General features: G+C 37.8%; 4 protein-coding genes and 1 non-coding gene across 5 annotated transcripts; 2 read left to right on the plus strand and 3 right to left on the minus strand.

The window, feature by feature from the left end:
• Positions 1–5165: 5165 nt before the first annotated feature.
• LOC131657832 (serpin-ZX-like) lies at positions 5166–6616 on the minus strand. Its single transcript, XM_058927190.1, has 4 exons — positions 6221–6616; positions 5835–6101; positions 5491–5717; positions 5166–5415 (listed from the first exon to the last, which is right to left on the minus strand). Exons 1-4 carry the CDS (start codon positions 6614–6616, stop codon positions 5166–5168), a joined length of 1140 nt encoding a protein of 379 aa, XP_058783173.1.
• A 32723-nt stretch (positions 6617–39339) lies between these two features.
• On the plus strand, positions 39340–39957 carry LOC131657833 (uncharacterized). Its single transcript, XM_058927191.1, has one exon. The coding sequence runs from the start codon at positions 39340–39342 to the stop codon at positions 39955–39957; it is 618 nt and encodes a 205-aa protein (XP_058783174.1).
• Positions 39958–54544: 14587 nt separating this feature from the next.
• LOC131660888 (serpin-ZX-like) lies at positions 54545–108639 on the minus strand. Its single transcript, XM_058930252.1, has 3 exons — positions 108247–108639; positions 107276–108082; positions 54545–55550 (listed from the first exon to the last, which is right to left on the minus strand). The coding sequence occupies exons 1-3, from the start codon at positions 108637–108639 to the stop codon at positions 54639–54641; spliced, it is 2112 nt and encodes a 703-aa protein (XP_058786235.1). The 3' UTR covers positions 54545–54638.
• Positions 108640–110996: 2357 nt separating this feature from the next.
• LOC131655349 (probable glutamate dehydrogenase 3) lies at positions 110997–113722 on the plus strand. The gene is made up of 8 exons (XM_058925230.1): positions 110997–111377; positions 111481–111537; positions 112163–112213; positions 112291–112402; positions 112544–112697; positions 112814–112905; positions 113028–113141; positions 113231–113722. Exons 5-8 carry the CDS (start codon positions 112691–112693, stop codon positions 113543–113545), a joined length of 528 nt encoding a protein of 175 aa, XP_058781213.1. The 5' UTR covers positions 110997–111377; positions 111481–111537; positions 112163–112213; positions 112291–112402; positions 112544–112690; the 3' UTR covers positions 113546–113722.
• A 16039-nt stretch (positions 113723–129761) lies between these two features.
• On the minus strand, positions 129762–129868 carry LOC131593723 (small nucleolar RNA R71). Its single transcript, XR_009281106.1, has one exon. It is a non-coding gene; the product is annotated as a small nucleolar RNA R71 (small nucleolar RNA).
• Positions 129869–144179: the final 14311 nt, after the last annotated feature.

Raw genomic sequence — 144179 nt, forward strand, 5'->3', positions numbered from 1 at the left:
CTTTGTTTGTAAGGGTTGCACCCCTAGTGCAAGTTTTATCAATTAATTGCCTATTAAAAAAAAAGAATTCAAAGCACAAATCAGAAAAAATCGAAGAAAAATAACTCAATTATAATGAGCCAGAGATTAATTCTGTAAAAATTGATTTCTAATACAAAATCAAGTTTTCTCTTAATCTAAGGTGATCCCACAAATCAGGAACTATTTAAGAAAACTTTAAAAGGAAACTTTTTGAAAAAAAACAACATCAACCAATTCAATGAGCAAAAGAATAATTCAGTTGAAATTGATGCACATTTTTAGAACATTCTAGCAAAAATAAATGACAATGATTAGAGAGAATTAGAATAGTCTAAAGTTCCTACATGTTTTTAGAGTGTTCCAATCATTCATATATTAACTTATAGTCGAAAGTTCTATGTCAATGTAATGTAGGAAAGATAAACCAAAGCCTAAATAGTTCTATTCTATAAACATCCTTAATCACCTATAAATAGACAAGCATATGTGTAAATGTAATCAAGCCTTTAAGGTCCAATAACAATAGGGGTGGCAAACGGGCATGCCCGCCCCGTTTAGGCCCGTCCCACAAAATCCCGCAAAAAAACAAGTCGGGGGGGCGTATTTGAGAGTCCCCTCAAAAAAGTGAAAAAGCTCATGCCCGCAAAAGCCCGCAAAAAATGGGGTGGGACGGAGCGGACACACTAAAGAGAGCGGGTAAAACAGGTTTTCCCCGCGGGCCTGGCCCGTTTTTCTACCCCTAAATATCAATAATATTGGAGACTTCATTATACTATTACTTTCCTCTTACAATAAATTGATTATTTATGTGTTGCCTCTTATCGCATGTTACTAAATGATTCAATACTAACTCTCACACTACTTGCTACTATCTTTTAACTATCTATCAGAGCATTTTACATTATCCAACTACATTTTAAACTATCATTGTTACTTTTTTTTAATAGGCAATGGAATTAACAAGAGAGTATAAGGGATACTCCGCCCAAAAACAATACAGAAAGCTCCTACTACTCAAAACAAATGAGCGGTAGAATATTCCAAGTATGAAAATTACAATAATCCGCTAACTTGTAGAAAGACAAAAGCCATTTCAAATAAAATAGAACTATCTCCGACATACACTCGGTAAAGCTAAAAATCTCATTCTTGAAGATGATCGCATTACGCTTAAGCCATAATCACCAAACTGTGCCTAACCAAATCACCTCCACAATAGTCCTCTTAGACAAGCACTTCACATTTTTGAAAAAAGTAAAGAAACGTACAAACTCCTCCAAAGATATCCCCGGAACTGGGCTAATCCACTCAAACACCCTCCTTCAAATTCGCGAAGTTACCTTGCAACTCCAAAATAAATGCGATAAAGATTCATCCTTCGACAAGCACATGACTCAAAGTAAGTCACTATTCTCCACCAAAATCCCCCTCTTGAACAATTGATCTTTTGTAGCCATTCTATTATGAATAAAACGCCAACCAAAAATCTGAATTTTAGATGGAACTTTTACCTTCCAAAGATTGTTCATGGCTTTGACCAAGACCCGATCAAGGGGAGGCATAGAAATTTTGACTTTGAATCTATCATAGCACGATTTAACAGAAAAATACCATCCAGATTCAGCTTCCAAGCAAAAGAATCCACGTCGACTTGTTGCGCCACTGCTGCAACATCAGAACGAACCTGCTTCAACAACAAGCATGAAAAAATGAAAAAAACAACAATGAAAAAATGAATTTTAGTTTTAATATAAATATACAAATCAACGAGAGACGCCTTTATTTATAACGAAAAAATGAAAATTGTTGTAATCCTTAATTTAATACCACTGTTGATGGATTGGACCGTGATGCAAAGTATTTTATTAAATAAATAAATAATAAAGGGAAGAGTTATTATTTTAGTTGATTTAAAGGCCGATATAATAAGATATAAAAAGAAATATTTTATAGTAGTTATAAAAGTCCCACATTAGATAAAAATATAAATATTAAACACTTTATAAGTGATAAGTGAGAGAATCATAAACATAATGTTTTATGATATTTTTGTTCAAATATAGTGTCCAACTTATTTTAAGTACTTATTTAAAACTCAATGTGAAGACCCTTGAACCTTCTCATATTTTAAGTACTTTATAAGGTGGATTGGCAACTGGGAGATGGAAACAATTCCTTTTTCCATACTGTTGTGAAATAAAAGAACAAGCAAAAAAATATGGTCAGCCTCACTTCTCTCACAGGTGAAGAGCTTAGCAAGAAGGAGGATACTGTTGAAGAGATCCTTGGTTTTTACAAGACTCTGGTGGGGACTGTTGCACACAACCTCCGGGGAATTGACGTACCTTGCATTATGAGCGGTAAAACTCTTTCTAGGAATGATGCCCTTAGTCTTATTCAACCTTTCTCTAAACAGGAGGTTTGGGATGCTCTCAATGTTATAGGGAACACTAAGGCCCCTGGAATTGATGGCTTCAATTCTTACTTCTTCAAAGACTCTTGGCAGGTTGTTAAGTATGATGTTATGGCAGCAATTCATGAATTATATCAGACTGGCAGAATGCATAAAGCTCTTAATTGCTCCTTAATCACCCTTATTCCCAAGACTAATGAAGTAAAGACTATTAAGGATTGGAGACCCATCTCTTGTTGTAGTACCTTTTACAAGATCTTGTCTAAGGTGCTTACTAGAAGACTGGGCACAGTTGTTAGCACTATAGTGAATGAGAACCAGTCTGCTTTCATTCCTGGTAGGATAATCCATGACAACATCATGATTACTCAAGAGCTTGTTAGAAGATATGGAAGGAAGAACATTTCTCCTAGATGTATGATCCAAATGGACATACAAAAAACGTATGACACTATTGAATGGCCTTCTCTACAACAGATTATGTGTGCTCTTGGATTCCCCCACAGATATGTTCAATGGATTATGGCTTGTGTGGAATCTGTGTCTTATAGATTTGCTCTGAATGGAGAACCTAGTGATCTCCTCAAGGCCAAGAGAGGGTTGAGGCAGGGGAGTCCTATCTCTCCCCTGCTTTTTGTCTTGATTACGGAGTACTTATATAGGGTGCTGCAAAGTCTTAAGGATAACCCTGGTTTCAAGTTTCATCCCAAATGCAAAAAGCTGAATATTTTGAATGTTTGCTTTGCTGATGACATTATTCTATTTTCCAGGGATGACATTAATTCCATTAGGATCCTCATGAGTAAAGTCAAAGAGTTCTCTCAAGCTACATGGCTACATATGAGTATCCCTAAAAGCAAGATTTATTTTGGTGGTGTGGACAGTAGCAGCCAAGCCCAGATGCAGCAGGTGACTGGTTTCCAAATTGGTGATATGCCATTCAAGTATTTGGGTGGGCCTTTGGATAGTAGAAAGAGTACAATCAAAAATTGCCAGCCTCTCATCGACAAGATGCTTTGTAGAGTTAGGCATTGGAGCACTAGGATGCTGTTCTATGCTGGAAGACTTCTACTGGTAAAGAGCATTATCTTTTCCATAGCTAATTACTGGCTGCAGATATTCCCATTACCTAAGAAAGTCCTCAAACATGTTGAGAGCATTGGTAGAATTTACTTATTGACTGGGAAAGATTCAGTTAGTAGTAGGGATCCTATATCTTGGGAGCATATCTGTGATCCCGTGGCAGTAGGTGGTTTAAATGTGATTGATCTTGGTATTTGGAACAGAGCCACTATTGGAAAAATGTTGTGGAACCTTAATGCTAAAAAAGATAGGATGTGGATCACTTGGGTGAACCATTTTTACCAGCGAAACTGTGATGCTGGTACCTATATGTCTAAGCAATCTGATTCATGGATCCTTAAAGCTATGTTTAAACATAGGGATACTATCTTTAACTCTGCTGCTTGGAATCAGTTTGTGACAACAGGGACATACAAAACCAGAGTGATGTATCAAAAGTTAAGAGGAGATAGAGAAGCAGTGCCTTGGAGGAACCTGGTTAGAGGTAATAAAGCTAGCCCTCGAGCTATCTTCATTTTGTGGATGACATGCCAAAGAAGGATCCATACTAAGGATAGGCTGCGAAAGTTTGGGATTCAAACTGATGGGCTTTGCTTGTTTTGTGGGGAGCATGAAACCTGTAACCATTTGTTTTTTGAGTGTACAGAAACTAAAAGCTTGTGGTCACAGTTGCTGCTTTGGTTGAAATTCACTCATAGACCTTGTGAGTGGGATAGAGAGTTGCCTTGGATTATTGCTAATGCTAGAGGTAAAAGTAAGTGAGTTAAATTGCTTAGGGTGTGCACTCCAGAGACTATTTACCATGTGTGGATCAAGAGAAATAAGAGGGCTTTCCTTCCATCAAATGTGGAACATTTGGATATGCAAGAGGTGCAGGATAGAATTAAGGGTAGAGTACATCATGATAGAGCTCTTTGGCTACATGTTAATGACCTATAGTTTACTGTAATTTGTTTTTGTCTTTTAGAGGCTTGGATCCTTTGGATCAACATGTAATGAACTGTTTTTTGAAATATATATATTCTTTATTGCTAAAAAAAGAAAAACCTTCTCATAACCCAAAAATAGTGGAACTAGCTAACAACGGTCATTCAAATATAGATGAATGAAAAGAAACTCTCTTCTGTGGGGAAGCATACCTATTAGAATGAGTGAATTTACATTTAATAGGAAGATCGAATATTAAGCGAATAAGAGTTACACACTAGATGAAAAATGTTTTGACGTTTTAACTTAAACTATTTTATGTGATTGTTCAAATCCCAATAATAATTCAGACCCCTCATGATCTAAAACATTTTGAATTTACATGTGAAAAAGAATGTTTACATAACCAACCGCACATACAATTATGAATTAAACTTTTTCTCTTTAATTCTATTGCCTATAAAAAAAATAGTGTGATAGAGTTTGAGATGTGTCAACTTAGAATGCAATTGTTTATAATGGGAATTCAAAGCACAAATAAGGAAGATTTGAAGAAAAACAAATTAAACGGAAACTATTTGAAATGAACAACATCTGCCAATTCAATGAGTACAAAACCAAGAGTTTCTCTTAATCTAGGGTGATCCAAATTAACCAAGAGTTTCATAATAAAAATTAACTACAAATTATTTTTCATCATAAAAATGGTTTAATAATGATATCAATATCGACGCCTTTTATAACCGGTTTGTTGTGATCGATATCGGCGCCTTTTATTACTGTTTTGTTGTGACTGTTTTTGCGGTAACAAGCTGTTTTCTAAATCTTTGGGATTGAGCACTTTTTCTAAATCTTTGGGATTGAGCACTTGTCCAATAAAAAGTACTGTTCCAGAGCAATCTTCTCTAATTAAAAACATGAAAGGGTGGTCTGCTACAAAGTCTATGGGAGGTGGTGGTGGTTTTTTAAACCTAGAGCATCCAAACAATGCATTACAGGACGCTGCAGCAGCTTGAGTTCCTCTTTCATTTACTTCAATAAAAGACTTGTGGTATATGCTTGAAACATAAAGTTCTTCGCCCATAGGAGAGTCTTCCACCATTTTTGTCAAACCTCCACCTGCTTCAGAGAAAGGTAAAACCACTCCTAGCTCCATCAACATGCTAGAAGTTTCAATGTCAAAAGAAATTCTGAATCTTGGAATTCTAAAGTCACCTACTGGTACTGAATTTCTAGGACTAGTATGTTCTAAAAATTCAGATTCAGAAGCCACCTTTTCAATCAGAGCTAACAATCCGTCTTTAGCATCAGGAAGATAAAAGTACATAGAGAAACTACGCCTATCCTTATGCTTATATGACTCACCTCCCTTATAAAAAAGTCGAAGGACTTTAAAACCATCAAAAACACTGATATACTGTTTATCTTTACTCGTCATGAAAGGAACTTTGATTGAGCTGCCATTGAGAAGGTAAAAATCATAGTCTTTTGTTTTTGATTTATCAAACTCATCCCACCATGCTCCTTTGAAGTATAGTGCATTTGCAAAGATGAGTTTGGTTAAGCTATTAACTGCACCAGATGGAAGAAGGTTCTTTATAAGACCTTTTGTCTCCTTTTCAGCCCATGAATTCACTTTATTTCTCACTTCATCTGCCTTTAAAACAATATCAAATATAAAAATTATTATTATACTAAAAGATCATTTGTACTATGAATTTCCTAAACAAATTCAATAAGACATGATAAAAATAGAGTGGTGATAGATTAATATACCTCGGTTGCGAAATCAACTGAGTCAATAGCGGCTTTGAAATCAGTAGCTACACTTTTTTTGAAGGAAGGTTGAAGAGATAAAGATCGTTGAATCCACACACCATTGACGAAAGACACCAGAGGTCCGCCAGCTGGCCTGTTATCAGCGAGCACATAGGAAACAAGTTGAGAGCATAAGGTTTTGAGTTGTTTGGTGGAATTAGCATGGAGGAATTCAAGAAGCTGGTGATGTGTGGAACCGTCAGAGCCAACAGCGATGATACTGAGTATGATTTGGAGCGACAATGGCGAAAACACAATGTTCTTTTCTTTATATTCTTCTTTGGAGAACAAGTGTTTGGCTATGGCCAAGGAAACCACCGTTTGGTTGGTGGTTGATTTGGCGACGAGATTCATTCTTAGTCTGATTGTAAAACACTAGAGAGGTTGAAGAGAGAGTGGCTTGCTAAACCCTAAACCCTTATATATTTATACAAAATGTGCCTTGCTAAGTCAAGTTACCCAAAAATATTATTGGCCAATAATGAGAGACGGCGAAAAATATTGAAGGAAAAATATTGAAGGAACAAGAGAGAATATTTATAATGCAATTAATACTAATTAATACAAATAGTAACGGAATTTTCAAATTTACTATTAAATATAATAAAGAGATATTCTATTCTAAATTAAATTTTGGAAAAGATATATTTTATAATGTACATATAATACATTTGTCAAACATTTAAAAAACATATAAAAAACATAACAAATTTTTTTAATAATAAATGATCAAATTTCAAGTTATTAATTAATTATTATTAGAAAATAGGATATACACCGAAAGTATAAATTAGTTTTTTTAGTGTCAACCAATTATTCAACTAAATCAAACTGTAATTTTCAAGTTATTGGTATAACATAGTGGAGTGATTAATTTTTATTAGACAATATTGTAAAACTATTTTATACCGTCTATATATAGTAGTGTTTTAAAACTCGGGCGAGTGATAGCATCGATTAATGTACTGGATTACATGGTGAGTAGTCAGATCGGCGGGTCACTGATTGACCCATATGATTGTTGACCCGACCCAATTAAAAAAATAAGAAAAAATATTATATTTGCTACAAATTTGAAACATATCTTAATCTTAATTTTAATCTTATTACTTAAAAGCACACTTTAAGATTTTTAATTTATAAATATTTTATTTTAATAAATTATAATTTCAAGATATTTAAAATAATTTTTTTAAAAAATATATAAAAATAATATTAACAAACTAATATTCTATTTTATGATAATACACAAATATCGAAGTGTACTAAAAATGTTATACATTTATTTAAAAATATTAATACATTAAATTTTGATATATGAATTTTAACTAAACAATAAATACATATTAAATTAATAATTACAACAAAAACAAAATGTTGTAAGAATACTTGGTTATAAATCATTATACATTTATGCATGAGTCTTTGTTTATTATTTAATGTATAAAATATTGTTTCTATGAAAAATATTTATAATTTAGCTCATGGTTGATAATAAAAATGCTGATGATGATAAAATTTGAAGTTATTTTTAGACTTTTAAGTTAAAAGGGGAATTTATAATAGTTGGGCCTTAATTTCAATTATTATTTAGATGGGCTTTTTAGCCATTAGGTCATTAAGTTACTACCCAATAGTGCTATTATATATGTACTCTCATTGAGAGATAGAAGGGATATAAAAAGAAATCAATGAAATTTATCTTATCTTTTATTTTAATTTTCTTATTTTGTATTGTTCTTTCCTTTTTAGTGTAGAAACCTTAATTCATAGTTTTGGTAGGAATTGCTCCCTATCAATTGGTACTCTCATTTTCAATCTCACTTCCGCTCAAAGTCATGTTGATGTTATTGTTTGATGGGGAAGAAGATGCCTGTTGGTGGATTCTATGTTTGGAGAAATTTTTCAAGGAGCATGAAACACCTAAGTCATTGAAGGTTTTAAAAGTTGTTGGAGCATTGAGAGACTCTGCTTTCAAATGGTGGATATGATGGTCTCGTGTGCACCGCATATATAATTAGGAGTTATTTACAACAGCATTGTTATGGCGTTTTCAACCCGAATGGAGAGAAATTTTACCAATAATGGGTGAGAAAATGGAACCAATTTATGAATCAATGGAATCCATGGATCCAATACTGAAACTGTTGTTGAATAGGACCTAGAAGGATCATCATCGGATTTATGCAGCAAATCTCTTAAAGGTGACACCTTGAATGGAACTTCAGTTGCAAAAGAAACGGAAGAAGAAATGAAAGAAACGGAAGAAACTTATGAGTTGTTGAAGTTTGAAGATAAACCTCTGATACTTGATGCTCATGCTTCTCCTAATGATGACATTGTAATTCATTTCTACCTGTCACCCATCTTAAAGCAGAAGAACATTCAACTTCCTTCTTACAAGGTATCTTCAAATCTTGCCCGCATTTCAACTTATGCATCTCTCGCAACTTCCATGATTGAGCCTCATGTCAAGGATTGGGGTTTTAAGTATATTCTACCAAAACCCCCAGATCCCAGTTCAAGAAAGAAAATCTCTTGTTCTGACAAGTTAGGTCGAATCACCCATTGGACTCAAAACTGCAATAACCCGACACCCACTGTGAAGCAGCCACATATTCAGTTGCCTTCTACAGTAGCACCTCCGACCACGGCTAAAATCTATAAAATTATTCCTCCCATCAAGCTTCATTTCAAGGATAAATATTTTTACAGTAGTATGGATTTCATGATTCCTCCAAAGCCACCAGATCATAATTTCGATATCAACAATTTCGTCGCTCCTCCAAAACTTCCTTCCAAGGTAAACATTTCCGGTGATTCTCAACAACCTTCACTTAGCATCTCAGTTATATATCAATTCCTTACCATCCTTAATTTTGAAATCTCATTTGATCCTGAAATGTTGACAAAATTAAGGAAAGAATAAACTAGAGATAAATTCATTGTTGCTTGTTAGGAACATGATAGGCCCATTAGAAAAAAGACCCAATCAGTTTTACTTAAAGACTTCTATTTAAAATAGGAGTGTTGTTAGTAGTTTTTTTAATTGAGATGCTTATTTATTTCAATTAAGTGGCTCATGGCCCATTTAGCTCTCTTTACCCTAGCTATATATTGTAATCTCCTTTTGGAGGCTGAATTAAGAAGAAAGTTGTTTTATCATTTTTATCTCTTATGCATGTTAGATCTAGTGATTCCTTAGTATATTCTATCATTGGTGCTCTCATCTTACACTCATGGCTCCTCCTAGACCTACCCAACCCTCTCCTCAAGAAATCATTGAACAAGCTGTTCAAACATCCCATCTTCATCTAGATACAACTTTGAATCAAACACAACAACAAATGGATGAAAGGTTTGACAAAGTAAATTCTGATTTGGCTGAAACTAAACAACAACTTGGGCAGATTCATACTCAAATGGCTAATGAAAGACGGGTGGAAGATGTTCGCTTCGACTCCATCATGGATGATATTCAACGCGTTTTCACACAAAAAGAGCAACAACAGCTTGTTGTTGCAGCCGCTGGTGCTGTCTCTTCACCATCAGAATCCTCAGGTATTACACAAAACCCTTCATATGTTGCTACTGCTACAGTACCCGTTACCCATATTTCCACCCCAAACACTCTAATCCAACCCACTGCTACAGTGCAACGGACCCCAATCCCACAACCAGACCCACCCCCTTTTACACCTTACATCCTTAACCAATCTCCTTTTCCCCACACACAACAATTTAATATACCCTTTACCCAGCCCAATCCCTACCCGCATAACCCTACTATAGCCCCCTTACCCCCTTTTAGAACACCCAAACTTGAATTAGCTATGTTTGATGGGTCTAACCCATTGGAATGGTTATTTCAAACTGATCAGTTTTTCCTTTTTTACAATTTACCACCAGAAAATAGAATGTCATTAATGTCCTTTTATATGAAGGGTGATGCTTTAAGTTGGTTTAAATGGATGTTCCAAAATCAATTATTAACGGATTAGTTTTCATTCAAGAGGGCATTGGAATTACGGTTTGGTTCTTCAACCTATGCTAATCATCAAGCTGAACTATTTAAGTTAAAACAAGAGGGATCTGTTACTCAATACCAAACCCAATTTGAAAAGCTAGGTAACCAAGTCTTCGGTTTACCCCCGGATGCTATATTAAATTGTTTTATTTCTGGATTAAATCAAGACATTCAGAATTAAATTGTTGTTCACCGCCCTACCAATATTTCTTAAGCTATTGGGCTTGTCAAACTTATTGAATCAAAAATCAAAGAGTCAAAGCCCAAATTTTCAAAACCTTTCACTTCCTACACCCCTAAATCTACAGTTCCCATAAACATTCAGCCCACTCCTTCCCAATCCGGCCTTACCAACAAACCAATATCAACCACTCCTCCTCCCAAATTTCCTATCAAAAGAATTTCCCAAGCCCAAATCCATGAACGTCGAGCTCAAGGACTTTGTTTTAATTGTGATGAAAAATTTGTGGTTGGAAATAAATGTTCCACTAGCAGATTTTTAATCCTATTGGCGGAGGAAGAACCAACAGATTCTAATGTTATGGCTGACTGTTTGACCTCAAAAATTACTTCAGAACTTGTGGATACTTATTTCCAATTATCCCCTCAAGCATTAACAGGTCAATTCTCTCCACAAACATTGAAATTCCAAGGACATATTGGAGGACTGCCGGTTATGGTTTTGATTGATACAAGCAGCACACATAATATCTTACAACCTCGTATTACCCATCATCTTCACCTGCCCGCCACACCTATCACTCAATTCTCCGTTATGGTGGGTAATGGATCCCATTTATAATGTGAGGGAATCTGCCACAATGTCCCTTTGAACCTTAACAATGACATTTTCACCCTCCTGTCTTACTTATTGCCTATTGAGGGTGCTGATGTTGTCCTAGGTATGGCATGGCTTAGAACGTTGGGTGTAACGACCGTTTTTCTTTAATTATTTATTTATGTGAGTTAAGTGAATTAATTGTGAATTATGTGTTAATGATATGCTTAATTGATTTTATGTTGTTTTATTTTGGAATTGTTAGTATATAATATAAGATAGTAAGTATTGTTGATTATTGGGCCTAAGTTGATATTAGTAAGTGAGGGGTGTCAATTAGAGCCCATTAGTAATTTAAGATAGTAAGGGTTTAACAAAACAAGGGTTTTAGGGGTTTTAAACTTAGAAGCTCATTTTGACAAAGTTGTGAAAGAAGAGAAGAGTAGAGTGAAGAGAAAGAGGGGAATCTCATATTGAAGATAGAGTTGTCTTCAATCCAAACCTAAGGTAAGGGTGGGATTCTTTCATGCTAAAGGGATGTATGATGATGTTTTGGGTGGGATTTTGATTGTATGTTGTTATCCATGATTGTGTAGAAGTTGAATAGAGACTGTTAGGGTTTATGTTAGACTTCTATGAAATTGTGAATCTAAGCATGAGTGAAGATGTATTGATGTTGGGAGACCCATAATAGGTGTTATAATTGTGTCTATAACATGTATTATATTGATATTCGTGATGCTTGGTGTTTTCCAACTTGATTGGGTTGAGTTTGGGGATTTTTGGATGGGTTTCGTATGCTGTTTTCTGTGTTTGGGGTTTTCTGAAATCGTCAGTTCGCACCGCGACCCCTTTGTTGGCGCCGCGAACCTCTTGGCAGAAACTTGGAAAGTTCTGGTTCACTCAGTTCGCGCCGCGATCCCTTGTTGGCGCCGCGAACTGCTTGGCAGAAAGTTGGGGATTTTTGGATTCGCTCAGTTCGCACCGCGAACCCTGTTGGCACCGCGAACCCTGTTTTGCAGAACTTTTTCTAAACTTTGAAATGCTGTATCTTTTGAACCGTAACTCCTTTTTAAGTGTCGTTTGGACCTACGTGAAGTCCTAATTGATGTCTTTCTATTGAATATGCTTAGTATATCTTTGGAAACTCTTGGAATCTCCTTGAATTGGATTTTGTTGACATTGGATATCCGGAATTGATTATGTCGTTTAAGTTGATCATGTCGTATACGTATATTATATTGTTTGAGTCGATTATGTCGTTAAGTGTGATTGCGAATGTGCATTATTGAGTCACATTCATTGCATTGTTTGAGATGGCCCTAGTGGCAATTGTTTGAGACGGCCCTTGTGGCGAATGTTTGAGACGGCCCAATGGCAATTGTTTGAGACGGGAGTTTTACTCCAATGGTACCACATGCATTTGCATTGTTCGAGTTGCATAAGTAAAGTCGTGTGTTGAGTCGTATTTGAATAATTGTGTGTGCATAACATGAATGTTATCTTATGTCGATTGGATGGTTGTTTTGTTGAGCATATGTGCTAAATTCCTATGTATGCCTTAATTGGGATTGACATATATTGTTGTGAATGATGTGAATATGAGTAAGTGATATATGTTGATAAGTGGTGACCGATGTATGATTATTTCTCCGCTTTGAATATTATCATACGCTTCTTTATAATGAATGATATCTCACCCCTTCTGTTTGAATCTTGCCCTCTGTTGGTAACGTGCAGGTAATGACGCGGAGTAGTCGTGTACCTATAGCTCGAGTCGGTGTGTGTCAATGCTCTGATACGTAGCACTCGGGGAACGTTGGATTACTTGTTTACGTCTTATTTCTTGCGTTTATCCTTGTTGAGCTTTGTCCTTATGTTATGCTAAGACTTGTTAGATGTATTGTGCCGTGTTTCGCCTTGACATTATGAGTTGTATGGTTGTTGACTTGTGATTTTCCGCTGTGATGCAAGTACTTGATTTGATGGCAATGACTAATGATTTCGATATTGTTCTCCTACACGTGTGCTATGTATCTAAGTGATTGAGCAGGATATATGTATGCGATGTTTGTTGTTTAAAATGTGACGCTCCGAATCGTTATGTTCTAATTGCTTGAAATTTTGTACTCTGATATTCCTGTTAATTGCGGGGTAGATTTGGGGTGTTACATTAGTGGTATCAGAGCAGGTCGGTCTTGTCCGGCCATGTGTCGTGTCGTAGTGTAGTCTAACAAGCTTATATTGTTGTTGGTGCTGATTGCTTTTGTGTTGTAGTGAAGACTTGTGATGGCTGGAAGGAATGATGTTGCGATAGCTGCTGCTTTGGAAGCAATGGCTCAAGTTATGGAGAACCAACAACATGGTGGAGAGGGTGATGCTTCTCGGAGTTTGGCTACCTTCCAAAGAGAAAACCCTCCTGTGTTTAAGGGAACTTATGATCCTGATGGCGCTTTGACATGGCTTAAGAAGATTGAGAGGATTTTCCGTGTCATGGATTGCACTCCTGAACAGAAGGTTCGGTATGGGACTCATATGCTAGTGGTTGAGGCGGATGATTGGTGGCTAGAGACCCGTAGGAGATTGGAAGCGATTGGTGAAGGGGTCTCTTGGATTGTATTTCGCATGGAGTTCTTAAGGAAGTACTTTCCTGAAGATGTCCGTGGCAAGAAGGAAATTGAATTCCTTGAGCTAAGTCAAGGGAACAAATCTGTTGTGGAGTATGCTGCTAAGTTTGGTGAATTGGCTAAGTTTTACCAATACTATGATGGACCGAATGGTGAGTTTTCCAAGTGCATTAAGTTTGAGAATGGGTTGCGTCCAGAGATTAAGAAAGCAATTAGTTACTAAAAGATTCGTATCTTTGCTGATTTGGTTGATTGTTGTCGGATTTATGAAGAGGATAACAATGCTCATTATCGTGTGATAAGTGAGAAGAGGGGTAAGGGTTATCAAGGTCGTGGTAAGCCTTATGAAGCTTCGAGTGGAAAGGGCAAGCAGAAAGCAATTGAGGGTAAGAGAACTAGTGGGGGAGATGCTCCTGCTGGTATTGTATGCTTCAAGTGTGGTAAGGTTGGTCACAAGAGCACGTCGTGTAACGTTGATGCTAGAAGATGCTACCGTTGTGGGAAGTTTGGTCATGCATCGTCCGATTGTACGCATAAGGATATGGTGTGTTTCAACTGTGGTGAAGAAGGACACGTTGGAAGCAAGTGTCAGAAACCAAAGAAGGAACAATCTAGTGGAAAGGTGTTTACCTTGTCAGGAACTCAGACCACTAGTGAGGATTCACTCATCAGAGGTACTTGTTTCATTAATAGCATTCCTTTAATTACTATTATTGATACCGATGCTTCTCATTGCTTTATATCTGCTGATTGTGTTAATCGATTGGGTCTTGTGTTGTCTGCCATGAACGGAGAGATGGTTGTCGATACTCCGGCTAAGGGTTCGGTGACCACTTCTCTTGTGTGCTTGAAGTGTCCCATGTCGATTTTTGACAGAGAATTTCTTGTTGATTTTGTGTGCTTGCCGTTGAGAGGTTTGGATGTGATCTTGAGGATGAACTGGTTAGAGCATAACCGTGTTCACATAAATTGCTATGATAAATCTGTGAGGTTTTCTTCTCCTGAAGAGGAAAGCTTAGGGTTGTTATCGACCAGACAGTTTCGTTTGTTGGTGAAACAAGATGTTCAAGTGTTCGCATTAGTTGCTTCGATGTCTGTTGAGAATCAGGCTGTAATAGAAAGGTTGAAGGTAGTATGTGAATTTCTTGAAGTTTTTCCTGATGAAATTCCTGATGTGCCGCCTGAGAGAGAAGTTGAGTTCTTCATTGATCTTGTACCTGGTACTAGACCTGTGTCTATGGCACCGTACAGGATGTCTGCTTTATAATTGTCTGAATTGAAGAAGCAGTTGGAAGAATTACTTGAGAAGAGGTTTGTGAGACTTAGTGTGTCGCCGTGGGGAGCTCCAGTGTTATTGGTTAAGAAGAAAGATGGAAGTATGAGACTTTGTATTAATTATCGTCAGTTGAATAAGGTTACAATCAAGAACAAGTATCCACTTCCAAGAATTGATGACTTGATGGATCAATTGGTTGGTGCTCGTGTGTTTAGCAAGATCGATTTGAGGTCGGGTTACCATCAGATTAAAGTGAAAGATGAGGATATGCAGAAGACAGCTTTCAGAACACGTTATGGACATTATGAGTATTCCGTGATGCCCTTTGGTGTTACTAATGCACCTGGAGTATTTATGGAGTACATGAACCGTATTTTTCATGAGTATCTGGATCGTTTTGTGGTGGTGTTCATTGATGACATTTTGATTTACTCTAAATCAAAATCAGATCATGCTGAGCATTTGAAGTTGATATTGCAAGTCTTGAAAGAGAAGAAGTTGTATGCTAAGCTATCCAAGTGTGAGTTCTGGCTAAAGGAAGTTAGTTTTCTGGGGCATGTTATTTCTGGTGATGGCATTGCCGTGGATCCGTCTAAAGTTGATGTAGTGTTGAGATGGGAAACTCCTAAGTCGGCTACCGAGATTCGAAGCTTTTTGGGACTAGCTGGCTATTATAGAAGGTTCATTGAAGGTTTCTCTAAGTTAGCCCTTCCGTTGACTAAGTTGACTTGTAAGGGTAAGGTTTTCGTGTGGGATGTTTCTTGTGAAGATAGTTTTACCGAGTTGAAGAAAAGGTTGACGTCGGCACCGATTTTGATATTGCCTAATCCGGAAGAATCATTCGTGGTCTATTGTGATGCTTCTAATATGGGTTTAGGAGGTGTGCTCATGCAAAATGGTAAGGTTGTTTCTTATGCATCGAGACAGTTGAGAGTTCACGAGAAGAACTATCCTACGCATGATTTGGAACTTGCTGCTGTAGTGTTCGTGTTGAAGATTTGGAGGCATTATCTATATGGTTCTAGATTTGAAGTCTTTAGCGACCATAAGAGCTTAAAGTATTTGTTTGATCAGAAGGAATTGAATATGAGACAACGAAGGTGGTTAGAACTGTTGAAAGATTATGATTTCAGTTTGAATTATCATCCAGGAAAGGCTAATGTTGTTGCTGATGCTTTGAGTCGCAAGACTTTGCATATGTCGGCAATGATGGTTAAGGAGTTGGAATTACTTGAGCAATTTTGAGATATGAGTTTGGTATGTGAAGTGACCCCTAAGAGTGTTCGATTGGGTATGTTGAAGATTAACAATGACTTTCTGGATAGTGTCAGAGAAGCCCAGAAGTTGGATGTGAAATTGGTTGATTCGATGATTGGAGTCGATCAAGTTGAGAATGGTGATTTCAAGTTAGATGTGCATGGTGTGTTGAGGTTCCGTGATCGGATTTGTATACCTGATGATGTGGATTTGAAAAGATCTATTCTTGAGGAAGGTCATAGGAGTAATCTAAGAATTCATCCCGGAGCTACGAAGATGTACCAAGATTTGAAGAGTTTGTTTTGGTGGCCTGGAATGAAGCGTGACATAGCTCAGTTTGTGTATGCATGTTTGACTTGTCAGAAGTCGAAGGTTGAACATCAGAAGCCTGCTGGTTTAATGCAACCGTTGGAAGTCCCGGAATGGAAATGGGATAGTATTTCCATGGATTTTGTGACAAGTTTGCCGAATACCATGAGAGGACATGATTCGATTTGGGTGATTGTTGATAGGCTTACGAAGTCGGCTCATTTCATACCTATTAACATCACTTATCCGGTTTCGAAGTTGGCGGAAATTTATGTCCGTGTGATTGTGAAGTTGCATGGTGTCCCTTTGTGTATTGTTTCAGATAGAGACCCGAGGTTCACTTCAGATATTTGGAAGATTTTGCAAGAGGCGTTGGGTTCTAAGTTGAGGTTGAGTTCGGCGTATCATCCTCAGACAGATGGTCAAACGGAGAGAACGATTCAATCTTTGGAGGATTTGTTGAGATCTTGTGTTCTTGAGCAAGGAGGTACGTGAGATACTTATCTTCCATTGATAGAGTTCACATACAACAATAGTTACCATTCGAGTATCGGTATGGCACCGTTTGAAGCGTTGTATGGTCGGAGATGTAGGACTTCGTTGTGTTGGCATGAAACGGGTGAGAGTGTAGTACTTGGACCTGAGATTGTTCGAGAAACTACCGAGAAGGTTAAGTTGACCCGTGAGAAGATGAAGACTTCGCAAAGTAGGCAGAAGAATTATCATGACAAGAGGAGGAAAGATTTGGAATTCCAAGCTGGTGATCATGTATTCTTGAGAGTTACGCCGGTTACCGGTGTAGGAAGAGCCTTGAAGTCGAAGAAGCTAACTCCTCATTTTATTGGACCGTATCAGATTTCAGAGAGGGTTGGAAATGTGGCATATAGGGTGGCTTTACCGCCTAATCTTTCGAATTTGCATGACGTGTTTCATGTGTCGCAACTTCGAAAGTATGTTTCGGATCCTTCGCATGTGATTCATATGGACGATGTGCAAGTGCGGGATAATCTCACGGTGGAGACTATGCCTATAAGGATTGAGGATCGCGAGACGAAGACGCTTAGAGGCAAAGGGATTGCTTTGGTGAAGGTCGTTTGGTCGGGGACTACCGGCGAAAGTATGACGTGGGAATGGGAGAGCAAGGTGCGCGAGTCGTATCCTGAGTTATTCGATTGAGGTAATTTTCGAGGACGAAAATATTCTAAGTGGGGGAGAGTTGTAACGACCGTTTTTCTTTAATTATTTATTTATGTGAGTTAAGTGAATTAATTGTGAATTATGTGTTAATGATATGCTTAATTGATTTTATGTTGTTTTATTTTGGAATTGTTAGTATATAATATAAGATAGTAAGTATTGTTGATTATTGGGCCTAAGTTGATATTAGTAAGTGAGGGGTGTCAATTAGAGCCCATTAGTAATTTAAGATAGTAAGGGTTTAACAAAACAAGGGTTTTAGGGGTTTTAGACTTAGAAGCTCATTTTGACAAAGTTGTGAAAGAAGAGAAGAGTATAGTGAAGAGAAAGAGGGGAATCTCATATTGAAGATAGAGTTGTCTTCAATCCAAACCTAAGGTAAGGGTGGGATTCTTTCATGCTAAAGGGATGTATGATGATGTTTTGGGTGGGGTTTTGATTGTATGTTGTTATCCATGATTGTGTAGAAGTTGAATAGAGATTGTTAGGGTTTATGTTAGACTTCTATGAAATTGTGAATCTAAGCATGAGTGAAGATGTATTGATGTTAAGAGACCCATAATAGGTGTTATAATTGTGTCTATAACATGTATTATATTGATATTCGTGATGCTTGGTGTTTTCCAACTTGATTGGGTTGAGTTTGGGGGTTTTTGGATGGGTTTCGTATGCTGTTTTCTATGTTTGGGGTTTTGTGAAATCGCCAGTTCGCGCCGCGACCCCTTTGTTGGCGCCGCGAACCTCTTGGCAGAAACTTGGGAAGTTCTGGTTCACTCAGTTCGCGCCGCGATCCCTTGTTGGCGCCGCGAATTGCTTGGCAGAAAGTTGGGGATTTTTGGATTCGTTCAGTTCGCGCCGCGAACCCTGTTGGCGCTGCGAACCCTGTTTTGCATAACTTTTTCTAAACTTTGAAATGCTGTATCTTTTGAACCGTAACTCCTTTTTAAGTGTCGTTTGGACCTACGTGAAGTCCTAATTGATGTCTTTCTATTGAATATGCTTAGTATATCTTTGGAAACTCTTGGAATCTCCTTGAATTGGATTTTGTTGACATTGGATATCCGGAATTGACTATGTCGTTTAAGTTGATCATGTTGTATACGTATATTATATTCTTTGAGTCGATTATGTCGTTAAGTGTGATTGCGAATGTGCATCATTGAGTCACATTCATTGCATTGTTTGAGACGGCCCTAGTGGCAATTGTTTGAGACGGCCCTTGTGGCGAATGTTTGAGAAGGCCCAATGACAATTGTTTGAGACGGGAGTTTTACTCCAATGGTACCACATGCATTTGCATTGTTCGAGTTGCATAAGTAAAGTCGTGTGTTGAGTCGTATTTGAATAATTGTGTGTGCATAACATGAATGTTATCTTATGTCGATTGGATGGTTGTTTCGTTGAGCATATGTGCTAAATTCCTATGTATGCCTTGATTGGGATTGACATATATTGTTATGAATGATGTGAATATGAGTAAGTGATATATGTTGAGAAGTGGTGACCGATGTATGATTATTTCTCCGCTTTGAATATTATCATACGCTTCTTTATAATGAATGATATCTCACCCCTTCTGTTTGAATCTTGCCCTCCGTTGGTAACGTGCAGGTAATGATGCGGAGTAGTCGTGTACCTATAGCTCGAGTCGGTGTGTGTCAATGCTCTGATACGTAGCACTCGGGGAACGTTGGATTACTTGTTTACGTCTTATTTCTTGAGTTTATCCTTGTTGAACTTTGTCCTTATGTTATGCTAAGACTTGTTAGATGTATTGTGCCGTGTTTGGCCTTGACATTATGAGTTGTATGGTTGTTGACTTGTGATTTTCCGCTGCGATGCAAGTACTTGATTTGATGGCAATGACTAATGATTTCGATATTGTTCTCCTACACGTGTGCTATGTATCTAAGTGATTGAGCAGGATATATGTATGCGATGTTTGTTGTTTAAAATGTGACGCTCCGAATCGTTATGTTCTAATTGCTTGAAATTTTGTACTCTGATATTCCTGTTAATTGCGGGGTAGATTTGGGGTGTTACATTGGGACCCATTAAAGCAAACTTTTCTATCCCATCTATCAGCTTTACACACAACGAAAAACCCATCACACTTCAGGGCGATCCTAAAACCCAGCTTAGTCACACCTCCTTTCACCAATTACGACACCTCATCCATACAGACTCAATTGCATCTTTCCACCTCATAATTATGGAACCTTTGAAATACTCAGAATCACCTTCCCAACTCCCAATTTCCTTGTCCAAAACCAGTTTCACTTCCAACCCTAAACTCCACCACCTTCTTCAAACTTATGAACAAATCTTTCAACCACCAAAGAGCCTCCCTTCTTCCCGCCCTCATGACCATCACATCACTCTACTACCGAATACTCAACCTATCAATGTGAAACCTTACTGTTATCCACACTCCCAAAAAGATGCTATGACCTCCTTAATCCAAGAAATGTTAAAGGAAGGAACTATTATCCCTAGTGAAGCAACCTGCCCTAAATTTGAAGGTTTAGAGTCGCCACCTATTCTGAAGGGCGAATAGGAAACCCTACGCAGATATGAGATTCAGGGTAAGTTATTATAATCAGGTTGAGAGAAGGTGTTAGGCACCCTCAACCCTTTCCTAAAGGCTAACATTGTAAAGATAGGTTTATGGCAAGAAATAAAGTTTATAGCTAATAAAATGAAAAGGGTAAAAATTAAGATTTAAAAATGAATTGAGATTTTGAGGGGGGAGACTCGCCTTGTTACCAAATGCCTACGTACCTCCTTATGGAGGATCAGAGTCCACGTAGTTCGGGGGTAGTTGTACGCCTTATGGTTGAACTTATGATTTGAATTTGTCTTTTTTAGAGGCTTTTGAATTGCCTATCGTAGTTGAATTTGATTTGAAGGGTGAAAGTGTTTTGAGGTTGGCGTACAACCTTATTTTAATTTGTTACTGTTAGATGCGGTGATCGATAGGTTCAATCAGTATGGCTAACAGATTTATTGTCATTTGCTGGTTACTCAGATCAATTGATTCGATCATCGCGGGCAGCAAATTAATTGTATTTTAATTTAATTATTTTCATCTCTCGTCTAAAGCGACTGATAGTTTCAATCGGGTCGAGAAGAGAATTATTGAGGGCAAGTACATTGCGAATTAATCAGAATCGTTTTATTTCTCGTCTAATACGACCAATATATTTAGTCGGTTTGAGGAGAAATTAAGCTAAGTTGTGAAAATATATAATTAATTAATTAATTAATATTCTTTAGAAGTTTATTTAAATAATTAATTATCATTAACAAAATAGAAAAATTTAACTAACGAGTTATTAGAATAATAAAATAAATCTTGATTAATTAATTAACCACTAAATCACTAAACAAACAAGATTATTTAATTGAATTTTATTTATTTTATTAACAAGGGGGTGTATTTGGTTATTAGTTAGCAATTTTGGGGGTGTTAAAGGCTACTGGGCTGAGCCCAACTAAGTTTTGAGTCCGCTGGTTCGTGTGCAGCGCAAGTGTACGAGATGTGGTGTGCGTTCAGACATGGAGCGTTGGATTTAGATCTGACTGGATCACATGGCCTGCATGTGTTTATGATGGAGGGTGCATGGTAAGAGGCCATACGGAATCATGTTCCGTGGCACTGCCAAGTGGCCGTGATTGGCCAAATGGCGTAGATCGGACAGCTTGGGACAGGGGTAAGGTGGTGGCTTCACACGGAGCCCTCTCATTCTTCCATTTTTTTCTCTCTCTTCTTTATTCTCTCTCTCTAAACTCTCTCTTTTGTTCTTCAACAAACCCAAAAAAACCTTTAAACCACAGTTAACCACCCCTTACCGACGTGAATCTTGCCGCGAACCACCCCTAATCCTAGAAAACCGATGAAGATCATATGATCTTCATCTTCCCAACACACCCTCTAACAACCTTTTACCCAGAAATACCAAAAAAACATACGAACCCTAACAAACTCTATGAACCCTAAACCCCCAAATATAAATCCTAACCCCAATTTCGTACCCAGATTCAAACAATAATCGCTAACGGCGCATGCAAATCAAGATTCTAAGCTAAGTTTCGTTTTAGAGATTACCTTGTGTCTTGAGTTTCTGAATGAATTCGTCCCTCTCCTAATCTCTCTCTCTTTTCGTGTTCACAGGTACGATCGGAGACCCAAAACTTAGAGTTCGAGCTCGCGGCGGCGAAGAGTTCTTTCTGCAAAACGTCCCTCCCCTCTCTAATTCTTCTTCTTCTTCTTTTATAGTATTAGGGTTTTTTTAGATTTAGGAAGATTAGATCTTCTATTAGAACTTTGATTCAGATTCGTTTTGTAATTGATTCGAAGATTAATAAGAAAATTTCTTTTATTTTGTTAAGATTTGATTATGTTTAATGTTATTGAGATTCGATTTGATTTTCGTTATGATTTGATTGTGATTCAATTCGTATGGGCCTGGGCGGAGATTGAATTAGGGTTTGTCGTTGGGGGAGGAACGGCGGCCGCTGCTGGCTTGGGAAGGAGGTCTAGGGTTTGCAAAGGTTTGGGGTGGTGAACAGGATCCGGGTCGTTTTGACCCGGTCCAACACATAACCCGCGCGCGTACTTGGGCCTCCCGTCTTTGGCCCGCTAATGCAATGCAAATGGCCCATTAACGTTTTTTTCGTGGTTCAGACTCAATTAACAAAAAACAACATAAATCAATATATTCTATTTAATTAATAAACTAAATAATAATAAACAATGATTTTTTTTTGATAACATGTTAAGTAATTTATATTAATATAAAACCTGATTAATTTTAATAAACCCAATAAAACTAATATTTATGGATTACTAATACTAACAAGTTTATGATTAATAAAAATACAAGTAGCTAATTTGTAATGAGCAAAATGGGCCTATTGGGCTCTAAACTTTTCTAAAACACACCCCTCTACTTTCTAAGAAGCAAAAGAGAATAAAGAAAACCAAAAAGCTCTTTGGATTTAGAGACTTTGCTATTTACATCGTTGCTTTATTTTAAGCCAGTTTTTTTACAGGAATTTTATAGGAGAGCGAATTTAATAATAGGTATATTAAATCCTATGGCTCCTAATTTTGAACGCCCTTAATAAACTGATAGATGCAAATTATGTCAGGTAAATTTTGGGGTATGACAGCTGCCCCTATTTAATTACGTTGGATTGAATGGCGTGAGAATACTCAGGTCTCACGCTTTTCGGATCGAAGAGTTATTAAATAATGGAAGACCCCTAAATTTACTTTGTGTTTGAGTATGGATGAAGAGAAACGTCCTGCTAAAGCCTGAGTCTTACATAGCGAGGACCTTTGTTGGTTGTGTAATCGGCTTGCCATGGCCAGCGAGCCTCCGCAGTTTGTGAACCCCCACTTACTATAGCTCTAGTAAGTTTCCGTAGTTTGTGAACACCAATAGGATTGCTTGCTATAATTCTAGCAAGTTCACCTGCACTGACAGGGTTATCTGCGAATATCATCGCAGAATTTACCTGTTTCACCAGGGTTATCTGCGAGTGTTATCGCAGAATTTACCTGTACCACCAATAGGGTTATTCGCGAGTGTTGTCGCGAAATTTACCTATGTCACCAGGGTTATCTGCAAGTGTTATCGCAGAATTTACCTGTACCACCAATAGGGTTATCCGCGAGTGTTATCGCGAAATTTACCTATGTTATCAGGGTTATCTGCGAGTGTTATCGTAGAATTTACCTGTACCACCAATAGGGTTATCCGCGAGTGTTGTCGCGAAATTTACCTATGTCACCAGGGTTATCTGCGAGTGTTATCGCAGAATTTACCTGTACCACCAATAGGGTTATCCGCGAGTGTTATCGCGAAATTTACCTATGTTATCAGGGTTATCTGCGAGTGTTATCGCAGAATTTACCTGTACCACCAATAGGGTTATCCGCGAGTGTTGTCGCGAAATTTACCTATGTCACCAGGGTTATCTGCGAGTGTTATCGCAGAATTTACCTGTACCACCAATAGGGTTATCCGCGAGTGTTGTCGCGAAATTTACTTATGTCACCAGGGTTATCTGCGAGTGTTATCGCAGAATTTACCTGTACCACCAATAGGGTTATCCGCGAGTGTTATCGCGAAATTCACCTATGTAGAATTTTGTTTTGTAAATGCGTATGTATCATGCTTATGTGTTATGCAAATGCCCCTGTTGTTTGTATAATGCGCATGTGTGAATGCTTACACATGTGTATGTTGTATGTATACTGATGAATGTATGCACTGATGTATGTATGATAACCCCGACACCTCATCTCCTTATCACTCATCTCCTTATCACCCATTGCCTTTGTTTAACCTCTTTTGAACTGTTTGTGAGTTCTGGCTCAGTTTGTATTCGAATGACTTGCCGACCCCTTTGTGAAAGGATCAACCTGGGGTAACACCAGTGCAAGGTGTGTGTAGCCTTCAGAGATTTTGTCTTTTTTGCTTTTGTGTTGCAAGTTTGCAAGTTTCTCATGTTAAATCCATGTTAAAGTTTATAAAGATAAATTATCCTTTGCAAATAGTACTGAAATTAGAAATGAAGCGTAGTATGCAAAAAGGAAATTTTATTGATATTGCCTTGAATTGGCGGGTGTACAGAAATGCGAAGAAAGGAAATGACAAATAGAAATGATATTAATACTGCCGTTGCCTTTTTGTTATCAAGGGCCCCAATAATCCTTCGACTTCAGAAGTAGATGATTGCACGACCCCTTATCCTTCGTAGTTTGCCTTCGGCTTATGTCCGGTAATCCTGCTTTTGCTAGGCATAGTACTTCTTGACCGCGTCTGAGTTGATTGGGTGCGGTAGCTCATCCCCATCCATTGTAGTGAGGACTAATGCCCCTCCTGAGAACACCGTTTTTACAATGTATGGACCTTCGTAGTTAGGTGTCCATTTTCCACGGGCGTCGAGTCGAGGTAACAGTATCTTCTTGAGGACAATGTCACCTTCTTTGTAGGTTCGAGGTCGGACCTTCTTATCGAACGCTTTTTTCATCCTCTTCTGATAGAGTTGTCCATGACACAAAGCTGTCAGTCGCTTTTCTTCAATGAGATTAAGCTGATCAAAACGAGTTTTTACCCATTCCGATTCTTCTAACTTTGTGTCAGCTATGACTCTTAGTGACGGGATCTCCACTTCGATTGGGAGAACAGCTTCCATACCGTAGACTAGGGAGAAGGGGGTTGCCCCTGTGGATGTACGCACCGAGGTTCTGTAACCGTGTAGGGCGAAGGGAAGCATCTCGTGCCAATCCTTGTATGTTTTCACCATCTTTTGTATTATCTTTTTGATATTTTTGTTTGCAGCTTCGACAGCGCCGTTCATTTTAGGCCTGTATGGTGAAGAATTGTGGTGTTCAATCTTGAACTCCTCGCACAGCTCCCTCATCATGTTATTGTTCAGATTCGACCCATTATCGGTGATAATCCTGCTTGGAACCCCATACCGACATATGATATTATGTTTGATAAATCGAGTGACTACTTGTCTCGTCACGTTGGTGTAAGACGCAGCTTCGACCCATTTGGTGAAATAGTCTATGGCAACCAATATAAATCGGTGTCCATTCGAAGCTTTAGGTTCTATCATCCCTATCATGTCGATTCCCCACATTGCAAATGGCCATGGTGAACTCAGAACGTTCAACGGGTTTGGTGGTACGTGCACCTTGTCAGCGTAGATCTGGCACTTGTGACATGTCCTTGCATATTGGAAACAGTCGGCCTCCATTGTTAACCAGTAATACCCTGCTCGCAGTATTTTTCTAGCCATTGAATGTCCGTTTGCATGAGTTCCGAAGGTTCCCTCATGTACCTCCCTGATAATCTCCTTGGCCTCGTTTTTATCTGCACACCTCAACAACACTGAATCATAGTTCCTTTTGTACAGGATGCTTCCGCTTAAGAAGAACTTGGATGCAAGTCTCCTCAGTGTCTTTTTATCAATTGTCGAGGCATTCTCCGGGTATTCTTGTTTTTCCAGGTACTTTTTAATGTCGTGGTACCATGGTTTGTTGTCAGACTGCTCCTCAATCGTGAGACAATAGGCAGGTTCATCGAAGTGTCTAACAGTTATCCGTGGTTCATGGTTTGGCCAGGTCACTTTGAACATAGAGGAGAGCGTTGCTAGTGCGTCGGCTATTTGATTTTCTTCCCTCGGGATATGAGTAAAAGTGATAGTATCAAATTCAGCCGTCAACTCCAGTATAAGGTCTCGGTATGGGATTAGTTTTGCATCTCGAGTGTCCCATTCTTTGTTGACTTGATGGATTACCAATGCTGAGTCTCCGTACACATCCAGGAGTTTGATCCTTAGATCGATTGCGGCTTCTAATCCCAATATGCATGCTTCATATTCTGCAATGTTGTTGGTGCAGTCAAAACATAACCTTGCAGTGAAGGGTAAGTGCCGGTCATCTGGAGATGTCAATACTGCCCCTATGCCATGTCCTAGTGCATTTGAGGCGCCGTCGAACATGAGTTTCCATACCAAACCCGGTTCGGGTCCCTCGTCGGGTCCTGGTATTTCATAATCTCTTACTAGCATAATATCCTCATCGCGGAAGTCGAACTTCATAGACTGGTATTCCTCGAGGGGTTGGTGAGCAAGATGTTCTGCCAATACACTCCCTTTTATTGCTTTTTGAGTTACATACTGTATGTCGTATTCGGACAACAACATTTGCCACCTTGCAATTCTACCCGTGAGCGCCTGTTTTTCGAACACGTATTTTAAAGGATCCATTCTCGATATTAGCCATGTGGAATGATTCAGCATATATTGCCTTAGACGTTTGGAGGCCCATGCTAGGGCGCAACATGTCTTTTCCAATGGTGAATACCGAGACTCGCAATCCGTGAATTTCTTACTGAGGTAGAAAATAGCGTGTTCTTTCCTGCCTGTTTCGTCTTGTTGCCCCAGTACACACCCCATAGACCTTTCGAGTACTGTGAGGTACATGATTAGTGGCCTTCCGGGTACGGGAGGTAAGAGTATAGGTGGTTCTTGCAAGTAGTTCTTTATGGTTTCGAAGGCTACTTGACAATCATCATTCCACTTGATAGGTTGATCCTTCCTGAGTAGTTTGAATATAGGCTCGCATGTAGCTGTTAGGTGTGAAATGAACCTTGAGATGTAATTCAATCGACCCAGGAAACCTCGTACCTCTTTTTCTGTTTTTGGAACGGGCATCGCTTGTATGGCTTTTACTTTATCAGGATCAACCTCTATACCTCGTTGGCTTACAATGAATCCCAACAGCTTTCCCGATCTTACACCAAATGTGCACTTATTCGGGTTCAACCTCAACTTGTACTTCTTCAGGCGTTCAAACAGCTTATGTAGATTTGTAATATGCTCTTCTTCTGTGCCGGATTTGGCAATCATATCATCTACATATACTTCGACCTCTTTGTGAATCATATCATGGAATAGTGTGACCATGGCTCTTTGATATGTTGCCCCTGCATTTCTCAACCCGAATGGCATTACTTTGTAGCAAAAAGTGCCCCAAGATGTCATGAATGTAGTCTTTTCCATATCCTCGGGAGCCATCTTGATCTGATTATACCCGGAGAAACCATCCATAAAAGAGAACACTGAAGCTTGTGCTGTATTATCCACCAAGATATCTATATGTGGTAGTGGGAAATCATCTTTTGGACTTGCTTTATTTAGATCCCTGTAATCTACACACATGCGCACTTTCCCGTCTTTCTTAGGAACTGGCACTATGTTTGCAATCCATGGTGGGTAGTCAACTACAGCAAGAAACCCAGCATCGAACTGTTTGAGCACCTCTTCCCTAATCTTACTATCCATATCTAGTCGAACCCTTCTGCGCTTTTGCCTGACCGGCGCACACCCTTCTTTGAGAGGTAACCTGTGTACCACGATGTCTGTATCCAACCCCGGCATGTCACGGTATGACCAAGCAAAAATCTCTGCATACTCGTGGAGGAGCTTGATTAGCGTTGCTTTTACGTCCTTACCTAGCGTTGCCCCAATCTTAATGTTCTTGGGTTCTTCATCCGTTCCCAAGTTTATGATTTCAATGGCCTCTTGTGGGGGGAGCATGCTCTTGGATTCCTTATCCATTAACCTTGACAACTCTTCCGGAAGTTCATCGTCTTCCTCATCCCCTTCTTCAGCCTGATTAGCGAGAGCCTCGAGTTTGTATAGGGTCTCAGCAGTATTATTATCGGTGGTGTCAGAAGGTGATCTGCACATGTTTTATGTTTTGTTTTCTTTTAGTATGCAGATGTGAACGTGCTTTGTTTGTGCAAGAAATTTATTTGTCATTTTCAGAAATGAAAAAGGAATAAATGCGAGAAACGACAATGTTTTCAATACCAAAATGCAAAGACAATTTTATTAATAAACTTCGAACTTGAAAGTAAATGGGGCCCTTACAAACTAGCTCTATGCTTCGGGCAAGGCATGAGCGTTATTGTTTTTCTTTATTTGAAAAGGGAAATAAAACACACAAAAGCAAATTACTTTGAAATGAAAACTATCTCCGGTATCTCCATGCTTGTCCAATTCTGAAGTTGTTCCCCTGGTCTGATTTCTCGAATGAAGTTGGACGTCCCTTCTCGAGAATCCTGGTTAGACACCATAGCCACATGTTCATACCCGCCAGTCACAAAAGTTTGCATTATTGGGGGAAATGATCGTTCCTCTTTCTTAGTGCTTGTGACCTTGGTGGGTTGGTATCCTAACCCTGAGCGGTCTTTCTTCTCTGACACCTCTGGTAACTTGCCCCATCCTTTAGCATCTGTGTCTTGTAGATCTTTCCATGATGTCACCGCCCTTCTTATCTTCTCCACTGGTAGTGTGATAGCGGTTGCAATTTCTAGTGCTTGAAATGCGGTACCCAATGCTTCGTCTCCAGCCTCGATATATCTGTATGAGTTTAGATTGCTGACAAATATATCTTCTTCTCCATTGATGGTTACTATGGAGTTCCCATTCACAAACTTTAGTTTCTGATGGAGGGTGGAGGTGACTGCCCCAGCGGCGTGGATCCAAGGACGCCCTAGCAGGCAGGTATAAGCTGGCTCGATTTCCATCACTTGGAAGTTGATGCAGAAGGTGTGGGGACCAATTATGACAGGAAGGTCTACTTCTCCGTACACCGGACTCTGTGATCCATCGAAAGCCTTAACCACCAGACGACTAGGTCTAACCACAAGTCCTTCTAAGGCTATCTTGTCAAGTGTTGCTTTTGGCATCACATTTAAGGATGACCCTGTGTCGATCAAAACTCTAGCCAGATGAGCCTTCCCACACTGCATGGAGATATGCAAGGCTTTATTGTGTGACTTTCCTTGCAGGGGTAGCTCATTGTCACTGAAACTCAGGCATGCCCCAGCAGTTAGATTGGCCACCATCCCATCAAATTGATTGACTGTAATGTCTTTAGTTACATGGGCAGCGTTTAGGATCTTCATCAAGGCATCTCGGTGCTTCTCGGAGTGTATCAATAGTGATAAGAGCGATATTTTAGATGGTGTCTGTTGCAATTGATCCACCACCCTATAATCACTCTTCTTAATCAGGGCGAGAAACTCCTCCGCATCCTTACTAAAAGTTTCTTTATCCTTAGGTTCAGCCTCGTCACTTGGTCTCATGACAACTTGTTCTCCAGATTGCGTCAAGTTTTTACTAGACGTGGGTTGTACTTGCGCAGTTTTGAATATGCGCCCACTACGGGTCATGCCTCCAGGTCCAACGATGCTTGATACTGCGGTATTAGTATCGGTCTCATATTCCCATGGTACCGCTTTCATCTTGTCCAAAGGATATGGTCCTCTGATTGGGATGATCTTGGTACGCTCTTGCGTAGGTATCATCACTGGTGGTCTAGAGCATGGGATAATCAATGGTTTCCTTGCCCCTTGTGCAGGTATCATTAAAGGCTCGTTTCTTTCCACCATCGCCACATATTCCTCTTCAGGGTGTTCCTCCAATTGGATCAATCCTTGATCCATGAGCCTTTGCAAAGTGTCTTTGAAAGCTTCGTTATGTTCTAGGATAAACCCCTTTATAAGAAGATACCTCTTAAGTGCATCTATGGGGGAGTTCCGTTGTTGAACCAACTCTTGCTCATTGACAACTTCTATTGCATTGACTGCGCCTTCATGGTGTGGCATCGGATTTGTTTTCACATTGGGTTTGTCAAAGGCGATTGCCCCTGACTCAATCAGATCTTGGACTATGTGTCTAAAAGCCCAACATTTCTCCAAGGTATGTCCAGGAGAATTGGCGTGAAATTCACACCTTTCATTCGGTTTGTAGTTGGGCGTGATCTTGCCTGGAGGAAGAGGTGGCAGTGGCCTAACTTCTACCAAGGATTCATTTATTAAATATTTCAGAATTTCTTTCTTGGAAGTAGGTAGCGGATCGAATCTCCTTTGTCCTCCCTGAAACCGGTTTTGTTGTGGTGGATATGATATGGGAGGTCTGTTCTCCTGATGCCCTACAGCATTAGTCTCTCCTTCCTTCTTCTTTGTGAAGTTGGGGGTAGGCCTCTTCGCCTGATAGGAGTTAGATGATGCTCCTTGTATTTTCCCGCTCTTAATTCCGTCTTCTATTCTTTCACCAATAACCACTAAATCTGAAAACCCTGAGGACACACTCCCTACCATTTTATCGTAGTATGGCCCTTGTAATGTAGCCATAAACATTTTTACGAGTTCTTTTTCCAACAGGGGAGGTTGGACTCGGGAGGCCATTTCCCTCCATCTCTGTGCATACTCCTTGAACGATTCCTCTTTCTTTTGTGACAAATTTTGGAGTTGCATCCGATCGGGTGCCATGTCCAAATTGTATTTATATTGCTTTAGGAACGTATTAGCAAGGTCGGTCCAGCTTCGGATGTGAGACTTCTCTAATTGCATATACCAGTCAACCGATGCTCCACTCAAGCTATCTTGGAAAAAATGCATCATCAACTTTTGATCATGAGCATAAGCAGCCATTTTTCGCACATACATGCGCAAGTGACTCCTCGGACAAGAGAGTCCCTTGTACTTTTCAAAGTCGGGTATCTTGAATTTATGAGGAATAGTAAAATCCGGCACCAAGCTCATTTCATAGGTATCCACATCGAAGACATCATATCCTTCCATTGCTTTCATCCTTTCTTCCAGCGCCTTGATTTGTCCACTCTCCTTAGAATTCTCCCCAGAATCAGCAGAGGTCAGCTTTGGTTGAGGGACTTGATCTGTGTCATTAGTGTCCCCATACTGTAGATCCAAGTAGTCCCCATCCCTAAGCGGGTTGTTGATAGGAATGCGAACTGTGCGAGACGTCCCTTCTTTCTGAGCAGTAGGAATAAACCCTTCTTGAGAGGCCTCTCCCTCTTCATGAGTCGTAGTGACCCTTTTGGATGCGCGAGTATTCGTTTTGTGAGGGTCATGGCCTCGAACATATCCTAACAATGGGTTTTTATCATTGGTCATCTCTTCATACTGTTCCTGAACCTCCTTAGCTTTGTCTTGTCCATCTTTGAGGTCTTTCATAAAACTCAGCATTTGGGCCATTCCTCCCTTGAGGTCTTCAACGGTGCCTTTCAGTTGGGTCATTTCTTCGCGAAGGGCGGCTTGGTTCTGCTCTAGTTGTTCCATTGCTTTCTTCTTCTGAGCTCTGGTCTGGATGAGTGATCGGGTTGCAATGGCGTGACTGGAGATGAAGACAGTTTTCCTTTTAATGTTTTGAAAAGAAATGCCATGCTATGCGTGCTATGAATGATATGCAAATGCCATGCTCATGTCTTATCCACATTGTTATTATAATATATTTATATATATTTATATATATTTATATGTTAACATATATGTCTATATATATATATATTATTTTTTTTTTGTTTTTTTTTTTGTTTTGTTTTTTTTTTAGTAGGAACCCCTTTTTTTTGAATAATCCTTTTTGGTGAAAAATTGCAAAGAAATAGAATAATACGGAAATAAACGCACTTTATTAATTTAAAATTACTTTAAAGAAAGTACAAATTAAAATTGTTCAACTCTGCGGAAAGAAATAAACATCAATAGAAATAAGACTTTTAAATTTAAAGTAAAAACTAATAAATATCTAAGAACGCCTATGAATGTCCTCCTTGAATTTGTCCACCATGCTCCTACAAAGCTCCAAGAACTCCTTCACTTCTTTGGGAAGGATGATGGGAGAAGACTCCGCTTTTTCTAAACCCTTCGGAATGTCTAGAATTAAATCATTGCACAAGTAGACTAGCTTGTCATAATTTTCACGACACTTCTCATATTCTTCAAGCATTTTGGGAACCATGCTCACATGCTCACTTGCCGTAGAAACAATTGTGTATTGTCTTTTCCAATGGTCTCTTTCGTTCAGGGTTGCCTCGTGTACCTCTCTTTGTCTTATGAATATTTCCCTAAGTGATACCATGGCTTGGAATGCTCTATTGTACTCATCGGTGCGCTGTAAAAGTGCTTCTTCCGTGGTTAATCTCCTTGCGCGCTCTTGTTGTCCAGAATTGCGAGCTTCTTGAAGATCATATTTGAGGTTCCTTATTTCCTCCTCTTGATCTTTAGTCCTATCAGTTAAGTCAAAGACCACAGCTTCTAGATTTTTCTCAGATTCAGCTTTATCATGGGAAGCTTTCTCATAGCGCCTTTTCCACCTTGCAATTTCTATGCCCGCTTGTTCCAACCTTTCATTGGGTGCAATTAAATCAAAGTTAGCACTTAGAACTCCTTCGGTTGCTCGCTTCCTTTTATTCCTTTGTCTATCATTCTCTTCCTTAGCGGCTTGAAGTTCTTGGCTTTTCTCCTCAAGATCGAAGCGTAGTTGACTTTTTTCGTTGGAAAGTCGATGTATGTCAAGCTCTAATTTTTCCTTTTCCTTACGGGACGCCTCTAGGGCAGCCTTGATTCCTTCTATCTCTTCGATGGATAGATAAATAGGATTAGGAGAATCGGGCTTGTACGCGGGATCCACAACAAAAGGTAGCAAAATTTTCCCAACTCTCTCTTGAACCCATCTAGTGTAAGGTTCCTTAGCAACAATATTCTTCGGTCCATAATTCTTTGTTTGAACATGCTTCCAAGCTTGAATTATTTTCTTTAATGTCCTTGGTTCTCCTTTCCCATTATCATGCAAAATTAATCCTTCCACTTGTTGATCGGAAGGCTCACAATCCATAGAATGACCCAATTGGCGCAATGCAAGCACGAGATTATAATTAATACAACCCAAAGTTCCCATTAAAGGCACATTATTAAATTCTCCACATTTATAAATAATTCTTTCAGAATTTAATTTCCTTGCAAACCAGAAGATAGAATCCGCATTGAGAGCTCTTAGCTTTTGAGACCATTCATGCCTAGTCAAATCTTTGATTAAATAGCTAGCCTTGTAAAGGTGAGAAGTCAACCAAGAGTATAGTAAATGAAGACAACAGGATATCGCTCCCCTTTTCTTTTCATACCGATCATGGATAGTATAGTAAATATTAGCAAGAATAGTAGGAGTTGGATCCTCATTTGAATTTCTGAAGGAGGTGAAGACATGAATAGCAGCATCATCAACATATTCTGCCTTATTAGGCAGTAGAACAATACCAAAAATTAAGAGAGCCAAAAAATGTCCACAAATGTCCCATTGTTTCTTTTGAGCATAAGACATAGCTTGAGCTTCCAAATAAGTTCTTTTAATTCCTTGTATTCCTCCATCGGTCTTGTGATTAGCTTCTAAATCCGCAACGGGCACTTCCAAAGCTTTGGCTAAATCAGACATTTCAGCCCTTTTTCCAGCACCTGTATAAAATACTTTTTTAATTCTTGAAAACCCAAGCATAGCATCCATCTCCTCCAAAGTAGGAGCCAACTGAAAATCCTGAAAAGTGAAACATCTGAGCGGCGGATCATAAAACTGGATCAAAGCGGTGATTGCTTCTTCTTGAACCTTAACCTTGAGCAAGTCCAAAATATCTCCATAACGGCCTTCAAACCTGTTCAAAGCAGTTGATGACATCTTATCCCTTATATTTCTCAATTTCTTGATGTCAGGCACTGAGACGGTGAGGTGGACAATAGGCTTCTTAGCATTCATTTTTCCTGAATTTTCACCAAAAAGAATTATTATTATTATTATTTTTTATTCTTCTTTTTTTTCCTCTTTTTTTTTCACCTGTGGATAAGACATGATAAAAATATGCATATGATGTATGATGCATGCAAATTATAAAAACATAATATTATAATAATAATAAGCATATATTCAACATATAATCACATAGGCCCTAAGTTCATAGGTTCGACATAACGGCTCGGGAGCCTACCCTTCCCATGGGAAAGTTCTAGAAGGTCTCATGGGATCATTCGTAGCCGCCGAGACTTTTTGTCTCTTTGGATTTTAGAACAACTCATTGGTCCATGAGGTTCGAATTTTAGGGGTTGGTTCCCAGAGAGATCAGCTAACTACCCAGTCCACCCCTCAACAAGGTCGAGCCTCGTATCAGAACTTTCCGAATATTTAACCCACTCTGAGTGGAATTATAATAAGACTCGTAGGCGATGTAATTCCCCTCTGGTCATTATTATAATCCCCACGCTTAGGCTTAACAGCAGTGAAATATACCCAATAATGCAAATTATATAACAATTAACATTTAATGCAAATATGGCAAATAAATATTTAATAAAAAACAATAAATAAATAAATAATTAAAAAAAATCATTACTAAAAAGATAAACCTTCCCCCAAACCCTAAATGTGGCAAGTTTGCCAAACCCTAAAATGCGCCACAAACCCTAAACCACAAACCTAAACCTAAACCCTCTCAAGCCTTAGGAGCATAATAATTCACCATATGTGTATATCCCCAGCAGAGTCGCCAGCTGTAGCAACCTGCCCTAAATTTGAAGGTTTAGAGTCGCCACCTATTCTGAAGGGCGAATAGGAAACCCTACGCAGATATGAGATTCAGGGTAAGTTATTATAATCAGGTTGAGAGAAGGTGTTAGGCACCCTCAACCCTTTCCTAAAGGCTAACATTGTAAAAATAGGTTTATGGCAAGAAATAAAGTTTATAGCTAATAAAATGAAAAGGGTAAAAATTAAGATTTAAAAATGAATTGAGATTTTGAGGGGGGAGACTCGCCTTGTTACCAAATGCCTACGTACCTCCTTATGGAGGATCAGAGTCCACGTAGTTCGGGGGTAGTTGTACGCCTTATGGTTGAACTTATGATTTGAATTTGTCTTTTTTAGAGGCTTTTAAATTGCCTATCGTAGTTGAATTTGATTTGAAGGGTGAAAGTGTTTTGAGGTTGGCGTACAACCTTATTTTAATTTGTTACTGTTAGATGCGGTGATCGATAGGTTCAATCAGTATGGCTAACAGATTTATTGTCATTTGCTGGTTACTCAGATCAATTGATTCGATCATCGCGGGCAGCAAATTAATTGTATTTTAATTTAATTATTTTCATCTCTCGTCTAAAGCGACTGATAGTTTCAATCGGGTCGAGAAGAGAATTATTGAGGGCAAGTACATTGCGAATTAATCAGAATCGTTTTATTTCTCGTCTAATACGACCAATATATTTAGTCGGTTTGAGGAGAAATTAAGCTAAGTTGTGAAAATATATAATTAATTAATTAATTAATATTCTTTAGAAGTTTATTTAAATAATTAATTATCATTAACAAAATAGAAAAATTTAACTAACGAGTTATTAGAATAATAAAATAAATCTTGATTAATTAATTAACCACTAAATCACTAAACAAACAAGATTATTTAATTGAATTTTATTTATTTTATTAACAATGGGGTGTATTTGGTTATTAGTTAGCAATTTTGGGGGTGTTAAAGGCTACTGGGCTGAGCCCAACTAAGTTTTGAGTCCGCTGGTTCGTGTGCAGCGCAAGTGTACGAGATGTGGTGTGCGTTCAGACATGGAGCGTTGGATTTAGATCTGACTGGATCACATGGCCTGCATGTGTTTATGATGGAGGGTGCATGGTAAGAGGCCATACGGAATCATGTTCCGTGGCACTGCCAAGTGGCCGTGATTGGCCAAATGGCGTAGATCGGACGGCTTGGGACAGGGGTAAGGTGGTGGCTTCACACGGAGCCCTCTCATTCTTCCATTTTTTTCTCTCTCTTCTTTATTCTCTCTCTCTAAACTCTCTCTTTTGTTCTTCAACAAACCCAAAAAAACCTTTAAACCACCGTTAACCACCCCTTACCGCCGTGAATCCTGCCGCGAACCACCCCTAATCCCAGAAAACCGATGAAGATCATATGATCTTCATCTTCCCAACACACCCTCTAACAACCTTTTACCCAGAAATACCAAAAAAACATACGAACCCTAACAAACTCTATGAACCCTAAACCCCCAAATATAAATCCTAACCCCAATTTCGTACCCAGATTCAAACAATAATCGCTAACGGCGCATGCAAATCAAGATTCTAAGCTAAGTTTCGTTTTAGAGATTACCTTGTGTCTTGAGTTTCTGAATGAATTCGTCCCTCTCCTAATCTCTCTCTCTTTTCGTGTTCACAGGTACGATCGGAGACCCAAAACTTAGAGTTCGAGCTCGCGGCGGCGAAGAGTTCTTTCTGCAAAACGTCCCTCCCCTCTCTAATTCTTCTTCTTCTTCTTTTATAGTATTAGGGTTTTTTTAGATTTAGGAAGATTAGATCTTCTATTAGAACTTTGATTCAGATTCGTTTTGTAATTGATTCGAAGATTAATAAGAAAATTTCTTTTATTTTGTTAAGATTTGATTATGTTTAATGTTATTGAGATTCGATTTGATTTTCGTTATGATTTGATTGTGATTCAATTCGTATGGGCCTGGGCGGAGATTGAATTAGGGTTTGTCGTTGGGGGAGGAGCGGCGGCCGCTGCTGGCTTGGGAAGGAGGTCTAGGGTTTGCAAAGGTTTGGGGTGGTGAACAGGATCCGGGTCGTTTTGACCCGGTCCAACACATAACCCGCGCGCGTACTTGGGCCTCCAGTCTTTGGCCCGCTAATGCAATGCAAATGGCCCATTAACGTTTTTTTCGTGGTTCAGACTCAATTAACAAAAAACAACATAAATCAATATATTCTATTTAATTAATAAACTAAATAATAATAAACAATGATTTTTTTTTTTGATAACATGTTAAGTAATTTATATTAATATAAAACCTGATTAATTTTAATAAACCCAATAAAACTAATATTTATGGATTACTAATACTAACAAGTTTATGATTAATAAAAATACAAGTAGCTAATTTGTAATGAGCAAAATGGGCCTATTGGGCTCTAAACTTTTCTAAAACACACCCCTCTACTTTCTAAGAAGCAAAAGAGAATAAAGAAAACCAAAAAGCTCTTTGGATTTAGAGACTTTGCTATTTACATCGTTGCTTTATTTTAAGCCAGTTTTTTTATAGGAATTTTATAGGAGAGCGAATTTAATAATAGGTATATTAAATCCTATGGCTCCTAATTTTGAACGCCCTTAATAAACTGATAGATGCAAATTATGTCAGGTAAATTTTGGGGTATGACACCTAGCAGCAGCCCTTTTTCCTCACTAGTCCTATTAGTTAAAAAAAAGATGGAACTTGGCGTTTTTGTGTGGATTACCGCGTCTTGAACACAGTGACTATTAAAGACCGTTTTCCATCCTAACCATCGATGAATTGTTAGATGAATTAAACTCTGCTACAATTTTCACTAAGATAGACTTACGCTCAGGTTATCATCAGATTCGACTTGCATCAGAAGATACGCATAAGATAGCTTTCTGAACATTTGACGAGCATTATGAATTCCTTGCCAGCCCATTTGTCTTGACAAACGCCCCGTTGACATTCCAATCCGTAATGAATGACCTACTCAGACCTCACTTACGTAAATTTGTTTTGGTTTTCTTTGATGACATACTAATTTACAGTCCCAATTTCAGTGATCACTTAATTCATTTGCAGGTGGTGTTAGATTTATTGAAGTCCAATTCTTTTTATGCCAAACTTTCTAAGTGTGTTTTTGCAGCAGCTAAAATTGATTACTTGGGGCACGTTATTTCAATAGGTGGTGTTGCACCTGATCCTGAAAAAGTAAAGGCAATCTTGAATTGGCCTCAACCTCGATCACTCACGACTCTCAGGGGATTTTTGGGCCTCACCGGGTTCTATCGACGGTTGGTTAAGAATTACGCCACTCTCGCCGCTCCCCTCACCGATCTGTTACGTTCTACTAAGTTTCAATGGAGTACAGAGGCTAGTTTAGCCTTTACAAATTTGAAGCACAAGATGACCGACATGCCGGTTCTTGCCTTACCAAATTTTACAAAAACTTATTGTAGAAACGAATGCTTCGGGCATCTCCATTGGAGCTGTGCTTTCTCAGGACGGTCACCCCATCGCCTTCTTAAGCAAAAAGATGTGCCCCCGGATGCAAGCAGCTTCTGTGTATGTGAGAGAGATGTATGTTGTAACAGAAGCAGTTGAGAAGTGGCGTCAGTATCTTATAGGGCAACATTTTCATATTCATACTAACAAAAAAAAGCCTAAGGAACTTGCTGCTACAGAAGATACAAACACCTGAACAACAAAATGAACTTCTAAATTGCAAGGCTTTAATTTTGAAATTTTTTACAAATCTGGCCGTTCTAATCTGGTGGCAGACGCGCTCAGCAGACAATTTTCTCCAGATGATTCCTTGTTGTTGTCCCTCTCTTCGATTGTCCCTAATATCCTTATCAAACTACAACACTTCTATGCTTCCACCATTCCGGGCCTCAATACTGTCTAACTGAATAAACAATCAGGCAGCAACCTTAGTTCATTGAGGTTCAAAAATGGTTTACTTTTCTACAGAGACAAAATTTTCATACCTGACGAAATGGGTTTTCGTGGTTCTATTCTGCAAGAATATCACTCCACACCATCAGCAGGCCACTCGGGTGTAAAAGCTACAGTCGCTCGCATCTCCAACTCCTTCGCTTGGCCTGGTCTCTACCTCGAAGTAAAAGACTTTTTCAAACGTTGCTCAACCTGCCAACATAACAAATATCTGACTCAGAAAAAGAAAGGACTCTTACAACCTCTGCCTGTTCCTAATAATGTTTGGGAAGAACTTACCATGGATTTCATAACACACCTCCCAAATTCTTTTGGACACACTGTAATTTGGGTTATATGCGACCGACTCAACAAGTATGTGCATTTTCTGGCACTACTAACCAGCTTTACAGCTAAGGATCTAGCATCTCGTTACATGGTGGAAATTTTTCGTTTACATGGAACTCCAAAGTCGATTATTTCTGACAGGGACCCTCGGTTTTTGAGTACTTTCTGAAAATCCTTCTTCAAAGCTCAGGGGACTACATTAAAATACAACACTTCTTATCACCCAGAAACGGACGGACAAACTGAAGTCGTAAATAGGTCAGTAGAAACATACCTTCGTTGTTTTGTGGGTGACCATCCGAAACAGTGGTACCAGTTTCTTCACCTCGCAGAGTTTTGGTACAACACTTCCTATCACTCATCCATAAACATGCCTCCATTCAAAGCTCTGTATGATCGAGATCCGCCCAATCTCACAGATTTTCTCACCGATTCCTCACGCCTAGACCCCCTCGGGTTCTCCTTGCAACAACACACAAATCTTCTTGTCAAACTTAAAATGAACTTAAGAAAAAGTAGACAAGCAATGGAGAAACAAGCTAATAAAACTAGAATAGCTTACAGTTTTCAGCCTGGTGATTCAGTACTCCTTAAGCTCCAACCTTATCGTCAAACCACTGTTCAAAAGAGATCGTCAAAAAAACTAACAAAACGTTTTTTTGGACCCTTTAAAGTCATTAAGCGGGTCGGAGAAGTATCTTATTTGTTAGACTTACCATCATCTTCACATATCCACCCGGTGGTGCATGTATCTCTGTTGCGCCCATACTTTGGCTCAGAACCGGAATCAGACTTTTGTCCCCTCCCTCTCAACAGACCATTGGAATTTTTGGATTCCATCTCAGAGGAGGCGGATCTGACCACGATATCTTCCTCCTTGTGCGGACCTGCAAAAGAGTTGACAAATAGTCACGATTCTGCATCACAAAAGCCAAACAGAGGCATAAAAGATTCAGTTCCTAACTCACCTTCAGGCCAAGGAAGCTAAGCGCAGAACCCTCAGGATATCAGACTTGGAGTTAGTATGAAGAAGGCTCAGGGAATGGTGACTTTTTCTAAGTACTTACGAACGGATGGAGAACGGAGAAAGAAAGACAAGTTGAGAGAGAAGTGGTTGGTATCACCGAATGAAGCTCTCTATGGGGATAAAGTACTTTCAAATGCTGATACTAGTAACCTTAAGTCTTTGGCTTCACGTGACCATCAAGTGCACCCAGCGGTCCACTCTCTTGGTGCCACCTGTCCCACGCGTGCCACACATGTGAAGAGTCCCCAACGTCATTCTGCGACAGCCCCATGTGCTTCCCATACCGGCGCGTTGACCGATGCTACCTTTTCTGAATCCAGCCCCTCCGCGTCCCAAGGCACCAGCTGGCATCATCATAAAGATTTCCCCTCATGCTTATCTCCTTCTACGCAATCTGCACCACTCATTCAGATTTCCCCACTTTCCTATCAGAATACAGCTGTATCCAACTCTCCACAAAGTCCAACATTTTCTATTCCGGGCCCCTCAGTTGGCAGTTGCGGCCCAATCTGTTTTTACCCCATGCCCACTCACCTATGAACCTTGAGGACAAGGTTCTTAATGAGCCAATGAGTATTGTTAGGAAGCATGATAGGCCCATTAGAAGAAAGACCCAATCAGTTTTACTTAAAGACTTCTATTTAAAATAGGAGTGCTGTTAGTAGTTTTTTTAATTGAGATGCTTATTTATTTCAATTAAGTGGCCCATGGCCCATTTAGCTCTCTTTACCTTAGCTATATATTGTAATATCCTTTTGGAGGTTGAATTAAGAAGAAAGTTGTTTTATCATTTTTATCTCTTATGCATGTTAGATCTAGTGATTCCTTAGTATAGTCTATCATTGCTCATGTAATTTTTCCTGCGCTGATTGCTTGTCTTATTAAGACTTTAATACATAGTGTTGCTGCTGGGCTTTTGTGCCGTGGAACAAGTGAATCAAGAAAAATAGTAACATTGTATTCTCTTCTGCTTCCCACCACCTATTTTCTAAAATGCTTGTACCAATATCTCCAAAACTTGTGAGGAATGCTAGTGAGTCAGCTATGAAAAAGAAAGTTCCACGTCCTCCATTAAAAACAACAAATTATATCACACTTGAAGTGGAATTAGTTCCTATTTCATATTTGCCTTCCTTGTGCTCACCTTCGCCATACATTATTAACCACAAATGGTGTGGGCCGCATTTCTTCAAAATTTTGTCTGATGCTAGTGAGCTTTCCAAACAGAATAGTGAAACAATTGATGTTAAGAGCTTTGACACTGTGACTGGAATTTCTGCTGTTGATCTTAATTATATCTACATGAACAAATGCATTACGGAGTTATGTTTTGAAGAGTTAAAGTTGTTAGTCTTTAATGAAAATATAAATTATATTGGTGAGGATATTAATGTTGAATTGTTTCAACGTGAATATAAGTTATATATGTTAATTTGTTATGTGAGAAAAACAAATGGATAATACGGGAATTCTAGGTGTGAGTTTCTTTGGCATATCTACTATTATACTATGTTAGAAAAGCATATTACTGACACAGGACAGAAAGGTAATATGAGTATTCCCATTCATCTTTACCTTGGTATAGTTGATAAGCTTGGTTATTTGATTGACACTAGACTTATGGCCATTTATGATATTGCTTTTCTTACTCTTGTATCATATAAAATTGTTTTAACAAATCATTCTCTTGTTAAAGCAATTATTGGCTTCATTAAACCTCAAAGACTTGGACTTGTGGAAACTTCATTGTCCTTTAAGATTGATTATTGGTTGAAGATGGACATAAGAACTTATTTTGCTTGGATTGAGTGTCTCTTCAAAAAATTTCATGGATGGTCTTTTGCTTCCACTCTTTCAATTTATTTACTACTTTTTGGAGAAGTTTTCAAATTAATGGATGAAAATGGATCAAACAATCTGCATCTTTCTTATAAAGCTAGCACCACTGTGTTTGATTTTAACAAATGTGCTTGCAGCATTTTTCAATGCCAAATTCTCCTTATCCTTCAAATTGAGAAGTTTCTCTTGGTGAAATGGAGCACTTGTAGGATTCTTGAACCTCTTGAGGTTACTTTAGGGGACTTTTTGGTTCTACAATTATTTTGTACAACCTTGAGGACAAGGTTGTTTTTGAAGGTTTGAGTAATGATAGAATATGAAGTTATTTTTAGACTATTACGTCAAAAGGGAAATTTATCATAGTTGGGCCTTTATTTCAATTATTATTTAGATGGACTTTTTAGCCATTAGGTCTTTATGTTACTACCTACTAGTACTATTATATATGTAGTCTCGTTGAGAGATGAAAGGGATATCAAAAGAAATCAATGAAATTTATCTTATCTTTTATTTTAATTCTCTTAGTTTGTAGTGTTCTTCCCTTTTTATTGTAGAAAACCCCAATTCATAGTTTAGATAGGAATTGCTCCCTATCAGATGACCGGTGGTTAAGTTAGAGGAGCCATATATTTCTAGTCACAAGTTTGATTCTTTGTTGCAAAAGATGAAAATTGTTTTTAAATATTGAGATAACTTATAGGTTTGACTCATAGTGTGATTGATTTTTTTTAAAGCAAGAATCTATTGAAGGGAGCCAAAACTCCAAACAAAAACGAGTCAAAACATAACAAAAAGAAAATTACACAACCAAATACACCTATCCCAAGTATAGAAACGGGTTTTTGATAAACTCATAAAATTATTGTTGCGTATCGATAGTGTGATTGATATGTTTGTGGATTGAATTGAACGTCTTCTATTTTGATCAACCCAATAATGGCATCGACTCAGCCGGCTGATCCGGTCTAATTTTTTTCATAGATAACTCTTGTATTAAAGAAGATAAATAAGAGAAAGCAGGTAAATCAGAACCCAGCAAGAGCAATTACATACACATAGACGGGTTTTTAAACTACTCATAAAGATTACATCTAATTCTATCTTTGGCTTCTATCGTCGCTATCAAATACCGCATTATTGAAAATCAAATCATTTCGAACTATCCAAATGCACCACCAATGAGGAAACGCCCAACTAAATTGTTAAAACAATGGTGTATAACCATTTATTGACCTAAATTAAAAAGAACTAATAGTAAAAAATTATAAAATATTTACATTTATCTATAAAAATATTAGATAATGCTTTTGAGAAAATCATGACATTTGTACGATAATTTTTATAATTTTATCTCTGTTATTAAAAAAGGTATCTTTACACAATAAGATAGTCCTATTCATACGATAGTAAAACCAAACAATATAATCCATATATTATTACACATAAAATAAATGAGGTGATTGGAAGAAAATGATAATTATCATCCATTATTCATAATAATCTCCTTTGAACGTTGGTTTAAAATACTCACTAAAAATTTATTATAAAATATCCAGTGAAAAAAATGAAAAAAGAGTATAATATCTCTTTAAGATAAATTTATTTATGTTCGTCAAGTAAATTTATTTCTTTCGCCGTGTGTCGCTACCGCGAAAATTAACAGAGTCGCCACTAACATATTTATCCTGAAAAGGAAGGGAATGCCAGCAAACCACAAAACAAAACATCGGTCTCACGACCAGAGAAAAAGGGTAAGGGAGTCGGTTACGCGAGGGGAAGGTGCTAGCACCCCTCGCACCCATCGTACTCGATGGTATCCACGCTTGTGTCTAAATCTATGGGTGTGTAACAAATCTACGCTAATCTGGACTAAAATGAATGCAGAATGTAGGGAAAAGAAAAGAATATGCTCGCACGGGCCCTACCCCGTTGCCTACGTATCTGTTTTGCAGAATCAGAGCTACCGTAGCTCGGCTAACTAATTTCTATTTGTTTTGTGTTTTTTAGGTGAACAAGTTACATCCACACTCCGCTGCTCGACCTATGGAGACTTATGCTTGGGAATGGAGTGGAAATAACAAGCTCTTAAGAAAAGAAAAGCAAAGAGTGTGGTTTATGTTTTAAAGAATGCATGAGGAAAACCTAAGCTAAGGGGGAAAGCTTGCTACCTAATGTTATCATACAAAGGGTACCAGTCTAAACTAAGCTAACAACCTATGGGGAAAAAGGGGAAGCAAACAAGAATATCACACAAACGAGCTCCGCTCGTAAAGCAAACAAAACCAACGGTACTGACCGAATGGTAGAAAACCGGTCCCGCCATAGCCAAGGGGAGTGAATCACCTGAGTCAACCAAGCATTAGACCTCGTGAAAATGATCGGGCCATAGACAAGAGGAGTGAGTCCCTCTCAGCAACCAAGCCATCACGGATCTGAAAGGAAAACGATGCGTGCGTACACCGAGCATCAACGTAGAGCGACGCGAGCTATAGGAAATGCGGGGTCCGGCTACATGAACCTTTTTCCTGACATACTCGATAACAAGATCTTGTGCTGGTTCAGAAGCGAGCCACGCGTAGGGTGCGCATACTGAACGGACTCGATGAGACTGGGCGGGGGTTGATTGCTAACCCTTTCTGCATGTCTTCCATGAGGACTTAACGGAGTGCCATATAGGACTTATTACACCGTGACTCCCTGCCGCAAGGCACAAATGTAAACACACCAACAAAAACATAGCCTCTTTCGAGAACTTGGCCAGATGCATGTCTAAGTCCTACTTCTCATGTTAAAGGATGATGCGGAAAGCAGTAAAAGGGACAAGGAGACAATATCGAACGGATAGCAAATCCGCAATGAGCTAGCAAGCGTAAGCAGAGAAGTCCGGAATAATTCGCGTAAGCCATCATTAAGCAAAGCAAGTCAACATCGTCGTGAAAGTAAATCACGAGCGATATGTGGTGCGTATAAGACACAACCACATAAGCAACCTGCAAGATAAATAATCCAGACAATACAATAGTATACATCTCAATGAATGAGAGATCAGGTGACTGGCATTGAAAATAGGCTCGTGTCCCACAAATAAAGTGGAACACGAAGCAAGTCAAATTGCACTCAAAGTGAATTCGTGTCCCACAGATAAAGTGGAACACAGAGTAAATTGAATCGCCATCGAAGCTATCTCAACGTACCTCGCACATCTCGCACACTCATTAGAAATAACAAGGAAACACGCTACAGAAAATACTAGCAAAATATTTAATCAAACATCATATTTTTCATGGCATTTTATAAAAGAATTAGAACTAAACTATGTACAAAAACAATTAAATTCTAACAAACAAAAGATATTACATGTTTTTTTATTATCTAAAACAAACATAGAAAACAAAATTTAATTCTAACTAAAAAAGATTGCATGTTTTTGTATTGTCTATGTCAAAGGAAATTAACAAAGAATATTGTTTTTCAAGGCATTTTATCTAAAAGTAATAGAATCAAACTATGTAACAAAATATAAAAAATCTAATCAAAAATTATATGATTTTACATTTTTATCATGCTTAAATGCTATCAAAGAAAACTAAGAGAAATCCTAATTTTAATATGAAAAGAAATGGATCCAGGGGAGTATAATGTCGCAACAGTGGTGCAGAGAGTTATCCAGGCGCAGGGCCCATTGCTGATGGTCCAAACAGAATTGTTTTTGTTCAGTTTCCATTTAGCACAAAAAAGGGAGTGTGATTGAGCTTAGGGGAGGCATAGCAAATCGTATGGCCCAAGGAGACTATTCAGGTTTTAATCCACATTCAGATTTTATTATGATTTCACTAATCAGATTTTATGCTAATTACTCTTCAGATTTCCTTAATCAAACAGTCAAGACCTTAATTAAAAGAAATAGGAACAAAGAAAGGGGCTAGGGTCTTACGCTGAACACGAAGCCTCCTTCCTTCGACACCGACGGCGGTGCGGCGCTAGAGAAGGCTCGTCTCCGATCGGCATCTCACTCTCTCGTCTCCGATTCAATCTTTCTCTCGCTTTTCTCGTTTCAAGCTCCCTCTCGATTCAAGTTTCAATTCGTCTCCGATTTGACTCAACTATATCCGCCACAATCTCTGCTTCAACTCCGATTCGATCCGCCGGAGAATGTCTAACGTCTCTTCCACGGTGCTAATGAGAAGGAAACTCCACCGTTAAAGTCAGGTATCTCTCTAATCGCGCGCTTCTTTGATTCCTCTCTTCCTTTTTTCTTTCATTTGCGGCAAAGCTGTTGTCGTAGCATGGTAATGATTAGGGGTGGCAAACGGGCATGCCCGCCCCGTTTAGGCCCCCCCCGCAAAAGCCCGCGAAAAAATGGGGCGGGGCGGGGCGGGCTTTTTTAAGAGTGCGGGTCTAAAACCTTGCCCCGTCCCGCAAAAAAGTGAGGGCGGGGCGGGGAAAGCCCGCGGGCATTCGGCTTTTTAGGCCTAAAAATAGTAAAATTCTATGAAAAAACAAATGCCCGCAAAAGCCCACAAAAAAACGGGGCGGGGCGGGGCGGGCACATTAAAGAGAGCGGGCCTAAAACCTTGTCCCGCCCCGCAAAAAAGTGCGGGTAAAACAGGCTTTCCCCGCGGGCCGGGCCCGTTTTGCCACCCCTAGTAATGATGATGTCGTTGTGGTGATGTTTCTGCAAAAGGTTTGATTAACAGTGATGAACACCAGGGCCGGTCCCAACTTTTTAGAGGCTCAGGGCGAATAAAAAAAAAGACCTCTAACAAAAATAAATTTTTTTTACTCGCAAAAAAATTCCGAAGATAAGATCAAAATTGATAGACAACGAACACCGTCTCAAAGAAATGAAAGTGGTGTTTTTTCTTACTTCAGTTGCGGAAAACTGAATCATATGACTAAAAGATCTAGGAGTAAGTTAAAACAATGTCTTGACTCTAATTTCGCAGGTTTACTGGTAAGAAATTATGACTAATAAGAAATTTATTTCCATAATTAAAAAAAATAATAAATCAAAACACAAATAATAATGAATTTGATTTCATCATAAAAATTTGATAATAAATAAGTTAATTGTATCATAAACTTTTAAATATTTAATTATAACATAAATAATATCTAAAATTTATAGTAAATAATTTTAATTGTAACATATAAGTAATTCCTAAAATTTATACTAAAATGAATTTGATTAAAAATCTCAATTTTAATTGATTGTATAAAAAAATTTATAATTAAAATTTAAGAAATATTAATTGTCATTTATATGGCACTACTTAACATTACCTCTACTTTTATTTACCACAAGTACAAAATGATAATTAAAAATATGGCAGCATTGAAAGAATAAATGAAAAAAAAAAGATAATTAAAAATATGGCAGCGATGGAAGAATAAATGAAAGAAAAATGATAATTAAAAATATGGCAGCAATGAAAGAACAAATGAAAAAAATGATAGTTAAAAATATGGTATTAGAGTGTTTCGAACTGGTTACAGTAATATTTTAAATAGAGGTCTTAACCACTGCATCACAAGCAATTAGCTGTTTGTAATTTCGGTCATAAATATATATTTTATAATTACAGTATTATAATTTTTTAATTATACCTCTCAAATTGAGGCCCCCACTTTTTTTGAGGCCCTGGGTTGTGGGCCTGCTTGCCCTGGCCCAGGGCCGGCCCTGATGAACACATCCTTTCAGTGAAGGTTGAAGAATTGAGGGATGATTGAAGATGATGAAGATTGTTGAAGTTGTTACGATTCGGTTACAAGTTTCGTTCTCAAAGTCTCACAATCTCACGATCCAATTTTTTGTTAACTATTTTCTTCTGATTGCTGTTACAGATGAATGAATTGCAGAGAGTGAAGGTTTGTTACGTTTCCGTTTCTCTTTCTTTCTGATTTTCTTTCAATTTTCTGATTCTCAACCTCTTGTTCTTCTCCTTGAATTCAGAGTTGATGAAGATGATGATGAAGGTTGCGAATGATTCGGTTCCGCAGAGATGAAGAAGAGGTCGATTGAAATTTCAGATTATCGAGACGTGAAAATGAATTGATGAATGAGCGTAGTTGCTGAATCGTTGATTGATTGAGAGTTTTCTGTGTGATTTTCTGGTTGAAGATTGGAGAAAGGTTTGTTGAATTTCTGCAGATTGGTGAATTGTGGAAGATGAAGATTGAAGAGAATCTGGATCGGTGAAGATGAAGATTCAATGGTGAGAGAAAAAGTTTGTTACGTTTCGGTTTCGTTTTCTCCTCTGAAATTCTGTTATCTTTTCTTGCGTTTTTTCTTGTTAATTTTTCGGTTAATTCTGGTTTATTGCAGGTTTGAACATGGCTTGCAGGTCCGAACCGGTTGGTTTGGCTAAAATTCTCGGTTCTCGAAGACTGGTTTGTTCAAGCTTGTTTCTGTAGCAGCAGTCTAGCACCTGTATTACTGAATCTTTTTGTGAGAATAAAGTCGAAGGTTGGTTTGAGACGACAAGGCTGCGGTTTTTGGGCTTAGAAATCTAGTTTATGGGCTTTGATTTATTTTGTAGTATATGGACTTTGAATGGTGTAATATATCTGGATAATCTTTTTGTGAGAATAAAGTCGAAGGTTGGTTTGAGACGACAAGGCTGCGGTTTTTGGGCTTAGAAATCTAGTTTTTGGGCTTTGATTTATTTTGTAGTATATGGACTTTGAATGGTGTAATATATCTGGATATTTTTGAATATGGTATAGGATTTGTGTAATTTTTGTAGTGAATGAAATAATGGATGGATATTATCTTGAAATGAGTTTTGAAGGAATTTTGTGATGAATTTGGATTAAGAAAAATGAATGGGCTTTGCTTTTATAATCGGAACTCCAAGCAATTCAATACCACCATAATCTGACTTTATTTGCACATTAAGAACTCATGGCCATAAGTGGTTTTTAATCAATTCAAATCTTCAATCTAACGAAAACTTGTCTTCGATTCCAAAACCACAAATGATTTGCATTTCAAGCAGCCAATCCCTTTGAAAGAAAGCACAATGATACCTTGATGAATAAAAGTGTCTTGGATGAAATTTGAAAAATAAAACCAGTTAGATAATCAAATCAAATTCGTCCTCGAATCAATATGGCCCTAATTCAATCTCAATTCCTTAACTCAGACCAAACTTGTATAATTGAAAGTATAAGGGTGCCTTGAACAATCTTTGAAGATGAATTTGACTTGAAGCATAAAAGCAACCTCAACATACAATCCAATTAACCTCGGTTGGATTTCAACAAACTCAAACATTCAGATGAGAAACTCTTTATTATTTTTTCTTCGATTTTTGGGAGACGAAATAAACGTCTACCGTTACTTATAGCATATAAAAGAGGGCAAATTTTGGGGTGCAACACCATGGAACTATAATTAGTTGTGTGGTGATGGTGAAAGATCAAAAACTGATCTCCAATAAGGCAACACATAGATAGACTTGCAAGGCTAGCACTCAAACGCTTAAGTCAGTTCAGGATTCAAGATGCGTGTGAAAATTTGAAAGTGTACCTTCTTTTTGAGTGGGATGACTTTATACCTTAGGTTATTTGGAGTGGGTTGGCATTAATTTGAGGCATAGCTATTTGGTTGTGTGACCGGCAAAGAACAGTTTCCCCCAAGGCTTGTTGGGCGTTACTGAGTCGGGATGTCTTGGTAGTCGTGGTCGGACTTTAAGGATGTCATTAGCTTTTTGCTAAAAGTAGAAACACTTAAAGTCAATTGAAAAAGCAGCAGAGAACTGGTGCATTAAATGTCTTTCTATCATCGAAACGCTTCACTGCTTCCCTATTTAAGGTGTTTGAGTATTCTTTCCCTTCATAACCTTTGATGAGATAGCTAGCTGGCCTATCTTCATACCTCTTTCATGCTTTTAATATGGCCAATTGATTATAAAAGATAGATTTTCCCCAAAGTATCCTTTCGCTTTCTTGCAATTTCACATTAATTTCCTCTTTCTGGATATAGCTACCAGTTTCCTTGCTAAGGCGTTTAGAGATTATGTTTCTTGTTTATCTCTGATCTCACCTTCTATCTTTTTCCCATCAACAAATATATGTCATTGTCTTTTTTTGTGTATTATTATGGCCAACCCACAGATGTACCTATAAACGATGCCTTTGAGCAAACCAACAAAGGGTCATCATCATCAATACGAGTGATGTCTGACGTACCAAGTCTGCGAATAAGATGTGAAAAATATGATTTGGGTCTTCTATTTAGACACATTATCGAACTAGTGCCTTAAAACATGGAATGGAAATAATACAGCGACGAAGAAGTTGAGATGAGATTAGTAAAAGGATAACGAAACACGTGTAAATGACAGGTTAACCACACTTCAGCCTTATCCGCTTTGTATTTTTCCATGAAAATACAAGAAGGATATTAAGGTTTGTTTAAAACATAAATGTTAGGGTTATTATGTACTGGGGTGAGATAGTTTTATTTTTATGGCAGTAAACTCTTCATGTCGGTTTTCCTTAAAACCGTGGGAAAAATGAATTATAAAATAAGGGTGTCTTTTTGGTTCTAAATAAAACTTAAAATTGTTGGAGTTGGAAATAGAAGGTAAGATCCTAAGCTATTTGATAACGGTCTTTTAAAAAATCGAGGGATAAGTAATAATCTAAAATAAATAAATAAATGACACATTACAGGTTATTTGACCTTGTATTTTCATTAGTTTGAGGTGAAAGCGTTGACATGAAATGTAATATTTGTAGTAGTTGATGTAAGAATAATTTCAAAAACTTGAAGAATATTAATCTTAGTAGAGTAGTTGGTCAAAAGCGAGAACTATTGGCTCGAGTTAATGGAATTCAGAGGCTAACACAAATTGGTCGAGATAATAAATTTCTGCATAAATTACACTTCAAGCTTTAGCTTGATCTGTAAAAAATTCTTCAACAAGTAAAGCTTATATTGTTTCAGTATTCTCGAACGAAGTGGCTTTGTGATGAGGGTCGTAATACAAAGTACTATCATTTGAAAATTATTAATAGGAGATGGAAAAATCATATTCAAATGCTCAGCGACACAAATGGTATGTGGGTGGAAGATATTTTACCAACTTCAAGCTATGGGCACCTCTTTTTACAAAAATCTTTTTATTAAGTCTTCTATAAAAGGATACGTGGTTCCCGACATTGGTTTCTTATCTTGAAGGTTTCCAAGATTCTTTCAATCTTTGAAGTATATATGTGAATTATATGGCAATTAGGTGGGAGGTTTTTGATATGGGATAGTGGAAAGCACTTGGCCTAGATGGCTATTCTACTTGTTTTTATCAAAATATCAAGTATGTCATTGGATCAAATACTTGTAATTTTGTCAAGAAACTATGGACCAATCGAAAAGCGCTTGTGGAGATTACTTAAACACACACAAATATATATATATATATATATATATATATATATATATATATATATATATATATATATATATATATATATATATAGGGGACGACTCAAGTGAGAACACTTGGTTATTATGAGAAATGAGAACAATGAATCACGACCATTAAATTTGATTTTAATGGACTGGATTGATTTCTCTTTCTAAGATCCTTAATATTTAATGGACTGGATCTTAGAAAGAGAAACCAATCCAGTCCATTAAAATCAAATTTAATGGTCGTGATTCATTGTTCTCATTTCTCATAATAACCAAGTGTTCTCACTTGAGTCGTCCCCTATATATATATATATATATATATATATATATATATATATATATATATATATATATATATATATATATATATAGGGCATATCATATGAGAATGCTTTTTTTATATGAGAATGTGAGAATGAATCTGAACCATTGGATTTTAAAATAAATGGTGAAGATTATAGATGAATCTTTTTTTTCTCTTTCCTATATTTTGAAATAAATGATGTAGGAGAGAGAAAAAAAGATTCACTCATAATCTTCACCATTTATTTTAAAATCCAATGGTTCAGATTCATTCTCACATTCTCATATGATATGCCCTATATATATATATATATATATATATATATATATATATATATATATATATATATATATATATATATATATATATATATATATATATATATATATATATATATATATATATATATATATATAAAATTCCTATTGTATCACATCCTGAATTTATTATTCATATCCAACTCATCTCTAGTTAATAATTTGTATAAGATTATTAGCAACACTATTGTTAAAAGGTTGAAGATTATAATTTCTCAAATTGTTTCTCCCACATCTACTATCTATATATCTACTATCTACATATTACTAATTAATTGACCAATCTTCCTATTTTGCCTTTTCCACTCAAAAATTTAACACTGCAATTTGGATACAATGGTAACTAACAAATTAATCATCCACTTTTTTACTTTTTAGACATAATGCACCAATGTCAACTTCTCACTGGTCCAAATTAAAAAACTACTCCATCTCACATTTGAGCACCACTTATCAATGCTTCATTCTCCCTTTTTTTTCATTCTCTCTCTTTAAACTTTCACGTCAGTCTCTAGCTTTTGCCTATATCCATTCAGAATTCAAAATTCAAAATTCAAAATTCAAAATTCAAAATTAATTTCCTTCAACCTAGACACTACAAACTCTCTTTCTCCTTCAAGATTTCGACTTTCTCAATCAACAGGTAATGCCATTCTAAGACATTCAACTCTCTGCTACATCAGTTTAATCATAGCATCAAACTTTTCCTATGCTTACTCACTCTATTTTCCCTCTTGCAAAGTTAACACATAAATACGATAATAAAATATTTAATTCTACGGGTCACTATCAATATGATCACTATTTTATTTTAATGACCTTCATCTTTTTTTTCAAATTTTAAAATTTTCTTTTTTTTTCTCTCTATTTTATTGGACCTTTTTTCTTTTTATTTATTTAATTATTTAATACGATTGCATTTTATGATAATTGTTCATTTTGTAATTAAATATCTCATTTCAAATTTTATATGTGTTTTTAAATATATTTTATACCATAACAAATAAATTTACCCGTGCGGAAGCAAGAGTATCTTACTAGTTAAATAAAAATATAAATATTAAATACTTTGATAAGTGAGAGAATCATAATCATAATGTTTTATGATATTCTGTTCAAATATAGTGTCCAACTTATTTTAAGTATTTATTTAAAACTCAATGTGAAGACCCTTGAACCTTCTCATAACCCAAAAATAGTGGAACTAGAGCTAACAACGGTCATGCAAATATATAGGGCCGGCTCTGGGCCAGGGCAAGCAGGCCCACAGCCTAGGGTCTCAAAAAAAGTGGGGGCCTCAATTTGGGAGGTATAATTAAAAAATTATAATATTGTAATTATAAAATATATATTTATGACCGAAATTACAAACAGCTAATTGCTTGTAATACAGTGGTTAAGACCTCTATTTAAAATGTTACTGTAACCAGTTCGAAACACTCTAATACCATATTTTTAACTATCATTTTTTTCATTTGTTCTTTCATTGCTGCCATATTTTTAATTATCATTTTTTTTTTCATTTATTCTTCCATCGCTGCCATATTTTTAATTATCATTTTTTTTTCATTTATTCTTTCATTGCTGCCATATTTTTAATTATCATTTTGTACTTGTGGTAAATAAAAGTAGAGGTAATGTTAACTAGTGCCATATAAATGACAATTAATATTTCTTAAATTTTAATTATAAATTTTTTTATACAATCAATTAAAATTGAGATTTTTAATCAAATTCATTTTAGTATAAATTTTAGGAATTACTTATATGTTACAATTAAAATTATTTACTATAAATTTTAGATATTATTTATGTTATAATTAAATATTTAAAAGTTTATGATACAATTAACTTATTTATTATAAAATTTTTATGATGAAATCAAATTCATTATCATTTGTGTTTTGATTTATTATTTTTTTTAATTATGGAATTAAATTTCTTATTAGTCATAATTTCTTATCAGTCAGGTAAACCTGCGAATTAGAGTCAAGACGTTGTTTTAACTTACTCCTAGATCTTTTAGTCATATGATTCAGTTTTCCGCAACTGAAGTAAGAAAAAACGCCACTTTCATTTCTTTGAGGCGGTGTTCGTTGTCTATCAATTTTGATCTTATCTTTGGAATTTTTTTGCGAGTAAAAAAAATTTATTTTTGTTAGAGGTCTTTTTTTTTTATTCGCCCTGAGCCTCTAATAAGTTGGGACCGGCCCTGCAAATATAGATGAATGAAAAAAAACTCTCTTTTGTGGGGAAGCATACCTATTAGAATGAGCGAATTTACATTTAATAGGAAGATCGAATATTAACTTAAACTAGATAAAAAATGTTTTGAGGTTTTAACTTAAACTATTTTATGTGATTGTTCAAATCCCATTAATAATTCAGACCCCTCATGATCCAAAACATTTTGAATTTACATGTGAAAACGAATGTTTACATAACCAACCGCACATACAATTATGAATTAATGTTGGAAACATTTTCTGAGTTTGGTGTAATCGTTGTAATCAGGTACCCCTTGTACTTTTCTCTTTAATTCTATTGCCAATAAAAAATAGTGTGAATTCATAGCACAAATAAGGGACAATTGAAGAAAAACAAATTAAACGGAAACTATTTGAAATGAACAACATCTCCCAATTCAATGAGTACAAAACCAAGAGTGTCTCTTAATCTAGGGTGATCCAAATTAACGGCCGCGGTTCATAGTAAAAATTAACTATAAAATATTTTTCATCATAAAAATGGTTTATAAATGATATCAATATTGGCGCCTTTTATAAAGGGTTTGTTGTGATCGATATCGGAGCCTTTTATTACTGTTTTGTTGCGACTGTTTTTGCGGTAACAAACTGTTTTCTGAAACTCCGGGATTGAGCACTTGTCCAATAAAGAGTATTGTTCCAGAGCAATTTTCCCTAATAAAAAACATGAAAGGGTGGTCGGCTACAAAGTCTATCGGAGGCGGTAGTGGTTTGAAATGCCGACAACCTGTTCCCCTAAGTCCAGTACTGGTCGCTGCAGCAGCTTCAGTTCCTCTTTCATTTACTACAATATAAGATTTGTGATATATTGCCGAAACATAAAGTTTTTCACCTATAGGAGAGTCCTCTACCATTTTTGTCAAACCTCCACCTGCTTCAGAGAAAGGTAAAACCACTCCTAGCTCCTTCAACATGCTAGAAGTTTCAAGATCAAAAGAAATATTGAATCTTGGAATTCTAAAGTCACCTACTGGCACGGAATTTCTAGGACATGTATGCTCCAAAAATTCAGAATCAGAAGCAACCTTTTCAATCAAAGCTAACAATCCATCTTTTGCATCAGGAAGATATAAGTAAATAGAGAAATTAGGCCTATCCCGACGATTATATGACTTACCTCCCTTATAGAAAAGTTGAAGGACTTTAAAACCATCAAAAACGCTAATAAATTGTCTCTGCTTACTCGTCATGAAGGGAACTTTAACTGAGCTGCCATTGAGAAGGTAAAAATCATAGTCTTTTGTTTTTGATATATCAAACTCTGCCCGCCATGCTCCTTTGAAATATAGTGCATTTGCAAAGATAAGTTTGGTTAAGCTATCAACTGCACCAGGTGGAAGTAGATTCTTTATAAGACCTTTGGTCTCTTTTTCTGCCCATAAATTCACTTTATTTCTCACTTTATTCTTCTTTGGAGAACAAATGTTTGGCTATGGACAGTGAAACCTTCGTTAGGTTGGTGATTGATTTGGCGAGGAGATTCATTCTTATTCTGATTGTAAAACACTAGAGAGGTTGAAAAGACAGTAGCTTGCTAAACCCTAAACCCTTAATTATTTATATAAAAGGTGCCATGCTAATTAAATTACTCAAAAATATAAGGGGCCAATAATGAGAGACGGCTAAAAATATTGAAGGCCAAAGATGTTTAGAAAAAGTTTTGTACCTAAGAGAGAAAGAATCAAGGGATGAAAAAGCATAGTTATATTGCAATCAATACTAATGAATACAAACAATAACGGAATTTTCAAGTTTAGTATTAAATACAATAAAGAGATATTCTATTCTAAATTAAATTTAAAAATATATATATTTTATAATGTACACATAATACTTTGTCAAACATTTAAAAAACATAAGAATTTTTTTTATAACAAATGACCAAATTTGGAGTTATTAATTATTATTAGAAAATAGGATATGCATAGAAAATATAAATTAATTTTATTCACCTAATCACCGCGGAATCCACCAAATAAAACTGTAATTTTCAAGGAATTGATACAACATAGTTGAGTTATAAATTTTTATTAGACCATATTGTAAAATTATTTTATACCGTCAGTTATAGCAATGTTTTAAAATCCAAACGAGTGATAACCTCATTAATGCATTGGAATACTAGGCGAGTAGTCAGATCAGGGGGTCAGTAATTGACCTGTATAATTGTTTACCCCACACTAAAAGAAATATAATTTTATTTTATGTTCGCTACTAATTTTTAACATAACTTAATCTTAATTTTTATCTTATTATTTGAAGAGCATATTTTAAGATTTTTAATATTATAACTATTTTATATTGAAAAATGTTTATTATAGGTTAGATAACGTTTTATTATGTTTAATATTATTAATTTATTATTTAAATATTTATTTCATATTTAATAAATGATCTATTATATATTTTTTATTAAAATTATTTAAATAACTTTTTAAAATTATTTATTATATATTAGTTACTATTTATTTTATCAATTAATATATTTAAATAACTTCCATTGGTTATATATTTCATTTACACTTGTGTTCGTGATGGTTGGAACAGGCGGCCAACGACGACTACTTTTTTTTTTTTAATAAGCAATGGGATTAAAAGTAGTATTATGGATACTCCAAACCAAGGAGAACAAAGGGAAAACTCCTACTACTCAAAACAATTGAGAGGAAGGATATTCCAAATGTGAAAATTACAATTATCCCTAATGGCATAAAACGATTGAAGCCAATTCCATGAGAATAAAACTATCCTCGTGTTTACGGTGATTTCCGGTAAACAACCGCTAGTCTTCCAAACTATAATAAATATGATTTGGTTACTTGCAGGATCGACTAGATTGATCCTAGGACACATAGTCAAGAAGATTGTTATCAATGTTTGTTCGAACCATATTCATTATTTGTCTTCTTCAATAAGCGTTGTTCGATTAACAGAACAAATAGTCTTGACAATCACTTTGTTACATATAAATGTGACTTCGACGAAGTGACATGACATAAAAAATTAAAAGGACAATTGAAACGTAAAGAATCTTAAACTGCAGAAATATAAAAGACTTTGAAAGTAAATAGCGTGAAAGTAATTCGAAAGTAAATGACGTTAAAGTAAAGATGCAGAAATGTAAATGGCAAGAAGTAAACAAAATGCAGTAATTCTGAAAGATAAAAACAAAAAGATAATACACATGTATTAAAATGGTGGTGTCATACGTACATTTTCTCAGCGAACTCTTTCTCTTAACGCTTGATACTTGAGTAAATATGTGAGTGATTTGTACAAAATGAACACACAGAATCCTAACACTAAGACTCCTATTTATACTAGTTTCGACCTTAACGGTCCTATACTAATCTGCTGCCACGTTTCTCATCAGAACCTCCAGCGAAGCCATCTGTTGTTGAACGGTTACGAAACCGTCTTCGAATTTCAAATCTTCCCGCATGAGTCCATCTTCGACGCGTGGCAGTGTATTAAACAAACACTACTAAAAAACACGCTAAGTAGTAATACTTGAATACATATTCTATGAATTTTGTCTAAGTCCCGAAGACATATGCTTTCATTAATCTTTCAGCGTTCACTTATCTTCATCGAACTTAGAAGTCTTTATTTTTCGAAGCATGACCATCAGTAGCCATTCTTTTACTTTTTAAGGGATGGCCATCAGTAACCATCTTTCCTTCGATTCTCAACTCCTTCGAAGGATAAACAACATAAAACGAAATCTTCAGCTAACAAATTGCCCCCAATAAATGCCTGTTTCGAGAATCAACAGAAATAGGCGTTTCTTGTCATTATAAGATTTCGTTTATGATCTTTGAAAGTCCCAAGACTGCTGACTAGCGTCATAATCACTGATAACACTGTTTCCAAAACGTCTTGTCATTTTCAAAGATGTCTTCTCATAACTTACATTCCCACGTTTTAACCTTACTTCCTGATCATTACTCCTACATACTAGGAGTGAAGCTAACTCATTCGACCGCCGTTGGATTAAATCACCAGCCGCCACGTGTCTCTCGGGCTTTACCCAAAAGATTTAAAAAGGTTTCCGTTAAACCTTTAAATACTTGATCTTGTGTCTCTATACCGCCTTTCATTCATCTTCTTCACCAAAAAATTGAAACATCTTCACTCTTTTTAGAATCTTGTTCTTTTAATCAAACAATTTCTTCATGGCTTCATCTTCAAATGTTCTTCAACCCGCTTTGAAGCTCCAATCAACAACACGTTCTGGGGAACGAGAGTTCGTTCCAAACCCTAATACTGAAGAGATACGCGCTATTTACGCTTCCCAGGTAATCATTCCCTTTGAACTCTCTGAAAAAACTCTAGCCTTCATGGGTCCGTTACCGAGTGAAAGTATCCAATCTATGAATAAGTTTTTTCCTGCTTACTACAAGACTAGACCATTAGTTAGCAAAGTTAAGATAGATGAAGACGGTCGCTCTCCTTTAGGCAAATCTGCTAATGTTGAGGAAACTTCAACCGCAATCTCTTTAGCTTTAAACAAAATTAGGTTAAACTATATGACCAATTCTGTAAAAGTGTTTAGGTCAATCCCTTTAGCCAAAGATCCTGACTTGTACTATGCCTGGCTAGAAAAGGTAGAGAAACAAAAAGGATCCTTCTGGAAAACATTAGGAATATACGATTTGATTCAACTGTCAAGAACGGGTTTAGAATACAACCAACCCATGTTAGTAGCAGCGGTTCATTTTTGGGATGCTTCTCACAACACCTTCCATCTCCCATGTGGAATGGTTACCCCCACGCTTTTCGACGTGGCCGCTATTACAGGACTTCGACCAACTGGTGAAACTTTCGACCCCAATGAAATGGATAATGACACCATTGGTTTTAACGATTCGCAAGTCACTTATACGGCATTCATCCAGAAGCATCATATTACCACTGAAGCGACAGTATCTGATGAAGAGCATATTGCTTTTCTAGCATTATGGCTTTCACGATGTGCCTTCTGTTCAAGGTCTATTCAAGTTGCGAAAAGGTACCTTTGCATGGCTAATCAATTACATGCTGGGAAAAAGCTCAACCTCAGCCAACTACTTCTAGGGTCTCTTTATGAAAACCTTAGTGAAGCTGCAAACCTTACCAAGAATTTCAAATCTGGTAGTTTACTTTACGCTGGTCCTTTCTGGCTATTGCAACTGTGGCTTAATGCTACATTCGAAACTCATCTTCCCTTTCGAGGAGATGTCAATGAGGAGGATAGCATAATCAAAAATCGAACTATAGAGGGGACCAGGTTAGCTTACCTAACTCCAAAAGAAGAAATGGGAAAGCTTCATGAACATTTCCTGGCGTATTCGATGATGTTTGCTCGGCGTGACCAGTTCGATCCTTCTATGGCCCCATTTGTACACAGAACAATAGGTCCTGAATGGTTTACTCGAAAATTTCCACCAACATCTCAGGATCAACAAACTGAATCTATGGAAATTTGGGAAGCCTTTCTGACTCCAAGATTGTTTTCCCACCGTCTTCGACCATCAAAGGGTCAATGTATCCTCATATGCTATCAACCGAATTTGGTCTCAAGACAATTTGGGCTAACTCAAATAACACCCAAGTGCTTATATGAGAAAAGGAACCATATGTGTTTCCACACTTTGTATTTGACTGAAGAGGAATGTGAACAAAAAATCGACAAATACGTTGACGTCACCAATCTTTCTCCTATTCCTTTTGAACCTTCTTTTTACTCTACACCAGATTTTCATCAATGGTGGTCAGAGTATTATAGCTCTCAAATTTTTGATGCTGATAGCCTTGCTCAGGAACTAACTGCAGCTTTCAATGATGTGCAGGAGAACTTCCAAAAAGGTACTTCCACTCATATTAAAGAAATCCAAGCTTTTCAAAAATTCTTTGAAACTATCTATAGGCCTGATGATCTTAGTCGGACTGTTCGTGAGGCTGCAGTTACTTTGCGCGAAAAGTTTTCCGCCAAACTAAATAAGTTGAAATTGCCCTCGTATGTTCGACCAGAACTACGTTATGAAGTGGCTTTCAAACTCAATCCTCCAAAATTCCCCCCACTACCAAGTGCTGATTTTGGTGTGGCTCTAAGTCCTCCTTTCCCAGACTGGTTCGTGTGTGGGAATGCCCTCAAAATTCTTCAAGAGAGTACCAAAAAACGCGCTGAACGAGTGGTTCCGACTAAGCATACCTTGGATACTTTCAAAGGACATCTTCATATAGATCTTAAACATGTTCGTGTCCTGACTCCAATACCTGAAGGTCTGGATTAAGGCAATCTTTTCGACTGACTTATCTTTTCTTTATTGATATACTGATTTCAGTCTCAACTACAGCTGTTGCACGAAGGAGGAAGATTAAGGAAGCTTCTGCCCCAAAAGACTCTGGGACATCTAAAAGCAATAAACCAAGTGGGAGTGACTCCCTCGTCACTGATAAGAAGCCCACGGTACATACTTATCTCATACTCTCGATCTTGTACAATATGTGATTAGTACTCATCTTTCTCATTTTCGACTTGCCAGAGTTCGAAACCCCCAACGGGTTCGAAGCGTAAAGCTTCTTCGACCACTGGTTCGGATGGCGAAGATAAATCCCCTCCTCAAACTAGACAAGGACAGAAGAAAAAATACAAAGCTGTTACCCCTTCGAGAAAAGGGAAAAAGGCAAGTCCTTCCAAAGTTGTTTCTCCTGGTGATAAAGCGTCCTCTGAAGAGTCTCCTTTGAAAGCTGCTAGTAATGCTTTCGTTGTGGAAAGCCATAATTCAAGTCCAGACAATATTCCACCCAAGGTACTTTGGGTTTGTCCCACATATTATCTTGTGATTTTAACTAAATAATTGTACTGACACTTTACCTTGTTATTGCAGGATGATGCTGGCACTGCTACTTCCGATTTTAAAGACCCTGGCCTCACCATTGATGTTGACAAACTTTATGGTAGTTGTCAAACTTTAACTTTCGTTAACTAAATTCCTCAAAAGCTTATATATATATATATATATATATATTTTTTTTTTGAATAACTTTGCTCTGTTTAACATAGGTACCTCTCAAAATCAAACTCGTGTTCTTTCACCAGTCTTTGAAGACGTTAGGCCAATTGCTACCATATTGCCTAATGAACCAGTCGAAGAAAGCCACTCTACTGACGAATCCCCACCTACCCATCAAGGCAAAAATTTGGAAGAGGATCATCCATTCTCAGGCAGCGATAATGTGAACCAGCAATCACATGACAACGAAGATTCCGCGTCGGAGAAAGATGCTATGGAAGAGATTTCTCAGCCTGAAAAACCAGTTTCTCATGGAACTTCAACTCTTGACGCAAAAACTATTCCTGAGACAACTTCGACGCCTGCCCCTGCAAAGCTTACTCCTTCAGAGCTTGAACAACTTAAGCAAACTGATCCTCTCAGTTTCTTAAAGGCCATTATGAATGTGAATACTCCTGCGCCTCCGGAGCTTAATGTCTCAACAGCTGTTACTGCAGACTCTAGTGACAAGGAAGATATTCCCAGTCTTCTTCGACAAATAAAAGAAAGATTCTTTGGGGTCAATCTTGTAGATGTTCTCAACCGGGACCCTATTAAGAGCCACAACTTAAATCAACTTCTAAAGAAAGTAGATTTGCTTCAAGTTTCCACAGAAGTTTCAGAGGTAATTGTTCTGCTGGGCTCTCTACTCGAGCAACTCCAAGCTAACATCCTTCGAAGGCAAAATGTCGAAAAAGAGTTATCTGAGACAAAGGCCTCTCATGACTCTTCATGGAATTTTGCTATGGACGCAACGAAACAAGGTGAGGCCCTCAGGCTCAAACATTCAGAAAATCAGAAGGCCATTGATGATTATGAGAAGAAAATCGGCTCTTGGAAACAAGAAATCAAAGTACTCGAGGGTAAGATAAAGGAGGCTGAAAGTTGTCAAGCAGTCCTACAAAAGTCTAATCAACAAGACTTGCTCGAAGTGGTGCAGTCAGGAATGAAACATTTCGAGGCTGCACAAAAGTTAGTGCCAGAAATCGAAAGGTTGAAGAAACACCGGGCACTAATTGAACTTCGCATGTCTTCATGGGAGACTCAATATTTGAAGATCAAAAAGGATCTCCCTGAGGATTTCAACTAAATGTTTTCGATCTTGTTACTTATTGCACCTTTATTTTGTAATCGAGGCCACTGTAGACATATAATATTTGTACGCTTGACTCCCTTTTATCTCTATCATATTTGCCATTGTTGATTTAGCAAATCTTTCAATTTCTTGTCAAGATATATTTTTAGATTTCCTACAGTGCTTTTATTAAATGCAACATGTAGAACCTGAACATCCTTCGCAGCACTCTTGCCTCTAGACTTGACGTTTCCACTTCTTCTAGCCATAATCATTATTAAAAGTGACGTCACTTTCTCCAAAACGTCGGTTTTCAGACGTGCGTGCATCAGTTTAATGATTACTTCTCAACTTCCAAGGGCGGGAAACGGCGGAAGCCATAACTTCTTTCTTTGGAAAACCAACCGCAGTCCAATCACTCATTGGCAATTAAAACCCACCCTTCAGTATTCCCCTTCTATATAAAGGGTCCAATATCACCTTTATTTCTCATTCATGCGTTTTCTCTCCAAACTAAACACAGAAAAAAGAAAACACACAACTTCTCTTTCAGAACAACTTTCTTACCTTACAATGGCTGAACCTCTCTTCTTTAACGACATCAAAGCCCTCATTAGAGGCGAGTTCAGACTCTCTGAGGATGAACTTGTTCGCCATTTCATCACCATCGAAACCCTGTTTGTTAACCAGGAACTAGACTTCTACTTTGAGGAAGTCCTGGAGGGTGCTATTTACCCCAACATGGTGGCAGAATTCTGGATGAATGCGTCTTTACGCATAGATCCTGAAGGTAGGACCACCATTGATTCTGCTATTCGACACGCTCGTCTCAGCATTACTCCCACCACTATTGCCAATCTGATAAAATGCAATAACTCTGGTGAAACTTTTGATGACAACAGTTTCAGCATGACTACTCATCTCATGCTGAGAACTCTTATGGACAATGACCGCTTTAGTGCCAAAGTCATCAGGATCTGGCACCAGCTGCTCGTGGGGAACTTCCAACCCCGGTGGATTGACGAAAACAACATCATGGTTGAAGACTTGGAGTTTATCCTCTGTGGTCTTCGAGGGAAGAAAATTAACATCCCTTTGATGATCTTCAAGGGACTTGTTAAAGCTGTCTCTGCCGGTGTTGACCGTCGAGGGGTTGTGACTTGTCTTCCGTACGGGAGACTCCTTAGCTATATTTTTCTTAAGAAAGGCGTAGTGAGAAGGATGCGTACTTCTGGAGCCATGGATATGTTCGAGGCTGAACCTTCTCCCGTGTTGTCTTTGGACGATTTAAACCAAAGGATTGACTAGCAAGTTTTTTACCTTAGGTTTAATCTTTTTATATATATTTATGCCTTCCTTCTTTTGTAACTTCAGATCCTATTCTTTGGATCTTTTTGTAATGAATATACTCCCATGCTTGAAATGAAAAAGAATATTTTGGTGTCTTCTTTGATTTTTCTTTCCATAATTCTTCCTGATTGTGAAGCCATTTTGGTGCCTGACCATTTTGGATTTTCGTAGTACCCTGGGTATCTACGTCTTTGCAATCCTTACTTCGTGCATACTTGGTTTATATCTCTTCAAATATTTCCCGTTTACTCTCAAGATCCTATGATCTTCTGCTAATTCTTCAATTTCATAAGCATTGTTCGAGAATACTTTTAAGATTCGAAAGGGTCCTTCCCAATGCGGGGACCATTTACCAAGTGCCTGATTCTTTCGATCTATAGGTAAAATAACTTTCCAGACTAAGTCATTATTAACAAAGGTTTTACCTTTCACCTTTTTATTATAAGCTCTGGACACTCTTTCCTTTTGCCTTTTTATCATTTCCAGTGTTCGAAGTCTGTCTTCGTCCAAATCTACTAACTCATTCATCATTAACTCCCAGTATACGTTGGGAGGAATGTCTGCTTGTCTTTGTATCCTTACTGATTGCAAACATATCTCAATTGGAAGTACTGCGTCATGTCCAAACGTCAACTGGAAAGGAGTTGTATTCGTAGCTTCTTTTGGAGATGTTCGACAAGCCCAAAGTGCTTGATCTAAAGTCTTATGCCAATTCTTGGGTTTCTTTCCTACATGCTTCTTGATAAGGCCAATTATTATTTTGTTTGCTGCTTCAACCTGTCCATTTGCTTGGGCATAATAAGGTGTAGAAGTAAATAACTTGAAACCTATTTCTCTGGCAAAATCTTGCATTTTTCGTCCAGTAAAGACTGATCCCTGATCAGTTGTTATACTTTCTGGGATTCCAAATCTATATATAATGTGTTTCTGAATAAACTCAATCACCGCCTCTTGATCCACATTTGCCAGTGGTATTGCTTCAAACCATTTTGTGAAATAGTCTATTCCTACCAAAATGTATCTTTGCCCTTTGGATGACTTGGGGTGAATCTCTCCAATCAAATCTAGTGCCCATCCCCTGAAAGGCCATGGTTTTACTATTGTACTTAGTTCGTTTGCTGGAGCGTGTTGAATACCTGCATGTTCTTGGCACTCTTGGCACCCTTTCGCGAACTCTATGCAATCCTTTAGCATCGAAGGCCAATACATCCCATAACGAAACAAGAGCCATTTCATTTTGTGCCCTGCTTGATGTGCACCACATGCCCCACTATGTACGTTCGACAGAGCCAAGTATGCTTCTGCTTCTCCCAAGCATTTCAACAATACCCCTTCAGGAGTTTTCTTGAACAATTTATTTCCCATCAGAAAATACGACAGGGCTCTATACTTGATTTTTCTGTCTGTATCCGTCGAAGGATTTTTCAGATAGTTAATAATTGGATTCCTCCAGTCTGTGTCAGCCAATGAATTTATATTTAGTACCTCGAATTGTTCTTTATTGGCATAACCCAATTGTGAATCTTCCAGATCACTTGGCGAAAGTTTAGTAAACATTGCTCTTCCTCTTACTTCAATCAACTCTTCCAACTTTTCTTTTGATACTTTATATCCCGAAGCTAATTGAGCCAAGTCGTTTGCTTCCTGGTTATTCACCCTTGGTACATGTTTTAATTCCACGTATTCGAATTTCTTGAGCAACCTATTTGCGATGATAAAATACATGATCAAATTCTCTTTGATGCACTTGTACTCCTTTGTCAATTGTTTGATGACCAATTCGGAGTCTCCTTTAATTTCGACTCTGGTTGCCCCCAATTCTAACAAAGCCTCAAGTCCAGCAATTAAAGCCTCGTATTCAGCTTCATTATTGGAGCATGATGGTGTTGTGTGTTTCTAGGTGATGATATAATGTGCTTGTGTGCTAATAAATGCTTGGGAGTGCTGGAAAATTTTCTGTTATTGTTTTGTTGTTGGTTTTTTTTCCGGATTTGTCATAACGCTCGCGGTGTGTCGGTTTCAATTCAAAATGTCATAACTCTTGAACCGTGTTGACTTTTCGCGAATGTGAATAATGTTTCTCAAGTGGAATAATATTTCCAGGGCTGATTGTGGGGTTTATTTTCGGTTTCGGCCGACTTTTTTTTACCGTTTTCGCTACTGCCCCGTTTCGAAAGTCGTGCCTCCGGGCCGATTTAATAAATTCTGATTGCATATTTGAGTTCCTTGACCTATTTTTAGCTTACCATGAAATTTTGGTTTAATTCCGACAAGTTTAGTTTTATCGTTTTTACCCGATTTTATCGTTTCGGTGTACCGTTGTGCACGTAAATACTTGTGTTGGCTTCCATAGTTTTAGTGTACATATTTGATTTGCTTTTGAATACTATCTCATGTTTCTTCTTATTCGCTTTTGTTATGTTTTCACTTCCTATTCCGTTATCCATCTCCGGTTCAGCTTATAATTCAAAAACGCAATTCCGATTGCGGTGTCTTGTTATCTCTAACGTGTGTGCTAGTATGCAAGGCAACATGGAGGCTCTGATCGATGCCCGCTCTCGTGTTCCGCTTTATTTGCGGGACACGACATTTATCCTCTCTCTGATTCGCGTTTCTACACGCATCCTTTATCATTATGCTTGCTTGTCCGGATTTCTGTTTCCCTTGCAGGTGTATGGTATTCGTTGTGCCCGATGCACACGTTGGCGCGTGATTTACTTTCATCGCGCCGACTCTTGATTGCTTATGCGGATTTTAATCGGAGTGCTGACATGTTTGCTATTGCTTTTGCTAGCTCGCTCACGGGATTCTAGTTTCTTTGCTTTCCTTCGCCACAGTTTACGGATCATCATCCGTTTGGTATTGATTCCGTTTCATTTTACTTTTCTCGCACATTATCGCTTTCTCGCATCATCCTTTAACATGAGAAGTAGGACCTAGACATGCATCTGGCCAAGTCCTCGAAAGAGGCTTTGTTTTTGTTGGTGTGTTTATATTTGTGCTTTGCGGCAGGGAGTCACGGTGTAATAAGTCCTATATGGCACTCCGTTAAGTCCTCATGGAAGGCACGCGGAAAGGGTTAACAATCAACCCCCGCCTAGTCTCATCGAGTCCGTTCAGTATGCGCACGCTACGCGTTGCTCGCTTCTGAACCAACACAAGATCTTGTTATCGAGTATGTCAGGAAAAGGATTCATGCAGCCGGACCCCCGCCTTTCTTATAGCTCACGTCGCTCGACGTTGATGCTCGGTGTACGCACGCACCGTTTCCCTTTACGATCCGTGACGGCTTGGTTGCTGAGAGGGGACCGCCCTCTTGTCTATGGCCCGATCATTTTCGCGAGGTCTAATGCTTGGTTGACTTGGGTTGAGCTGCTCCCCTTGGCTATGGCGGGACCGCTTTTCTACCATTCGGTCAGTACCGTTGGTTTGTTTGCTTTACGAGTGGATGCTCGTTTGTGTGATATTATTGTATGCTTCCCCTTTTTCTCGTAGGTTGTTAGTTTAGTTTATATTTGCACCCTTTGTATGATAACATTAGGTAGCAAGCTTTCCCCCTTAGCCTAGGTTTTCCTCATGCATCTTTTAAAACACAAACCACACTCTTTGATCTTCTTTTCTTAAGAGCTTGTTATTTCCGCTCCATTCCCAAGCATAAGTCTCCAAAGGTCGAGCAGCGGAGTGTGAATGTAACTCGTTCACCTAAAAAACACAAAGCAAACAGAAATTAGTTAGCCGAGCTACGGTACCTCTGATTCCGCAAAACGGATACGTAGGCAGCGGGGTAGGGCCCGTGCGAGTATAACTCTTTCTTTTCCCTACATTATGCATTCATTTTAGTCCAGATTAGCGTAGATTTGTTACACACCCATAGATTTAGACACTAGCGTGGATACCATCGAGTACGATGGGCGTGAGGGGTGCTCATACCTTCCCCTCACGTAACCGACTCCCTTACCCTTTTTCTCTGGTCGTGAGACCGTTGTTTTGTTTTGTGGTTTGCTGGCATTCCCTTCCTTTTCAGGATAAATATGTTAGTGGCGACTCTGTTAATTTTCGCGATAGCGACAGCTGGCGACTCTGCTGGGGACGTCTCGACCTGTTGCTGGTCCGGACCTAGCGAGTCGATCCTAGCGCTTGTGTGTTTATCTTTGGGTGTTTTTACTGCTTTGCATATTTACCTGTTTGCATTGCATTCTATGTGCGCTTTTACTTTTCTGCATCATATTCTGGACTGTCTGGATTTCTATCTGTGGGTGGGTGTTTCAAGAGGTAAAAGGCCCAATACCCAGGCTATGAGTGATACCATAGGAACTAGGACTAGAGTGGCCGTGACGGACAGAAGGCGTATGCCTGATTGATCTGATCACGTATCCACGGGCAGAGCTTGGTGGAATGAGGCAATATCGTATGATAACGCCTACATTCGATCCTCTGTTGGCTTTTTGACCTACCTTGGCCTAGATTTACCCGTGAGTGGGGCGGGAATCAATGATCATTTAACAGGTACATTGTTGGTGACCGTTGTTTTTGTTCGTGGGTTACCGCTGTTCTCGTTCGTGGGTTACCGCTGTTCTTGTTCGTGGGTTACCGCTGTTCTCGTTCGAGTGTACTATTGGTTCCTGTTCGTGGGGTATTATGGTTCTTGTTCGAGTGGTAATCTGTGTTCTATTCCAGTGTGTTATGTTCTATGGGTTTTGGTTCTGTGGATTGACATTCCGTGTTCCGTGTGGTTTATCATTTGGAGCCGAACCTTTGAACTTGTGCCGTGTTATCTCTTGGCATCCCAGATATATCCAGTATTGTGGTTCTCACCACCTTGCATCATTGCATGTTTACTTTCCCAAAAAAATGATGTACAAAAAATAACTAGCATACATGTTCCTTCCATTTCCAAGGAATCATATCTTTAAGCCTCGTATTGAGCTTTTCCATCTCTTACTTGCTAATAAATCAAAACACGAGGATTCCTTGGAAATTGAATGAACATGGCATTGCATTCACATCATGCATCTCATACATTTTATGCATAACAGGTTTTCAGGGTTGAGGAATTCTTATTCAGACTTGGTATTCTTTCCAAACTCACAGACTCGACTTGTTCTTATTGTTTGTTTAGAGATTAGTTATGGAACAACTTTGTGGGGCTCCCGCACGAGGGATAAGCAAGACATTGTCTATCTTGAGCATTGCACCATTTGCATTGCTCGAATCCCTAAAGCACTGACAAATTCCATGTGACTTCGTCAGAATCTTCTATCAGACAGTAATCAAGAGTGATCTGCAAAGGCACCTTGCATTCTTAAGGTTCTACTTCACATACCAAGTCACCTCCTCTTCCTGGAGTTTCCTTTTCAGCAACCTTTGCTTGTCAACCGAGACGGAAAGTGTAAGAGAAACAAGCCGATGAGAATCGTAATGCCTTGTATCTGAGTCACTTCCTTGCTTATGGGAATTTCAGTTGGTTAAGATTCTTGCTTTGGATCTTTCTCACCACAAATAGCTCTCCTGATTTGGATGACAATACTTGGTGTTTTTCATTCTGGGGCACCTGATCGTAATGTCAAGCCTTACAAGATGTTGAGGTACAAAATTCCAGAACTTGCTCGATGCAGAGATGTTTGAGTTTATTCATAATGGTTTCTACTTGTCAATCCCATTTCATCTGCTGCAACTAGAATGTTTGTTCTTCCTCGAGGAAGTAACTCATGATAATCACTTGCAATCTGTACTTCCAAAGGCTTACTTCCTAACAACTGTTGTGTGTTCCAAGTATCGACTTTGATGACCAAGCGGCAGAGGTTATTGTTGTTCGCTGATAGTAATACAAGTTTCCTCCATTCATGATGATGATTACTGTTTCAGCAGCTATATTTAGGGCTCCCGACCGAGGGATAAGCAAGACTCCATGTTCTTGAGTTCGCATCATTGGCAGCTCAAATCCCTAAAGCATTCACAATTTCCAATCACTTTGTTTGGGGCTCCCGACCGAGGGATAAGCAAGACACCTTGTATCTTGAGTTTGTGCACCATTGGCACAACTCAAATCCCTAAAGTTGGACACTTGCAACGTCTATATGACTTTGCCGAAATCTTCTTCCAGGAAGTGGTCTAAAGTGTTATGACGTAGTGCTTGGTGTGTTTTCCATGTTGGGGCATTTGGTTATCTGATTGAAGGCTGTCAATCATTCAGAGACAAGGTACAAGACCTGATGGACTCAAAGGCTATCACATTCGCACCTGAAGGCCAGAATTGAAGTTCTCCTCCGACTCATCGGATCTTCTGAAGCAATAAGTCCATACGGAGAGAATCTCCTCAACATTGGAAATTTCTTAATTCATCATGCATGTTCATGTTTAAGCTTTCTTGTTTTGTTCAGTATTGTTTGTATGTAAAACTTGTTTGTTTTTGAACTATAATCATAATGCATTGTATATGTTTGTCTTGAAAAAATCCATTCGCTTTTGCTCTTATATGTTTTTATATGCTTTTTGTGATACTAAACTCTTGTTAATAAAGCATGATAACTCCGTAGGGAGAATGGTGAACATGATACCAAAAAACTCAAATGGTATGCTTTTGAGTAGAACCCTGTTGATGATGTAAAGGCATTGTTTCAAATCCCCAAACACCGGAGATATAAGGGAGTGAAACCCTCGTTACCCCTCTGAGCCTTCGAAGTAGGAGTTTCTTTTAAAAAAAAAACCCTCACATTTAACCCATGGGAAGGGTAGTATTCAGTTAACCTGATTGAGCATTCAAAATTCATCAGGAGTGTGCACTTAAGGATACAACAATGGTTATCCCTCGCATCAGGAGGACGAAACGTCAAAACCACAACGGTTATCCCTCACCTCAGGAGGTTGATACATCAAAATTATTCCTCACCTCCGGAGGTTGAGACCAACATCAGAGTCGCGGTGGTTATCCCTCATATCGTAAGGTTAAACGATGAGGATACCACAATGGTAATTCTTCATCTACCAAGAATTCAGGCAGTCACAATCACTTCAAACAAAGCAGAGGTAGTGCGGGATCACACGACTTGTCAAAAAAAAAAGAAAGAAAAAAAAAGAAAGAAAAAAAAGAAAGAAAGGAAAAAAGAAAGAAAAAAAGAAAAAAAAAAGAAGAGAAAGAAAAAAAGAAAAAAAAGAGGAAATAATAATGAAATTGTTAATCAAGGACAAAGTCGTGTGATGTTAAATCAGGGGATCAAGAAAGGTGAAGTGATTGCCGTGTCCAGAATACCTCATTGACTCCTTAATCATTTCCAGACTCCTCTTGAAAGATGAATGCTCGTGTCAAGTTAATTGAACTTAGAAATGGAGAACATCACGAAGGGGGTGGGCACCAAATAATTTGAGCCTAAAAATCCTTTTTTCTTAAAAACCGTGAACCTGGCCACGTTACAACCTTGAAAAGTCCTAACTGAAGCATGGGTTAATTCGAAAGCAGACTATACATGAGAATACGGTAAGCTGACTCCTAGGAGACCCGCTAAATGCTTGGGTTGGTATCACACCATCTTTCTTTCATAAAAAAAATCGATGTTACGACATCCTTTCAAAAAGTTTCTTTAAACTTCAAGACAAACATACTCTTTGCATTATAATTATATTTCTCATAATAAACATTCTTTGCATGTGAACAAGTGCTTAACATCAAGAAAGTTTCCATTGCGAACTCCAGATGAAAAGTTTATCCCTCCCGAAGGGCAAGTTGTCTTCAAAACTCTGTTGAGCAGAGGCAGCAATATTTCAAAGCCTAATCACCCTCAGGGGCACAAAAGCGTTTGATTACTCTATCGAGTAAGTTTTCAATCAATCTGAGGAAATCAGGTCAAGATTCAAAGAATCTCTCAAAATGTTGAATAATCAGGGGCATTCACCCAAGCACAGTCAATACTACTTCCAACACTGATCAATCAGGGCATGGTTCCGAAATTCTTAATACTGGGGCAAGTCAGTTTGATATTTACAGAAGGTCCTTACGAGACTAATCTCTTCAAAGTCCTTATAGGCTAGGGCAAGACACTATGCATTGGCATTTTATCCTTATCAAGAGGTGTTCAGTTTAAAGTTCAGGTGTGAGCTAAACAACTTATGAACTTGAGAACCATCAGGGTCGTCATCCACAATGGTCTGAAGCTGAAAGTCCAATCTTTAGTGGCATCTTCGCATTTCAGTGTGATTTTCAAATCTCTTCCATAGGTTGCAAGAGTTGGTTATTGGTATCCCTCAATCAGAGTCATGTCATATGGACATCGAGTCCCTTTGCTTTCCGACCCTCGAGTCGTGAGTTTCCAACCCTCGTGTTGTGAGTCCTTTGCTTTCCGACCCTCGAGTCGTGAGTTTCCAACCCTCGTGTTGTGAGTCCTTTGCTTTCCGACCCTCGAGTCGTGAGTTTCCAACCCTCGTGTTGTGAGTCCTTTGCTTTTCGACCCTCGAGTCGTGAGTTTCCAACCCTCGTGTTGTGAGTTCTTTGCTTTCCGACCCTCGTGTCGTGAGTTGTCCTTTGCTTTCCGACCCTCGAGTCGTGAGTTTATTACCTTTCCGACCCTCGCGTCGTGAGTTTGATTCCTTTCCGACCGTCGTGTCGTGAGTTTATCTCCTTTCCGACCCTCGCGTCGTGAGTTTACCTCCTTTCCGACCCTCACGTCGTGTATTTGATTCCTTTCCGACCCTCGAGTCGCGAGTTTCCAATCTTTCATTTGCTCTCCGACCCTCGAGTCGTGAGTTTACAACCATTCGTTGTCTTTCCGACCTTCGTGTCATGGATTTCCAACATTTGCAGATAGTTGTCATATACACTCCAATGTGTCTGTAAGTCCAATACTTGTTGGCATCCTTACAATCAAGGCAAATATTCAGAACGCTATGAAAGTCAACACTTGCTTGACCCATTAAGCCCACTTCCTAGCGGCATTCTCTTGGAGAACCAATGCCTGTTTGATGCTCTGGCCGGTACTTGTTTGGTATTCTAATCACTGTTTGTTTGTCAACTTGTGAATCTATTGCTTGTTTGGAAAGTTTCAAGCTCAAATGTCTGACAATCTGTTTGCTCTTGCATTTGCCCATTGTGGGTGAGCATCACTATCCTCTTCCATGTGAGGAAACCCCTTGAATATGTCATGCTATATCATGGGGAATTTTCATCTGTTTACCATGCAAGTACATCCTTTCGAGTGTGCCATGTCAGCGCATCGACAGATCTAGCCAAGCGAGAGATCCTCATTCCCCAGCTGAGTGCATTCAGGTGAGGTTTTCTTTGTTCCAAGATTCTCATCTCCTCAGCAAAGCACATCTCAATACAATATCTGTGCTTCATAAGTCTTGTTCCCCAGTGGAATGCTTTCTCCCCAGTTGAATCATGATTGAATGGTATCTGATTCCCCAGCAAGCTCTTAAAGAGGTACCATTGCCTGTATGCCTCATTTTCCCCAGTAGAGCGTTTCTCTCCCCAACAGATTGACCTGTTTTCCCCAGGAGAGTCATCTTATTCCCCAGTGGAGTGATCTTAACAAGAGGTTCTTATGCCGAGTTCCTTATCCCCAGTGGATCTCTCATCTTCTCAGTGGATCATTATGCAGAAGTATTCATATTCTCCACTGAGTCTTTCCTCAGCAAAGATTCACATGCATCCTCAACAGAATCTGTTTCCGTCCAGGATTTCCCCAGCGGAATGCGTCATGCACAAACAAGTTGGTCACTTCCCATCAGAGTTGTCTCCATGACTTGCCCATTATCTCCACATCCCCAGAGTGTCGAGAATTTGCTTCTCCAATGAAGTTGCCAGGGTATTCCCCATGCAGTTAATTGGGATGATCATATCCTCAAGCAGGATTTATTCCCCAACCAGAGCTCGCGTCTAGATTTGATCATCTCCAACAGATTTCCGATCCATCTTTGTCAGCTCGCAATGATGACCCTTGGTCACTCATCTTGTCCTCCAGGACTTCTTGGACTTCTTCAGCAATTCAGTGCTCATCTGTTGTTTCCCCAAGCAACGTTCGAATCATGCATCATTTGCATTGCATTCTCAAAGCGTATAGCGTCTCCCTTCTCAGGAGCGTTATTCCATAAACATTCACACATGCATCATGCATAAATCATATCATATCATATCTGTTTCTTTCTACAGGAAAGTTATCAAGTTTCAAAATGCCTCCCAGAGAGTAACTCGCCTAATCATTACAGGCGCTTATCCTGATGTTTTAATCAGAAGAAGTTTGTTTTCCTATCTTGACATCGTCAGATCAGTTGAATGCATTCTTGTTCCCGATGCCCTCAAATCGGTTGAAGATATTTGTTCCTATCCTGATTCCAGTTCAGTTAAAGGAACCGCCTCCAGATCTCCCAAGATCTTCCTAAGGAGCAAGCCTGCTGATGCTTCAGATCAGTTGGAAATATCTACGTCCTGACGATTTATTTTCGTTCAGAAGAAGAACTCATCTGCCCAGTCCGGATGCTTACTATCAGTTGAAGATGTTTTCTTTTCCCGGCGTACACAGTTCGGAAGAGATATTCGTTCCTATTCCTGATAAATCAGACTTTCAGTTGAGGGAACCGCCTCCGGATCTCGTCGATCTTACGAAGGAGCAAGCCACTGATGCCCAGATCAGATGGAGATATCTACCTGATTGACTTTTTCACTCAGAAGAGGATTGTTCTACTTATTTTCTAGCATCGAGCCTAGACCAGTTAAAGACTTCCTTTCCCGGCGTACACAGTTCGGAAGAGATATTGTTCCTATTCCTGATAAACCAGACTTTCAGTTGAGGGAACCGCCTCCGGATCTCGTCGATCTTACGAAGGAGCAAGCCGCTGATACCCAGATCAGTTGGAATATCTGCCTGATGATTTAATTGCATCAGATGGAGATGTCGCCTTGGTACCCAGACCAGAGATACTTACTACCCGTTGATGCCCAGATCAACCGGAATATCTCCTTTCGATTCCCAGATCGAATTAGACATCTATCCCCGATTCATGTTCGGAAGACATCTGCTACGCCTGATGCCCAGATCAGTCGAGATGTTCCTTCTCTTGATGCCCAGATCAATTGAAGTTTTTTCCCCCTGCCTGTGGGGTTGCCTGTTCCTTCTTATCGCAAGTCGGAGCTACTTAATTATCCAGATCCGTTGAAGTTTTTTCTCCCTGCTTGCGGGGTGGTACATTCCTTCTTCATTGCAAGTTGGGGTCTTCAATTGATCAAGAGCGCAAATTTTCGAGTTCATTCTGGTATTCAATCTCCTTCCACCTCAACGGTACGAAACTTTCGTTTCTCACTCGTCAGGTTCAAGAAGTTTGAATAGGGGCAGCTGTTGCACCCCAAAATTTGCCCTCTTAATTTGAGCTATAAGTTATTAACGACATTTATTTCGTCGTTCAAAAATTGAAGAAAATAACAATAAAAAGTTCTGGTGGTTTTAAAGAAGCGCAATGTGAAAAATGGTCTAAACAGTGTAAATACGAGAAAATTCACAAGTCCTATTTGGAAGGTGATATGAGCTAAGTTCCCGCGATTGCTCGACTATTTCGAAGATACCTACAACTTTCGTGTTCGGATCGGAAGCCAATTCTTTGAGGAAGGTTGTCAGATTTGCAAATTACTCGAGGTTTCGCAGTGAAAAATGGTGCTGAACCGCAGGTTTTCGGACAATAAAAAATTCATATCTCCTAATCCGCCAGTCAGATTTGCTTGAAAATTTAACTAGAGCTCCGTGTCATCATTACCGAGATTTCATATGTTTGGACCGAAGACCGATTATGCACTGAAAACTCCCAGCATTTTGAAGAACATTGTAATCTTTCGGTAAAAAGTGTATTTTCGGGTATGTCGCGCCAAGTTTGAAAATTCATAACTTCTTCGATTTTTATCGTATGAAGTCCATTCCGGCGGCATTTTTTCAGAAATTTTGTTAGCTTCGATTCTTCGTCACACATGCTTGTTCAGATTTCGAGCCGAAGTTTGAGTTTTATCGAGTTCTTTGAACGGTACTCGCAAAATTCTGTACAGTCGCTCCAGATGAACCGATATTTCTCGTCATTCACACGCGCATAATTTCCTCACCGTTTGTCGGATTGAGACGATTCTCGCGGCTACGAGTCACAAATTTGGTCATCTTCGCAGTGACGTTCGTTTTATTTCCAAATTTCGCACCGAGTCATATTTCCCCGAAAACGAGCAAAAAAGAGATACGTCGGGGGCATTTTTGACATTTCACCATTTAAACTATATAAACAATTTTCCCTCTTTTTTCTCTCATAATTTTCAATTCACCCAAATATCTCATAAACTCTTCTCTCAATTTTCTCTCAAGTTCTTATAATCAAAACTACAAAAAATACCAAAAAAACTTCAACAATCTTCAAGAACATATGAAAAACACTCAAGAACAAAGGTTGAGAAACTCAACGTGACTCTTCTCCTCTGTCATCGGCCAACTTCCGGCGACCTCATCCTCACGCGATCCTTGCTTCCGATTGGTGCTGTTCCAACCTTCTCCGTTCGCACATCTCTGACAATTCCCCTTCCGTTCTCCAATTCCAACTCGGTCTTTCCGCGTTTTCGGTAACATCTCTTACTCTTCACTTTCTGCATTATCTGAGCGATTACTGCAAATTCGAATTGGATCCTTAGGTTTATATGAATTTTTTGCAATTGTCTTCATGAGTGAGAATTGACGAAGCTACTGTAGCTTGATAATTGTTGTTTTGTGAGGTTATTTGTTCTTTGATTCACTTAGAAATGAGACGAGTTTGGTTGAATGCTAAGGAACAAGCTTCATTCCTAATTGCTATCATTAATTGATTTCTACTTGTGAATTAATGTCACTGTTTCATTGAGAAGATTTTGATTGAACTTAATGTATTATATTCTCGAACCATTGAGCTTGTTAGTGGATAAGAATTCTGTTTCAATTTGTACTCTTGATGTGTTGAGATAAAGTGAAGGTGAATCCATGAGTTTCATTTGTTGAATTGATCTTGTCGTAGATGAATTTGGTATCACGTGATTGTGCTTGCTCGTTAAAAATACTTACTGCGTTTCACTGTGGAGAAATGAATTATTAATAGTTGTTGGTTGCTCATGAATACAAGTGTTATTAAAGACATTGTTGAAGTGCTAGAATAGGATTCTTATGTGCTAATTGTTTGAGTTTTGAATCTTGGAAATTGTTTCGGTGCAAATTCTTGAATTATGTTAATAGACAATGACTGTTTCTCAAAACACTGCTATGAATAATTGATATAATAATCTTGTTTCTTTGAGTCAAATTGGATGTTGAAAATTAAGGAGGAGTATGTGGTGGTCATTTGTTCAAGAAATTTAGCAAAAGTGTGTTGATATGAACTAAACATGCTGAATTTTGGATTACTTATTGACATGTTTTGCTTAGAGCTAATTCATGAGAAGTTTTGTTTAATTGCTTTATATTCATGCATCAAAATGCCATCAAGAATGTGATGATAAATTGAATCAAGCTGTTGAATGTGTTTGAGGTTGCTATTTGCTCATTGGAGTTGTTTGTTTTTGTTGCACAAAAATGGTTGAATTAAAATGGTGTGATAACTTGTTGGTTCATGAGGATTAAAGAATGCTAATACTTGAGTTTTGCTACATAAAAATGCTTTGAAACTATGTGAGTAAAGTGTGCTTGAGGTCTAGTTTTTGTGTGATGTTTAAATGTGATTTCAAGGTGTTTTGGGGACTGTTTTGAAACTCTAATGATGCAGAATTTTGGTTGAGTTAATTGTTGTTGCATTTCATTGCCTTTTGACTCATAAAAGTGTGGAAATTGAAGGAAACTTGTTATGTATTTGGCTTGTTACTTAATTGTTGCTACTTGTTGCTTTGATATCACTTGAAAACTTGTTTTGTACACCAAAATTCCACTTGCAAATGTGAACTCTTTTATGCTAATTACCATGAGGTTTTGCAATGAGTGTGGACATGTTTTATAAGCCTTTTGGGACTGGTTTTTGTGATATTATAGTGCAGCAAATCCATTTGTGTCAACTACACTTCACTTCCTCTAATTCATAAAATTTGGTTTTCTAAAAAAGAGATCTTGTAATAAACTTTGTGGTACAGCTGTCGCTATCGCGAAAATTAACAGAGTCGCCACTAACATATTTATCCTGAAAAGGAAGGGAATGCCAGCAAACCACAAAACAAAACAACGGTCTCACGACCAGAGAAAAAGGGTAAGGGAGTCGGTTACGTGAGGGGAAGGTATGAGCACCCCTCACGCCCATCGTACTCGATGGTATCCACGCTAGTGTCTAAATCTATGGGTGTGTAACAAATCTACGCTAATCTGGACTAAAATGAATGCATAATGTAGGGAAAAGAAAGAGTTATACTCGCACGGGCCCTACCCCGCTGCCTACGTATCCGTTTTACGGAATCAGAGGTACCGTAGCTCGGCTAACTAATTTCTGTTTGTTTTGTGTTTTTTAGGTGAACGAGTTACATTCACACTCCGCTGCTCGACCTTTGGAGACTTATGCTTGGGAATGGAGCGGAAATAACAAGCTCTTAAGAAAAGAAGATCAAAGAGTGTGGTTTGTGTTTTAAAAGATGCATGAGGAAAACCTAGGCTAAGGGGGAAAGCTTGCTACCTAATGTTATCATACAAAGGGTGCAAATATAAACTAAACTAACAACCTACGAGAAAAAGGGGAAGCATACAATAATATCACACAAACGAGCATCCACTCGTAAAGCAAACAAACCAACGGTACTGACCGAATGGTAGAAAAGCGGTCCCGCCATAGCCAAGGGGAGCAGCTCAACCCAAGTCAACCAAGCATTAGACCTCGCGAAAATGATCGGGCCATAGACAAGAGGGCGGTCCCCTCTTAGCAACCAAGCCGTCACGGATCGTAAAGGGAAACGGTGCGTGCGTACACCGAGCATCAACGTCGAGCGACGTGAGCTATAAGAAAGGCGGGGGTCCGGCTGCATGAATCCTTTTCCTGACATACTCGATAACAAGATCTTGTGTTGGTTCAGAAGCGAGCAACGCGTAGTGTGCGCATACTAAACGGACTCGATGAGACTAGGCGGGGGTTGATTGTTAACCCTTTCCGCGTGCCTTCCATGAGGACTTAACGGAGTGCCATATAGGACTTATTACACCGTGACTCCCTGCCGCAAAGCACAAATATAAACACACCAACAAAAACAAAGCCTCTTTCGAGGACTTGGCCAGATGCATGTCTAGGTCCTACTTCTCATGTTAAAGGATGATGCGAGAAAGCGATAATGTGCGAGAAAAGTAAAATGAAACGGAATCAATACCAAACGGATGATGATCCGTAAACTGTGGCGAAGGAAAGCAAAGAAACTAGAATCCCGTGAGCGAGCTAGCAAAAGCAATAGCAAACATGTCAGCACTCCGATTAAAATCCGCATAAGCAATCAAGAGTCGGCGCGATGAAAGTAAATCACGCGCCAACGTGTGCATCGGGCACAACGAATACCATACACCTGCAAGGGAAACAGAAATCCGGACAAGCAAGCATAATGATAAAGGATGCGTGTAGAAACGCGAATCAGAGAGAGGATAAATGTCGTGTCCCGCAAATAAAGCGGAACACGAGAGCGGGCATCGATCAGAGCCTCCATGTTGCCTTGCATACTAGCACACACGTTAGAGATAACAAGACACCGCAATCGGAATTGCGTTATTGAATTATAAGCTGAACCGGAAATGGATAACGGAATAGAAAGTGAAAACATAACAAAAGCGAATAAGAAGAAACATGAGATAGTATTCAAAAGCAAATCAAATATGTACACTAAAACTATGGAAGCCAACACAAGTATTTACGTGCACAACGGTACACCGAAACGATAAAATCGGGTAAAAACGATAAAACTAAACTTGTCGGAATTAAACCAAAATTTCATGGTAAGCTAAAAATAGGTCAAGGAACTCAAATATGCAATCAGAATTTATTAAATCGGCCCGGAGGCACGACTTTCGAAACGGGGCAGTAGCGAAAACGGTAAAAAAAAGTCGGCCGAAACCGAAAATAAACCCCACAATCAGCCCTGGAAATATTATTCCACTTGAGAAACATTATTCACATTCGCGAAAAGTCAACACGGTTCAAGAGTTATGACATTTTGAATTGAAACTGACACACCGCGAGCGTTATGACAAATCCGGAAAAAAAACCAACAACAAAACAATAATAGAAAATTTTCCAGCACTCCCAAGCATTTATTAGCACACAAGCACATTATATCATCACCTAGAAACACACAACAAACAATACCACAAAGTTTATTACAAGATCTCTTTTTTAGAAAACCAAATTTTATGAATTAGAGGAAGTGAAGTGTAGTTGACACAAATGGATTTGCTGCACTATAATATCACAAAAACCAGTCCCAAAAGGCTTATAAAACATGTCCACACTCATTGCAAAACCTCATGGTAATTAGCATAAAAGAGTTCACATTTGCAAGTGGAATTTTGGTGTACAAAACAAGTTTTCAAGTGATATCAAAGCAACAAGTAGCAACAATTAAGTAACAAGCCAAATACATAACAAGTTTCCTTCAATTTCCACACTTTTATGAGTCAAAAGGCAATGAAATGCAACAACAATTAACTCAACCAAAATTCTGCATCATTAGAGTTTCAAAACAGTCCCCAAAACACCTTGAAATCACATTTAAACATCACACAAAAACTAGACCTCAAGCACACTTTACTCACATAGTTTCAAAGCATTTTTATGTAGCAAAACTCAAGTATTAGCATTCTTTAATCCTCATGAACCAACAAGTTATCACACCATTTTAATTCAACCATTTTTGTGCAACAAAAACAAACAACTCCAATGAGCAAATAGCAACCTCAAACACATTCAACAGCTTGATTCAATTTATCATCACATTCTTGATGGCATTTTGATGCATGAATATAAAGCAATTAAACAAAACTTCTCATGAATTAGCTCTAAGCAAAACATGTCAATAAGTAATCCAAAATTCAGCATGTTTAGTTCATATCAACACACTTTTGCTAAATTTCTTGAACAAATGACCACCACATACTCCTCCTTAATTTTCAACATCCAATTTGACTCAAAGAAACAAGATTATTATATCAATTATTCATAGCAGTGTTTTGAGAAACAGTCATTGTCTATTAACATAATTCAAGAATTTGCACCGAAACAATTTCCAAGATTCAAAACTCAAACAATTAGCACATAAGAATCCTATTCTAGCACTTCAACAATGTCTTTAATAACACTTGTATTCATGAGCAAACAACAACTATTAATAATTCATTTCTCCACAGTGAAACGCAGTAAGTATTTTTAACGAGCAAGCACAATCACGTGATACCAAATTCATCTACGACAAGATCAATTCAACAAATGAAACTCATGGATTCACCTTCACTTTATCTCAACACATCAAGAGTACAAATTGAAACAGAATTCTTATCCACTAACAAGCTCAATGGTTCGAGAATATAATACATTAAGTTCAATCAAAATCTTCTCAATGAAACAGTGACATTAATTCACAAGTAGAAATCAATTAATGATAACAATTAGGAATGAAGCTTGTTCCTTAGCATTCAACCAAACTCGTCTCATTTCTAAGTGAATCAAAGAACAAATAACCTCACAAAACAACAATTATCAAGCTACAGTAGCTTCGTCAATTCTCACTCATGAAGACAATTGCAAAAAATTCATATAAACCTAAGGATCCAATTCGAATTTGCAGTAATCGCTCAGATAATGCAGAAAGTGAAGAGTAAGAGATGTTACCGAAAACGCGGAAAGACCGAGTTGGAATTGGAGAACGGAAGGGGAATTGTCAGAGATGTGCGAACGGAGAAGGTTGGAACAGCACCAATCGGAAGCAAGGATCGCGTGAGGATGAGGTCGCCGGAAGTTGGCCGATGACAGAGGAGAAGAGTCACGTTGAGTTTCTCAACCTTTGTTCTTGAGTGTTTTTCATATGTTCTTGAAGATTGTTGAAGTTTTTTTGGTATTTTTTGTAGTTTTGATTATAAGAACTTGAGAGAAAATTGAGAGAAGAGTTTATGAGATATTTGGGTGAATTGAAAATTATGAGAGAAAAAAGAGGGAAAATTGTTTATATAGTTTAAATGGTGAAATGTCAAAAATGCCCCCGACGTATCTCTTTTTTGCTCGTTTTCGGGGAAATATGACTCGGTGCGAAATTTGGAAATAAAACGAACGTCACTGCGAAGATGACCAAATTTGTGACTCGTAGCCGCGAGAATCGTCTCAATCCGACAAACGGTGAGGAAATTATGCGCGTTTGAATGACGAGAAATATCGGTTCATCTGGAGCGACTGTACAGAATTTTGCGAGTACCGTTCAAAGAACTCGATAAAACTCAAACTTCGGCTCGAAATCTGAACAAGCATGTGTGACGAAGAATCGAAGCTAACGAAATTTCTGAAAAAATGCCGCCGGAATGGACTTCATACGATAAAAATCGAAGAAGTTATGAATTTTCAAACTTGGCGCGACATACCCGAAAATACACTTTTTACCGAAAGATTACAATGTTCTTCAAAATGCTGGGAGTTTTCAGTGCATAATCGGTCTTCGGTCCAAACATATGAAATCTCGGTAATGATGACACGGAGCTCTAGTTAAATTTTCAAGCGAATCTGACTGGCGGATAAGGAGATATGAATTTTTTATTGTCCGAAAACCTGCGGTTCAACACCATTTTTCACTGCGAAACCTCGAGTAATTTGCAAATCTGACAACCTTCCTCAAAGAATTGGCTTCCGATCCGAACACGAAAGTTGTAGGTATCGTCGAAATAGTCGAGGTTACGCGGGAACTTAGCTCATATCACCTTCCAAATAGGACTTGTGAATTTTCTCGTATTTACACTGTTTAGACCATTTTTCACATTGCGCTTCTTTAAAACCACCAGAACTTTTTATTGTTATTTTCTTCAATTTTTGAACGACGAAATAAATGTCGTTAATAACTTATAGCTCAAATTAAGAGGGCAAATTTTGGGGTGCAACAGATGGACCTTCGATTTTATACTTGAGCTTTGTTGGAATTCCATCAGGAGAAATTATCAACATTCCAATACCAGTTCCCTCTCTATGTGTTGAACCATCGAAATATAACTTCCAAGGTTTCAAATCTACACAATGCTGATGATTCTCAACCACCGCATGGTCGACAATGAAGTCTGACACAATCTGACCTTTCATTGCCTTGAGAGGCTGAAATATTAATGAATATTCAGTAAGGGCTAAAGCCCATTTGCCAATTCGACTATGTAGTATTGGCTTAGATAACATATGTTTAATAACATCATAATGAGATGAAACGTAAACATCAACTGGCTTTATATAATACTTGAGTTTGATACAGGAGAAATACAAACAAAGGCAGAGTTTTTCTATATCAGTATATCTAGTCTCTGCATCATTGAGTACTCTACTTAAATAATAAATGGCTCTTTCGATGCCATTCTCATCCTCCTGGGCAAGCATGCTGCCTATTGTTTTATCTGATGCTGAAATATATAGGCGCATGTGCTTCTTCCCATTTGGGGGAGATAGAATTGGCGGACAAGTCAAGTATTGCTTTATCTGATCGAAAGGTTCTTGATGTTCAGCACGCCATTCGAATTTTCCTTGCTTAAGCCGAAGTAGAGGTGAGAAGGCTTGCGTGCGTCCACTTAAGTTAGAGATAAATCTTCTTAAGAAATTTATCTTACCCAACAATGATTGTAATTCCTTCTTCGTGGAGGGAGACTTGGTCTCCATAATGGCTTTTGTCTTGTTTTGGTTGATTTCTATCCCTTTTTTGTGGACTACGAAACCCAAGAAATCGCCTGCCTGCACAAAGAAAGCACATTTAAGGGGGTTCATCTTCAAGCCATATTTCCTCATTCTTTCGAATGATTGGCTCAGATGATCGAGATGACTCATACCCGAGGTAGATTTTACCACAATGTCATCTATATACACTTGCATGAATGTTTCTATGAAGTCGTGAAATATAGAATTCATTGCTCTTTGATAAGTTGCCCCTGCGTTTTTTAAACCAAAAGGCATCACAACCCATTCGTAAGTGCCTATTGCTCCTGGGCAACGAAATGCTGTCTTGGATACATCATCTTCTGCTATAAAAATTTGATTGTATCCCGAATATCCATCCAACATGCTCAAATACTCAAAACCTGCGGCCGAGTCTACTAGCATTTCTGCTATAGGCATGGGATACTCGTCTTTCGGAGTAGCTGCATTAAGGTCGCGAAAGTCTATGCATACTCTTAATGAGCCATTCTTTTTAATTACAGGTACTATATTAGCAATCCACTCAACATACCTTGTAGTTCGGATAAATTTGCACCGTAAGAGTCTTTCGACCTCTGCTTTAATCTTCGAGTGAATCTCTGGCGCGAATCTTCTGGGAGTTTGTTTTATTGGCTTCTTCCCTTCTTTTATTGGTAATTTCAATTCGACTAAGTCTCTTTCGAGACCAGGCATCTCATCATAATCCCAAGCAAAACAATCTCTATTGTCTTTCAACATTTTGATGACCGTTGCTTTCAATTCTGGTTCTAGTTTCGCGCTGATATATGTTATTCTCTTTTGATCATTATCTCCAAGATTGACTTCTTCAAGTGGATCTTGGGCCAACATCTTTATGTTCGACGCCATCGGGTCTTTTTCAAATCCCAACGGTTCTTCGTCGTATATTGCATCTAACCTTCGACTTGGTTCTTCTCCTAGGATCTCTTCACCTGGACCCGTATCTTCAGGGAGTTCGAAACTCGTACGTATTTCCAATTCTGATATTCCTTCTTTGGTTAGGACTGTATCTATCTTTGTATTTGATAGTTCGGCTTCGAGAGCCGTTTTTCTTTTGTTCTCGGCCACATAGGCCGAAATCTTTTCGAAGAACGCAGACTCAGACATGATTAATGTCATCGTCCCAGCCCGTTGGCCGTACTGCTGGATAATTCTCCGATGGTGCTGGATCTGGTGGACCATCCATGATCTCCCTATCCCATTGGAATCCATTTGGGTGTAAAGTCAAATAGTACATTGCATTTTTGTTTGGGGTATACATCTCTTCAGCAGCATGACAAGGGCCTATGTTTGCCAAGTTCCTGTCGAAGTTGTTTTTGTTCACCTGGTTGACCTCAGCCATGTAATAACTCTGATCACCTTCGATATTCTCCACTATACCATCTTCTCTCCAAATTGTCACCCTCTGATGCATGGTTGAGGGTACAGCTGCTACTCCATGAATCCATTCCCTACCAAGCAAAAGGTTGTAGTTTGCTTTTGCTGGTATAACCATGAACATGGTTGGCCTGGTAACTGAGCCTACTGTCAAATTGACTTGAACAACTCCCAGAGTTTGTCCTATTTTGCCTTCGTAGTTAGATAAAACCATGTTATGTGGCCTTATATCCGTATCGAACATACCAATTCTTTTTAGCATGTATTGAGGCATTAGGTTCACTGCTGCTCCCCCATCAACTAGGACTTTATTTATGCCCACGTTCTCAATCTTAGCCCTGATATAGAGTGGCTTCAAATGATTTCGCATACCCTCATCAGGCCTTTCGAAGAAAGCATTCTGTTCTTCTACTGCACCGTGATTCAGCACATAGTAACACACGGGTCTGTGTTTTGCCATTTCTTCGATATCAGCCTCTTCACAGTCTTCTACTTCAGTTTCCTGATTAAACTCGTGAGGGAGTACCGAGACAACATTGCAATTCAAGTTTATAGATGACACTCCATCAGAGTCAAAATCATTTGTCATTCTATCCTCTTCTTTCCAAGAATTTGAACGCATCTTGTCTTCTTCATCCAAGAGTTTTTCAGCTTCGAATAGTCTGCGTTCCACCGGAGGTTTGTTCGACCTTGCCCCCTGGTATGGGACTTGGTTGCTACTAGAGTCTCCAGCTTCTCTTGGCCTGTATTCCTTCTGAGCCTTTTTTATTCTCTGATGCCTTCTCCACTGGGACCGAGACATAGGATTTTTTCCTTTATAATTCTCCAACCGATACACCTCTCGATTTGATCTTTGAAATTGTTTCCTATATGCCATTGCAGTTCTACCACCTTGGTCCCAACTTTGCCATTTGTTGGTTCTTGCATCAGCTCGTACCCACCTATCCCTGGGTGCATTTGCGGGGACTTTGAACGTCACCCTTCGAGTCCTAGGATGTGGGCTATCAGGCCTCTTTGTTGGAGTCCAAATGTCGAAACCGTACAGGTTGGGACGCAACCCCTGAGTTTCTTGACTCATGTAGCAATACACACGTTCGAATGATCGTGCTAGCATTTCGTCATAGACTGTCCCACATCTTGGGCAGAGAGCAACTTCAGTGTTTTCTTTGTGGCATCTGACCAAAAATCCTACCAAGCTTTCCTCCATCTTTGGGTACAGTTGTAGTAGGGGATTTGGCTCTCTTCCTGGGTGTTCCCACCTTTCGCGTCGAGCCCTTTCGAAGTTGGCTTCGACCCTTCGATTCAGCATGATCGAACACCTTGGACACATCCATTGCTTACCACCATTTCTCTCGTGGCAACTCCAGAGATATTCTTTGAGGCTTTCGGTTCCTGGAGGAAGTTCGATGCCCCCATTTTTCCTCGTCAGCCATGTCTCTAGTTCGCCAAATTCAGACACTGGTCGTCTGGCGCTAACCATGTTAACCGCTGCTGGAGGAACTTCAGAGATCTGGATTTTCTAGAGTTTCATCCTGAGATCTTCAGTGGCCTCGCTGTTTTCTTCCTTCGATGCTTCAGTTATTTCTACCTTGGAAGATTCTTCAACATCAGTATTGAAGATTATGTCACTATTTAGGCTTTCAGTAGCCTGCTTTCCATTGAACATTGCTTTAGTCTCCACAACCTCGATTTCAGAAACCTCCACCATGTTGATATCTTCTACCTCGCAGAGGCTGGCGTCAGCAATGTTTAGGGGATTGGTATCGACCCTCATATGACTCTTGGTCTTGTCAGCAAACTTCAACCTTCCATCATTGAGAGCATTTTGAATTAAATCCCTGAAAAGAAAACATTGAGAAGTTTTATGGCCTAAAAACCCATGATATTTACAAAAACCTCTTTTCTTCCGTTGTTCCAACGGAGGAATTTTTGAATTTGGAGGTAGTATCATTTGGCCATCTTTTACCAATAAATCAAATATTTCATCACACTTGGTAATGTCGAATGTATAAGTTTTCTTAGGGAACCTATCATTCTTATCGTTTTCTACTGGATTTTTTCCATTGGCAGGATTTAGCAGTTTGCAAGCATAAGGTGGCGCTTCTTTCAATTCAGCCAAGTCTATTTCGACTTCTTCAGGGCTATATGAGTCATCGAAAGACTCATTCTCAGCATCCTTGGCTTCGACGTATGCCACTCTTTCTTTCTTATAACTTTTATTTGCCCTAGCTTTTTCTGCCTTCAGGCGTTCGACTTGTCGAACCCTATCTGCTAATTGGGCCATGTCCCTAAGGTATTGGGTATCTAGTTTCTTTCTTATTGAATAATCTAGACCACCTGCAGCCATTTCAACAAGTTCATGCTCTGGGACTGTTGTAAAACACCTTGATTTCAACAGACGGAACGTATTTAAATAATCATCAATTGTTTCTGTGAATTTTCTTTTAACACTGGCCAATTCTTTCAAACTTATCTTAGTTTGGCCCATGTAGAATTGCTCATGGAAAAGTCTTTCCAAGTATGCCCATGCATCTATCGAATTTGGTGGCAAAGTAGTAAACCAAATGAAGGCATTTTTTGTCAGTGAACTAGGGAAATATTTGATCCTTAAATCTTCGTTTCCCGCTAAGTCTCCTGCTTCCGTCAAATATCTAGCAATATGTTCCACCGTTGACTCGTTCGTTTCGCCTGAAAATTTTGTAAATTTGGGTACCTTAGTGCCCCTAGGCAATTCTGTTTGCATGATATAATCTGATATAGGGGATGTATAGTTTGGACGTCTAAGTCCAGTACTAAGGCCATTGTTGGCCATAACCCTTTCTATCATGGCAGTTAAGTTATTTTCTATAGCCAGATTTTCTCTTCTGACTCTTTGAACAATCTCATCTGGGTGTTCGTTCCTACCCACAATCCTTAATCTGGGTTGCTCCTCCTCCGTTTCTTGTCGGACGGGGACAGTTCTTTGATTTGAAGCTTCTAAGTTAATTATTGGAGTTCCTTCGAACACCTCTGTTCTTCGTGAGGGGCCTACATCCCTAGTAACCGTCCTAGATGATGGAACTATGTCTTGTACACGTTCTAAATTGGGCCTCTCTTCTTGATTCGAAGGCTGTTTGTCTTTCCTTTTAGGTGGCTTCACTCCCATGAATTCTGCCATTCGATTCATCTGAGATGATATCTTTTGGAAAGTCTCCATGTTTTCTCTATTCGTAGTAGTAACATTTGCCATTAGTGGGCTTAAAACTGAAGTCAATTCTCTGGCCAAAACCCCTACCATATCATGGTTGCTTGCATCCATTTCTTGTCGAAATGCCGCTTGGTTATTTGTGGTAAAGTGAGGTATCTGGGTAGAGAAACCAGTGTTATGTGCGCTTCGACCCACTGAACTAACATTTGGTGAAAATGTCGCATTGTTAGTTGGGGCATATATATGTCCTGCCCCTAGTACGCCTGTTCCATGTGGGTATGGCATTCCGTATGGATTATTTGGTCTCCATTCGAAAGCGGAGTTCGTGCCTTGACCAAATAAATTGTTTGCAGCATTTGTCGAGGCAAACAATACGTCCTCTGCGCTTGTGGATGAGGGTGCGGTTGTCGACACTGAAACTGGAACAGTCCCTGAGGGTGCTGTATTATTTTTAGGCATAGTCTGGGAATTATCTGCGGGTTTCGATCCATTTGGACCCGTTTCATCTCGTGTTTCTTGAGTAGAAGTTGAATTTGCCGCTCCTGATCCTGAACCGTGTGGGGGATCTTGATTACCCCCTACACTGGCCGTAACGACCATTTTCCTGTTGTACCTTCGTTTGGGAATCGGTTGTGCACTGTTCTTTAATTTACCGTTCCTAAGGTTCATACAAGATCTTGATATTGTCTAGACAAAAATAAAGCAATTGATTAAAACAATCTGCTTGACACTGTCCCACTAGGCGTGCCAATTTGTTTACGGTGATTTCCGGTAAACAACCGCTAGTCTTCCAAACTATAATAAATATGATTTGGTTACTTGCAGGATCGACTAGATTGATCCTAGGACACATAGTCAAGAAGATTGTTATCAATGTTTGTTCGAACCATATTCATTATTTGTCTTCTTCAATAAGCGTTGTTCGATTAACAGAACAAATAGTCTTGACAATCACTTTGTTACATATAAATGTGACTTCAACGAAGTGACATGACATAAAAAATTAAAAGGACAATTGAAACGTAAAGAATCTTAAACTGCAGAAATATAAAAGACTTTGAAAGTAAATAGCGTGAAAGTAATTCGAAAGTAAATGACGTTAAAGTAAAGATGCAGAAATATAAATGGCAAGAAGTAAACAAAATGCAGTAATTCTGAAAGATAAAAACAAAAAGATAATACACATGTATTAAAATGGTGGTGTCATACGTACATTTTCTCAGCGAACTCTTTATCTTAACGCTTGATACTTGAGTAAATATGTGAGTGATTTGTACAAAATGAACACACAGAATCCTAACACTAAGACTCCTATTTATACTAGTTTCGACCTTAACGGTCCTATACTAATCTGCTGCCACGTTTCTCATCAGAACCTCCAGCGAAGCCATCTGTTGTTGAACGGTTACGAAACCGTCTTCGAATTTCAAATCTTCCCGCCTGAGTCCATCTTCGACGCGTGGCAGTGTATTAAACAAACACTACTAAAAAACACGCTAAGTAGTAATACTTGAATACATATTCTATGAATTTTGTCTAAGTCCCGAAGACATATGCTTTCATTAATCTTTCAGCGTTCACTTTTCTTCATCGAACTTAGAAGTCTTTATTTTTCGAAGCATGACCATCAGTAGCCATTCTTTTACTTTTTAAGGGATGGCCATCAGTAACCATCTTTCCTTCGATTCTCAACTCCTTCGAAGGATAAACAACATAAAACGAAATCTTCAGCTAACACCTCGACATACATTCGGTAAAACTAAAAGACTCATTTCTAAAAATAATCGCATTACGTTTTAACCAAATGTTCCACACCGTAGCTAGCCAAATGACCGCAATGATAAATCTCTTAGCTTTAGCTTTCACCTTCTCAAAGAAATCCAAAAACTCCTCAAACTCTTCCAAAAGAAGATTGTCAACCGGACCAATCCATTCGAACACCTTCCTCCATATACTCGAAATGACAAAACACCCTCCATTTAAATGAGATAAATCTTCCTCCTCCAATTGACAAAAATCACAAAATCTCCCTCCATCTACCAAAGTGATACCCCGTTTTATTAATTGGTCCTTCGTTGCCAATCTATTGTGAACGAGTCTCCATCCGAAAAAAAGGATTTTCGGGGGGCTTTAATGCTCCAAAGGAATCCAATTCTCTTGAGAAAAGAAGAATCTAAGGAGGGACTTTTAAGCTTTTCATAAAATCTATCATAGCAAGAATTTACCTTGAAAACTCCTGCACTGTTGCAGCCCCAAGTAAAGCTGTCTTGCATCCCCTCCGTAGGCCGAAAAACATCAATATACTCGAACAATTCCTGCCATAAAAATTCGCTGCTACTGCCATCATGGAGCAGCTCTTCAGCGGTCTTCCAGCACCACCCAGAATCAACAAAACTGCCAGCCTCCGCTACCGACAGTGCATCGTTTTTTGCAAGCACGAACAGCTCCGGAAATTGATGCATGAGAGCTTGCTGCCAACGACGACTACTTGATCTTCAGTGATTGTTAAGGAAAAAAAGGGATTTGTACCTGCAAGATACTCCGATACTAAAGTAAGAGAAATTTTTTTTACTATAAATTTACAATTATGTATTATTTAATATATATTTAAATTATTTCAAATGGTTAAAGATTTATTTTTGTATATTATTTATAATAAATTTTTAAAATATAACAAAATTTTCAGTTTGGCCTATATATATATATATATATATATATATATATATATATATATATATATATATATATATATATATATATATATATATATATATATATATAGCGCATATCATATGAGAATGCCATTTTTACATGAGAATGTGAGAATGAATCTGAACCATTAGACTTTAAAATAAATGGCGGAGATTATGTGTGAATCTTTTTTTATCTCTCTTCAATCTTTTATTTTAATGATGGAGGAGAGAGAAAAAATATTCACACATAATCTTCACCATTTATTTTAAAATTCAATGGTTCAAATTCATTCTCACATTCTCATATAAAAAAGACATTCTCATATGATATGCCCTCATATATATATATATATATATATATATATATATATATATATATATATATATATATATATATATATTGATAATAATCATTTAAATGTTCGTTTAACATATGACTCGATAAAAATTTATTATAAAAAAACTGTGGAAAAATATGTAAAAAAGAGTATAATATCTCTTTAAGATGATTTATTTCTTTTCGTCAAGTAAATTTATTTCTTTTATTGCGGAACCATAATTAGGTGTTTGTTGATGGTGAAAGATCCAAAATTGATCCTACTGATCTCCAATATGGCGACACATGGATAGACTTTTACAAGTCTAGCATTCAAATACTTAAGCTAGTTCAAAACTTAAGATGAGTGTGAAAATTAAAAAGTGTACCTTCTTTTTGAGTAGGACGACTTTATACATTAGGTTATTTAAAGTGAGTTGACATTAATTTGGGGCTTAGCTATTTGGTTGTGTGGCCGACCAAGAATAATTTTCCCTTAGTAGTTGTGGCTGGACTTTAAGGTTGTCATTAGCTTTTTGCTAGAAGTAGAAACAATTAAAGTCTATTGAAAAAGCAGCGGAGAACGGGTGCATAAAATATCTTTCTATCATCGAAACACTTCACTGTTTCTTTAAGACTATTTAAGACATGATTTCCCTATTTAAGGTGTTTGAGTATTATTTCCCTTCGTAACCTTTGATGAGACAGTTAACTGTCCTATCTTCACACCTCTTTTATGCTTTATATATGGCATGTTGATTATAAAAGATAGATTTTCCCCAAGGTATCCTTTTGCTTTCCTGCTATTTCACATTAATTTCCTCTTTCTGGATATGGCTACCAGTTTCCTTGCTCGAGCGTTTAGATATTATGTTGCTTGTTTATCTTTGATCTCATCTTCTATCTTTTTTCCATTAACAACTATATGTCATTGTCTTTTTCTGTGTATTATTATCGCTAACCCATGAGATGCACCTGTAAACGATGCCTTTGAACTAACCAACGCATAGTCGTCATCATCTACGGGAGTGGAAACCTCTAAATTTGTGGAGCTTCTCAACGGTCAAAACTTCCTTATCCTCATTCCAAATATGAAAATAATGATTTGGGTCTTTCATTTAGACACATTATCGAATGAGAGCCTTAACTCATGCAATGTAAATAATACAACGACGAAGAAGTTGAAGTGAACTAGTACAAGGATGACGAAGCATGTTTTTTTTTTGAATAGGTAGAGCATAAGGGATGCTCACCCGAAAGTACACAACGGAAATACTCCTACCGCTCAAAACAAGATAGCGATAGAGTATTCAAAGAGTAAAAGTTACAACAAGATTTGCGCCTATAGAAGGAGCAAAGCCACCTCCAAGAATTGTAAACCACCCCACCCCAACATTCATTAAAGCTAAAAGACTCCTCTTTGAATATAATAGCGTTCCTTGTCATCCAAATCCCCCACACCGCCGCCAACCAAATAACCGCTATCGTGTCTCTAATCACCGAACCTTTCACTTTTTGCATAGCAAACGGGTACCTAACAAAGTCCTCGTATGAAAGATCCTTGATAGTACCAATTCACCGATAAGTCTTCATCCACACTTCCTTCAGAACTTCACAACCACCTAAGAGATGTGCAAGGTTCTCATCCTCCTTATTACAAAAGACGCAAAGTAAAAGACTAGAATCTAGTATAGTAGTTGGTCAAATGCGAGAACTATTGGCTCAAGTTAATAGAATTCAGAGACTAATGCAAATTGATCAAGGGAATAAATTTCTGCATAAATTACCGTTCAAGCTTCAGCTTGATCTGTAAAAAATTATTAAACAAGTGGATCTTATGTTGTTTCAGCATTCTCGAACTAAGTGGCTTCATGATGGGGTCTGTAATACGAAGTACTATAATTTGAAAATTGTTAATAGAAAATGGAATAATCATGTTCAAATGCTCAGCAACACTAATGATAAGATATTTTACCAACTTCAAGCCATGGGCACCTCTTTTTACAAAAATATTTTTATTAAGTCTTCTAAAAAATGATACGTGGTTTCAGACATTGGTTTCGTATCTTGAAATTTTCCAAGATTCTTTCAATCTTTTAGGTGTAGATGTGAATGGGTCAAGTTACTGTGCATAGAGAATAATCTATGCACCATGCATAGAATAATCTCTGCCCTTGGATCAACATTTTAATCTAACGGTGTATATTAGGCATATATAAGATATTTGCTAAAGAGGAAACCTAATTTCATTCTCTCGCTCTCTCACGATTTTGGGGCTTCGGATTCTCTCTCTCTCGCCGCCACCACCACCACCATCGCACTCTCTCTCTCTCTCGCCGCCACCACCACCATCGCACTCTCTCTCTCTCTCTCGCTGCCACCACCACCATCGCACTCTCTCTCTCGCCGCCGCCACCACCATCGCAGCACCTTCACCATCATCATCTAGGTAAGATTAAAACTTTCTTCCGATTAGGTCACGATTTTGTTTCAATTTGTGTTTTAGTTACTACGATTAGGTTAGATTAGGTCACGATTTTGCTATATTTGAGTAATATGTATGAAATAGAGTAATATGTATTGAGTAATGAGTGGTCTACTATGAGCACTATATGTAACTTGCTGATTTATTGATAGACTGATTTGAGTAATATGTATGAAATAGAGTAATATGTATTGAGTAATGAGTGGTCTACTATGAGCACTATATGTAACTTGCTGAGTTATTGATAGACTGATTTGAGTAATATGTATGAAATAGAGTAATATGTATTGAGTAATGAGTGGTCTACTATGAGCACAATATGCACGATATGATGCTTTACACTTTTTTTTACCTGATGGCTTTTCTTCAGTAATAGCACTTAAAAAATATTTTAGGTATCACTCCTGAAACTTGTATTCAAATCAATTTTGTTATGGCTTTGTTTTGTACTTTGTATAGAATCCATAGCTCATTAATTCTAGATTCCTCGTGAACGACATGTATATTTACACGAATTTGTGAGGAGGCCACTGCTAGGTATGTCTGCCCCGATTTTTGATGAGCAACTTGATATTTCCTAAGTAAACACTGGTTGGTAGGACAGCTCAAAACCAATTTCATTGTTTTTCGCGTTGGTGATGGGCCGCATTTATAGCATGCTCAAATTTAGATAGTTATTAATTGTAGGCCATGCTCATAAGGATGCATGGCAGGATCTAGTAAATATGAGTGTATGGCCTATCAGTAAGTAGATTTAAGGCAGCCAGAGGTTAATGGATCTAGTAAATACGAGTGCATGGCCTATCAGTAAGTAGATTTAATGCAGCCAGTGCTATTCAGCTCCCACAGTGATAGGGTCTAAGAATGGGTAGTATTCATTATGGAGTCAGTTGTAAGGTAATCACATAAAGTCTCTCTTGTAAGCATATTTATTGAGGTAAATCACAGATACAGACAGTGGTACTTAAAAAGGCATGCTTAAATGTCAGCATTGCTGTATATATAGTGATTGCAAGCAGAAAAGGCAGTAACACAAGGGTATTGAGTATTCCATGTACATAGAGAGTAAGGACAATGATTTATGTATTGCCTGTGATGGGCCGCATCTTTAATATATTAAAACATGATACATGTTTAGGCGCCAACTTTAGACCAAAATCCCGCCTAAACACGTGCATCGCACGGGGTAAAGTACTAGTTTATAGAGAGTAAGGACAATGATTTATGTATTGAGTCGATTGACGATTCTTATTGTAGAACAATAGATTATGTTTTGTCTTATCTTGATTCTTGAACTTTGTTGAACCTTGAACAAAGATTGTCAATAATAAAACATTTATCATTTAGTCTAGTTAAGTTTGTAAACAATCCTGGGCAAATTATCTGCAGTTACTGTTAGTTGACTGTTGTCTTAGTTTGTCAAGGAAGAGTCTATAAGTAGAACAATCAGTATACACACTATTGTCCAGCTTCTAGACAGGCGCATTGTGAATAGAAGATTGAAATAGTATATTGAGTAGACGAGCACATCAAACATTGTTTAAGTGCTTAGATTTTGTTGAATCATATTTCAGTCCCAAATTTTCTACCTCAAATGCAGCATGTCTTTAAGTTTTGATTTAAATTCGGATTAGCTATCTATTTTTCAAGTAATACTTGTTGCTGCTGATAATACTTGTTCTTCTCCCATAATACTTGTTGAGTAACATGTGATAATCTTTTTTACTCAAGTAATTGTGACAACTTAATAATTCATGTTGAGTTACACAATAAATTGTTGAGTTACTCAAGAAAATTAATGACACGTGTGAAGTAATTACATATGTTTTTTTATCGTTTGACACGTGTTAGATAGTTTTATTTATGTGTCTTGTTCTCATATGTGTGTATAATCTGAAACTTTCGGAATAGAATAGCATGCTTCAAATAGATAAATTGTTAACAAATGCTTGTATATTTTTATTTTTTCTTTGTGAATCTAGAATAGCATGCTGTGTTTGAATTTGAGTGAGCAATTCTACATAAGTATCTAGGATTGTAGTATGACATCTTAGTATGACATCTTATTGTAGTATGTTTTGTTCCTTGCTTATTGAGTAATATGTTGTATGGACAGATATGAGAACAAGATCTGCGGCACGAATTGACAACAATGACCATTCAGAAGATGTTGAGACAACAGAAGAGGAAGACTTAAATGATCGTACTGCTGCAGTTGGGACTGAAGAGGAAGAGGATGGATTTGCTGACATGAGAAATAAGAAAAGCAAAAAAACTTCATCAAGGATATTGCATAGAAGTAAGTATTTGAATAATGTGTTTTTGGATTTGAGTAATATGTTGTTAATATTTATGTTTAGAATAGTCATATCATAAATTTTTTTGGGAGGCCCTGCCGTACTACGTATTAGAACATCTTAGTTGCGAATATGTATCTGACAATAGCGGGGCTGCTGTAGTTTTTGAATTATGCAAACAACTAGGTCCAGAAACAGTGACAGAGTTATCAACTTTGCACTTGCCTGTTGGTAATCAAACACAGGATCTTCAAAGTAATCTTGTATTAGAACATCTAAGGGGCTATTCATGTCAGCTTCATAAGTACATTGTGACTCATTCACAAGGAAAAACAGTTTTTGAAGGAAACGTGTTAACAAGTAATTCCTGTGTGTGTACTTCTTTCTTGAACTATAACCAAAAATATAGAACAAAGCTAGTAGTAATTTTTTGGATTTGAGTAATATGTTGTTAATATTGAGTAATCTGTTTTTGGATTTGAGTAATATGTTGTTAATATTGAGTAATCTGTTTTTGGATTTGAGTAATATGTTATTAATATTGAGTAATCTGTTTTTGGATTTGAGTAATATTCTGTTCCTTGCTTTCTGTTCTTGTTATTGAGTAATATGTTGTATGGACAGATATGAGAACAAGATCTGCGGCACGAATTGACAACAATGACCATTCAGAAGATGTTGAGACAACAGAAGAGGAAGACTTAAATGATCATACTGCTGCAGTTGGGACAGAAGAGGAAGAGGATGGAATTGTTGACATGAGAAATAAGAAAAGCAAAAAAACTTCATCAAGGATATTGCATAGGTGTTTTCCTAAGAAGCTGACAGAATTAGTTTTGTTGTTGAACGAGGGAAAGAAAGATCCTAGGAAGAAAGAAGACTGTATTAAGAAAGAGAGGTATATTAAGGAATGTGGATTTGGCGGATTGTTGAAACTGAACATCACCGTTATCCCGGGGGTATTTGTAAGCTGGATTTTAAATAAATTTGACAGACATAGGGGAATGATTGTCAATGAAAATGCAAGAATTACTGTTGGAGAAGAAGATGTGAAGAGGGTATATGATTTGCCAAGGGGTAAGAAGATAATTGATTTGGAAAAGGTTGACAAATCAAATAAAGAAAAGTTGAAGAAATTTAAGGAGCAGCTCGGGTACATAGGGGAGGCTTATGATAGTATGATCCACATACATACCAATGTTTTGTATGAAAAATTGATGAAGTTTGAAATCACAAAGAACAAAGCTTGGGCAAAAGGTTTTATATTATTGGCTATCAGAACCATTCTTTGCCCTACTACTTCATATTTGATTAGTTATAACTATGCTACAGTGTTGAGCGAAGTAAAGAAAGTTAGTAACTACAACTGGTGTCAACACTTAATTCAACATGCCAACGGAGGGATTAAGAAAGATGCATGCTCTGGGAAAGCAGACTTCCACTTTCTTCTAGTATGTAATCTATTAAAATATTGTTTTCATTGAATGTATCCTCTTTAAATTTATTTAATGATCAAATTTAATATCTTCATTGTAGGTACATTTTTTAGATATGGTGCAAACAACCAAACAGAAGAAAATAGTTGAAAAAGCACCAAGTTGTGGAAATTGGGAGGATGGCAATGTGAGCTTGGAGTTGAAGAAAATAAAGGAGAAGGGAGGTTTCAACAAGGTGATCATTCTTGATAAACAAGATTGTGATATTCCAGAAAGTAGTATGGCAGCAAAAGACATGGATGATGAAGTGATGCATGACAAAATTGCTGAGACTGCAAAACGTAGTAGAGAGAAAGTGATCCAAAGAAAAGGGAAAAAGCGAAAGACACAAAATGTGGATGATGAAATGATGGAGGCTCATTTGGCTCCACAAGACTACGCATTAGAAGAGGTATATCTGAACGAAATACTCCATATTCAAATTTAGTAGTGTAATATATTAGCAGTATTGAGTATTGAGTAATGCTTAGTATATGGTCATTCATTGTTATTTGAGTATCAAGTATTGTGTAATATATGACCATTCAATGTTATTTTAATATTCAGTATTGAGTGCTACAGTTTTAGTATTGAGTATTGCATAATATATGGCTATTCATTGTTATTTTAGTATTCAGTATTACTGTTTGAGAGTACATGTTTAATACGTGGCTATACATGCTTAGTTTGAGTAATATGTGGCTATTGATTTGAGTGCTTTTATGTACATTGCAGGCTAAAAAACAAATAAAAATTTGTGATGAAAAGCTGAAGTTTTGGGCAGATTGGAAGACTTATTGGGTCAAACAGGCAGAGGAAGCTGAGTCTTCAATGAGAAAAGGAAAAGAAGTTGGAGAAAAGGAGCATCGTTCTAATACGGGAAAAGAAGTTGGAGATAAAGAGGATGCTGCACATGAGCCTAGAAATGCAAGTCCTGAATTGGTTGAGAGTGAAGACAAGGATGATGATTCGGAACATGGGCTTGAAGAACAAGCTGCAAATTTAGTTGATAAAGAGGATGATGCAGAACAGCCCGGAAAAGAAGATGATGCAAATCAGCCTGAAAAAGAAAGTCAAGAGAAGCATGGTGATACAACTGAGATGAATGATTCTGATTAGGGTCAGCCTTCTTTTAGTCTAGGATTCAGTACTCCTATATCATTGGAAGTAGTATTACTAGTGGAAGAAAGTAGAATGTCACCATCTGATGTGGCAACATACACACTTTTGGAGAACATACCACAAAATGAACAGTTTCCGCTTCCAAAAAGGATCTCAGCATTGTCACAATACTTTAGATCCCCATATGTAATGCAAATGAAGAAGGCAAAATTGAGTGAGGAAGACACACAATTGGTCAACTATGCGTGGACATTGGCAGAAGCAAATGGAGGAGCTATGTACGTTGATTTTTTAATTCCAGCCATTTAATATTTTTTTTAACTTCAATTTTTAAATGAGATTCATTATATTTCATCTCTAATTGATAATGATTTTAACATGAAGGGAGGTATTGTTCCAAGACAAATGCGAGATGTTAGACAACCTTAACAGGGGATCCTTATTTTGTCTCAAGAAGGATTGTAAGTTAGAGGGGGATGTCATTGGAAACTATTTTAGTTTCTTGAATAAAAAAGAGATGATGAAAGGAAAGATGAAAAGGTTCATATTCCCGGTTACATATGAAGTAAGTATCACATATTGATTAGTTTTAATTAACTAAAATTTACAATATCTTCATTGTTTAAATTCCCATAATAAATGTATTTTGTTATAATTATTTGCACATAGTTTGAGCATGGCGTCAAGATCACTAGACGCAAAAAGGATCATAGAGAAGCCCGTGTAGTGGCCGAGTATGCAGAAGATTTAGTAAGACAGCTCAAATACATGGATTTGAATGATATAGACATGGAAAATCCTGAATATGTAAGTACATTTTTGCTTAATATTTGTGCTAGTATTGAACATATTGTAAATATATTGTTGCGGCGTTACATCTACATAATAGTATACATAGTATAAATAGGCGCAAGTTACTGTGCATAGAAAATATGTAGGATAATATTCAATAATGTTTAAGTAATATGTTGATAGTATCGAGTAGTAATCCGTTTTGATTAATTACAAGGTTAGCTATAGCAATCTGTTTTGATTAATATGTTGATAGTATTGAGTAATCTGTACTGAGTAATCTGTATTGAGTAATCTGTTTTGATAGTACTAAGTTCCATGTTGATTATTGTACTCATGAATTCTTTTCATCATTACAGTAAAGTAATTAATTTATTATCTGATGTCAATTAACAATATACTCCATAAAGTCTCTATGTACTATGTAGTAAATAGTACTAGTAGCTTCCCCTAACTTGTTCCATATATGTATGTACCTAGCTAGATTTGTATGCAAATCAAAACATTATTAATTACTGCAGAAGATGTTGCACTTGGGTCTCAAATATCAATATTAGGGGGTTTAGAGATTTATCTTGCAAATGGTGGACCTTGAACTAACCTATCCATATTAAGATAAAGTGTTAAAGAACATATATGTGATGTAGATGAAAGGTTGGTTGGATATTTTGTTTTGAATAAAAACAGTGTTTCAAGTTTCTAGCATGTGTCTACGTGTGTAACAACAATACATACTTCTGGTTGGAATTGTGGATGCATATATACCTAACTTCTCAATTGTTGATAGTATTGAGTAATCTGTACTGAGTAATCTGTATTGAGTAATCTGTTTTGATAGTATTAAGTTCCATGTTGATTATTGTACTCATGATTTCTTTTCATCATTACATTGGTTTTTCCCAGTTTATTTGAAGAGTCACTATGCTGCATATGTGATTGATTTCAAAGAACAGAGGTTCGGATTTCTGAATAGTTGTGAAAGGTTCACATTTCAAAAAGAAGATGAATGGGACAACTGGGGGAAGTGGAAAGTGAGATATGGGATGAAGTTGATAAATGCTAAGAGAAATGAACCTATAGACTTTAGTCAATGGAGTTGGGAGGATGTGAAATTGCCTTTACAACATGATAGGAAATCATGCGGGCTATTTGTTCTGACATATATTGAGAAATGGGATAGCAAGCAAGCTGCAATTTGGGATTTTTTTAAGCATTGGGATATGATGACAAATGAAGAGCAAGATGATTTCATGGAGATTCAAAGAGTAAAAGTGTTGCTAGACATCTTGAAGCGTGAGGACAATGAGCTGCTTCAAAACTTGACAAAGTTAGTTCTGACATTGGCAGAAGAAGAGGCTGCATGTGCTATGGAGGATGACTTGGAGAAAGAAGCAGAGAAGAACAAAAAAAAGGTGAAGACAAAGAAGTCAGCCCCTAACTTGGGTGAAGAAGAGGAAGAATGTTCTATGGCACAAGTCCTTGAGAAAGAAGCCGGGAAGAAGACAAAAAAACATAGGACAAAAAGGAAAAAAACTCTATATTGAATTGTGTAGTAAGAATGTTGGTTTCTAGAATTGATTAAGTTTGACTTGTATGAGCAAATTGTTTCTTTAAGCTTAAATTTGGACAAATTGTTTCTTTAAAGCTACTGTCCTGTTCCATATTGATGCGGATTCTCAATGTTAATAATATTTGTTTGCTCTGCAACGATGTCTCACTATCTAGAGAACATGCATTTTCTACGTGTAAATACATGTTCTACGTGTTAATTAAAATTTGAAATCAATACATTTTCATTGGATATAAATACATGTTCTACCAACTCTATTTTGGACCTTTTCACTGTTTCATAGTCAAATCATGAAAAGAGCATTTCTTTATTAAAGTTCACGTGTATCATAGCAAATTTGCTGTTTGTAAAATAGCTATATTTATTAAAGTTTCTTTTACCAGTACAGATTCCATTTTCCTTCAAATCACTCCATAAAAATCAATTTCTAGAAGTGCATTTCTCATTTAGAAAAATACAAATCAAAGAAATTTAACATCATATTAACATCCTTCCATAAAACCATACAGATTTGAAAGTCTATGTATGATGCCCTACCACAAGTTCACACCATCCAAGGTTCAAAAACTGTAACTCATTGCAGTAATGTCCAATTGCCTGGATCATAGATCATAACCATCTTAAGGCTTATTATAATTAAATCTAAACAAACACATGAAGCCATTTATTTCAAAGGCATTCTGCATGTGCAACAGAGAGATTGAAAACACAGAAAAGAGCTATTGCATTAAGTACTTCATGTGGTTATTACATGAGAAATAAGTTTGCCTATCCAAAGTTATTACTTTAAGCAAATTCAATAGTATGTAGCAGAAGCTAAATTGGCAATAACTAAAACAATCAAATTGTAGAATGAAATATAAAATTCTGCTTACAGTATGATGAAAATTTGAAATAGTAGACTGAAATATAATAGTCTAAAACAATGGAAAGAAATAATGAAAATCAATCAACATTGGTGATTGTTAAAGCTAATTTTGCAGCATCATCTTCTTTCTTTTGTTTCTTCCGCCGTGCGATGAATCTTTATCTCTCCCTAGCTAACTCATAATCACTTTTGAGCCGTTTCTTAGCCCTGATTGGATTGGGTCTCTTTTTGAACTTTTTTACACTAGAATCAACTACAAGAGGTTCAACAACACTAGTATCTTTGCAAGATGCAGACCTGGAAGATGAAGGTTGACCGGAAACACCTTTAGCAACAATCAACTCTTCCGCTTGCTTCCCACATTCAATTGCAGCATTAAGAAAAAATTGGCACGCATCAGGGTCCATGCAAACACGAGTTATAATCTGAAGCATAACACCAGAAGCTTGTTGATATCTTTGTGCAAAAGTAGTATCTTGAATACCTCCAATACTGATGGGTTTTAAAGCATCAAGGGATGGACGAATTCCTTTAGTCCAACGCTTCAATATGTAGTGGTCAGGTATGGACTTCAAGGACTGGTATTGGACAGAACTCCCTAAGAAGTCTAATATCTTGAAAACATGGCGACATAAGAATCCCCGGTTCTCGAACATCCGACAGGTACAAGTAAAAATCTTGTTCCCAATATCTACCGTAACAACCCTCTCATCAAGTCGTAAAGGATCTTGATCATTAGGAAGAAGGTTTTATGGAACTTCTTCGACCGACATATAAACATTCACAGCGGCATCATTATCAAAATCCATCTCATCGGCATCACGAACAAGTTGAATTGTGAACACTTTGAAAACTCTATTAGAAATTGAACTTCTTGACATGTCCTCCTCATAATAATATTTGAAAGAAAGATCATATTGCTTGTGAACGAATGCAAACGATGCTGGAGTATACTTGGCGACAACGGACCTCATGAGTTGGCTGTTGGGATAGTTGTTTCTTGGCCTAGTATTGGCAGCCTTGAAATCACAATCAGCATGATTATCTCGCATTTTCTCAACCATAACATTGAAATGGATAAAGAATTGCACAAGTGAGTGGTCTGGCTGAAGAAAGTGGCGAAGAAAGGCATTGAACGACTCGCTTAACTGTGTGGTCTTCAAACCGGCAGTGAAGTATGATTTCACCCAAGCAGAAGACCATTGAGTACGATTACGATGAATCTGGACAAGCCAAGTAAATTCAGAAGTGGCTTTACCACCAAAACAATTTTGAAGCATCTTATTCCAATTGAAGTCAAACTCTGCCTCATCATCAACATTCGAAACCAAGTGATGTAGTTCGTCAAGAAATGCACCATTGCAACGAGAGCCTAAGTTGGATTTTGCATTCTCCCCCATGTGCCAAGAACACAACCCATGGAAGACATCGGGGAAGATGTTTGGAACTGACTTCATCAAAGCAGAAGCTTGGTCTGTATAAATTGTAATGGGTTTCTTATTTTTCATGCACTTCAGGAAAGTGGTAAACAACCAATCAAAACTTGCTGAAGTCTCATCATAGAGCAGGGCACAACCAAATAATACACTCTTACGGTGGTTGTCAAATCCAAGAAACGGAGCTGGTATGTATGACAAAAACATATCACGAAAAAGTTAAAACAATTGATGTTATCAATATAAAAGCAGTGTCATACCTAAAACAAAGGATGTTATCAGTATATCTTTATACTAATATTAGCACTTTATACTCAGCCCTACTTATTATACCTGCAGATGTTTAATATGTTAATAATCTTGATAACTAGAATTCGGGAGATATATTTTCAAAGAAAATGGAAAACTATCGTAATGTTTTGCAAATCATTAGGTTGAGATATAATTAAAATCAACACTGTTTCAAAAAGTACAAGGTTGAACATAAGTTATTGTTAATAATACAGCTCTACATCATTAACCAGTGACCAAAATAAAAGGTAAAGCTCATACCCTTGAACAGAAAAAAACTCACCACTGACTTCAAAGTAAAGAGTAATTGGCACAGAAAATAAAATATCCACCAAGCTACTAATTAAACCTTATCAAGTAGCAATTGAATAAAAGAACATTTGATCATAGTCCCAGAAAACCCTAGTAATCATAAATCTGTTAATTTTCCACCATTTTCACATGAAAAACTAACTACATACATTGAATCATATATTAACTACAGACAATAAATTAAAAGGGGAAAGTAAAAAAAGTGAATATATCTTTATACTAATATATAATGATGTAAAAATAAATATGGTAGAGAGAATATATCAATGCACTGATAATTACAAAATAAAATGGAAGCTTGATATAATAGTAGTGAAATGAATAGAACACATACCTAATGGGCGATACTCCGTATTTGTTCGATAAGTTGTGTCGAAACTGATGAGATCACCAAATAATTCATAGTCTTGCTTCATGATTGCATCTGACCAGAAAATACTAGCTATGTTCTCTTCAGAATCTACTTGGATATCATAATAAAATGATGGGTTCCTCAAAGCTTCGTTTCTAAGATATTCTTGGATAATAGTTGCATCACCAATAACCATTTCCTTTTGTCGAACAGTGGTGAGAAAGTTCTTTAAATCTTGGAAGCAATACCCAAGGTTCTTTGAACCACCAGCTATTTGACGCATAACTTGAAAGGAGGATCTTACAGACATGCCTGATTTTGAATTTATTATAGCAAGTTGTTTTTGAGGCTCACTAATCTCTCGAGCCGATCTCAAGTAATGCGAATGCTCGGGTTTATGGAGAGGGTGGTTATGAGTAACATTCCATTTGTATATGTGATAACCTTTAACATTGGAATCATACTTCAACGAAATACTAGCTGGGCAACCAGTCCTTTCCTCGGGAAGTTCTTTCTGTTTCTGATATTCAATGAGAACAGGAGTATCCGAGTTTGTCTTGTTCTTAGGATCCGCCCGACTTTCGGGCTTGAAACCATGCTTGTTACAAACATAACGGATATATTGCACAATGTCCGTTTTTTTGTTACGAGAATCAAAGAAGGAGTGCAAATTTCTTCTCACGCTAAATCCCTTTTCATGAGCGTATTTAGCATAGAAATCCTTGATTGATGAAAGGTCGTGAAAGATAAAATGTTGCCACGATTCTTTATTTTCATCGGAGATTGAACCAACATCTTGAGTTACATTTGTGGAAGACGGTATCTCATCCATTAGCAACACAACCTACAAAATACAAATTACAACTTTAATAATAAGAAAGATAGATATGCATATTCAATATTACACAGTCAAGGTTATTCTATCAAAATATATTGCACATTACTCATGGAATCCTAACATTACTCAACCATATTACACATTACTCGACGAATTCTCGCATTAGGTAATTACATATTGCAAGAAAGAAATCAGAAATTGAAGTGGGAATTCTAAAATTCAATTTAATATTATACAGTAGGTATCAAAATATATTGCACATTACTCATGGAAGTATGCAAGGTTATTCTATCAAAATATACATTACTCATGGAATAGTAACACTACTCAACCACAGTACATACATTACTCAATGAATTGTTGAATTAGGTGAAACAATCAGTTCTATAGAAATTCAGAAATTGAAGTGTGAATCATCTAAAATTCAATTTAACAAGTGTAAAATCCAATACCTATGATTTCGTGGATGAAAGTGAGCTGTGAGGAATCACCGGAACGAGTTAATGATGTCGGCGAAGAAAGGCGACGGTGATGAGGTGTTGGGAAGGAAGCATGGCAACAGTGGTGATGTGTTGAGAAGGAAGGATGAAGACGGTGATGATCGGCGGAGATTGGCGGTGGCGACGGTGCAGGCGGTGGCGACGGTGGTGAGATGAGAAGAAAAAGATGTATCGTTGAATTGAGAAGGAAAACAATCAGCAAAACGTTTTTTTTGTTTTTGTTTTTAGTAAATATATATATGGTGATTTCTAGCCATTAGATGGAAATATTGATCCAAGGGCTTAGATTAACTTATGCACCATGCATAAGTAAATGTTTATGCATATTAGCTGCTGCCGATGTGAATGATATGGCGGTTAGGTTAGGTGGGAGGTTTTTGACACCGGATAGTGAAAAATAAAGGTAAAAGTTATTATTTTGGTTGATTTAAAGGCCAACATAATAAGATGTTTGAAAAAATATTTATTTTATAGTAGTGATAAAAGTCTCACATTAGATAAAAATGTTAAATATTTTTTAAGTGAGAGAATCATAATCTAATGTCTTATGATATTCTGTTCAAACATAGTGTCCAACTTATTTTAAGTAATTATTTAAAATTCAATGTGATGACCCTTGAACCTTCTCATAACCCAAAAATAGTGGAACTAGAGCAAACAACGGTCATGCAAATATTGATGAATGAAAAAAAAAAACACACATTTGATAGGAAGACCGTATATTAAGTGAGTAAGAGTTACACACTAGATGGAAAAATGTTGAGGTTTTAACTTAAACTATTTTATGTGATTCTTCAAATCCCAATAATAACTCAGACCCCTCATGATCCAAAACATTTTGAATTTACATGTGAAAACGAATGTTTACATAACCACGACAAAAAGAGCAAAGATCTTTGCTAAACTCGTAGAAAGAACAATGTATCGAGTCCGGAGTGTGTGATGTGTGGTTCTTCCGTTGAATCATCTTCTCATCTTTTTTCACTTGTCAAGTGGTGAAAATAATTTGGAAACAAGTTTTTATTTGGCTCGGAATTTCGGAGGCGATCAATGTGGAGGAGATCCTTTGTTTCGGTGTTATTCAAGAAAAGGTGAAGTGTCGCAAGCGAAGAATTTTAATCAATTTTGTTTGGGTGGCTACTATTTGGAGCATTTGGATTATGAGGAATGCGATTATCTTCAAGGGGGAGGAGTTTTGCTTTGATGTTATTTGTTCTAACATTGTTTTTCTTTCTTGGAGATGGTTGTATAGCGGATATACTAAGTTTAGACCAACCTATTATGAGTGGTTTAAACTTCCTTTATCCGACACAAGTAATCTTTAATGCTTGGTGTCTTTTTGTAAGGGTTGCACCCCTAGTGCGAGCTTTTCAATCAATTGCTTATTAAAAAAAAAAAATGAATTATTGTTGGGAACACATTCTGAGTTAAATGTAATCTGAGTTTGATATAATAGTTGTAATCTCCAAAAAATAGTAAGATAGAATTTGAGATGTTTGAACTTTGAATGCAATTGATTATAATGGGAATTCAAAGCACAAGTAAGGAACATTTGAAGAAAAAATAATTAAACGGAAACTATTTGAAATAAACAACATCTACCAATTCAATGAGCAAGAGTAGTTTTTAAAAAAAAAGAAGGCACAAGAAATGCCACTTCAAAATAGACTCAAAATACAAAACCAAGAATTTCCCATAATCTATGGTGATCTAAATTAACTGTCGTGGTTCACAGTATAAATCAACTATAAATAATTTTTCATCATAAAAATGGTTTAATAATGATATCAATATTGACGCCTTTTATTACCGGTTTCTTGTGATCGATGTCTGCCCCTTTTATTTCTGTTTTGTTGCGACTGTTTTTGCGGTATAGGACCGTTTTTTAAAACTCCGGGATTGAGCACTTGTCCAATAAAGAGTATTGTTCCAGAGCAATTTTCCCTAATCAAAAACATGAAAGGGTGGTCGGCTACAAAGTCTATGGGAGGTGGTGATGGTTTTCTAAACCTAGCGCATGTTGCCCTCATTGTAAAAAAGTTCACTGCAGCAGCTTCAGTTCCTCTTTCATTTAATTCAATATAAGATTTGTGATATATTGCCGAAACATAAAGTTCTTTACCTTCAGGAGAGTCCTCTACCATTTTTGTCAAACCTCCACCTGTTTCAGAGAAAGGTAAAACCACTCCTAGCTCCTTCAACATTCTAGAAGTTTCAAGGTCAAAAGAAATATTGAATCTTGGAATTCTAAAGTCACCTACTGGCACTGAGTTTCTAGGGCGTGTATGCTCCAAAAATTCATAATCAGAAGCAACCTTTTCGATCAAAGCTAACAATCCATCTTTTGCATCAGGAAGATAAATGTACATAGAGAAACTACGCCTATCCTTATGCTTAAATGACTGACCTCCCTTATAAGAAAGTTGAAGGACTTTAAAACCATCAAAAACACTGATATACTGTTTATCCTTACTCGTCATGAAAGGAACTTTGACTGAGCTTCCATTGAGAAGGTAAAAATCATAGTCTTTTGTTTTTGATATATCAAACTCTGTCCGCCATGCACCTTTGAAATATAGTGCATTTGCAAGTATGAGTCTGGTTAAGCTATCAACTGACTCAGGTGGAAGTAGATTCTTTATAAGACCTTTTGTCTCTTTTTCATCCCATAAATTCACTTCTTTTGCCACTTCATGCGCCTTTCAAAACAATATAAGATTTTTTGTAAAAAAAAAACAATATAAGATTAGCTACATTGATTGTTTAAGTAGATGTTGATGTTTGTTAATACTCTAAAGTCTAAACTAAAGGGCAAAAAAATCATGGTAAAAATATTATGATGATAGTTGATAGATTAATATACCTTGGTTATAAAATCAACTGAGGCAATAGCGGCTTTGAAATCAGTAGACACGCTTTTTTTGAAGGAAGGTTTAAGAGAAGATGATTGTTGAACCCAAACACCATTGACGAAAGAGACCAGAGGTCCGCCGGCGGAGCTGTTATCGGCGAGCACATAGGAAACGAGTTGAGAGCATAAGGTTTTCAGTTTGCCGGTAGAGTCAGAATGGAGGAATTCAAGAAGCTGGTGTTTCGTGGAACCCTGAGAGCCAACAGCTACGATACTGAGTATGATTTGGAGGGACAATGGCGAAAACACAATGTTCTTTTCTTTGTATTCTTCTTTGGAGAACAAATGTTTGGCCATGGTCAATGAAACCTCGGTTTGGTTGGTGCTTGATTTGCCGAGATCCATTCTTATTCTGATTGAATCGATAACAATTTGCAGGTAAAAAAAATTTCTAGTCTCTCCTAAAACCCTAGAGAGGTAGAAAAGAGAGTAGCTTGCTAAACCCTAAACTCTTATATATTTATACCAAAGTTACCTTGCTAATCAAGTTACCCAAAAGGCTATTTTAATGGGATATATATAATACAAATGGTAACTTGCCTATCACGCAATGCAAAAATATTAGGGCCAAATTTTACGATTAATTTTCTCATAGAATTTAATCATGCTTTGAAATCTTCATTAATGAGAGGGTACTAAATATATTGAAGGGAAAGATATTGTGCGAAAAGTTCGTATCTAAGAGTGAATCAAGGGATGACAAAGCTATATGATAATGTAATCAACACCATGGATTCAAGTAATGACGGAAATTTCAAAATCAATTTAAATATTTAAACATAATAAAGATATATTAATTAAAAAATACTTATGAAAACATAAGAAATATTTTTAGTAACAAAATATCAAATTTTGAGTTATTAATTAACCTGAATTTGTAAACAACATATAATAAAAAGATTGAAAAATATTTAGATTTGTAATAAAAATTGAAAATAGTTTTTGAGCAAATTATATCATTTAAGTATTATTATTTATAATAATTTAATTCTTATTTTAATTAAGAGTTATTTGACTTTAGATTTTTAAATTGATTCTAGGATTGTACTATATTTGATTTAAAATTAAAATAAGTATTATATTAAAAATTATTAAATATTAACAAAGGTTAGGATAAGGTACTTAGAGTTGAGTGATGACTACTACATACAGAAACTTGGAGTATATCTTTGTGTCTAGGAAGATATATAGTTCAAGATCAAAGATAGATCTTGAAGATTTGGCTGTTTTAGTGTTCTGGTTGCACAACAAAGCAATATCTAGATTCCTACATGTGTTTGCTTTGAAATTTGGCTTGAATTTGCATCTGCTTTTCAATTCAAGTCAAGCCAACTTTGTAATTTGAATCAAGACCTCTATGATTTGAGTTAGACTTTTCGGTGATTTGAATTAGAAATACAAAGGAGAAATCATGTTTTTCAGATTCTATATTTAACTCTAGTCAACCTTTTTCATGATTAGACTAAAACACACATAATTAGTATATGATTTTCACATTCAATTTTGATTCGAGTCATCTAATTCCTTGATTAGAATCATACCTAATAAAATTCAAATTTTGATACAAATGAAGTGCTTATTTTAATCGAGACTTGACATGATTTGAATCATGCTTTCATGTGTTTCTTGATCCAAAACTTCGACTTATATACTAAAATCATATTGTGTTGATATTAAGCAAATAGATTCCTACATGTGTTTGCTTTGAAATTGGGATTGAATGTGCATCCACTTTTCGATTAAAGTCAAGCCAACTTTGTAATTCGAATAAAGACCTCTATGATTTAAGTTAGACTTTTATGTGATTTGAATTAGAAATACAAAGGAGAAATCATGTTTTTTAGATTCTATATTTAACTCTAGTAAACCTTTTTCATGATTATGCTAAAACACTCATAATCATTTTGTGATTTTCACATTCAATTTTGATTCGAGTCATCTAATTCCTTGATTAGAATCATACTTAAAAAAAAATCAAATTTTGACAAAAATGAAGTGTTTTTTTAATCGAGACTTGACATGATTTGAATCATGTTTTTATGTGTTTCTTGATCCAAAACTTCAACTTATATACTAGAACCATATTGTGTTGATCTTAAGCAAATAGTTCAATTTATGCATGCATCAAAACAATTTAGCACGCAACCCTCGAATGTGCACCTATGTGGAGAGACTCGATTATGATAAATAATCCAAAAGACTAAACTGACAAACAACAAAGTATAAACTACGAAAAGTCCTTGGAGCCATAGAAACTTCATTATTATGCATTGTACCAAATTTCTATTGAGGTATTGTTTGTTTGTTTGTTTATGCGAGCTTCGTGTTCGACACTAATACAATTAGATTGACACTACGCCAAATTTGAGTTTTGCCAGCATAGCTACAAAAGCGCTTTTAGGCAAAAGCGCTGCTATAGGTTTCGCTAAAAACAAATCAAAAAAACAAGGAAAAAAACGTTGTTATAGGGGAACATTAGAAAGCGCTTAAAAAAAGCGCTGGTAAAGGGTACCCTTGCGAAAGCGCTTTTGAAAAAGCGCTGGTAAAGCTCCCCATTTCAAAGCGCTTTTGAAAAAGTACTGGTAAAGCCCCCCATTTCAAAGCACTTAAATATATTATAAAGAATTACCTATTGTTTTATAATATATAATTAATAAAATAAAATAAAATAAAAACCAAAACACGTTTTTTCCACTGTCGAAAATCAAAACAAGCCATTGATTCACAAATCATCTTCGTCATCTTTTTTCGGTAACCCTAAGTCATCATCAATTCACCACCGCCAGCCATCGATTCACCATCGTCAGCCATCATTTCTCCCTCGCCAGCCATCGAGTATCCATCGTTCCACCACACTCTTCTCCACTTTTTACCCTGTTCCCAAAAATAAACCCTAAAGCTGATTCCTATGAAGAATGACGAGATTCAATCCCTAAATCGATTCTTCAATTTGTTCAATTTCTCCTATATCCTCTCTTTGAAGAATAACACAACTGAATCCCTAAAGACGATTTGTTGATTCCTATCTTTGAGAAATTGTTGTTGCTGACTCTATTGATTTTGTTTTCTTTCTTCTCGATTCTGTAATCATAATGAATATTCATTTTCCTTAGTATGTTAGAGCTTCTCTTCATCTTGTGGTTTTGCTTTGTGAATCATGTTGAAGTGTGTCTCAATTGCAACCAGGTGAAAGTGTTGCTTGCTTGCACCCCTCCTTGTCACTCTCGTTGCTTTGAAATTAGGGTAAGTGAGTCACGAAACTAATCTTTATAAGCACTTGCTTAGTTAGGGTTTTCAATGTGAAACTGAATCCCTATAATTTTGGAATAGAATGTGGGGGAGAAATCATTTTGTTGTTTCTGGTAGAATTTCTTGGGATTTTAGAAGACAGGCTGATGATTTGGCTTATTGGGGTAGTAAGTTTAGGTTTTTACCTGAATCTATATATGTCTATGTTAGCAGTTGAGGGTAGTTCTTGGAAGAATGATTACTCGATACCGTATCTGACTTCGTTTCATCCGTTACTGGATAATGAAGTTTAGCTTCCAAGAGAAAAAATGGTAATTTTTTTAAATAACACATGTTAGAAATGATGAAAGGTTAACTCTTTGTAAATCTCTTGTTAATTTTTTGAAGAGTCTTGTGTTCCATCAAAAAATTATTTATTCTTTTCTTTTGATAAAAGACAAAATTCATTAAGATGAAAGGAAAACAAAGTTACAGAGAACGGAAGATAAGGAATACCTTTCTTGACTAAAACACAAGTTTAGTTAATACTGCTCCTTCTGTTCATTTTAGTTCAACATATGTTTAGCTAATACTAGTCTAACTTTTTCTCTAAGTTAATATTTTTTATTTACTTTCTCAGTTTGACACTGGAGACTCTGTACTTAATCTTCCTTTACCAGAGCGTTGGGTGGTAAGGAAATTTTGTTTTAACATTTTTTTACGTCACTATTTGGACATCTGTGTAATAATCTTACTTCCACTTTTCAGATTTCAAAACATCATTTGCTTATTGAATCTGTTAGTGCAAGCTATAACAAATTTTTCTTTGGAGAAGTGGGAAGAGAAACATATGATTTCTTTTGGGCTGATTTTGCTGGTGGTATTTAATTCTATGTCCCAATTTGATAGTTGTTTTTTAACACATCCGCAAACATTTCCATATGATCTTTGACTCATGTAGGGTTTTCTTTGCCTTCATAATGAATAATACTCTGAATCTTTTCATTTCCTTGCTCTTAAGGTACATTGAGGCTAGTAAAGGGCGGCTTTACAACTCTGGAAATGATGGAAACTCTATTGCTTTTATGGCACAAGCTATTTTATTGTATACTTTTGAGAACATACTTAAAGTGCTACATCCTTTCATGCCATTTGTAACAGAGGAACTATGGCAGGTAAATACGAGACGGTCTATTTGTACACTACTAACAGATCTATTGGAATTCTCTCTGTGCATTCTCTTGTTCATTCATTACTTCTCTCCGTGCATTCTCTGTTTGTGATTCCCCAGCTACCAACAGGAAATTTAAGTTGGCTTCTAGGCTTTTGGGATTGGATTCCAAGCTCGAGAAAAGTTTACTCATTCCATTCAGAGAGATCAAGGTAATTAAAAAAGCAAAATGGTTTATGTTCTTGCAAATTTGTTTACAGCTCTTGTTTTGTTTTGTATGTTCTATTTTATGTGTATGTTGTTAAAATAAAAGTGTTATGCAATGAAAATTCAGGTTGAATGTACCATTCCAAAAGACGACAGAACGTTGCAGTCTTACATTGGGTTTCGAGTTCAACATAATAATGATAGAGGCCCTGTGAAAGGAGGGATCAAATACCATCCTGAGGTTATTTATATTCTAACATTACAAAATTTTATAGAAACACAACTAGAAATAAAAAGTTATGATTCTGAATGGTTTATTGGACTGGTTAGGTTGATCCAGATGAGGTGAATGCTTTAGCACAACTAATGACATGGAAAACAGTTGTAGCTAATATACCTTATGGTGGCGCGAAAGGAGGGATAGGGTGTAACCCTTCAGAGCTAAGTCTATCTGAGTTAGAAAGACTTACAGGAACGCGTCCTCTTCCTGACATACATAATACTCCAAAAGGAGTTAAAGCTCGAATTTGGGTAGCACTGACTACCTTTTTCTTGATGGTATTTTCTCTTTTTCGTCAATTTTCTTGCCGCATGACCAACAAACTTCCTGGAATATCATCTAATGAAGATCAGAGAAAGTCATAACCAACTCTCAAGACAAAAAATGTGGAAGTTCTTTCTCCATCAACTAAAGAAAATACAGAGGAAATTCTCCTTCCCTCGTTGCTAAAAAGGTTAGGTGATTTGTGCATTGTTGGAAATTGGAAAGTCAATAATGGCCATCGAGGAGTCACGTTCGGCTGGAGAGAACTAGTTTTCTTAGGGAGCAAATAAATATATATATATATATATATATATATATATATATATATATATATATATATATATATAATGTATTTTGTGTTTTGAAAATTTGATTGTAAACTTGGCTTCTAGAGCACTTATAAAATTAGTGATGTTTTATTTGTATTTTAATAATAAATATATGCAATACTAATTCATAAAATGTTTCACATTAAATGTATTTTTTAAAATTTTTATTTGTTTAATATAATAAATATATTTCTCAAAATGTTAGTGAGAATTTGAGATATGTCAAAATATTAGAAATTATAAAAATAATAGTTTTATTAAAAACACCAACGAAAGCGCTTTTTAAGAAAAAGCACTGCCTTAGGCTTATATATGAAAGCGCTTTTTAAGAAAAAGCGCTGCCTTATGCCAATATATGAAAGCGCTTTTTAAGAAAAAGCGCTTCCTAAGGCCTACCTACGCCAGGGCTTTTGCCTAAACCAAAAGCGCTGCTAAAACCTATAGCAGCGCCACCTACAGCAGCGCTTTTAAAGCCCAAAAAAAACGCTGTCGTAGGTCTTTTATGGCATATTGTGAAAAATCAAAAAGAACAACTCGAGCAATTAGGATAGTAAAAAGATAAGAACTACAAGTTGTGGAAATTGGGAGGATGGCAATGTGAGCTTGGAGTTGAAGAAAATAAAGGAGAAGGGAGGTTTCAACAAGGTGATCATTCTTGATAAACAAGATTGTGATATTCCAGAAAGTAGTATGGCAGCAAAAGACATGGATGATGAAGTGATGCATGACAAAATTGCTGAGACTGCAAAACGTAGTAGAGAGAAAGTGATCCAAAGAAAAGGGAAAAAGCGAAAGACACAAAATGTGGATGATGAAATGATGGAGGCTCATTTGGCTCCACAAGACTACGCATTAGAAGAGGTATATCTGAACGAAATACTCCATATTCAAATTTAGTAGTGTAATATATTAGTGTCATACCCCAATTTTTGACCTAAGATACCACCTCATATCATTTGCATATGCATCATTTGCATCTCTAACAAATTGCATATCTTGTGTTTGTTACTTGTGATTCAGCAGGATTTAATCAGGAAATCACTCATCAGTACAAATACCAATCAATTAGGGTTTTGTTCCCCCTTCATCTCAAATGAATCATCTTCATCAACAATCAACATTTGGTCCTCAGAGATCCATCTCAACAAGCTCAAAGGCTCTGAATCGACTGAATTAGGGTTTTGACTGAAGATAACACACTCCTGACTTTAGCTCAGGATTTGACATAATGACTTGGGACATGATATCAAGACCTCAAGTGCATCATTTTGACCTAATCCATTGGCTCATAACATCTCCTACACAAAGATTGATCAGACAAATCCTCAGATCAGGGTTTTGAACTATCAGGGACTGAAATCAGGGATCACATTTGGGAAACCCTAAAAATCCCCCAGGAAGTCAATCAAAGGTCTCAATCATCTTCAAATAATCCCTATGACAACATCCAATGGAAATTACATCTCAATTCAAGATCCACAGTCATCAATTTCATCTGGTCGACAATTAGGGTTTTTGACCTAATTCACTGAATAACTGACTTTTTAATCAGGACATGGTGTCACAACTCAAACCATGGCTTAATATCCTCTAATGCTTCAATATGATCCATTCATACCATTCATATGGTGAGGATAGCCTGTTTCATTTGAAATCTCCAGAAACGCGATTCGTCTGAAAAAGTCAACTCAACAAGATCACCATTGACTTTTGGGGAATTTTGGTCAACCATGACTTTTGAAGTTAAAAATCATCAATATATGATATATGAAGTCATTTGATCAAGAAAAATCAAGAAAATCAATCAAGAATCAAAAAGTCAAAAGTTTGACTTTCCATACTTAGAAAAATTCTAAGTGTTTTTCAATGGTTTTTTCCAAACTTTGAAAGGGAATTTCTCAAAATTTCACCTACAAACTGAAAAAAACTTCCAACATGAAAGTTGTAGATTTTGATCCAATAAACAACTTTGACACATATAATTTTTTTCCATAAGATCAACCATTTAAGAGATATGGAGCTTCAAAGTTGGCATCTTATGAAAATTTCACTTAAAACTTCATTTTCTTCAAAGTTCATGGATCTTTTTCACCCATTTCCTTAAAGGTCTTGAAGAAACTTTCAACTAGGGTTTTGAAGTATGTAACATGAGCTTTCCAAAATGTCCAAGAGCATGAAAAAATATGGAGTGTAGCTATGGTTTTGAAATTTGACATTAGTGACCATTATGCTTGAATTTTCACCATTTCTTCACTAAGTTATGAACACTATGTGACCAATAATGCAAGAAATGACCAAATAGAATGATGACAGCAAGATTCTTATCTCTAAAGATCAGATTGGAGAGAATATATTAGCACTTGAGTTCTTTAACCATGGTTTAGGTTTTTAACCTAAAGCATTAAATGAAAAGATTCTATCTTACCTCTTAAGCCAAGTTGCAAACCATCCAAGCCATTCCTTGCTCTCACCATATCAGAATGTTTGCCTGTAAATAGAGGTTTCTATTTCACTTAAAACTTACACCAAAACCTCTCAAAGAATTGGTTTTCTCTTTCTTATTTAAGTTGTAAGTTTCATGAGTTTTCAAAGAGGGAGAAATACCAATTTCCAAACCTTTGAAGTTTTAAGCAAAGTGATGCTTCTAACACTTCCTAAACATCATATGGAAGTTGTGTGAACCATTCACACCTCTCAAAAACACCCAAAACACATAATCACTCTTCAACCTCCATTTATGCACAAAGTGAGCCAAAACTTGCCAAAACAAAATCCACTCGTGCATCCCTCAAATTTCCACTTCCAACACCTCATATACATCATATAGAATTCATCCAAACCATAAAATTGCAACTGGTATCGTGCCAATCAAGCTCTCTCATTCAAAAATCAGCATGCTGCACTTTGATTTGGTCATGGAGTTTCAACAAGTTTCAAAGCAAGTTAGGGGTTGGAACACACTCAAATACACTCAAGGAAGCTAATAGGATCGAAAGTTTGCATCTGGAAGCACTCTCTCAAGTTCTGCAAATTCCAACCAAGGTGAGTTTTTTATGCGTTTTCTAATGTGATCATTCATGCATATTTAACATAAATTTTGTAAAGTAAATTGTTCATATGATCATGCTAAAGCTAACTGAATCCATAACTTCCATTAAAATCAACCATGCTCTGAGAATTTTGAGTTTGTTCAGTTAGGGTTTAATTTGGGATTTCCAAAATTCATGCTTATCTTTGATTTATAGCTTTCATGATTTATATGATTGAATTCGTGATGAAAAACTGAGCAAGATTCATGTTTAAAGTTTTTGATTTGGTTGAGAAACGAAGGATCTCGAATGTTGTCCACCATTGTTGTTTCTCGGTTTAAATGAAGAAGATGAAGTGGGAAACTTCATTTTTAGAACTTGGCTGGTAATATATTGTGTTAAGTGTATTTTATTACCGGATGTAACAGCCACCCCAGTGGCAAGCATGTGCGTTATAAGTCTTTGATCAATAAGGGCGCGGGTTCGAACCACAGGGACCCCCCTTTTGCTATTTTGTGTGATTTATTTGGTTTTGTGTATTCCTGAAGTTGGTTTCAAATATTTTTAACTGGAGCTATTACATGACAAGCCAAGCGCGTGGCTCAACTGGTAAGTGTTTTGAGTGGTAACCCTCAGGTCACGAGTTCAACACTTATCCATGCCAAAACCATTCTTTTTTACCACTTGTTTTCTTTAATTTCTTCACAATTTCATTAATCATTTTAACCAATCAAAATTAATTATTTTTACTTCATTTTTTACACACTTATTATTTTATATATGTATTTTATGAATATCAAAAAAAATCACAAAAATATATTTGTTTAATACATTTTTAATTAAGTTAAAAATAACATATTTTAAGTGTTTTTTAATACTTTTAAATATTGTTTTTCACTTGATTTCTCAAACTTAATCACTTGTAAATATTTTTTGAGCAAACCCTAATCATCTAAGTGTCAATTGAAGACAATCTTTTTGTTTATCTTGATTAAATTAACTTCTTTCAAAATTCAAATCGTTTTAAATAAGCGATCGCGATTCTTTTCAAAAACGATAAACCATTTTCTTTTGATTTTCAAAGAAAACTATTGATTAAATCTTTTTAATTGATCAATTGATTTTCAAAATGATGTGGGGCCTCTCGAATATTAGAGAGTATAAGTCCCTTTCGTTTTTCTTTGTACAGTTTTTAACAGAAAACTTTTTCCAAATTGCTTCCAAACAGTTCTTTCAAAAAACATTCAAATCATTTTCAAAACCATCCACCCTGTTTTATGAAAATAAAACAGGGGCCTCTCGAATATTAGAGAGTATAAGACCCACTCCTTTTTCCTTTTATACAGTTTTTCTTTGTATAGAAAACTCTTTCAAAACAATACTTTTCAAACTGTTTTCAAAACAACAAACGACGCGTCTGTAAATAAAACGATCAACCATGTTTTGTAAATATACCATGGGCCTCCATGTAGGTATAAGCCCCAAGCCCTTTTGTACATACCCATTCCAGTACATGAAATTAGGTATTTCATTGTACGCCTTTTGTACATATCTCAATCAATGTGTTTTTTTTAACTTTGAATAACAAACCAAAAATGAAGGTTTTCTTTAAATCTTCCCAAAAATATCATGGGCCTCCATGTAGGTATAAGTCCCAAGCCCCTTTATAAATACCTGTTTACATAGCTTTGAATAAATTCAAGTGGACCTCTCCCCGAGTGTGAGTCCCAAGCCCTGTGTATACAAATGGATCATGCTTACAGGTATATTTCCTTCATAAACTCCATTATATACACACACTTTGTCATATATGTATAACTGTTCATATCTGTTCATGTACTTGTTCATGTTTGTTCGTACTTGTTCATACTTGTGATTGTGTTATATATGCTTATTCAACTTAGTACAACACTAGGTTCCCCATAGCCTCCTATTGGGCTTCGTGCAAAGAATCTCCACTAGTTTAGGTTAGGACATAGAGTATGGTTTCCCGGTGAAATCGCTCTAAGAGCTCAAACCAACTATACCATGCCTCCCCTTGGGCTTTGTACAAACGAGTGACCCTCCCATAGCCTCCTCTTGGGTTTACAATGCAAGGACCCTGGATTGTCCCTCCCATAGCCTCCTCTTGGGCTTACAATACAAGGACCCTCGGATAGCCTCCTCTTGGGCTTCGTACAAGGACCCACGGGCTTCTTATAAGCATCCCCAATATCCAAAACAAATACCCTAGGAGATTAGACATTTTTCATCTCTATGCTAGGAGTATCTCTTTTATATCATCACAAACAATCAATCAATCAAAATCAAACTTTTTTGCCGCAAGGCTGGCTAATCAATCAAACTTCTTTTTGCCACAAGGCTGGCTAATCAATCAAACTGTTTTACCACCGTACTGGATGATTAATCAAAGTTTTTGTCACAAGGCTGACTTCATTGAAACTTTTGCCACAAGGCTGGCTGATTAATCAAAGTTTTTGTCACAAGGCTGACTTCATTGAAACTTTTGCCACAAGGCTGGCTGATTAATCAAAGTTTTTGTCACAAGGCTGACTTCATTGAAACTTTTTCCACAAGGCTGGTTAAACACAAAAACATCTTTATCATTCTAAGCACCCTAAGTGGCATGGCCCCGGGCTTATAATGAAAAGATTTTCAAACAAAAATCAAACAGATGTATGTGATGATATAGATTAGATACATCTAGCATTTAGATGACATTTGTCTCTTATCCTTTGCTTCCACTAGCATAAGTGGGAACTACGATTGCTCTGACTTTCTCAACATCCCTTTGAGAATACGTAGGCACAAGGTCGATCCTTGGCGAGCAAAACAAAACAAAAAAAACCATTCAAACCTTAGCACCCGTAGACCCCGAGCTACAGATGCTCTGATTCCCTCTAAGGGATATGTATGCAGAGGATCGCGATGATCTTTGCGAGCATAATCAAACAAACACCTTAGGTCCCTCCTATTTCACAAGAACCTCCACCACAACAAGAATGGAATAAACAAAACAAAGAAACCTATAGAGTACTATAGATACGTTGGGTGCTAATACCTTCCCTTCGTATAACCAACCCTCTTACCCGGAATCTCTCCCCCACTTTTTAGGTTATTGCAGCTTTTTTCCTTTTCCTACTTTGGAAACAATAAAAAGTTTGGTCGGTACAAAAGAAAAATCATTTTTTGAGCACTCGAGCCCAAAGAAGGCATCAGGTGTCTCATCCCACAAAAAAGAGGAACAAAACGATTTTTCGCCCGCGACAGAAAAATGGCGACTTCACTGGGGATCATCTTTTTATTGTTTCCAAAGGAAGGGTTAATTCTATTTGCTTTATTTTTCATTTCATTTTTTTGTTATATGTGTGGTTCTGGTTCTGTTACTTGCGTGGTTCTGTTACAAGTGATACATTATGGACAAATCCTAACCCGGATTAAGTACACATAAGAAATTAGGTGGAGGGTATAGTCATGTGCAGGCGCACGTGAGAATCCTTCCGCTCAGTGGAGGTTCCTTGTTGGTAATATATGTTTAGCATGTTTCGTAGCGAAGACATTATTACTTTCACTGAACTGTAGAAGCTGAGAGACCGTAGAACCCCAACCCATCCTGGCCTTATTAGGTTGTGGTGCAGAAACTATTCAGGTGAAGACTTGGATTAGTTGTCATGCGGAGAACCACACTCAGACGAGTTTTTCTTGAGAATATTACTGGCTCATGAGTTTAATTGTGGAAGGCCGGTAATATCCGAAAGAAAAATGTAGACTCTGACGTATCAGTAGAACATGTTGTGCAGGTGATTAACTAGATCTATCCCATTTTTGGTTCTCTGACCTCATGCTCGTGACTTTGGACCTTTGAACCTATGCGTTACCATGTTTGTGTTACCATGTTTGTGTTACCATGTATGCGTTACCATGTTCGCGTTACCCTGTTTGCGTTACCATGTTTGTTTCACCATGTTTGAATATGTGGCATCCATGCATCCATGCATTCATACATTCATTAAAAAACCCATCTTTTTCCATAAAAACATGATTTTTCCAAAAAATTTTAGAGAATTTTCTTTGCAAACATTATAGGATTAAGTTATGGAAAAAAAGGTATACCAAAAAGTACGGTTTCAAAACGCCTGATGTAGAAAGACTGATAGAGTTAGCATCTTCTGTACAAGATCCTTCTAATTTTAGGAAAAGTTATGGAAAGCTTTTGCCTATCCTGAACACTCATGTTGATGAAGGACTTCTCAAAACTCTGGTTCAGTTCTATGATCCCATCTACCGTTGTTTTACCTTTCCAGACTACCAGTTGGTACCGACCTTGGAAGAATATGCCAATCTTTTGGGTATCCCTGTGTCTGACAAAATACCCTTCAATGGTTTGGAAGCCATTCCTAAGTCACACGTCATTGCAGCAGGTATCCACATGAAAAAGTCTGAAGTAGAGAGTAATTGGACTACCAAAGGAAACCTCCCGGGTTTAACTTCACACTTCCTAATAAAGAAAGCCTTTGATTTCATCGAAACTGGTAGCATGATAGCTTTTGAAGCTATACTGGCCTTGCTCATCTATGGGTTGGTTCTGTTTCCCAATGTCGATAACTTTGTTGATATCAATGCCATAAAGATTTTTCTGATTGGAAATCCTGTTCCGACTTTGCTTGGTGACATGTATTTCTCTGTCCATCATAGGAATCGCCAAGGCGGTGGAATCATTGTATGTTGTGCACCTTTGTTGTTCAAATGGATTGTTTCACACTTACCTAAGTCTCCTATTTTCACAAAAAACCGAGAAGGTTTGCGTTGGCCTCGAAGACTTATGTCTCTTACTAATAATGATATTCATTGGTATACCTTGGCTCGCTGTGGTACAGAAACCATTGATAGTTGTGGAGAGTTCGCCAACGTACCCCTCATTGGTACACAAGGAGGAATTAACTATAATCCGGTCCTGGCCCGACGACAACTTGGGTATGCAAATTCAGTTAAACCTGTTGGTCCTACAGTGGAAGGTTACTTCTACCGAGAAGGGGATAATCCTAAAAGTTTGAAAGCAAGAATGGTGAGAGCTTGGTACGACGTCCGATGGAAAGAAAAAGGTGAGGAAAGAAATTGCATTGCCATGGACGCCTACACCTGCTGGGTAAAGAAAAGAGCAAAAGAGTTCCAAATGCCTTATGCTTATGAAAAACCCATGTTTCCTGCAGTGGCTCAACGACCCAACATTCCAGCTATGGAGGAATACCAACACACTTTGGCTAAGATGAGGACAGAAAAAGATACTTGGGAAGAAAAGTTTCGTAGCACTGAGGTGGAAAATAGAAAGTTGAAGAAAAGAGTGAAAGATCACGAAGAAACTCTCTATTATCAAGATGGATGGCTCATAAGCAAAGATGAGAAGATTCGCCAGAAAGACGCTGCAATCAAGAGGTACATCAAAGAAAGCAAGAAAAATCTTGAAGGCTCGACAAGCAACGCTCCGACTCCTGACGATTGGAAGAATATTGTTGACAAGCTAAAGACCGAAAAGGCCGAATTGAAAGCTTACTATGGGAAAGAAATCATGAAGCTCAAGCTGCACAATGCATTTGGTTCTTCGTCTGATGAAGATGTTTAGGATTTGTTTAGATTTTTATTTATCATTTGCTTTTGTAAGGAGCTACGCTCCAATGTTGTAACATTTCCTATTATTGCAATAAAAAAAAATGAATGAATGAATAAAAGAATTGTTTGCGTTCAAATGTTTGCAAGGAAATAATCTTTAAAATGTTTGGGAAAATCATAAATTTCTTTTTAGCATACATCATTCTGCATATCGAGTCTGTCTCATCTTTTGGATCTTCCTCCAATAGATCGTCAAGCTGTCGCGTCTCAAAGTTTCTCGACCGCGCTCGCAATCAGATCACAGATACAATACTCGTTCAAATAGAAGAAGAGTAATGGAACACTCTGAACAAGAGAATATTGAGCTTCGTGGTACAGTGACCACTCTTCAGGAAAAATTGGAAAGTCTCACTACTTTGGTTGACTCCTTAATGGCCGCACAGAATCAGCCGCCGCCACCTAACAGTCAAGCGATAGTAACATCTGAGGTCACTACTCCAGTTTCTACGGTTGCATTCGGCATTCCATCTTTCTCCATGCCAGAAGGTTGGGGCACGCCTTTCAGCTTTGGTACAGGATTCCGCCATAATTTCTCTGGGGTTCAAACAGCTACAACTGAAGCGCCTGCCGCACAGGGTTCGGCGTTTATTCCACATTCAGGGGTAACTTTTTCCCAAATCACTATGGCACTTTCTCAACCCACTATGACAGTTCCGACCCCTACGGTTCACACTGTTCCTTATGACGGTAATGAGATTTATCATGATCAGGGTGATAGCACGAATCAGCGTAATCTTGTGGAAGATCTCCAAGAGCAGTTTAACAAGATGCAGTTGGAAGTTAAAGCTATCCGTGGAAAAGATTTGTTTGGAAAAAATGCCCAGGAGCTATGTTTGGTTCCCAGTGTACAAATACCTGCTAAATTCAAGGTCCCTGACTTTGAGAAGTATAAAGGTAGTTCTTGTCCGCAAAGCCATCTTGTGATGTATGCCAGAAAGATGTCTACTTATGCAGATAATCATCAGTTGCTTATCCATTACTTTCAAGACAGTTTGACTGGTGCTGCACTGAAGTGGTACACAGGCTTGGATAGCACTAATATTCGAACATTCAATGACCTAGGTGAGGCCTTTGTCCGACAATACAAGTATAACTCGGATATGGCTCCAGACAGAGATCAGCTTCGGTCCATGGCTCAGAAAGATCATGAAGCTTTCAAAGAGTATGCCCAACGATGGAGAGAAACCGCTGCTCAGATTAATCCACCGTTAAAAGAGAAAGAGATGACAAAGATCTTTTTGAATACTCTCAGTCCATTTTATTATGAACGCATGATTGCTAGTGCTCCAAGTGATTTCACCGAAATGGTAAACATGGGTATGCGTTTAGAAGAAGGAGTCCGAACAGGACGTTTGACTAAAGAAGGTGGATCTTCAAGTGGAACCAAAAAGTTCGGAAGTGGTTTCCCAAAGAAGAAAGAACAAAGTGTTGACATGGTATCCCAAGGGAGGCCAAGAGGAAATGTCAATCGTCAGCGACAGGTTGCTTCTATCACACCAGTCGTTAATACCGCACCGAATCCGGGGTTTACTCCGCAGTTTCAACAACAACAGCCTCGACCACAGGCTCAGCAGTTAAACAATAATCAGAATCGAGTACAAAGAGCTCCACAGTTCGATCCGATTCCAATGACCTACACAGAATTGTACCCTGCTTTGGTTGAAAGAGGTCTTGTTCAAACTAAAGCACCACCACCAGTACCTGAGAAACTCCCATGGTGGTACAAAGCTGAGGTCTCATGCCCTTATCATCAAGGAGCACCTGGCCATGATCTTGAGCATTGCATAGCCTTGAAGTATGAAGTTCAGAGGTTGGTTAGATCTAATCTCCTCTCTTTCAGAAATTTGAATCCTAATGTGCAAGCAAATCCGCTGCCCAATCATGGAGGGCATGTGGTAAACATGGTATATGGATGTCCTGGCCAATACCGAGTCTATAATATCAACTTCTCAAGAGCAGATTTGGTACAAATGCACGCCACTCTTTGTCGGGGGCCGAATTTTCGCCAGCATCAATATGGTTCCTGTAGAATATGTTGTGTGGATCCTCACGGGTGTTCGATTGTGAGAAGAGATCTCCAAGTTTTGCTAGATAATGGTACTATTGAGATCTACAGAAATAGGGATGAAAATGAAGTTAACATGATAGGATGTTATCCGCATGAGCTTTTAGTCTCAGATATCAACTCGGAAATGCCTACAGTTAACGTCATCGTTCCTCATTTCAACATGCCTGAGCGCATGGAAGTTACTTACAACAAGCCGAAGGTTCCTATTGCTCCTTTGATCATTTGTCTACCTGGACCTGTTCCTTATAACTCTAACAAGGCAGTTCCATATAACTACAATGCTACAATGATAAAAGATGGACAAGAAGTTCCTTTGCCTACTCTCTCATCTGTTGAAAACATTGCTGATGTAAGTCGTGTAACAAGAAGTGGACGTGTGTATACTCCGCTACCTCCGAAACAGCCTGTTGCTCCTGCATCCGGGCAAAATCCTGTGAATACACCAGTGGGGAACCCTGTGGAAACTCCTGTCAGTAATACAAACACTAATATTGGTCAATCCAGTGGAACCAATGTGAATCCTGACTTTGATGAAATTTTGAAGCTTATCAAAAGAAGTGAATACAAGATTGTGGATCAGCTTATGCAGACTCCTTCAAAAATCTCAATACTTTCATTACTGTTGAATTCAGAAGCCCACAGGGAAGCCCTGATGAGAGTCTTGGATCAAGCTTTTGTAGACCATGATGTGACTGTTGACCACTTTGATGGGATAATAGCCAATATAACAGCTTGTAACAATTTAAGCTTCTGTGATGAAGAACTCCCCGAGGAGGGTAAAAATCACAACCTTGCTCTGCACATTTCTATGAACTGTCAGTCAGACTCTTTGTCCAATGTGTTGGTAGACACCGGATCTTCCTTGAATGTGATGCCAAAGACGACCCTTGCTCGTTTGTCTTACCAAGGAATGCCTATGAAGTTCAGTGGTGTAGTTGTCAAAGCATTTGATGGATCGCGAAAATCGGTTATTGGCGAAGTCAACCTTCCCATGACAATTGGTCCACATACATTTCAAATCACCTTCCAAGTCATGGACATTCAAGCTGCTTATAGCTGTCTGTTAGGACGACCATGGATCCATGAAGCAGGGGCAGTAACTTCTACGCTCCACCAAAAGTTAAAGTTTGTAACAAATGGAAAATTGGTAACAATAAGTGGAGAACAAGCCTTGATGGTGAGCCATTTATCCAATTTCTCTTTCATTGGTGCTGATGATGTGGAAGGAACGCAGTTCCAAGGTCTCTCTTTAGAAGACGAGTCTTCCAAGAAGAAAGCATCGATATCTTCTTACAAAGAGGCGGTAAAAGTGGTAAAAGATGGAACTACCACTGGCTGGGGGCAAGTTGTGATCCCTACCAAGAATGAAACTAGAGCAGGTCTCGGATGTTCACCAACATTCTCAAACTGCACCAAGAAGGATGAAACCCTTCGTCCGATCAAAGAAACATTCATTAGTGGAGGATTCCTTAACCCAATTCCTCAAGAGGTTAATGTCCTTATCGAAGAATGCATCGAAGAAGGTTTACCCGATCCTGAAGAAGAATGGAAATGTTATCTCAATGACTCGGGATACATATCTCAGGAAGAACCATATCCTCCTTTAGAGAAATCCAATGGCGAAGAAACTGAGCCTGTTCCTGCAGAAATCTGGGACACCTTGGGACAACCGAGTGGAAAATTTGATTATATGGTGAAATATACTGCGCCTGAAAGTTCAAAGATTGCGATGGAAGATATCCAACCAACTGGATGGGGAGATTCCTTTGAATATGATAGTCAACCAGAAGAGGTTTATCAGCCCTGTCAATTTTCTCAGCAGCCTGAAATTACTGAAGATTTCGGATTTAATGCATCCGCCAAGGTTTATAATCCTGAAGGTGGTTATTATCACATAAATGCCATTTTTGAAGATGAAGGGGAAGATGGTCCCGCAGTTGACTCAGAAAGTGTCGCTGACAATGAGTCTCTTCATCCTGAAGACTGGGAAATACATCCTGAAAATTCTGAAGATTGTGACTCGTCTTATGCTCTTCAAGAAGTAGAAGAAAACCGTTTCAACTCTACAAAGAACAAGGGTGACAAACCAGGACCTTCAAATCCTGCTCGACCAGCGGTCAATGTCAATGCTGAAGATAATTCTGGGGATAATTTTCCTGAATACATAATACACAGAGGAGTTCGTTGCTACTGGAAGGCTGTCGACGTTCCGAATGTTGTTCGCCGCTCAAAGTAATCACCTCGTTGTTATTTTGACCTCCTGCCTTGCCCAAAGCAGAGAGATGTTTTATAGGGCTTTGCTTTTAAATGTTCCGCCCAAATAACTTTGTGTATAGGGCTTTGTTTTAAAAGTTTCCCTCTTTGTCCTGCCCAAGACAAATGAGTTTGTGTTTAGGGCTTTGTTTCAAAAATGAATCATAAATAAAGTGTCATTTTGAATTCCCTACATTATATGTTTTATTTTTGCCTTTTTTCTGGAAATGGTAATCCTAAAAAACCAAAAAATAAAATAAAAAAAACTTTTTCAAAAAAAATCTGCATACACTCCTGCATTCATAAATTTTCTGAAATAAATATAAATCACATGTGCAGATTTACTATTGATAAACCCATTGAATGCAATAACCCTATGCCCTCTCCCAACTTTGAGTTTCCTGTGTTCAAAGCCGAAGAAGAGGAAGAAGAGGAGATCCCGGACGAGATCTCTCGATTACTTAAGCACGAGGAAAGAACCATTCTGCCTCACAAAGAGCCTTTAGAAAAGATCAACTTGGGTTCTGAAGAAGACAAAAAAGAAGTGACCATTGGATCGCTGCTTGATAACACGATTTTATATCGTATATTTAGCCTAAAATCCATAGATATTTATAGCATTTTCCGTTTATTATGTTAATTTATTATGATATTACGCGTGTATTTGCTTTATTTCAGGTTTTGCACTTCAATTACGACTATTTGCGAAAAGGAAAGAAAATTGAGCTTAAATGACAAATATTTATGCCTAAAAGATGAAAAGAGAGTGCTGAAGTGAAAGAAGGGTGCAATTAGGACCCAAAGGCCCAAAAGAGACGAACCAGCCCACAAAGGAACAAAAAATGCGTAGCCCAAACCATGCAACAAGTGGAGACGCACGTCTCCACGTTCTCTTCTGCCACGTCACCAAGAGGAGACGCCCGTCTCCATTTCCCTGAAGATTCTCCACTTGAGACGCACGTCTCAAGTCACGCACCCAGTCTCCCTGAAGAACCGGAGACGCACGTCTCCAAGCCAGTCTGCAGAATCTCCTCTTTTCACGCAAAGCAACTGCAAAGCCTCTCCTATAAATAGGACCAGCCACTTCACTTCAATCTGTCCGATTTCCTGCCAACGAAGTGCTGCCGAAATTGTACCGCGAACTGCTTTTCTTTATTCTGTCTTCATTTAACCGCCTATTTTCTCACAACGATTTCTACACTGGAAATTGTTGTGAACTTTTCATAGATCTAGCCTTACGTTAGATTTATCGCTTTATTTTCCTTGTTTTTATTTTCTGCCATTTAAATTCTGAAGAACGATCCAGCCAACCTGTGGTGGAAGTTCGAGTACTTCAAGATTCAATTCAATCCAGATTTATTTTAATTCAGGTTTTTTTATTTACCGCCTTATTTATATTAATTATCTGCATGATATATTATATGCCATTTAATATGCTTATTATTATGAACCGAACCAATATATGTACGTTTAATCGTATTAATATGTCTGGCTAAAATACTAAAGGTGTCGGTATGTAAAGTAAGTTAACCGTAGGGATCCGAAATAAATTGGCTTAAATTATGTTTTATTAATTATCACTTATTTTTGGTTTATATGTCTAGTTTAATTAGTAAGTCTTAAAACCAATAGAGCGAAAGTTTGAGGGATTAGGACGGTCAAAGGTTAAAATCAATAGAGCGAAAGTTTGAGATCTTTAACTGGATAGTAGACATAGGACATTAGTTTTAAGGATGGCGAAAGCGTATTAAAACTAATTGGAACTTATTTATTTTCAAAAATTGTTTTTACACTCGAGCGGGATGGCGAAAGCGTACGTTAGGGATATTAGCATGTTCCGAGTCAACAGAGCGAAAGTTTGAGATTAGGAGATTTAAATAGATAACAACCTCGTAAAATAGGCATTTTATTAATTACATTGTTTCCAAAAAGCTCTTCTAAAATCTAATGGGATGGCGAAAGCGTACATTAGGATTAGGATAGTAGTCTGAATCAACAGAGCGAAAGTTTGAGACGAGGATTTTTAATCAATTGGAATTAGTAAAGATTTTTAATTTAATTATGCAAAAGCCAATGAACCTTCGGATTGCCTTTAGTTAAACGAAATACATACTGATACCTGTCTTTTATTATTATTCTTTATTTTCTCACAATCACTTTCCCTTAGGAACAATCGAAATTTTAGTACTCCTAGCTTTACATAGTAACCTTAGATAACGGTAGATCGATTCATAGTCCCTGTGGATTCGATATCTTTTAAAACTACACGACACGACTGTGCACTTGCAGTTATCAGATTTATAGACACGTAAAGTCGCGATCAAGTTTTTGGCGCCGTTGCCGGGGACTATTTAAGTCGATATCGTAACTCACTGTTACACCGTAGAGACTAGGAAAATTCTTCCCTTTCTTTTTGAACGATTGTATGCCAAATACTCGTTCACAAGGAGGAGACTTAATACAACGAATTAACGAGATCGAACGTTTCATTAACGTTAAACGTCGAGCTCGCAACCTTCCCGAAGTAGCAGAAATTCCGATTAATCAGGAATTGAATTTTACTGATCAAATCAATCAAATCACCCCGAAGTTAGAGATGGCTGTTATTCGTCCTCTTAGAGACTATGCCGCTCCTTCGCGCGCTGAACCGCATTCAAGTATCGCACCACCTGCGATTGAAGCGAACAATTTCGAACTGAAACCTTCACTGGTCCAAGCTGTTCAACAGAATCAATTCTCTGGAAGCCCTGTAGACGACCCCAATCTCCATTTATCCGTGTTCGTGCAATACGCCGACACTATCAAAGCCAACAACGTTAGTTCCGAAGCTATTCGATTACGCCTTTTCCCTTTCTCCTTGAGAGATAGAGCGAGAGCGTGGCTTCAATCCCTGCCTTCCAATTCCATAACTACGTGGGACGAATTGAAGAGAGTATTCTTGGCAAGATACTTTCCGCCTAGCAAGACTGCTATGCTTAGAGGTCAAATCAACGGATTTACCCAGAAAGATAACGAATCGCTTTTCGAAGCTTGGGAACGTTACAAGGACATGCTTAGAATATGCCCTCATCATGGACTCGAACCATGGCTGATCATCCATACCTTTTATGGTGGTCTCTTATATAACACTAAAATGACTATAGATGCCGCTGCTGGCGGAGCATTAATGGACAAACCCCATGATGAAGCATACAAACTCATAGAGAACATGGCGCAAAACCATTACCAATGGGGAGGAGAACGCGCCGCTCTAGAGAAAGCCCAAACCAAAGGAGGAATGTACGAAATTAGTGGTATAGACCGCGTTAACGCTAAAGTAGACGCTTTAACTCAAAAGATCGAGAATTTAACCATCACTCCTTCAGCCACCGCTGCCGCTGTAGCACCTAACTGCGAGATTTGTGGATTGACTGGGCATGTAGTTGCTGAATGCCAACTCTTGACTGGAGTCCCATCTGATCAAGTAAATTACGCTCAAGGAAACCCTTATTCTAACACGTACAACCCTGGATGGAAAAACCACCCGAACTTTTCTTATAAGAACAACAATGCGTTGTACGCGCCTGGACAAGCACCTGCTGTACCACCTGGCTACCAAAAAGCGCCTGTAGCTGCTCAAAACACCCCTAGGAAGTCAAACCTAGAAATCATGATGGAGAACTTTATAGCTTCCCAACAACAAACCAATAAAGACTTCCTGAATCAAAACATCCACAATAGCGAGCAACTAAAACAACTATCAAACAAAGTAGATGCTTTAGCTACGCATAACAAAATGTTAGAAACTCAAATCTCACAAGTAGCTCAACAACAAGCACCTACTGCTGCCCCTGCTGGCACGTTTCCTGCTCAACCACAACCTAATCCTAAAGGACATGCGAACGCGATAACACTACGAAGTGGAACTAATTACGATGGACCCATAGATCCTAGAACCCAAAACGTACCCATGTCACAACAAGAGCCAAAGGAAACCCAAAAGAAAACAACCGACGAACAAACTGCTAAGACTAAAGAGAACAATAACGAAGTGGAACCCGAAAAAGAGAAACCGTATGTTCCACCCCCACCTTATAAGCCACCAATTCCTTACCCTCAAAGATTAGCCAAATCAAAAACCGAAGCGCAATTTAAAAGATTTGTAGAACTTCTGAAGCAATTAAACATAACCATACCATTCACAGAAGCCATAACTGAGATGCCTTCGTACGCTAAGTTCTTAAAAGAAATCTTATCAAACAAAAAGAAACTCGAGGATAACGAAACTATAACGCTTACCGCTGAATGTAGCGCTATCATCCAAAACAACATGCCTCCAAAACTGAAAGACCCTGGTAGTTTCTCTATACCCTGCGTAATTGGAAAAACCATCATAGAGAAAGCCTTGTGCGATTTAGGAGCTAGTGTTAGTTTGATGCCTCTTTCGACCTGTAAGAAACTCAATCTAGGTGAGCTTAAAGCAACAAGAATGTCTCTTCAACTAGCAGACCGTTCAGTTAAATATCCTGTAGGAATGTTAGAGAATATCCCTGTTCGTGTAGGTCAATTCTACATCCCGACTGACTTCATCATTATGGATATCCAAGAAGATTCTAACATCCCGATCATTTTAGGAAGACCATTTTTAGCGACCGCTGGTGCAATTATAGATGTAAAGCGAGGAAAGCTTACTTTCGAAGTAGGAGAAGAGAAAATAGAATTTATCCTTTCCCAATTCCTAAAAGCACCTTCTATAATTGACACATGCTGTTCTGCTGACATAATCGACGAGTGTGTCAAGGAAATAAAATCCGAACCAAATAAGGAACCCGAAACCCTAAGAATCCCTATGCCGCCAATTTTTGAAGATGACAACTGGCGTGAGGAATATCAAGATAACCACCTGAGTGAATGCTTAGCTTTAACCCCTGATCCTATACCTGGACCAAAGAAACCTGCTGTAGAGCTGAAGACACTCCCTACCGATCTTAGATACGAATTTCTAGACGAAGAACTAAACCGACCAGTTATAGTGAACGCCAACTTAGGACGAACCGAGACTGAAAAATTACTTAATGTCCTAAGAAAATACCCTACCGCTTTAGGATACAACATATCAGATCTGAAAGGTATAAGCCCTTCTCTGTGTATGCACCGCATTATGCTCGAAGACGATAGTAAAACCTCTAGGGAACATCAAAGGCGAATAAATCCTATTATGAGCGATGTAGTTAAAAAGGAAATCCAAAAACTGCTAGAAGCTGGAATAATATATCCTATATCCGATAGTAAATGGGTTAGCCCCGTTCACGTCGTACCAAAGAAAGGAGGAGTCACTGTAATCACTAACGCAAAAGGAGAATCTGTAGCACAACGTACCCAAACTGGATGGAGAATGTGCATTGACTATAGGAAGCTAAATAAAGCTACCCGAAAGGACCATTTCCCTTTACCTTTCATAGATCAAATGCTCGAACGCTTAGCTAAACACTCACATTTTTGTTATCTGGATGGATACTCCGGATTTTTCCAAATTCCTATCCACCCTGACGACCAAGAGAAGACCACATTCACCTGTCCTTATGGTACATTCGCTTATAGACGAATGCCTTTTGGACTCTGCAATGCACCCGCGACCTTCCAAAGATGCATGATGGCAATATTTGCCGACTTCCTAGATGGAATAATGGAGGTCTTTATGGACGACTTCTCTGTCTGCGGAGGAAGTTTTGAAACATGTTTAGAAAACCTTGAAATGGTGCTTAGACGATGCGTAAGCGTAAACCTAGTCCTTAATTGGGAAAAATGCCATTTCATAGTTCGACAAGGAATTGTACTTGGACACATCGTATCCGATAGAGGAATCGAAGTTGATAAAGCAAAAATCGAAATTATCGAAAACCTTCAACCTCCCAAAACCGTTAGAGAAATAAGAAGTTTTCTGGGACATGCTGGTTTTTACCGACGCTTCATTAAGGATTTCTCTAAAATAACCAAACCCTTAACTGAACTACTCATGAAAGACGCCGAATTTGTTTTCACCGATAAATGCACTGAAGCATTTCAAACGCTTAAACAAGCATTGATCTCTGCGCCAATCATGCAACCTCCCGACTGGAATGAGCCTTTCGAAATAATGTGTGACGCAAGTGATTATGCTGTAGGAGCCGTTCTAGGACAAAGAAAGGATAAGAAACTACATGTCATATATTATGCGAGTAGAACCCTAGACGAAGCTCAGATGAATTATGCCACGACAGAAAAAGAATTATTAGCTGTCGTATTCGCATTAGACAAATTCCGTTCTTACCTGGTAGGAGCCAAAATAATCATATACACTGACCACGCCGCCATTAGGTACCTCCTAACCAAAAAGGACGCTAAACCAAGACTTTTGAGATGGATCTTGTTACTGCAAGAATTCGACCTGGAAATTAAAGATAAGAAAGGCACTGAAAATGTCGTAGCAGATCACCTCTCTCGATTGGAAAATCTGAAACCCGAACAAGTACCAATTGACGATGATTTCCCTTATGAAAGACTCATCGCCCAATTAGAAGCAAATGAATTCGAACCATACCGTCCAAACTCTGAAACAGAGAAATTAGCTGAAATAGCTTTAGCCCGATCTGACGCACCTTGGTATGCAGATTTCGTAAATTACCTAGCTGCTGGTGTGCTTCCTCCTGATCTAAGCTACCAACAGAAGAAGAAATTCTTCCATGACCTAAAACATTACTATTGGGACGACCCACTCCTTTTCAAAAGAGGCCCCGATGGAATCTTTAGACGTTGTGTACCCGAGGAAGAGATAAGAAGCATAATAACACATTGTCATTCTGCACCGTGTGGAGGACACCATAGCACATCTAGAACCTGCGCCAAAATCCTTCAATCTGGACTTTTCTGGCCCAACCTGTGGAAAGACGTCCATTTTGCTATACTAAGCTGTGATAGATGCCAACGAACTGGAAACATTTCAAGACGCGATGAAATGCCTCAAAAAGGCATTCTAGAAGTAGAAATATTTGACGTCTGGGGAATAGACTTCATGGGACCGTTTCCGTCATCGTTTGGAAATCAATATATACTCGTAGCCGTCGATTACGTTTCAAAATGGATAGAAGCTATTGCTTCCCCTACGAACGATACACGAGTAGTTATTAAACTTTTCAAAAACGTCATTTTTCCTAGGTTCGGTGTGCCAAGATTGGTAATTAGCGATGGTGGTTCCCATTTCATTTCAAGAATACTTGAGAAACTCCTTCGAAAATATGGAGTAAATCATCGAATAGCCACACCATACCATCCACAAACAAGCGGTCAAGTAGAAGTATCTAACCGCGAAATAAAACAAATATTGGAGAAAACTGTTGCTATATCTAGGAAAGATTGGTCAACCAAGCTAAATGAAGCTTTATGGGCTTATAGAACAGCTTTCAAAACTCCAATAGGAACTACCCCATTCAAACTCGTTTATGGAAAATCATGCCACCTACCAGTAGAGTTAGAACATAAAGCCTATTGGGCCATTAAGAACTTAAACCTAAACTACACTGCCGCTGGTGAGAAACGACTTCTAGACATAAACGAATTAGAAGAACTTAGACAAGACGCTTACGAAAACGCCAAAATCTATAAAGAGCGAACGAAAAAATGGCACGACAAGCGTATATCTAGGAAAAATTTTAGCATAGGCGATAAAGTGCTCTTATTTAATTCTAGACTAAAATTATTTCCTGGTAAGTTACGATCTAGATGGTCTGGTCCTTTCGAAATAACTAACATATTTCCGAGTGGAGCGATAGAAATCAAAGGAGAAACCGTCAAACCTTTTGTCGTAAATGGGCAACGTCTTAAGTATTACCATCATCTCGAATACGAAGAAAACATCGAAGTTATTAAACTTGACGAACTGCCCGCTCTTTCGAAAAAATAGTTTTCTATTTTTAAATCGTCGAGCTTACGACATTAAACAAAGCGCTTGGTGGGAGACAACCCACATTTATTTATTCTTCTATTTTTTTTTTTATTATTTATTAAAACTTTAATTTTTCTAATTTTTTATTTTTATTTTTCATTTTTAAAACTTTATTCTATTTTTAATTTTAATTTTAATCATTTTTGATTTTTCATACATCTTATAATAATTATTATAATTATAACTACTATCTATGAATTGAGAAAATATTTCCGTTATAATTATATTTATTATTATAACTTGCTACCTAAGCTTAATTTTAACTTTTTATTTTATTTTAAATAAACACTAGCCTAATTCTAACTTATCCTAATATTTTCAACTTCTAGGTTTTTCAATTAACTACTAACTACGATGGAAGGAGTTGATAATATGGAAGTTGTGTTCCGTGGTAGAGGACAAGAAGCAAGATTTAACAAGCTGGCTGAAAGACACATGGAATTGACTTGCTATCCTCACCAACCAACTATGGTGAAGCTTGGTATCGAAGAAAGCATCCTACACCTGCTTAACCAAATCGGTTGGACTGGTTCCCACTTGTTCCGCAAGTTTAATACCTACCGGAAACTCACTTTGGAATTTTTGAGCTCACTGACCTATCTTCCAAACAGTGGACAAGGACTGAAGAAAGGAGTCATCCTTTTTCGACTCTTTGGAATGGAATTTAACTTTTGCATGGGAGACTTTGCTAAAATGTTAGAACTACCTCATGGACCCGATGCATATGCCAAAGTAGCTGAAGAAAACCTTCCATACTGGGAGCTGGAAAAATTCTGGGGGAAAATCACTGGAAATGATAACCCTGAAGAGAATGAATTTCACTCTGAGAACATCCACAATCCTGCTTTCCGCTACTTTCACAAAATCCTTGCTCACTACATTTTTGGAAAGCCTGATAATGTCACTGAAGTTACTAGAGAAGAGTTATTCATCATGTTCTGCTCCTCTCAGAATCGCCCGGTCAATGCCATTGCATTCATGCTAACAAACTTCGAGCGCATCACGCAAGACGAAGTTTCACCCATTAGGATTGGCGGATTCGTCACTATGATTGCTAATGCCATAGGAATGAGAGTACCTTTGCTTAGATTGACACCTTTTGGTACCCATACCTCTATGGACATCAATTTCTGCTTTAATCGAGGTATCATCGGTAATCTTGGACCTCATCGGTTTGAATTGCTCATTGATAACAAAGTTTGGTATCAATTCACCTTACCGAATCCTAGGACAAGTGTGCACAACCCTGCCAACTGGCTTTACTATGGTCAGATTCCTGAGAGAGAGCCCTCACCTGAAACTCCTCAAGCTTATGAACATTTTGATGAGGAAATGCCTGCATCCGAATCTGAACCTGAAACACCTCCTGGATACTATGAACCTTTACCTGAAGATGAACCGATTCCTGAATATGAACCTTTATCGGAAGACGAGCCTACACCCGAGTACGAGCCTGAGACACCTTCTGAAGATTCTGCTGATGAATACACTGTTGACATGACTGATGTCGAACTCGAGCCACAACAACCCGCTACGTCCACCGCATCGGTAAATCAAAGGATGCCCAATCTGAACACGCACGAACAAGCAATCAATGCACTACAACAAGATGTACAACATGTGCGCAACGAGCTTCACACTTTGCAAATGCATTTCTTCGATTTCATCGACACCGTCAATGCTCAGTTCGACGAAGTTTTCAAACACATTCAGTCTAATCAAAACAACAATAGACGTGGCTAGATGTTACCGTATTAGATTATTAGATTTTTATTTCTAGTTTTAGTAATTTCTATTCCTAGTTTAGATTTACATTTTTCTGCACTTTTGCTTTCTGCTTCTGTTAACACTCAGTACTGGTTTAATTTTAAATGCAATATTCTATTTATTACTGCTACTGTGTTTTACTACATCACTATTAAACTGCTATGCATTCCTGTATACCATATTTTTGCCGTTTATAGTATGATACAATGACACTGTACTGAGCTGGTATTCTGTATTATTGCTACTGTCAGAATTGGTCCACACCTGCACGTGTGGACACCACTTACCTGAGCTAGGAGACGCACGTCTCCATTCATGAGGGACCAGCAGTCTGCATGCATAGGACAGGAGACGCCCGTCTCCATGCCTGTCCCCCAGCAGACTGGCTGCCTGAGACGCGCGCCTTCCCAAGGCCAGCAGTCTGTGCTGCCTTTTTGACCACGCAGAAGACCACATTTATCCCATTTTTGAATTTTGAATTTGAATTTCAAAATTCATTCTCCTCATTCTTCCCCTATTTATTCCATTTAAACTCCATTAACCTCATTCATCCTCCATCATTCACCTCTTAAACTCCATTCATTCCCCATTTTTCTATTCTATTCAAACTTCAAACACCACCATTAATCCATTTTAATTCTCCATTAACCACCCCATTTTCAAACCTCACTATAAAACCACACCACCACCACTCTTCTTCCTCACAACTATCATACCATTCTCTACTCTTCTACACTACATTTTTATTTTTCATTTCCATATTCACCATGCCTCCACGTTCATTAATCCGTGGTGAGCGTCCCGAGCGACCACCTCCCGACCTTTCAAACATTATCTTCCGAGATGATGCTCAACGAACAAAATATGTTACTTTCTACGAACGTTCGGTTGTTCCCACAAAATTTGTGAACACCGAGTGTCTAGAAACTTTGGGTCTCATTGATGGTGTCACCCGTTTGCTCACTAAATCTAGCCTCCACCATCTTTGTACCGAACCCGTACCTACTTATGAGCCGCTCGTCTTAGAATTTTTGAGTTCATTCAACTACGACACTCCCTCTACTCAACCATTCTCAACCGGTAGCATCCAATTCCGGATGTTCAACCGTGAATATGCTCTAGATCAAGATGTCGTAGCTTCATATTTGCATTTTAATCATGCTCCAATTGCTCACCGCTCAATCTTTCAAGAACTCAAGGGTCGATCCTGGGAGGATCTCGCTTTTGAATTTTGGTTCCATCTCACTGGAGAAAATCCTACCGGTTGGAGAGCTCTTCATGCTTCTCACATTCAAAACCCCGCTATACGTTATTTTCAACGTGTCTTGGGGCATATTATTTTTGCAAGATCCAACAACCACAAGGTAAACCAAAATGAATTATTTTTCCTTTACTGTGCGCTTAACAATATCCGTTTCAATGCCGCACCGTTTATGTTCCAACACATCCAAGGTTTAGTTAACGCCCCCGCTACAAATCCATTCTTGCTTGGAGGCATTATTACTACCTTGGCCTGTGCTTTAGGTCTTGGTGACGAGCTCCTATCACTCTCTCATCTCATGAAGCCTGCTCAGTCAATCGATCTCACTTACTGCCGCGATTCCCACTTGGTTTCACCCCGCCATGATGGCCGATACACTTTGGTCGTCAACAAAGTTCCTATTCCTTATGTCATCCTTCCTTGTCCTGAAAGAATTAACATCCGTTATGTTCAACGTTGGAGGCTTATTGAAGACAACCCTCAAGATAACCAACAAGAACATCCTAATGAACCTATGGATGCAAATGAAGAAGAACTCAACCAAGGGCAAGCTGATGTCAACCAACCTCCTCCAAACAACCCTCCGCCTATCACTCTTGAAGCCATGTATGCTGCTATTCAACGCCAAGATCAACTCGTTCAAGCTATGCAGACAAACCAAACTGAAACAATTAGGCTCATCCGAGAGATGCAACAGGAGCACCGTGACTATGCTATTAGGAACGAAGGTCAATACGCTGAAATTGCCACATATTTGCATGATCTTGACATTCGTGTTAATGACTCTCCTGATAGACGTTGCCGTGTTCGTACAAGAGGCGCGAGCAGTTCTCGAAACCGCAACAATGAGGAGTAGTTCTTATGCACTGAGGACATTGCATCATCTAAGTCTGGGGGAGTCGTATTATTTCTATTTTCTATTTCCTTTAGTTTTATTTTTCCCTTCGGTTATTTCCCTTCCTTGTAATGTTTTTCTAATTCAATAAAGAATATTTATGGAATTTAAGTCTTATATGTATAATTCCGTAGTTATTTCAATTTCTTCCATTTTCTTGAGCCATAACAAAAAAAATCTTTACTTTGCTCCTAAACGATAAACGCAAACCCCACACGTTCAAGAAGTACGAAGCTACTCAATCACTCAACGCACCGAAACTGAATTAGTCAATATCCTTATTGTCGCAACACTCTAAAACCCCCGAGTATACATAACCGATTTGAATACCCGTTATACCAAAACCATCGACTTTAAGTTTTGAAATAACCCTTAGTAGTTTATTCTAGCAGTCGGCACCGTCTTAGATACAAACTACGCAGAGAGTCGATGAATATAAGTGTATGATCCTCATAATAATTATGTGTTCAGCTATAAGAAGAAATGTGCCTACTAAGTAAGGTGATCCTCACAAGATCATTTAACCTAACGGTCGCAAATCTCATATACAAAGAATTTTAAAAACTCACTGTCGATTGGTTCAGAAGTCATCTGGTAATGAACTTGGTAGGAAGGACTATTGTCCGATTCCCCACAATCTACAAGTGAATGCTAAGGAGTATACCACATATTGTGCCAGAACTCCATGAGAAGGATCATAGTCACTAACCGACTACTCTGCTATGTGCGTGTCAAGATAATGGGCTTAATGTGATTGCGCGCGAATGAAAAGGGTGAAACATGATGAGAAGTCAAATAGGTCGAGCTATAATGGCATGATTCGGATTGGTATGCATACTGGGAGTTGTTTAGTGTTGTTACTATAGGTTTATTGCTAAGATTCGTTATTTCCGAATAAGAACACTATGTAGCTAAGTATGACTGAACGACGTGGTGGAAGTGTGTTTCATTTATCTTTATCTTCTTATTTTGCTTGAGGACAAGCAAAGGTTCAAGTCTGGGGGAATTTGATAACACGATTTTATATCGTATATTTAGCCTAAAATCCATAGATATTTATAGCATTTTCCGTTTATTATGTTAATTTATTATGATATTACGCGTGTATTTGCTTTATTTCAGGTTTTGCACTTCAATTACGACTATTTGCGAAAAGGAAAGAAAATTGAGCTTAAATGACAAATATTTATGCCTAAAAGATGAAAAGAGAGTGCTGAAGTGAAAGAAGGGTGCAATTAGGACCCAAAGGCCCAAAAGAGACGAACCAGCCCACAAAGGAACAAAAAATGCGTAGCCCAAACCATGCAACAAGTGGAGACGCACGTCTCCACGTTCTCTTCTGCCACGTCACCAAGAGGAGACGCCCGTCTCCATTTCCCTGAAGATTCTCCACTTGAGACGCACGTCTCAAGTCACGCACCCAGTCTCCCTGAAGAACCGGAGACGCACGTCTCCAAGCCAGTCTGCAGAATCTCCTCTTTTCACGCAAAGCAACTGCAAAGCCTCTCCTATAAATAGGACCAGCCACTTCACTTCAATCTGTCTGATTTCCTGCCAACGAAGTGCTGCCGAAATTGTACCGCGAACTGCTTTTCTTTATTCTGTCTTCATTTAACCGCCTATTTTCTCACAACGATTTCTACACTGGAAATTGTTGTGAACTTTTCATAGATCTAGCCTTACGTTAGATTTATCGCTTTATTTTCCTTGTTTTTATTTTCTGCCATTTAAATTCTGAAGAACGATCCAGCCAACCTGTGGTGGAAGTTCGAGTACTTCAAGATTCAATTCAATCCAGATTTATTTTAATTCAGGTTTTTTTATTTACCGCCTTATTTATATTAATTATCTGCATGATATATTATATGCCATTTAATATGCTTATTATTATGAACCGAACCAATATATGTACGTTTAATCGTATTAATATGTCTGGCTAAAATACTAAAGGTGTCGGTATGTAAAGTAAGTTAACCGTAGGGATCCGAAATAAATTGGCTTAAATTATGTTTTATTAATTATCACTTATTTTTGGTTTATATGTCTAGTTTAATTAGTAAGTCTTAAAACCAATAGAGCGAAAGTTTGAGGGATTAGGACGGTCAAAGGTTAAAATCAATAGAGCGAAAGTTTGAGATCTTTAACTGGATAGTAGACATAGGACATTAGTTTTAAGGATGGCGAAAGCGTATTAAAACTAATTGGAACTTATTTATTTTCAAAAATTGTTTTTACACTCGAGCGGGATGGCGAAAGCGTACGTTAGGGATATTAGCATGTTCCGAGTCAACAGAGCGAAAGTTTGAGATTAGGAGATTTAAATAGATAACAACCTCGTAAAATAGGCATTTTATTAATTACATTGTTTCCAAAAAGCTCTTCTAAAATCTAATGGGATGGCGAAAGCGTACATTAGGATTAGGATAGTAGTCTGAATCAACAGAGCGAAAGTTTGAGACGAGGATTTTTAATCAATTGGAATTAGTAAAGATTTTTAATTTAATTATGCAAAAGCCAATGAACCTTCGGATTGCCTTTAGTTAAACGAAATACATACTGATACCTGTCTTTTATTATTATTCTTTATTTTCTCACAATCACTTTCCCTTAGGAACAATCGAAATTTTAGTACTCCTAGCTTTACATAGTAACCTTAGATAACGGTAGATCGATTCATAGTCCCTGTGGATTCGATATCTTTTAAAACTACACGACACGACTGTGCACTTGCAGTTATCAGATTTATAGACACGTAAAGTCGCGATCACTGCTTGATGCTGATATCAAGAGTAAGTTGACAGACCTTCTCAAAGAATATGTTGACGTGTTTGCCTGGTCCTACCAAGACATGCCAGGGTTGGATACCAATATTGTTCAGCATTACTTGCCATTGAAGCCAGAATGTCCGCCAGTTAAGCAGAAATTGCGAAGGACTCACCCTGATATGGCTAACAAGATCAAAGTGGAAGTTCAGAAACAGCTCGACGCAGGTTTTCTTGTCACCTCCGAGTATCCTCAATGGTTGGCCAACATAGTGCCAGTTCCGAAGAAAGATGGCAAAGTCAGAATGTGTGTTGACTACCGTGACTTGAACAAGGCCAGTCCAAAAGATGACTTTCCATTACCTCATATTGACATGCTGGTTGATAACACTGCTAAGTTCAACGTCTTTTCCTTCATGGACGGTTTCTCCGGTTATAATCAGATCAAGATGGCTCCAGAAGACATGGAGAAGACATCTTTCATCACCCCATGGGGTACCTTTTGCTACAAAGTGATGCCGTTTGGATTAAAGAATGCAGGCGCAACTTACCAAAGGGCAATGACTACTCTCTTTCATGACATGATGCATAAAGAAATTGAAGTCTATGTGGACGACATGATAGCCAAGTCCAGCACAGAAGAAGAACATATTGAATACCTTTTGAAGTTGTTTCAACGACTAAGGAAATATCAGCTTCGCTTGAATCCTAACAAATGTACTTTTGGGGTTAGATCTGGAAAACTCTTGGGTTTCATTGTCAGCCAAAGAGGTATTGAAGTAGATCCCGACAAAGTCAGAGCTATTCAAGAGATGCCTGCACCAAAAACTGAAAAGCAAGTAAGAGGATTTCTCGGACGATTAAACTATATCTCCAGATTTATCTCTCAAATGACTGCTACTTGTGGGCCAATTTTCAAGCTTCTCCGCAAAGATCAAGGGGTTGTATGGACTGAAGATTGCCAGAAAGCGCTCGACAGTATCAAGGAATACCTGTTAGAACCACCAATATTGATTCCTCCGGTTGAAGGAAGACCATTAATCATGTACCTTACTGTGTTAGAAGAATCCATGGGTTGTATGCTTGGACAACAAGATGAAACCGGTAAGAAGGAGCATGCCATCTATTACTTGAGTAAGAAATTCACAGACTGTGAGTCTCGTTACTCCATGCTCGAAAAAACATGTTGTGCTTTGGCTTGGGCTTCAAAACGTCTTCGCCAATACATGATCAACAATACTACTTGGTTAATCTCCAAAATGGATCCGATCAAGTATGTCTTTGAAAAGCCTGCCTTAACAGGAAGGATTGCCCGATGGCAAATGCTGTTATCCGAATATGACATTGAATACCGTGCTCAAAAAGCCGTCAAAGGAAGCATTCTCGCCGATCATTTGGCGCATCAACCAATTAATGAATATCAGTCTCTCAAGTTTGACTTTCCTGATGAAGATGTCATGTACTTGAAAATGAAAGATTATGACGAACCATTACCTGAAGAAGGTCCTGATCCTGGATCAAGATGGGGCCTAATTTTTGATGGAGCAGTAAACGCTTTTGGCAATGGAATTGGGGCAATCATCATCACTCCCAAGGGTACTCATATCCCATTCTCCGCCAGATTGCTATTTGATTGCACCAACAACATCGCAGAATATGAAGCTTGTATCATGGGTCTCGAAGAAGCCATTGACTTAAGGATCAAAATCCTAGACATATATGGAGATTCAGCCCTTGTGATCAACCAAATCAAAGATAAGTGGGAAACTTACCACCCTGGCTTGATTCCTTACAGAGATTATGCAAGACGTCTGTTGACTTTCTTCAACAAGGTTGAATTGCATCATATACCTCGAGATCAGAATCGAATGGCAGACGCCTTGGCCACTCTGTCTTCCATGTTCAAAGTTAGTCACTGGAATGATGTGCCTAAAGTCAGAATCACGCGCCTTGAAAGGCCCGCCTATGTGTTTGCAACTGAAGCAGTCATCGATGATAAACCGTGGTTCCACGACATCAAACGCTTCCTTCAAACTCAAGAGTACCCGCTTGGGGCATCAAACAAAGATAAGAAAACTCTAAGGAGGCTTTCTGGCAGTTTCTTCCTGAATGGAGATGTGCTATACAAAAGAAACTTCGACATGGTTTTGCTCAGATGCGTGGACAGACACGAAGCAGACATGTTAATGCATGAAGTGCATGAAGGGTCCTTTGGAACTCATTCAAATGGGCATGCAATGTCCAAAAAGATCTTAAGAGCAGGTTACTATTGGTTGACAATGGAATCTGATTGTTATAAACACGTGAAGAGATGTCACAAGTGCTAGATCTACGCGGATAAGATCCATGTGCCACCGACTCTACTCAACGTTCTCTCATCTCCATGGCCTTTCTCCATGTGGGGTATCGACATGATTGGAATGATCGAACCAAAAGCTTCAAACGGTCATCGTTTCATCTTGGTAGCAATTGATTACTTCACCAAATGGGTCGAAGCAGCATCTTACGCCAATGTCACAAGACAAGTGGTTGTGAGGTTTATCAAGAATAACATCATTTGCCGATATGGTGTTCCTAGCAAGATCATTACTGACAATGGTTCAAACTTGAACAACAAGATGATGAAAGAATTATGTGAGGAATTCAAGATTGAGCATCATAACTCTTCTCCTTACAGACCAAAAATGAACGGCGCCGTCGAAGCTGCCAACAAGAACATTAAGAAGATCGTCCAGAAAATGGTC

Source organism: Vicia villosa, linkage group LG3 (genome assembly GCF_029867415.1).
Source record: "Vicia villosa cultivar HV-30 ecotype Madison, WI linkage group LG3, Vvil1.0, whole genome shotgun sequence".
NCBI lineage: Eukaryota > Viridiplantae > Streptophyta > Magnoliopsida > Fabales > Fabaceae > Vicia > Vicia villosa.

What these genes read in the sequence shown, in the direction of transcription:
- LOC131655349 (XM_058925230.1), top strand. An exon ending in TTCCATTCAGAGAGATCAAG is followed by an intron (nt 112,906 to 113,027) that starts GTAATTAAAAAA and finishes ATGAAAATTCAG; the next exon opens with GTTGAATGTACCATTCCAAA. An exon ending in GGATCAAATACCATCCTGAG is followed by an intron (nt 113,142 to 113,230) that starts GTTATTTATATT and finishes TGGACTGGTTAG; the next exon opens with GTTGATCCAGATGAGGTGAA.
- LOC131657832 (XM_058927190.1), bottom strand. Translation starts at nt 6,616, where the DNA reads ATGAATCTCGTCGCCAAATCAACCACCAACCAAACGGTGGTTTCCTTG. An exon ending in CAGTTGATTTCGCAACCGAG is followed by an intron (nt 6,102 to 6,220) that starts GTATATTAATCT and finishes ATTGTTTTAAAG; the next exon opens with GCAGATGAAGTGAGAAATAA. An exon ending in GTGTTTTTGATGGTTTTAAA is followed by an intron (nt 5,718 to 5,834) that starts GTCCTTCGACTT and finishes CTGATTGAAAAG; the next exon opens with GTGGCTTCTGAATCTGAATT.
- LOC131660888 (XM_058930252.1), bottom strand. Translation starts at nt 108,639, where the DNA reads ATGGATCTCGGCAAATCAAGCACCAACCAAACCGAGGTTTCATTGACC. An exon ending in CAGTTGATTTTATAACCAAG is followed by an intron (nt 108,083 to 108,246) that starts GTATATTAATCT and finishes TTGTTTTGAAAG; the next exon opens with GCGCATGAAGTGGCAAAAGA. An exon ending in GACAAGTGCTCAATCCCGGA is followed by an intron (nt 55,551 to 107,275) that starts GTTTTAAAAAAC and finishes TGTTCTCCAAAG; the next exon opens with AAGAATAAAGTGAGAAATAA.
- LOC131657833 (XM_058927191.1), top strand. Translation starts at nt 39,340, where the DNA reads ATGCCTCCATTCAAAGCTCTGTATGATCGAGATCCGCCCAATCTCACA.